The following is a 144,179-nucleotide window of genomic DNA, read 5'->3' on the forward strand; positions in this document are numbered from 1 at the left end:
GTCGTGTCTTCAGGTCAAACGGATTGTGGGACAAGGTGCAGAAAGGAAGCGGAAAAAAGTTCCGCCGGACCCCGGGAGCCGGCCGCCTATGTCGGGGGCGATCTTATGCCACACCAGGGCAACAAGACTTGGGGAGGGGGCAGGAGCCAAGCACCCCCTCCCAGTCCGCACCACCACAACGTATGTTGAAAATCTGAAGCCATCGTTCTACAAACTCTCAACCAGCCTTGGATGGAAAAATCCTGAAGAATGTACAAACTGAAAACCAGTTTTTGTCTGCATAGCATCAGCAGCAACACTTGAGTCAGCTTTGTGTGAAGCCGCCATCTTGATTCAATCAATACCGTCCCCCTGCACACATTCAGGGACCTGATCGTGTCTTCAGGTCAAACGGATTGTGGGACCAGATGCAGAAAGGAAGAGGAAAAAAGTTCTGCCGGACCCCGGGAGCCGGCCGCCTATGTCGGGGGCGATCTTAGGCCACACCAGGGCAACAAGACTTGGGGAGGGGGCAGGAGCCAAGCGCCCCCTCCCAGTCCGCGCCACCACACCGCCCCTCGGGGGCCTCCGTCATGCGGTTCAGGGAGGCACCGCAGGCAGCGGTTCTTCAGATCAGTGGCTCTCACCGGCAAGGCTCCCCTCCGTCAGCAGCAATCGTTGGCGCTCTGGTTGCGGCCGGAGGCCCCGCCTAGTCAACGCCCCGGCCTCTCCATGTCGTAGGCCGCAAGAGTGGGCGCAATTCAGCTGTCTGAGCGAGACTTGGGGAGGGGGCAGGAGCCAAGCGCCCCCTCCCAGTCCGCGCCACCACACCGCCCCTCGGGGGCCTCCGTCAAGCTCTTCAGGGAGGCACCGCAGGCAGCGGTTCTTCAGATCAGTGGCTCTCACCGGCAAGGCTCCCCTCCGTCAGCAGCAATCGTTGGCGCGAGAGCAGAGGACGGCCCGGGACCAGGGTTCGATTCCCGGCACGGCAGGTTTCTGGACCAGGGTCAGCGGACTCGATAATTCTCTCGCCTCGGTGCCCACTCTGATCAGCGATCACACTCGGCAACTCTGGGCATTAGCTTGCCTCATCTTCACTAACGGCCCCACCAGACCGCCGGGGATGCCTGGTCTCACCCTGGAGATACACATTAAGCCACCATCTCTCAGGTAAGCCAGGAAGGGTTTCGCAGCGGTCGAAGCGCCTTGGGACCCACCGAGTAAGTAGTGCGCTATATAAATGCCTATACATTACATTACATACATACATTACATTACATGCTTGACTGAGGCCAAGGCTGTGTAAGGTGATATACCTCTGGGGAGATGATGTTACGTTTAAACGTAGCCCCTGAGTGCTTAGTTTGCTTCTGTTCTCTGTCACTGTTGTTGATTTTGAGCCCCAAATACAAAGGCTTGTTGTTGCTTGTGAATCCCCAAGTGTATATTTGCCCATACTGATCTATAACACCCCGGCCTCTCCTTGTCGTATGCGGCAAGAGTGGGCGGAACTGAGTTGGCCGAGCGAGACTTGGGGAGGGGGCAGGAGCCAAGCGCCCCCTCCCAGTCCGCGCCACCACACCGCTCCTCGGGGGCCTCCATCAAGCTCTTCAGGGAGGCACCGCAGGCAGCGGTTCTTCAGATCAGTGGCTCTCACCGGCAAGGCTCCCCTCCGTCAGCAGCAATCGTTGGCGCTGTGGTTGCGGCCGGAGGCCCCGCCTAGTCAACGCCCCGGCCTCTCCATGTTGTAGGCCGCAAGAGTGGGCGCAACTCAGCTGTCCGAGCGAGACTTGGGGAGGGGGCAGGAGCCAAGCGCACCCTCCCAGTCCGCGCCACCACACCGCCCCTCGGGGGCCTACGTCAAGCGGCTCAGGGAGGCACCGCAGGCAGCGGTTCTTCAGATCACAACAGAGTCTCATGCTCGATCGATTGAGTTGGCCGAATCAGGCAACAAGAAGGTGTGGAGGGTGGGGGGGGCACCTCTTGCTCAACCACTACCTGAGGAGGTGGTACTCTCTTCCTAGGAGGTGGTGGTGGTGGTGGGGATGCACCAGCTGAAGCTACAACACTTGCTATTGCTAAGTGATGAAAAAGGGTCTTCCTCTCACAAAGATGAAAGTCAGAGTGAGGAAACAAGGAGGGGTTTTCATCATTTGGGACAAAAAATAGTTCTAAACCAATGAAAAGTGTTATTTTTAGGTCACATGACCTAGCCTTACATCATTAGGAACCCAAAAGTGAAATGAACCAATTAAAAGTTTTATTAACAAGTCACATGACCTGTTATGCTTACGTTACGTGCTCCGCGCCGCGCCCTGGATCGCTTCCGGGAAGCTGCGCTTCGCGCCTCGCGCTCCGGAGCACTTCCGGGTGCGCTAACGCGGTGCGTCATATGACGCATTACGCGACAATGCAGGTCCAGAATATAGTCAAACTGTCTCCACCAACCAGCGGTCGGAACACAACCCCTTTCAGCAGTCCAAAAAGTTCTGTTAAATGACAACAGAAGGGACAGGCAACAAGAACCATTAGTCAAAGAGGGGAGGGCAAGTTCTTCTCTACCAGGTCACGTTGGGGCTCCACCGGAACTGATCGAATTGGTAGTCTACAGTGTTTCTGGATGTTTCAGACTGAAGCTGGCGTCAGCATGAGAGCACCCCGTGGCTACGTCGTGGCCATTCCGCGAGCAATCATGGCAGTCGCTCCCCACCGGAAGTCTGCGGGAGTCGGGGGCCCCGGTGACTCTTGTAGAATCTTCAAGGCTGAGGGGACGCTTTTGGGAATGGGGCCCATGCCCTAGCAGTCAAGCGTCCGAGTTCCAGGGTTCCCCAGAGCCATCCTTGCAGGCCAGGCCCAAGTCTGTGGAGCCGACCGCCATTTCGTGAGCTCCGTGGCAGCCGCCTGTCGCTGTACCGCAAGATTGGGTGCAATTCCGTTGGATGGCGGGTGAGACGCTGTAATAGCAAGAGCAGGCGCAATTCAGCTGGCCGAGCGAGGCACTGTGCCGCAAGAGCGGGCGCAAGTCAGCTGGCCGAGTGAAGCGCTGGGGTGTAGCTGAGAAACCTCCACCTGGGGAGGTGGGGGAGGCTTGTTCGTGCCGCCTCTCCCTTCTAGTGCACCCCACGCCATCTCCTGGCGCAGGTATATGTGATGGTCGGACTAGGGCACCGCAGGACATGTCTTCAGGTCAAACGGATTGTGGGACAAGGTCCAGAATGGAAGAGTCACCAAAAGACAAAAAGTTCCGCCTGACCCCGGGAGCCGGCCGCCTATGTCGGGGGCGATCTCAGGCCACACCAGGGCAACAAGACTTGGGGAGGGGGCAGGAGCCAAGCGCCCCCTCCGAGTCCGCGCCACCACACCGCCTCTCGGGGGCCTCCGTCAAGCGGCTCAGGGAGGCACCGCAGGCAGCGGTTCTTCAGATCAGTGGCTCAAAACCGGCAAGGCTCCCCTCCATCAGCAGCGATCGTTGGCGCTGTGGTTGCGGCCGGAGGCCTTGTAGGCTGCAGAGTAGTCGGGGAGAAATCCCGGGAACGGCGGCATGCATTTGGATCGATGTTGCAGCAGGCTGCCATGTAAATAGTTATTTAATAAAACGTTTTACCCTGTTACTTTGCTGGTGTGTTGTATATATTCATAATATTTGCATAGGGTTTGTCGTTGTTTTGGGCGGGGTGGGCGGCGGAGCCGAGCTGTCTTACAGCCATCATGGCGTCAAGCTCAGTTCCTCTCACTAGTTTCATATTTATCATGAGGTGTTGTTCCTAATGTTTCTATTTTAGCAAGGTCAAAAAGAGATCCCATTAGTGGCCTACTGATTTTGCTTGATTCCTTTTGTTTTTTTTAACGATTTTTCACTATCTGCAAAGACTAAATAGAGTATTGCGACTCTGTGCTTGTTTATAAATAGAGAATGAACCAAAGAGAACCAATTACAAAACAGTAAATGCTTGGATAACAATCAATCAAATGGAGAGGGAAGCAGGCACGACGGATTACAACGGGGGCAAAGGCCTGCGTTACCTACCCTTCACTATCTGCAAAGAGAGAATACTCCTAAAAGAAAAGAGGGGGGGGCAGCGCTCAAAGCACATCAGCGTGCATAAACACGAAAATGTTTTTACCTACCACGTACTTGACATTTTAAAGCTTTTGATATTTGCTATTTAAAAACCATTGAAATTCACTGAAAAAACCATAGGTTATAGACCATATATAGTTAGGAATTAGCATTTACAAAACCTTGAAAATTCACTGAAAAAACCATAGGTTATAGACCATATATAGTTAGGAATTAGCATTTACAAAACCTTATTTTACTCACACAAAACCATTGAAATTCGCATATATAGTTAGTTGCACTTACTATATATCGCGCACCCGCAATCCACTGCTGATCATGTCACATAATACATCATTCATGACATGCTCAGTGACATCACTGATGACATCACTGATGACATCTCAAATGACATCACTGATGACATCTCAAATGACATTACTGATGACATCACTAATGACATCTCAAATGACATCACTGATGACATCTCATTTGACATTACTGATCACATCACTGATGACATCATTCATGTGATTATACGATGAACCTCTTCAGACTCTAATATAACCTTAGATACACTCAGTGTAAGCAGGCACTCACAGACTGTCACTCATCCATGGAGTTACTCACACACCTAGTCAGTCATGCAAAGAATCAATCACACCTCCATTTCCTCAACTATACAGTTATACACACCTTACTTATTCAAACATATACTAACACATATTTACTCTTTTATACAATCCTTGATTGAAGTTCACAATGATCCATACAGCCACTCACACATTCACTGGCTCTTATGCACAGTTATTTATATATGTCAACTCTCACATGTACTGTGCTTTACATATGTACTTACTTTGACATGTAGCACTGAGATATCCATTCACTCACCAATACACTCATGCACACAGTCAACTGCCCATACAGCTGTTTCCACATGCACTTTTGAACTCATACATCTAGTGAATCAACTGCTCACACATCTATGCACAGAGTCATACCCCTCCCAGCGACCCACACACATACTCAGTCTCCCATACAAATACTTGGACAACCAATCAATAACCCATATAGTTACTCATATAGCTACTGATTAACACATGCAGCAGTTTACAGAACAACAGACATAATGATGCACAAATTAAGACAGTTTAGTCACTAACCCATGCACTCAGTGAGACACATTTAATCACTCACTCATACAGTCAGTCATGCACCTACTAAATCCTTCATCAAGACACTTATACATCCACTCATTCTACAATATGTAAGACATATTTTAACTTTACAGAAACATACAGTCACTGGATGTTGTCATCAGTGATGTCATTTGAGATGTCATCAGTGATGTCATCAGTGATGTCACTGAGCATGTCATGAATGATGTAATATGTGACATGATCAGCAGTGGATTGCGGGTGCGCGATATATAGTTAGTGCAACTAACTATATATGCGAATTTCAATGGTTTTGTGTGAGTAAAATAAGGTTTTGTAAATGCTAATTCCTAACTATATATGGTCTATAACCTATGGTTTTTTCAGTGAATTTTCAAGGTTTTGTAAATGCTAATTCCTAACTATATATGGTCTATAACCTATGGTTTTTCAGTGAATATATATATATATATATTTTTTTTATTATTAAAGGTTACAGAGACGTTATAGTAAGGAATTAGAATTAAAAAAAAAATTGAAATTCAGTGAAAAAACCTAAGGTTATGGTCTACATATATTTAAAATTCAAGCCTGCAAAGTCCAACCAGGACCACAAAGAGATGGGGACTAAGGAGACAGGTACAAGCTCCTTTTAATGTACGAAGTTAGCCGAAACATAATCAGGATGTTCGCACTCCAGATTCAGAGCAGTGTTTAATTAAAAATCACAGATAGATGTTAATACATTTCAGCACTAGAGTACCTCAAAAGTAATGAAAGTTCACAATTGGAGTTGACCATAGGGCAGGACCTGGACCCAACCCACCACAGGTGGACAACCCCGATGCATCCACCTTTTTACCATGTGCAGAGGGGGTAGAACGCAGGGCCTAGCCAAAAGACTTGTCCTGTACAAAATCCCACCATAGGCTGCCAACCCTGGGGCAAGGCATTTGGACAGCAAATTAGGGCTGACCACTTTTATTTTAATAAATTGTTGGTGGATGCTTGGCAGAATTTGATTTGTGGACTGTACACAGACTGATGGACCAGATAGCTCTAACATTTTGCATTCTTCAAACCCACCCAACACATTTTTGGAACAATATCTTCTCAAGAAACACTTAACACATTTTCTCTAAAGTAGGCAAATTGACTTCCTTGAGTAAAATTCTACATCCACTTCAAGTTCATTGTAACTCTGTTTAGCATTATGTTTTTTGAGCAGACCCCTTTATATGATCCCCTGAAATATCTACATAAAACTTAATAAAAATTACAGGTTTGTCAAAACGCACCAAAGTTATTAAGAAAACAAAAAAGGGATTTTCAGTGAAAAGTTTGGCCTGACTAATATGTAATATTTTGCTGTTTCCAGATCCAGCTATACGACTGTGCAACCGGTGCCATCACACCAGGCACACCGTTTGCGGTGGACACTGTGTTTTGAAATAGCTTATGTTTTTAAAAGGCCTGCTGCAGAATTCCTCAAGTGTCCAGCCTACTTCAGGTAACAATAAAAATGAAGAAATAATTCTGGTGAATAATGTATCTGCTGGAGAGAGATGGAGTTTTGTCTAGTGGCAATTTTGACTCATCATTAAGTAATGAAGAAGTTGAATATGCCTGCCGCAAATAAGTTGTACCATGCAGATCACAGAATTGCATTTTATGTACATAACTCAGTGGGTTACTGCTTTTGTCACAGAGATTCTTTTGTTACTTCCAGTTCATAAGTTGTCATCCTAATATAGCACTATGGGTTATGAATTGTCATCAAAACGTTGCATGTAAACAGTAAGGTATATGTTCAAACGTTATATTTTTTTCCCCAGTCTTTTATTATGTTGCTAAAAAAGGTCATTTTTGGTTGAAATACATTCTTATCAGTAAAGCCAACACCAACCTCCGTGTTACGTTTTAAATGCTGAGTTTGTGATTCTCCAGACTAAGCACTCTTAAAATATATTGCTTACCAGTATGGATGACGTGAGTCATACAACTTGCAGTCCGTGTTGTCTTAACTAACATTACCCATACACTGATTTACACGTGAATGATTCATTGTGCCTGTATAATGTGTGTGTGATGTAAAGCACCCCGACACATTACACTGGTATGAATAGAGCTATGATACAAATGAATTACATGTGAGAGAGGGGCTTTGGAGAGATGAGGCATGCTGTTGGAGGATGGTAGTGAGGGAATACGTGGAGAAAACCATCAGTGGGCGCCGCCAGCAAAGATTGTCGGACCACGCACACCAGTGTCGAAGCTGGCCCTGGCTATTCCCAGTTTATAATAAATATATCTATAAGAGTCGTTGCCTATGCTATTAGCCTATAATTTCAGGGAACCCTAGTGAAACCTCTATTGTCATATGATACCTGCCATGTGGTCCTAGAACAGCTTGAGTGATGATTGCAAACACCGGCTTCTCTTGCACCATTACAACTGTGGGATCACAAAGTACACCAAACTCATAAAGAAAGAAGAACAAGGTAGGAAAAGCAAAAACACGTCAAAGAAATGTGTGTTCGGGAATTGCAACAAACAAATGGAGGAACTGGAAGTAGCCCAGCAGGATAAAAGAAAGATGCTTACCAAATTCACTTTGGTATGCTTTTTTCAATAAACTGGAGAGAAAAACATGTCTCTAATAGATACCACACTGCGCCCACCTTCCACGAACCCTTGATCAAGGAGCTTCATCAAGAACCAAGAAACAGGTGATATATTTGGCTGTAGGGTAAATATGTGGTCGTCTTCCCAATACTTTCTAACAACAGTATTTTACATCTCGTAGTTATTGACTCTCTACCGCTTCATTCGTAATGAATTAAAGAGAAACCGCAGCGACCACAAAAGCATTGAGCAGTCTGTTTTTAGCAATGAGTGTTGTAACTCTCGGACATGTGTTTATCAGAAGATCTGGTCGGAAACAAAGCGCTTCTCTGTTCTGCTGATCTGCAGAAAGTCGCTCCTTTGATGCGAGGTGAAAATTGCACGTCAGAAGAGCTGGTTTGCATCCAACGTTCTACTGGGCACCACTGGAATTACTGATTCAATTACCAGTGATAGGCATCCTTTGGAATACAGCTTTATTGCCCTGGGGGATTGTGGGTGATTGCATTCAATACAAAATTTCCATATCTCTTCATTGAACCAACGAGAACAATGACATGCGCTGCCAGAGGCAGAGGCAGAGGAGAAAGAAATTATGTAACTTGACTTTCTGACTTCGAAACCACATTGTTAAAATTCATCTCAGATAAATTATTGCAGTTTCTTTACTTTCGCATCTGTGTCTGAGAGCAGAGAATTTCCACAGCTATTACAACCCGGAAAGTCATCAGACAAAACAGGCGTCTTTTTTTTTGTTTACTAATGAATAAAATGTGGTATGTGGCAAGTTCTGAAAGTTTCCATTACACATCTGGAGTAGGAAAATGCACGCTCCTTCTAATCCGGTGCTGTTCACGTTTTGAAATATGGAAATTGTGAGATGGAATGACGGGGCACCCTTCCAAAGGTTTTTAAGGCCACATCAAACCTTTCCATGTATGGATAAAAGTAAGACTCTGTGCAGAAAGTTGAGAACCAAATCTGCCCTGGCCATCTTGCAAACTCTCTTCACAATGAGCAATCAATGAATGTGATGAAAAGGTCAGGGGCAGATTGGGTGACCAACTGGCATGGATGCAAATTCAGAACGGTGAGTATTAAAATTCAGGACAAAGGGCCAAAATGCAGGACACGAGGTCAAAATTCAGGACAAAACTTCGGGGGTAAAAGTTTACGTTTTACAGACACAGAGGAAGTTGTGCAGTAGTGTAAAAACGTAAATTGGCCTTTGGTGAGCCAGCATCATTCATTGGCCTGTTAAATTGTAAATTGTTAAATTTAAACTTTGCTTCACCCCACCACAGCATACAGCTATAGGTCAACCCACTTTATCATTGCACCCTTCAGTGTGAGCGATGGCACACAGTCACAGCCACTGCTCATATTTGCCTAAAAATAGTTCCTTTCACTTAAACTACAAAGTGGGTTAAAAGTGTACTTTTTAAATTCTATTTTTTTATTATTTTGAAATACAGACTAGTTATATTGTATTCACTTCTTTTTAAAGTTCATGGGCTGTGTGTCTCCTAAAGCTTAGGCATTCCTGCCTGGTGCCCTTGGCATAGATTGAGCCAGTCTGCCAAAAAGGAGGAAGGATATACGCGCCCCCAACTACAAAGAAGAAGAAAATGTAATGTGAGCTCAACTAATGGTCAGGAAGGTATACATGGCATGGTGACACACTAATTCAAACATTCTGGAAATGAAGTAGGTGAAGTAGGGAAAGTGTTGGATTGCGGAGGGGTTAAATGTACTATTCCCACTACAATAAGTGCCACAGTAGGTAAAGTGTTGGATAGAGGAGGAGTAAAATGTACTATTCACACTCCAGTATGTTCAACATTAAAAACAAAAAAAATATCTTCAACAAAATCAAATTATTTTAACAAAGTAAATAATAAGATATATAAATATATTGGAGAAAAAAATATTTAATATTTAAAAAATAAAAACAGATCACAATGTTAAATACATATCACACATACCTACAAATATTATTGTAAAAAAATAAAAAATAAAAATGTTCATACAAATAAATATTTGTATTTAAAAATTATTTACTGCCAAAAAACATTAATTAGTACATACATTAAGCTTAAGATACTTTCCACCATATAACACCACACAACTCACAACCTGCACCTAACAAATTCTTTACACTATTATTATAAATATTCATCAACAGATTAATTTTGATTAATTACATTTAAATAATAATTAATTATAATTAATGTACTTCCAAAATAAATCCCCACAAACCACACACCACAATCATAACATTTGACAAAAACAATTTACATAATTAAAATATATATTTATTAATTGCTTAAAATTAAATTACTTCACTCTCCATACCCCTAGAAAACCTACAGCCCCCATTTAAAATCTAAACAAATTCAATTGATTTGCAATATTAACATAATTAATCATAATCTAAACAAATAATTTTAATTAGAAGCCAAATTAAAAATCATTAAACTTAATTAACTTCCCACATTTTACCTCTTTAATTCCCACAACCTGCACCTAAAATTATACATAAATACAATTAATTACCAATTAAATAACTAATAGTATTTAACAACAAATGATGAATTAATTCAAATTAATTTAGTCCCCACCCTTTACCCCTATAAATTAAAGACCCACACCTAAAAAAAAATTATATTAAACAATTAACATAATTATCAATTAATTAATATGAATTATCAACTAATTTTGAGTTAATTAGAAATACATTATTTCTCATACATTACCTATGACCTCACAACCTGCACCTACAAAAAATTACACAATTAACATAATTAATTATCAATTAATTAATTAGTATTAATTAACAACTAAATATTATTTAATTAAAAATACATTTACAACCCTTTACCCTATACACTCCACAACCCACACATAACATTTACCAAAATAAAAATTACAATTACAATCAACACTATTAAATATCAACTAAATAAATATTATTAAATACAAATAATCATTAATTTATTATAATAAAATGACTTCCCACCGTATTGCGCTGTAAACCCACAACCTGCTACAGAACTAAAAAACACAAACTTTAATTGCATTACATTTAATAACTTCTAAAAATGTAACACATATAGTAAAAAACTTAAATAACACATAGATAAAAATGATATATTTTACATTTAAAATAAATACTAAAATACATTCCACTAATTAAAAATATATATATTTTAAACAACTATATTTTGGTTAATATAATTCATGACTTCTATATTTTAAAAACTCCATATTACTTACCTTCAAATCGATATTCTTGAAATCGATATTCTTCACATCAATATTTCAATGTCACAATATTTTAAACCTGATATTCTTGTACATCGATATTTGCAACTCAATACTTTGTCTAAACACCATAGGGATTGCAGGGGGGACTGTGGTAAGATATGGGTTTCTAAGAATCACTGACTATCAAAGCTTTATGAAAGTACAGCAAGGGGAGACTGTATTTTTTTTAAACGCAGGTGTTCGAAGCATATGACTGTTAAGGTTACAGATAGACATGTTAGAGTACCGGTGCAGCTGGGATGCTCATTTGAGGAGTTGGAGGTGAGAGGTCAGGATGGGGTAAGCATGTGTAGGGATCAGCTGTTACCTACATCAGTACAGATGGGACATAACCATATAGACATGGAAAATTAGTGACTGTATTGAAATGCCCTTTTGACATTGCCACCCCTCCACACACACATTTTGCTGGACTTTATTGCTGGTATATAGGCTCTGAAAACTGACCCGCTGTCGCGCAGTGGCCAGTATATGTTCTTTGACCCCTAAAAATATGTGGAATTGGTTAATCCCTGATTGGCATATTTTACTTACCTTTAAATACCTAGTATATGGTACACACTGTGCGCAGGTCCTGTAAGGTAATTTTCATTAGTGGACTGCAGCACCTATTGGGCTACCACTAAAGTGACCAGGTAAACCGTGCCTCTTGGACTTCCACAGCAGCAAAGCATGGCAGTTTTAAAACTGCCAATTTCCAAGGGGATGGGGTAGAGTGGCGCCACCCAAGGTGTCAGTGTGGTTGAAAGAGTTAGACAGGTGCATGATAGCGGAAAAAGAAATCTTCATAACCAGAGGGTGCCCGAGGAAATGGGATACAAATGGCTGAAGTGGAACACTCACAGGGGGGAGATTTGTATATCACCCATGGTGGAATTGGAAATGTGAAGAATGAGGGACAGAGATGTAACTGTTTCTCGACCTCTGTACTATGTACGGTGCTGAACACAACATGTGAATACTATATGTAATTGCTGTTTACCTGCCACGAACCTTTTGTTAATAAAAACATTTTTTTTTAAACTTCCAATTTCAACCTATTAAAAACACCCTTTTGACCTGCCTACGCCTTTCATTTTAATGACTCTATATCACACCTAAGGTAGGCACCCATCGGGCAGGAAGCTGGGTATTTAAAAAGTAGGACATGTGTAGCTATGTTTTACACGCCCTGGTAGTGAGAAATGTCCAAAGTCATTTTTCACAGTGGCAAGACTGTCTCTCCCCTAGAATAGAAGTGGCTTACATTATAACACCTTATTATGCAAACTCCAGTTTAGGAATGACCACAATCATGGTTCAAGGACTCAAGTTAATAGGAATTTAAAATCCAATCTGATGATAAAGTCTGATTTTAAATTACTTTTTTGAAAATGCCCTTTTTAGAAAATTGCCATTTACCTGCCTAAAGGCCACTAGTAGCCGTTTCATATTTAATCCCCAAAAGTGGAGGAGTGTGGCTCAATGGTTAGAGCGGCAGACCCTGATGCAGAGTTCTGGTCCGGGACTAGGGTTCAGTTCCCGCCTCGGCGGGTCTTGGGCTCATAATTCCTCGGACCTGATTTCTCGCCTCGGTGCCTATTCTAATCATGGGTCCCACGCTGCAACTCTGGGCAATAGCTTGCTTAACCTCCACACCGGCCCCAACAGCGCTGTGGATGCCTGGCTTCACCCCGGCTGTGCCCAGGAGTGGACACTTCACAGGGAAAGCCAGGAGGGGTTCCACAGCGGTATGAGTAATAGCGCCAGGAAACCGCTTGGTGACAGTGCGCTCTACAAGTACCTTGACATTTACATTTACTGTCACCTGGCCGCCTGCTGGAAGGTGTGAATGGCCCTTAGTAAAGGGAACAAATGGGCCATGACTTGGAGGAGGTATTACCTCCTCCTAACAAAATGGCCTTGTGGAGGTGCTCATCAACTGCACAAATTTCAAATAGACAACCCTTGTCACGGGCAGATGAAACTCACACATAGGGCTGCCATTGTCCAAGTAGCAAGAAAGGCACCAATCTCAGTGGGGGAAAACCTGTTCTAAAACTGATTTCCAGGGGGAGATCCTCATTTCCCTAGACGCACATCAGGGATGTGCCAGAGCTCTGCCCAGGAGAAGAAAGGTCCTGCCATGTTGGATATTGGCAAAGAAAGTCAATGTGGGATAGTTTAGGGTCAAAACACCTGGAAGTGATGTCAAAGTGGGTAAGGTTTCCCCTGGTAATTTATTCCCTATTAAGTACCAACATATAGGATTTAACCAGGACCAAAGTCGAGCAGCACCCAGTTGTCAACAACACCTTTTGGGCCTGATCTTTGAAATTCATTCCCTCTGAGTATTCCAGGCGTCGATGTCGAGAGCCTCAAACTTCCCACTGGAGTGAGGATCCCATTGAAATTTGGAACTGCAGCTGGCCACTGTTGATCAATCCTTCTTTAGATCCAGCTGGTACTCTAAACCGGCAACATCCTTATGGACAAGAATTTTCTCCAAGAAAAATACTAAGTCAGAAGATAAACATTCCACTGGACTGAACAAGTTCCCTGTATCTAACCCATGCTCCATTGCACACTGCCTTATCTTTTGGCTTTGATCCAATCTAGCACAACCAGATAAATGCAGTTAGCACTTTGCATTTTTGGTGCTAAAAACATCTAAAATTTTGGAAAATCCTATCTCCAGTTTCCTACATCTGTTTTTTGTCATTTTGGTGTACATTTGTTTAATCAGTAGCGGTCGGTGGTGGAAGTGCTGCCGAGCGGTGGCGTGGGGTGGGGGAGGGGCAGGGTGGGAGGTAGTAAACTATGGAATACGGCCAAATACAATTAAGTAAACATAAAAATGCGCGCAGCACACAGAAATATTGATTCTGGGGAGATCGCATGAGCTGGCAGATGCACGTGCTTGCGAAATGGAGATGGCGCTAGCGAAGAAGTCGGAGGGAGGCCCGCCGATATTTCCAACCCCGATCAAGGAGGAAAGGGTCAAGGCGATCAAGAATGGCCGAGGAGCCGGAAACGGTACCAACACGGAAGACCGGCGCCGGAGGCGTGAATGACGGAACTGTGGTATGGGGCGCATTCCCCAAGAGTATGCCCAGCACAAGGGAGGCAGTGCCTGAAATGTAATAAGTATGGTCATTTTGCAAAAGTATGCCAGAGTGGGGGGCAACAAGGCGGTAGCAAGCCCCCAGGACAGAAGCTCACAAAGGCGGCCAAGACGGTGCAGGAGGAAGAAGTGGACGACAGGGGCAACAATCACCAGCCACCGATGAGAAGAAGGAGAACGTCTTTGTAATCGCCCACATCCAGGGGGTAAACACTACCAAAAGGCCACCACTGATCTGCCAAGTGTGGATAGGGGAGTCGTGCATACGGGCCCTGATTGACACAGGAGCATCCGTCAATATACTGGACGCTGATCAGTACAGGACGCTCAGCCCCAGACATGGAAAACAACAGGCCTAATTACACATTTAATAAAAACATTGCTGAAAAGACAGCTGGAAGATTACAAAGGGTAAAGGGGCTTACTCAACCAACTGATGTACATGTTTCTAATGTTTATAATAATAAGATCAAAATATATCAACTGGATAAATTTGAGAAAAGAAGGGAAACAACGGGTAGAGAACAACTAAAGCTCTAAAAATAAAAGTACCTAAAAATTCAAAGTATCCCATGAATGTTTGTTGGATGGTGTTGAGGAAAAGTGGAGGAAAGGAAGAAGCAGAGAGGCTAAAGTCAAGGGGACAGTAGAAAGGAGGAAAGAGGTCTTAAATTCATTGAGACTGAATACCTTATTAACTGGAAAGCAATGCTTTCAAGTCAATTTTCCAAGTCAGAATTATAAGTGGCGCCTTTCCCAATGTCAAATTCTTTGTTAAGACTTGATGTGGGCCTGGGCTGAGTCTTCTAAACCGAATTCAGTTGAAGTTCAATATAAGAAAAAGAGAGAAACACAATGAAGTGTAAAGACAAAAGTGAAGTGAGGTTTGCTTAACTATCATGAATGACGGTCCTGTGAAAAAATGATCCTGAAACCCCAGATGTCACGCCTGAAAATTATTATGCAAATAACTTACTGTTTATGTGTGGAAAGTCTAAGGTGGAGGTAATACGGAACTCATATGGATGTGTATCAGCTCTGTCACATAATGGAGATGTGTCTATAAATCATCAAGTAAATCTGAAAGAAATGAGTACATAAAGAGAATCTATATCAAGATGTAGGGTTCCCTCTAAATCCAACAAAAAGAGAATATTATCTCTCTTATCAGGGGCAATTGAAGTTAAATTTAAATTTAATTTTAGATAAAATAGAACGAGGCAAGATAGGGCCAAGGTGACATTGAGTCCCCTGATAAACTACCAGGGATCATATCAAGATTAGTTGCCATGACCTAAAGAAAGGTAAATTCTTACAGATCTCTGCAGTTATTACTTGTAATCAGTTTCTAATTTCCAGTGGATATAATATCCTGTGAACCACTTGGACGAGGATGTGGGCACTGTGTACCAGTAGGCCTGGAGGAGGAGAAAGGGGTGCTAATTGAGAGAGCCAAGTGGTATTGAGGCAAAAATAGTCCAACAATATAAAGTCAGGTAGTAAAGCCATAGCCCCTTATCCCAGTGCAAGTTCTATCCCCCCTATGGTATAAATCTCTTTCTTTGCGGACTGTCCTGAAAAATAATCAGTGTGGTGCTAATATGATTCTAAGCTAATGATCCTATAACGATCACTCCTCCTATCTGGGTGGGCGAGGGATACCCATGCACAAAAACTGTCTCCTCGATATCAAAAGAAACACTGTTTCCACTGTAACATTAAACGTTCTCAAAGCAGAATGTCTTTGAAAAATAAAAGGATCTATAAGAATCCAAGCCTCTAATTGTATAAGAAAAACAATCTCCCCTTTTGGAGAGATGAAAGTCTCATCAACATAATTTGAAAAGCAGACCCGCCTGCCCTCGGATAGATCAATGTAAAGCTATGCGGGGCTTCCATAATCCAAAATGCCAGGAATCAGAGGTTGCAATGCAGCAGTTTTGCCTGTTAGTAGGAAGGGTCCTTCGTTATGCTTTAGTTCACATAACCACGTTCTCTACCCACGTGAGGTTACAGCGTTTCAAAAGGTTAAGCCTTGCAGTGTCAACGGCGGCAGAGATGTTCCAAGAGGCGGTGCGGGAGGCGCTGTCTGGCCTAGTGGGAGTCATCAATGTCAGCAATGACATTCTCATCTTCTTGAAGTCGCTGGAGGAACACCATGGGAGGTTAAGGGCGACTCTCCAGCGACTGGTGGAGCAAGGTCCCACCCTACATCAAAGGAAGTGTGATTTCTACACCACAGAGGTCGAGTTCTTCGGATATCGTTTCTATGCCCGAGGGCTGCGGGTAGATCCAGCCAAGGTTGAGGCCATTTGAACAGCGGCAATCCCTCAACACCATCTTGAGTGAGGAGATTTTTGGGAATGGCGAACTACTGTGGCCGAATTATTCCGCGGTTAGCCACCATCTCTGAACCCCCTACAGCAGCTTACCAAAAAGAACACCGGTTGATAGTGGACAGATAAGGAGGCCCAAGCATTTGCCATTGTCAAGAGAGCCTTGCTAAAAGGTGCCACTGTGGCGTACTTTCAGCCGGGAGCAGCGACTGAACTGATCATGGAAGCTAGCCCAGTGGGGTAGGAGGCTGTACTCCTACAAAGGTCTGACCAGGATGAGTGGGTGCCCATTGCCTATGCCAGCAGGGCACTCACAGCAGTGGAAACCCGATATGCGCAGATTAAGAGAGAGGCTCTGGCCATCCGATGGGCATGTCAACACTTTCACATCTATTTGTGTGGACACACTTTCACCATAATGACGGACCACAGCCATCTGTCACGGCACCCGATGGCTCTGAGTGAGGTCCAAGGACCAGAAGTGGAGGAGGGTGCCAAATATTTGTGAGACAGCTGCTGGGAGAAGCCCACCCCCAGGCCTTGTGGCTGGAGGACATCAGGAAGGCATAGCAAGAAGATGAGTGTTTACAGGCCATTGCCCGCACGCTGCGTGATCACCAGTGAAGTGGCTTCTCAGCGGGAATAACCAAATGTCCGCCGAAAAAAAGGAGTACTGTGAAAGTGTGTGGAGGTGCTGAGGGGAACAGAGCGAGGCGGGGGATGGCATTATCCTGAAAGGATCAAAGATAGTGATACCGGCTGCCCTCCGTGACTGCACGATCGACTTGGCACACCAGGGGCACCCGGGAATAGAGAAGACCAAAGCCTGCCTGCGGACATAGATATGGTTCCTGGGTGTGGACAGGCTTGTGGAAGACAAAGTAAGGAGGTGTCAGGCGTGTATAATAATGGGGGCTGACCCCCCAGAGGCACCTATTATCACTGATGGTCCCAGCCTGTCACCGTGGGAGTGAGAAAGTTTGGACTTTGGGAGTTTACCGGACGGCAGACAGATGCTGGTGTTGGTGGACAGCCATTCGAAATTCCCTGTTGTGGAGCTAGTACCTTCGACGGCTTTTGAACACCTGCAGCCGGCACTGGAAAATACTTTTGCCTTGTTAGGACTGTTGGTGGAACTCTGAATGGAAAACGGACCACCATTCCAGGGGCAAGAGTTTTATGAATTCCTCAAACCGTATGGTATAAGACATCGGAAAATAACGCCTCAATGGCCTCAAGCTAATGGCGATGTGGTACACTTTATGAGGACACTGAACAAAGCCCTCCGGATTGGGGTGGCTCAGAGCTTCAATCTGGAAAATTGCCTACACCAGTTTCTGAGAGCTTACCATCAAACGCCTCATTGTACGACCAAGTGTGCGCCCCACCATCTTCTACTGAAACGGACTGTGCGTGATGGCATACCAAGCAGCGATACCTGGACCCCCACCATTCTGGATGTGGAGCAGTCTCAAGTCCACCGACAAAAGAACAATGATCGGGTCGGCCAGAAAAGAGGGGCCAGGCCAGCTGACATCCAGGTAGGAGACTATGTGGTGGGAAAAGACAGACACCCTGGATCCAAGTTTCGCACACCGGTTGAACCTGATCCGTGGAAGGTGGTGAAAGTCCAAGGGACTCTCGTGGTGGCTGAAAAAGGGTACCAGCTCATATCTCGCAATGTGTCCTGGTTTAGGAAGTGTCCAAGGCCTAGCGAGGCCACCCTGGAGCCCTAGGGGGGCCTCTAGGAAGAGGATGGAGTAGATGTAGCTGGGGAAAGAATCCAAACAGCGGAGGCGACCCAGGACGGAGAAAGACCGAGTGGGGTTAGCCAGGCAAGGCAAGTCTACCCCCAGCCGTCCCACTACCCAACCGAGTGCCGAGAGTGGAGAAGATTGAGGCCGACACCATCGCTATGAACTCCGTACCAACCCGACACCGAGCACTCGGCTGAGGGACTTTGTGAGTTAAGATATCCCGGACGTAGCATGCCCAGGGAAGAACCGGTCAGCAGGTACCTGAACTGTGTTTGGGAGCTGTGGTGGACTGATAACATGTTGCTGGTCTGAACATTAATATTTTTATTTTTATCATTTCAAATCCCGAGGTGGGATGGGATGTTGTGAGCCACCCGGCCACTGCAATACACTGTTTGCATGCAACTCCCTGGGCCAGGCACAGACCAGGGAGTATTTAATAAAGGGTGACGTCGAGGCACATGACCAACGGCACGAACAGAGTACTGGAGTGGTTGTGCCTCGTTGCTAGTCTGCTGTTGTTATAGAGTACCCTGGTCCATATACCTAACTGTAGGTGGCACCCTGGCTACATGCCCCAGGGTTAATTCCTATAGCCTGCTGAGTTCAGAGTATGCCTCAGCCAGTGGGATACCATAGAAGGACATGAAAAACAAGTCCCCTTAACTCCGTAGTGGAAGGATTCAGCTCAACAACACTAGCTCCTAACACGTATGCAAAGAAATTAGCTGGGAATGGGTAGGATTTCCATTATACAATGAGGTATGTGGGTTGGTGAAACATGACGACATAAGCTTGTGTATTATTAGTTAGGTAGGATGGTGCTTCTCTTGGGACAGCAATGCACTTTAGTGGGGGCAGCAATAAAACAAGTTGGAGAGGTTTTACTTGCTGCCGCTCAAAGCAGCATGGTATGCAAATTGTAAAAAAAGATTATAATTTGTTTCTACATACATCTTCAAACCACATTTCTGCCATTTGCAAGTACTATAAATAGCAGATATTTGCTATTACCAATTTGTAAAAGTTAATTTTAAATTGTGCTGATGTAAAGTTCAGTTGAGAACGATGATAGAGATATTTGAAGGGGCTTCTTGGTAATACAGCAGGCCTGGTTCAGATGCAGGCAGCTCGCAGAAAACTGAGAGGTTGAGGATAATGAATGGAGAAAAAGATCAGGTGTTAAGCCTGTGAGTTCAATGATAAGTAAATGGAAGGGACTGGCGCGTTGGTGCGCAGGTAGGAAGGGCCCAATAGTCTTCAGGTAAATAAAATATCCAAATAAAGGAAGTGGATGGTAGACCTATCACGGTCACATGACAAGTATGTCTAGAAATATAGCGAAAGATCCATAAGCTAGAGCACAGAGAAAAGGGGCACAAGACCTTCAAGCCACGGGGCCAGGTAGACTGGGAATACATAGCTGCCAGGTTTTCCAGTTCCATATGTGATGTGTTACTCCTGTCCAGGTTTTTCCTTTGTAGTCTGGGACTTGTAGTCCTGTTTTATAATAGAATAAGCGAGACTAGATGTCCCAGAATTCAAAGAACACGTCTGGACTTGAGCACCACATCACATATGGATCTGGGACACTTGGCAGGGCTGAGATTGAACATGCCAAAATATTTGTGTGGTGTGACAGAGCTGTAATAGTTTGCAGAGAAGATTTAGATGATGCATCTTTTTAAAGATGTATCAGCTCCTCGATGATAAATCGAGTTGGTTCATTTGAAGAGTTCTTGTGCTTGGTTTGCCAGCGCCCCAAAATAAACAGATTGCTTTGCGTGCGTTTATTGCAAACTCAAACAGATCGCTAAACATTATTAGCTCAGGCAATTGTGACTGACATAAGAATTCGTTGCAGCTTTGCACGTGTCTGTCTATTGCCATAGCTGATTTCGTTGCTATCTGTTGTGGTAACAGAAGGTTGTTGGGGAACAAGTTGTAAATCACGATGTGTGACAGATAAACTCTGACAGATCCGGTGGAAGCAAATGATATCTGGTTAATGTTCAACAGTCCTGCAAGAGGTGCACAAAACACATGTGTACAATTAATTGAGAAGACAGTTGTCCAAGTAGTCTGTGTTTGCTGTGACTACTAGAGAGATGCTGCGGTTAAAAGTTCAGGTTACAGTTTAATTCCGTTCATTTCCTTTGAACTCTGGATCATGTCAGCTGAGGATGCAGTGAAGAAAGCATTGAGATGTGATATCAAAAAATCAGCTATTCGTCCTTCTGTTTTCTTTGGGGGAACACAATTAAGTCTTGCTATTTCAGGACACATTTAAATCCCACTTTATACATAGAAATCCAGAGGGAAATGCCATTAACCTGAGTATTCATCCATTCCGTTTTGCCCCATTGATCTACTTCAGTGTTATTATCAGTTATCAATTGAAGCAGTTAATGCCCTGCATACTCACTCACATCCGAGGCCTGTGATTTAGGCCTCATCAAGCCACCTGTAGCCACAACAGCTGAGTTGTCAGATCCGCCCATTAAGTGCTTCAGTAGTTAGTTGAGTACGTGCAGCAAGACACCACTATCGTCTGGTGCTGGAGTTGCATGGCACCTGGTGATAACTTAGGGGCATATTTAGTAAAGTGGCGGAGTGCGGCATTAAACCAAGAATGCTAATGCTGTGCTCTGTTACTTATTTATGGTATTGTTGAAAATACAGTGCAGCCCCGCGTTTCGATCCTGCGCAAGCGCTAAATTTAGCTGCCTAGCGCCAACGCAGGCACTCATGCACCATAGTGCAAGTGTGTTTGAGTTGTGCCAATGACTGTTTATGCGCAAGAAGGTGTTCCTTCTTGCACGGAAACAATCATAGATGGCAATTTATGACTTCTATGTGTGCTGTTTAATGCTGCACACATAGAAGTTGCAACTCGTCATTTTTAAATTATTGTTTATGTGCAAGAGGGAGCACCTTCCTTCAAATAAACAATCATAGATGATGTTTTGCTGTATCTATGTGTGTTGCACAATGCAGCATACATAGATGCATAGAAACAGCAAAAACAAGGACAAATAAACTATTTCTCCTCGTTTCTCCTGTTAAAGACAATGTTTTCACTGGTCTTAATTTCGGCGCTGCCCCATATTTACACCACCCTTGTAAATATGGGGCAGTGTAAAAAACAATGGATGTAGAGGTAGAATCCTTACCACAACACCTGTTGCCCACCCCTTTCACGTTAAGTATAGCGTGAAAGGGTGCCTTACTCACAAGGCGGTGTTAAGCCACGTTAAGTGGCTTTGCGCCTATTTGTGAATAAGGCAAAGACCATATTGCCACAGGAACATCAGAAAAAAAAGGGATGTTTTTATGGTGATAGGGTCTTATAAACATGCCCCTTATAATTCTGTAAGTGGGTTTCTTCCCATGGACATTGGTTCGCAGCCATTGCAGCAAGCCATTTACTCAAACAGGGATTTCAGGCAAAGCCCAGCGTTATACGTGGACCTGAGAAGGTCATGGGGAGGGGATGACTCTACACTTACTCACATCATTTGTTGTTCTCTCACCCCTGATTTACCACCCCATGATACACATCGTACAATTTTGAGAAGGATGAGTTACCCAATGCCTTAAAGGAGCAAGATATGTTGTTGTTAGAATAATAGTATGCACGTGAGATACATGGGAGCTTATTTATCATTGTTGCTGTGTTGTCCTTGCGCCACGAAAGGGGGTGCAAGGGGGATGCAACAGCATAGTTAGATTTATAAAGTGAAGCAAGGCCACCTTGCATGGCCCTGCATGGCTTGATAAATCCAGAGTAACACAACACAGCACAAATTGCTGTATTAAGATACTTTGCTTCAGGGAGGCATGCCATGGGTGGATCTTGGGTGTTCCCATGCACTTTCCCAGATTTACCATTAATGATAGACCTGGGAATGCATCTAAAGGCTAATCCTCCCCAGGTGAGGCGTAACAAGGAGAACATCTTTATTTTTTTCTTGTTTTTTCCTCTTTGTATGGTAGCTGCATTTTGCAGCACACATACAAAGAGGAAAATGCCTCTGAGAAATGTTTTTTTGTAGAAAGGTGTCCCTTCCAGCATAAAAACAATCCTACTTTCAATACGGGCACCCTTGCACCATGGTACAAGTGTGCCTGCAGTCGAGCTAGGCAGGCAAGAGTGTGCCAGCACATAGAAAGGACAGAAATGCTCTGTATGACTGCACATTAATGCCCTTTCATGTAGCGCAGCACAGCAAGCTGGCTTGATTCATTGTGCTGTGTGAACATTTTATAAAAATGTGACCCTTGGGGCTAGATGTATGACCACCAGAAATAGCGAGTCGCTATTAGCGAAAAAGCTAGTAGCGAGTCGCTATTCGCTACCTATGAACACCACCGTCAACCAAATTGTGAGTCGCAATTTACTCTCAACGCTATTTGGGATACTCAGTAATAGCAAGTCGCAATCGTCTCGCAAATAGCGAGACCCATATAAACATCGTTTTTGCACACGCTAATTGCGAGTGTGCGTGAAAATCGCAATAAAGCACTCGTACACAGCTAAAATTGAATAAAAAAAGGACCCCCCCCCAAACAGGAAGTGGTGCCCAAATCAATTCCTGGTCACAAAAAAGCACATGTTCTGGTGCAGCAGCATTGTGGGACACTGCTGCGAGAGCAAAGAAGACCAGCAAGGATACCAGCAAGGGAACCAAGCAGAGGCAGCAAAAGCTGAAGTTCGGCGAAAAAGAACTGGACATTATAACTGAAAAAATGTGCAAACATCACGACAAACTATTTGGCAGAACGTCCCCCCGTCCGGGTGAAAATAATAAAAGGAAGATCTGGCAAAGCATGCAGAGAAGGATTAATGCCCTGGGAGTAGCACACCCCACCATTGATGGTATTAAGTAAAGATGGTATGACTTTTGCTCCAGGACAAAAGAGAGCGCCTTGAACCAGAGCGCCTTGAACCAGCAAACCAGATAGGAGGTGGACCATCCACATCAGCAGACCCGACACCAGCAAAGGCAAAGGTGGAAGCCACCCTGGAGACGGCAACTGTAGCAGGATTTGGGATCCTGGATGCATCCCGGCCATCCATACCTCCTGGTAAGTGAAAACGGTACAGAGCTATAATATCAATGTATAAATATCGATGTACAGAAATATCAAGGAAAAAATATCGTGGGCTAGAAATATCAATGAAAAAAATATTGCGGTCAAGAATATCGATTGTTAGGTAAGTAATATCGATTGCAAAAATATTGAAGCGTTAAATATCGTTTACAAAAATCTAGTTGTTAAAACTATCGACTTATTATTAATGTTATGTATTTTAGTATTTTAAAAGAGGTGTTACATTTTAGTCGTTAATATATGTTTTTTAAATACAATTTAGCATTTTTAGTTCTATAGCGGGTTGTGGGTTTATTGGGGAACAGGGTGGGAAGTAATTTAATTTGATAGATTTTATATAATATTTATAGTAGTTAAAACATTTTTTCAATTTAATCTCGCGTTTTTAGTTCTGTAGTGGGTTGTGGGTTTATAGGGGAATAGGGCGGGAAGTAATTTAATTATATGAAATGAATTCAGAAATGTATATTTATTCATAATTGTATAATTGTGATGTTATTGAGTTAAATGTGCACATTAATTTATTAATAATTGTTTGATGATTAGTTGTTAATTAATTTAAATTAATTAATTATTAATACAATATGTTAATTGTTTAATTAATTTTAGGTGTGTGTTGTGGTGTTTATAAGTGTAAATGGTGGGAAGGGTGCGAAGTAATGTATTTTTTTATTGATGAATTATTAATTATTTGTTAATTAATTTGTATTAATGAATTAGTAAGTATTAATTGTAGTTGTGTAAAACAATGTGTAATCATGAATGTTTATTATCTTTTTTAATAATAATACATTTTAATTTTTATATTATTTATGTTAATAATGGAAATTAAATGTAATCAAAATGTTGATTTTTTTTATTGGTGTGTTATCCAGCACTTTCCTACTGTTGCACTCACTGGAGTGGGAATAGTAATTTTTACCCCACCGCTATCCAGCACTTTCCCTACTGTTGCACTCACTGGAGTGGGAATAGTCATATGGCCGGGATGCCCGTCACCCCCTCCCAACACAATCCCCAAGGATGGGAAGTCGGACGCAGTTCTGAACTTTTGGAAGGCAGGAGGGAGTCACCCTCCCGGCCGTATTTATTAAAATATGAAACAAAATTAAAACATTAAATAAAAGTTTCATAATCATGTACAATTTTATATTTATTACATTTCGATGAAGACATGTTCTTTGGCTAACCTTAACAAATCTCTAATACAAAGGTTTCCTAGCCGAGTCTAACATCCTGCAAATGCATACATTCTAAATTAAAATTGTACATCCTAGCATTAAGGGCCAACGGCAAGGTCTTAACCGGTGTCAGATCCCTACTACCAAAACTGTCGCCCTCACGGTGTGAATGGCGCATGCGCAGAGGACTGTACCCTCATTGCCAACTGCAATTTCCCTTGTCTTGTTGGGGGCCCCCCTTTCCGCTCGACGCCATCTTAAAGGTCGTCCGAGCTCCCGTGTGAGGTATCTGTAGGAAGGACAGCGTGGACTCCCCCCCCCATCCCCACACTCTCTATCCGCCGTCGCGGATATCCGGGCCCCGGGAAATTCATAGGAGGGGCATATAGCCGCCTCCTCCCCTGGAAGGGGCCTATGGCCGTCTCCCCTTAGGCGACCCATCCTTAGTGGGTTCCGCCTCCCAGTGGGAGGGGCCAATGGCCGCCTCCCCCCGGGCGCTCCCATCCATATTGGGTGGCGCCCCACTCTAGGGACCTTGAAATTACTGCTCACCGATCATGACCTTACCGCCACAGGCCGGATAGTTGACCGGCTATCCGGCCCCCCCAGACTCCTCCTAAAGGTCATGCTTCCTCCAACCCCTTAGCCATGCTATGAAGTCTCCTATGAGTAAAACATTCCCCTGCCGGGTCAGGTGAACCCCATCATTTAGATACATGTGATCACCCCGAATACACCCATGAGGAATACTATGCAACTGTGTAGAGCGAAACAATCTACCAATTTTATTGTTAACTTTCTTCACCGAATGGTTCAGTGCTGACACCGAAAGGCCCCCCGCCATACTTTCCTGGGAATCATGTGGGACCAGGCAATCGTGCACCCCGGGATTCTTTTTGCCAACCAGCTAACGGCCGACAAAACTTGCTCGAACAATACACGTCTACCCAGAGTCACCAAGTCATTGCCCCCTAGGTGTACTATGACTACAGATGGCTGCCGCCCTAAGAGACCCTCAACAAAAGATTCGAATTGGTCAATACAGAGCCCGCCCCTTCCGTAGAAGGCCACTCTGTACCCGTATTCCCCAGCTGCGCGAGTCGCGTCACCTGCTTTGAATACGTCCCCGGCCCGCCTCACGTATGAGTGGCCCACGACCCACACCACTCTCTCCTCAGACGGTGATCCATGACCGCTGGTCTCCAGGTACTGGGTCGACTGCAAATTCCGCCCCGCATGACATGCTCGCGAAACTGTAATTCAAACAAAAGACATTAAGCGTGAGTGCATGTCAACTGACTTCACAACATGTGCAATCGCACATACCTTTTGAAGCAATTCGAGGACCATCGTCCCAATTGTTTCACTTCCTCTGCACCCTGACCCCTGGCTGTAGCCTCGGTAGCAGCCCCTATCCTAAAGGAGTGGGTCCCAAAATCACACGGGTCCATGCCCGCGGCAGCGATTGTCAGTGCTAGCACCCTCTGTAACTGAAACCTCGTCAGTGGGGTGCCATCGTTGTGCCTCAGCAAACTCCCCCCCCCATGTATCCGCCCTCAGTGCCAAGTATTCCTCTATACACATTAGCGGGCACGTGGGGGACCCTCGCACGCGCTGCACAACAACACTGTTTCCCGTAGCTCCCTGGTCAGTCTTGGACCTCGCTATCATGACTACCATCGAATCACCCCTAATTAGGATGTGATCCCTGCACAAGCCTCCCTCCACATCTTTCTAATTCCTTGCGACCAGTTCGCTCACCCGCATAGCCCCATGGAACGCTAATGCGAAAGCTGCCCGGAACAGAACTGCTTCGAATTGGGAGGAGCATGTCTCGACTAGTTTCGCTATGAGTAGGGCCAACCTTTCTAAGCCAATCGGGCGCCTCTCATCTTGCTTGCGACATGAGGCGCTGCCAGCCGCGAAGGGCTTTTTTCGCCACAAAGGAACCTGTTGGGTCCTTGATGCCATGTACCTGCGCCATGAATGAAATGGCCGCCCTGTGCCTATTGGCCGTTGCCGCTGATCGGCCTTCTCTGTGCAGTGCTACCAGGAACCCTAGGAAGGATTCTTTCTGACCCCAGTTCTGATTCCCTGTCGGACCCAAAAACGCACAATAGGAACGAAACGCTCCTTCGTATGCCTTCCTCGTCCTGGGGGCTAAGCTCGCTGCCACGAGGTCTTGTAATCCGGGGCACCGATTAGCCAGAGTGCTTAGGGGAATGGTGCTGCCCCTAGGTCCGCTGTAGGTAGATAACCCCTGAACGCCTGCATGTGTGAACGAGAGAGTGCATCAGCCGCATGATTCAGTACACCCGGCACATGTTTCGCCCTGAACTGTACATTCAGTCTCATGCAAAGCAGCACAATTTCCTTCAACAATCTCAAGATCCATTTGCAGAGTGCTGCCTGATTGTTAATGCATTCGACAACAGTCATATTATCAGACCAAAATACCACAGAGCGGTCTCTGAAATCGCCTGGCCATGCCATCAGAGCAACAAAAATAGGGAATAGCTCCAGGAACCCAATGTTACCTGTGAGACCACAGGAGTGCCACCACGCCGGCCATGTCTGCGCCGACCATCGGTTACCAAAGATGGCGCCAAATCCCACGCTCCTCGCCGAGTCAGTCCACAAACCCAGCTCGTCCGAAGACGCTGGCGGCTTGTTCCACACTACTCGACCATTGAAGTCCGCCAGAAATGCCAACCAAATGCGCATATCCTGGCGAACCTCTGCAGACAGTCTCGTGCGGTGGTGTCCTTCTTTGAGACCAACCATAGCCTGTGCAATAGAGCGTGAAAAGGGGCAGGCCATTGGTATAACTCTCAAGGTGAAGTTAAGCTGACCCACAGTTTGCTGTAACTGGTGCAGGGTCACTTTCTCCTTACTAAGGTAAAGTTCCAGGGAAGCCCTAAATTTAGCTACCTTTCCCACCGGCAAACGGAAACATCCCTCCACAGAATCGAGCTCAATTCCCAGAAACCCCAGTGAAGTAGAAGGTCCAACCGTCTTACCTGGTGCCAATGGCACTACAAACTCCCTCATGAGGATGCAAAAGTCCTGTAGCGCCTGCGCACATTTTTTGTCGCCGGCTGCTCCCAAGAACAGAAAGTCATCTAGATAATGCATAACATGCCTATGCCCTTTGGCCTCGATGAATGCCCACTCTAAAAAGCAGCTGAATTTTTCAAAATAGGCACAAGAAATGGAGCAACCCATCGGCATGCATTTATCCATGTAATAACTCCCTTGGAATGCAAAACCTAGCAAACGCTGATCCTGTGGGTGTACCGGGAGCAACCGGAACGCTGATTCGATATCTGATTTTGCCATCAGCGCCCCGGGGCCCAGGCGATTTAACATGGTGACGGCATCATCGAATGATGCGTACCGCACCGAACAAACTTCTGGGTCAATAGCATCGTTTACCGAGAAACCCCTTGGAGCAGACAGATTATGGATCAGCCTAAACTCCCCCGGGTCCTTCTTTGGGACCACCCCTAATGGGGAACAGATGAAAGCCGCCACTGGCGGGCGCTGAAAAGGCCCTGCAACTCGCCCTAGACACACTTCTTTGGCAATTTTTCTCTCTACCACACTTGGATTATGCTGCGCTGACAGCTGGTTTTTACAAAAAGGTTCGCCACGAAAATCCCCCGCCGGGATGTGGAAGCCGTATAAGAATCCCTTCCTCAACACCCCAGCGGAGACATGATCAGGCTATTTGTTTAACCAAGGAGTCATGGCCATGAGATCAACGGGAGTAGGCAATTGGTCACAATGATCCACCTCAGTCCTGTTTGGACCCTCCTTTACCTCCCACCCCGTTATTTTTCGATCTACATGAACTCTCCGGGTGTGAGGAATTCCCACAGCCCGCACACACATGCTTGAACCTACATGTTCCCTGCGGTCTCTTACAGTTGCCTCGGTTGAAGCCCCAACAGACCCCCCGCTTCCCACCATTCCCGCCGGTTTTCGGCTGGTGATTACCACCGGCGCCTGCTCGAAAGGGCACAGCGGGCTTTTGGCGGGAAACCCCCGACCCACTCCCGCCTGGCGAGGATGTCCCTGCCGTCCCAGGCAGGAGCTGCTTATGCCAAGAAATTGAGTCGAGGCAGTCCCATGTCAGAGAGGAATCATACTCTTTCGCTTTACGGAATTTCATGTCGTAACCTTTCCATTCATCCCCCTCATACATTTCATAAAAATCCATTATACGAGTTTGATAACAAGACAGTTCAGTCAATACCTCGGGCTTACGTTCACCAATAATCGCAGTAAACATTGCAAATGCCTTCGCCCAATTCGTTATCGTCTCCTCCACCCTAAACTCCGCCATCTTGGCTCGCCAGACGCTCGGGTGCCACAAATCTTTCTGTGTTTTAGCATATTCCATCTCGCGATGGTCAGTTAATAATGAAAACATATTAACATACTTGTCTGCCCATATCAATTCTTTCGTGGCGATAGGGATGTGTTGTACCACCCTCTCCCGCCTTGAGGGTAATGAGCCCTCCCCCGCCAGCGGCAAAGCGAGCTTACCCGGTTCGGTCGATGTTCCCACCGTTTTCTCACGACCAGCCGCCGGTCCTTCCGGGATCACCTGTGGGGAAACAAGAGGAAGATTCGCCTTTGCTGCATCTCACGATTGCCGCAACTGGTGGATTAGTAACCTGGCCTCTTCGGCCGTGTCTCCGGGCGCCGTAGCACCCCCTGCCTTCTTATTGAGCCATGCGGCCAACTGGGTGGCCAATTCAGGAGGCATATCCTCATCGTTAGCGGGCGTAATCACAACCGGGATCGGTTGACCCGCGTCTGGGACTGGTACCGGGTCATTAGCTGGTGTGACAGGGTTGACCGGGGGCACCTCAGGGACCGGAACCGCCCCTGCAACCCCCCTCCTCTTGACCCGTTTCCATCTACCCTCGGGGACGATCCCCGGCAAGGCCGGGCCTATTACCTTCTTAGGGTTACCAGGTTTGTTCATTGCGGCCAGTTGCTTCTTGACGACCGCCAAATCTCGACCAAGTGCTGGGACTTGTCCGACTTTCCGTTCCATGCCCGCTATTTGGTTCACCAACATACGTAGCACCTTGTCTGTATCGGAACCCTTTCCTGCCTTCTTGCCAGACATGGTTTCGATTATCTGCTTCGAGTCAATCAACACGGTCCTGGATCCTTCGCTTTCAAGTCACTGAAAGAGAAACACAAGAATTACAAGTTCTCAAAATTGCCGCTTGTTCCGTCGAGGGCTCACGAGCAACGAGTGGGTGCAGCCTTCAGAGCACAGGAACAAGAGGACTCTTCTTCGGATTCCCGCTCTCTTTATTCTTCTTCGGGAGGGCGTGTACCATCCTCCGGGACGCCTACTGGGCGTGGTCATCGGTGTAGGTGTCTAGGACAACCCCTCTTGGGCAGGAAAAGGCGCGCCCCGGCTACGCCGCTTTGGGCATACCAGCCGAGACACGCCCCCCGCCCAAAATGGTTTCCCGGGAGGATCGGGGCACCTAACCATACGTTCGGGGGGACCGAGTGGTCGCCCCTTTCCATTTTTACCCCTCCGCTATCCAACACTTTCCCTACAGTTGCACTCACTGAAGTGATAATAGTAATTTTTACCCCTCCCCTATCCAACACTTTCCCTACTGTTGCACTCACTGGAGTGGAAATAGTAATTTTTATAAATTAAATAAATATAATAGCTAATAAAATGTATTTAAGTAAATATATGTATATGTACACACATTTTCTGTGTGTTTATATTTTTTTGATTATGTTTATTTGTTTAGTTAAAATATATATTAACCCCATAGCTGCTATTAAACATTCCTCCCCAGTGCTGCGCTGTCCATTAGAACTAGTGCTGAATGGACGTTCAATGGTCGTGCGCAGCACTGGGGAGGTAGTGCTGCCGTCGGCCAATGCACTGAGGCAGCACTTAAGGGGTTAAATGTAGTTTATTTTGTTAAAAATATTAATATTGTTTAATATATTTTGTTTCAGTTATATATATTTTTTAAGTCAGAATTTTTTACATCTATATTTTTTACTTCGAAATGTTTATTCAATATTATTGTACTTGCCTGTTTAAGTATGGGGAGTCAATATTTTTGTATTCCAAATGTTTACATCGATATTTTTGTAAACTGAATTTTTTACATCGATATTTAAACATGGAACCGTGAAAACTGTGCATGTGACTGTGCTGTGCATGCATACTAATTAAACACAAGCATACATCCATGTACAAACAAAAAACACTGAGGTATTATCATCTGTCATCTCTTTTGTCACATAGACACACCATTTGAAGCAGAGGACACCGTTGGGGACACATTGGGTAGCCAAGAGGCAGAGGAAATTGAGGAAGGGCAGGATGCTGGGGAAACGAGTAGGGACAGGCCAACTGGCAACCCATTCACTGCAACTGCAACCACTCCATTGTCAACACCAACAGCCACCTCTGCAGCGCAGCACAACATCACAACACCAGGCCCTCAATCCACCTGTGTGCATCTTGCACCAAGAACCCAACAGTCACAGCGTCGGTTCCAAGGCATGTCCACAAATGGGGCATTCAGTCAGGCAATGTCAACTCCCATTGACCGAGAAATGCTGCAGATACAGCGGCTGCATAACCAAAAACAAAAACAAAGAAATCTGAGAATGACCCAGGGCTTCCGCATGGTGACAACAACACTGGCACAAAACCAGTCTAGAATAGAGGCAAAACTGGATGCCCTCACCAGAACCGTGGTAGACTTGGCCAAGGAGTTGGCGGCAGAAAGAAAGAACCAGACGTGCATTGAGCGCAGCAGAGTACAGAGAATGAACAGTCTCACCAGCGAAAATGACAGGCTGGCATATGCCACCAACAGACAAAGTCAGTGCACACTTGGCCTACAAGTGGAAATGGGCCATTACAGGTGCGATGTAGCACGTGGTATGGAGAAAATCACAGCTGCAGTTGAAACACTGCAGACGAACCAGTTACTAGGGGATGTTGGACTTGGTGGCACTGATAGTAAGTTATCTAGCAGGAGCAGCATGTCAGCCACAGATGCATCTATGTTGCACAGAAGCAGCAGCCGCAACCTTGGGATGGCTAGTGGCACTTCTGGCCAGGCCACGCGCAGGGGCAGGAAAATACATTTTACTGTTCCCCAAAACATCTTTCAAGTACATTTGACCTATTTACTATTGGTGACGAAACCCATTTATTTTCCCATAGGCGCCATTATATTAAGCTTGCTGATGGACATGTTGTCCTACTTTGAAATGGATGTGTGAAAATTAAACACCCATTGGCCTTCACAATTACTCATGTCTTTTGTACAGCTGAGTGACTAGCTGGTGTGAACGTAGCTTTCAGAAATAGTTGTTTGCAATCGGGTCCATGCGCCTTCTCCCCTATGCTGCAGCGCTGCCATCCCTTAATTGTTGGGCAGGTGGTCCCGGACCATCATCCTCAGAATCTGTGTCAGACACATCCACGTCGTGAGAGATATGATGTTGATGTTCAATACTTACAGACATGCAATGATATTATCAAAAAGGTGGGATTAGGTGGTAACATTACCCAGGAGGTATCCATCATCAAAGTCATCTCTTTCTAACCTTTGATGTAGACCACTGTGCAAGAAAATGAATGCATCTTGGGTGCTACCTTGGTATTTGGCTACAATATCTGTTTATGATGTTCTTTGCTTTACACACTACTTGTATATTGAGGGAATGGGTTGTATGATGTTACAACGCGATCAAAATGATCGCGGTACATCACAACGCATCTTTTACAAAGCAAGTCGTTACCACGACTTGCGCTGTAGGGTGCTGGACTTAGGAATGGTAAGATTTACTATTCCAATTCCAGCCTACGTACAGTAGGGAAGGTGTTGGAATAGTAAATCTACTATTCCTTAGTCTAGAGCGCCCGCCAGCGCAAGTCGTGGTAACGACTTGCGTTGTAAAATAAGCGTCGTAATGGCACTGAGGTGTTTTGACCGTGTTGTGAAGGATGTTTCCCGAGGGAATGTGTACTTTTTCTATTACAAAAAATATAATAAATGCAGGATGGTGGACATATGGGCACATTTTTGTCTGGTCTAATTCCTGATTGTCATGGGGCATGTATATGTGATGATGTATGTGGTGTAGCATTGCATCCAGGAAGTAATGGAAGAAACGTGAAAGCACGCTTTGAGATACACCACCAGCCACTGCTATGACATCCTGATAACTACCAGTGGCCAAGAGGTGGAGGGTGCACAAAACCTGCACATGTGTGGGTATAGCATTGCTGCGCATGGTACTACTCTCAAGTTGTGGCTTCAAGATGGCAATGAGCTGTATGTAGTATGACCTTGCTACTTAGCCTGTACTCACACATCTCCTCTTCAGTCTTATCCAACAATGTTAGCCTGACTCTGAATATCCTCTCTTGTCTTCTTCTTGCTGCCATTATCCACCTCCTCCTTGCTAACAAATACAGGGCAGGCATTGTGGAAAGGTTTGTGGTGCGTTCTGGGTGCCCTTTTATAGGTTGGACCTGATTACCACCTGTTGCTGCTTAGTGGTAAATTGCATGTGCAAAATGGCCTTTTTGCGAGTTTTCACAATTTGCGACTGTTATGTACATGCAATTTTGCGACTCACAAATTCCATACGCAATTTGGTAGTCGTAAATTGCATGACCTATCTTTCCGTGTCGGTACTTACTCGCAAATTGTTTGAGGCAAGTACGAATGGCTTTTGTACACAGTAAACGGCCATTTTTGCATGCACAAATCATTTTGCAACCGATTTTGCGCATGCAAAATGGTCGTACATCTGGCCCTTTGGCTTTTGTTAGAGTGAGGTAAAGACTGGCTGTTTATGTGTATCTAAATAAGCATTTTAACTCACATTTCTAGAAGGCCAGGGTTGTTTTACCTTTCTACCCACCTCAGATGGGGGATATAAATAAACTATCTGAGGTTGTAGCCCAATCAGCTTGTGTGTGTATGGTCTGATTGGGAGGATGCACGTGGGAGGTTTCTCCTAGCCTTTATCCAGGAAAGAGATACTAGGCTTGTTTGGTGCTGAGATGGTGAGTGGCGTTTTCTACATTAGGATGAGGGTGCATTTCCCCCCCACCCACTGTGGCGCGCTAAACGTGAAAAATAAAATGCCAATGAAATAATTTCCTTGTCATTTTATTTTTCACTATGGAGCACCGCAGCTGCCAGCCTGTCCGAGCCAGGAAAAAAGGGTGTGTCCCCTCTGCTGCCAACTGGCAGCCGAGGACTGGAGCAGTTACTGACTGGCTCTGCAAAGTGTGAATGTCAATTTGGCCAGCAGTGTTTGGCTGGACAAACAGACATGTGCACTTTTATTTCTCCTACCCAGCTGTGCTTCACTGCTGGTTTTGAGAAAAGCCACCGGCTCCCTGTGCCTGAGCGAGCATCAAGCCAGCCCTCTCAGGCCAATCCAGGTGCTTCTCTCATGCTACCAGCGTCTGGATTGGATGGGGAGCCTGTGCTGAGGTCCATTGACTGTCAGGAGATCAGAGGAGAGCTGGAGAGGAGCAGAGAGGCAGACTTTGCATAGAGAAATATTTTATTTATTTATTTGTATTCCCCTAACCGACCCACAACCCCCGCCCTTCCCCGGTCGTCCTCCACTTTAGATTGGTGGTGGCCATCCCTGGAGACAGTTATAGTACTTTTAATGTGAAATAGGTATAATTCCTGCTTGTGTGCAGGATAGCGCCAAATCAGCCCCAAGGGCCCCTGCAGCAGAGGGTGTATAGTGCACTAGAGAGGAAATCAGGAAAACACGTTTACATATTGTAAATAAATTCAACATTTCTACAAGTACCGACAAAGATAGGGAAAGGGCGGGAATGCACCATACTTAACAATATACAGAGCATTCCTGTAATTTCCCAGCGCTGGTGCACTATGTGATGCCTATTGCCAACACAGACATCCTTGCACCATAGTGCAAGGGTGCCTCCGTTGTAAGCAGGATTGTTTTTAGTGTGCAGGCAGGGACACCTTGCTGCAGTAAATCAATTCCCTGTGGCATTTTCTTGTTTCTGTGTGTGTACTGAACACAGCATACATAGAAAGAGGAAGCGATGAGGCGAAATAAAGATATTTACACCTGGAGAGGAATAGCATTTTGACGTATATCTAGGTCCATGGATGCCTCCCTGGGCCACACTGACATAACACAGTGTTTTGGGCTGCATTGCTTTACTCTGTATTTATCAGGCCACACAAAGCCATGCAAGGTGGCCTTGCGTGGCTTAAAAAATCAAACTTAAGAGTCTGTGTCACTCTTGCGCTCCTTTGCATGGCGCAAAGGCAATGTAAATCTTTAATAAATATGCCACCTAGTATCAATTGTGGCAGATGCAACACATACATACACTCCGTCCAATAAAATGCTTAATGCACACTCGAAGCATACACATTCAGGCTCCAGTGAGTACACAGACAACTTATCCAAACAAGTACTCATGCACACAGAACACACATACAGGTACATTTATACAGGGACTCCTGCTCACAATGAGGGCACCCAAATAAGCACCCACAGACACACACAGTGGATACATGCAGGCCCAAGATGAGAGCACACATACAGACATCCCCACACCCAAATACAAGCATCCATGCACACAGTTTACCAAACATGTTGGGTCACTGTCAAGACACAGATCAAGCTGTTGTAATGCTGTCAAAAAGAAGGTAGCGAAAACATGTATGGTGCAAGTTAACACTTGACTATGTAGCATTCAAATTAATATTAACAGGTGAACCTATACAGCTTAAAAGTAGGTATATCAATTCGTTCTCTGCACTCCTCTGAAGCAGGAAGAACATTTAACTCTCATCACCCAACTTCAACTCATTTCGGAGGTCCCTTTCTGCCAATTCATGAATTTGTTACGTGCTAAATACTAGGCCTGGGCGACAAATTCTGTTCCGTTTGCGGAATGTACCGAATTTGGGTAATTTCGCATTCCGCGGAGAATGCAAAATTGCCCAAAATTCTGCGTTCCGCGACTTGGCAACATTTTTTGCTTGTTCGCGTTCTCAAATGCGTGTTTGCGAGATATTTCCCCCGGAGCACGCAAACAGTGATTGCAAACAGTAAAAAAGCATTGTGGACAAGCAATTCCACGTGTTTGCGGAATTTCTGCGTGTTCGCGGAGATTTTTTACCGTTTCGCAAAGATTTGCGTAACGTGATTACGCAAATTCCGCCCACCCCTACTAAATACACTCAAAAAATGTATATATATTTGACGGGGTTCACATCTCAGGCTTCCACATCTAAGTAGGCAACTTCTAAGGGAGCATCTGACATGGTGGGCTATCAATGTTTTATGAAGAATTCAATTAAATGCAGCACATTTTATTTCTTCGTAAATGGCGTGCGGTGCTACATATCATTCTGCTATGGATCTGAACACTGAAGTATCGCTTCACTTGCACCCAAACCTTTAGTCAAGAGGTATCTTAAGCACGTACCATTTCTTTATTGTTCATGAGTTATTACGGAATGATTATCAAATACAGCATGAGAAGGCTGAAATGCACTTGTAATGCAGCGGGCAGGATATCTGTCATGTTTGAAATGGAGTACGGGGAGTCTGTAAGCCTGGGTGTCTCCTGTTCTTGCTTCCTGCCCCTGGAGTCCTGGAATCGGGCAAAAAGGACTGAGAGGTGGCGGCTGGCAGGCAGGTAAGTGATTTTTAAAAAAAATCATTCCCTCCCTTCACCCCTCCCGCGACCCGCCTCCACCATGGTTAAGTAGCAGCTGCCACTGAAAACAGCGCCAAAACAGTAATCACAATAATGCCTTAAAGTTCAGTCAATAGAGTTTTTTTATTAGTTTTAAGGATTTATTCTCATTCAGAGGTTTAGTTCAATTTTGTTTTCTTTTGATTAATTAGTCAAAAAGGCATATATCGAATTACAGAATTGATAGTAAAAAATATAGATTAGAACAAGCATCAAATAAACAATATGGCGCATTCCATAAAGGAAAGATATCCCTATTCTAAAGAATGACTCAAAAATGGGTGTTAGCAAGAACCCCTTAACAGTTCAAGTTTCATAGTCCAGAGTGAGAGTGAGCATGACGCTCGAAGTCAGTCAATCAAATTTCATCTGAACTTCCCATAAAAAGAGGTTCATAAAAAAACAAATGAATCACTCAGCAGCTCTAGCGACTGCAATCAGTAACTGGTCAGGTAAGGGTGCAAATCAGCATCCTGACATCACCATAAAGCTGTTAGCATTCAGCTTCAATGTGGTGGTAAGTGCAAAAGCATAAAGCGTCTCAGTAGTGGGTCTGAGAAATGGGTAAAAGTGTGAGCCAAAGCAGCATAAGGAATGGCAATGACAACCTACCCTAGGAACATGCATTAATATCGACAATTGAAAGCAATGTTGCAAATCATTCTGTATCTTATCAGTTCTTCCAACCAATGGGATGTCCAAGCTCTTTGGGAACCATCTCATCACATTCTTTTTTATGTTACCTCTCAGTAAGCTTACAAAGGATTACCATGAATAATGAAACAACATCTCTAAACTAGAATAACATATGAACCCTATTGATTCTTAAATCTCCTTTCCTACAGATATGGTCACATTCTAACCTTCTAATATTATAAATTGTATGTTAGGCTAAACAATAGATTTATGTAGAACAAAACATTTGCAGCAATGAATATTATTCAGCATCACATTTCTTCATTATAAATTGGGAAGTTAAACTATTAACATGTCTATTCTTCCATTGTTTTTAATATATGCAATAATATGAATGAATGAATGAATGAATACAGATTTCCATAGAATACCCTAGGGCATCCCAACGCTTTTAGTACAACTAGAATAATTCCACTACTCTAGGAAAAAGAAAGGTTTTCAGCAGTTTCCTGAAAAGGAGATAATTAGGTTCAAGGCGAATGGGATCAGGAAGCCGGTTCCATAATTTTGCAGCATGAAGGGCAAAATGTCGGCCACCCATACGTGCCCGCCGAATCCTGGGGACTGTCAAAAGTTTTTTGTCGTTGGATCTAAGTGTCCTAGGGGCCTGATAGGGTTGCAGCATGGGCACGATCACCTGGGGGCCATTACCGGTGATCGACTTATGCACGATACACATAGCCTTAAACCAAATTCTTTGTTGCACTGGAAGCCAGTGCAACTGACAGAGTGCTGACCTAGGTGAAGTGCGTCTCTGGACATTCATAAGAAGTCGGGCAAAACAATTCTGAACCACTTGTAAGACATTAATAGTCCCCTGTGGGGCACCCAAGTAGACCCCATTGGCATAATCAAGCCGTGACAAAATCAGGGCCTGCACCAGCAGCCGCCTAGCGTCAAAAGGAAGGAGTGGCAGGATCTTCCTCAACGGTCTGATCAGGCCATAGAAGGTAACGGCCACTTTGCGTGATTGTACAGAGAGACTGAGATTGGAGTCCAAACATACACCCAAACTCTTAATTTGTTTCTTGGGCAGAGGGGGTGGGCCAAGACAACTAGGCCACCAAGGGTCTAAGTTCGGGGTAGCTGCATGTCCGAGTATCATGATTTCAGTCTTGGATCCATTCAACTTAAGGAAGGTCAGATCCATCCACTCGGCTACTTTGGCCAGACACAAGGTCAGATTCTTGTCACTCATGTCACTTTGGCTGAGCGACACCACCAACTGGGTATCGTCAGCATACGTAACCAGCTGAACCCCCCAAGGAAGCACAATGTATGCCAGGGGCCGCATGTAGATGTTGAACATTGTGGGGCTTAAAGATGATCCCTGGGGGACACCATACTGTAGGAGGGTCTGTTGTGAAAGAGCTTCCTCTTCATAGACCATGAAGGATCTATTGGTAAGAAAGGACTGCAACCACTTAAGGGCAGTCCCCGCCACTCCCACATCCATCAGTCTTTGGATCAAGATGCGATGATTTACTGTATCGAAGGCTGCGCTGAGATCGAATAAAATAATAGCAGCGCAGCCTCCGGTAGCCACAATTTTCCTCGCCTCTTCCACCACAGCAAGAAGGGCCATCTCCGTGCCCTGCTTACTACGGAATCCCGTCTGAGTGGGGTGTAGAACATTATTATTCTCAACATAGGCAGCCAGTATAGAGTTTACATGTTTTTCGGCCAATTTGCTAATGACGGGTAATAAAGAGATTGCGCGATAATTAGCCCAGTCCCCATTCTATTCAGTTATAATGTGTTTCTAGCAAACATTTCAAACCAGTATTATTAATCAAATAAATTCTCTAGTACAGTGTGGGGTGTTGCTTAAAAAAATATCAGGGTAAGGTCAACTATCAAGCATTTTGTGCAGGTCTCCGCACAAACAGTTTTGCTGCTAAAATAATAAAGCTTGCTTTAAAATTTTGAGGCCTTGCACTAATAGGTGTAACTGGGTACTCCAAAATTGCACTTTTTAATGTCATGTCAGTAAAAAATATTTTGCAGGTTAACAATGCATATGCTTCTTAAACTGTATTATTTTACATTTTAATAAAAGCCCTTTCAATCCTTAAGATGTACTTGTACGGTCTTGGGACCTGCGAAAGGCAGACTTTCCCCATGTATATAACAAAGTGACTGCAGACAAAACAGTAAATCCAACTGACTTTGCCTATAAGTGCCCACTAATATTCTAAGGCCTATACCAGATCAAAATCTAACTCTGCAGACCCCTCTTTGACAGACTACCTGTGCGCAGTTACCGGGCTACGCACAACAATAGTCTCACAAATGCAGCCCACACATATGTGCACACATGTTCACATGTAACCAGCCGAGTGCCCCTTACCTTAGCTGTGTTTCAGCAACCTTATCTTAAAAGTGGATACTGACGGTAAACATGCATAGTCCATTTACTGTGTGCTTACCGCGGGTGATGCACGTAGAATCATCACCCACAGTAAAACGTCCAAAACTGGGTCATCAAAAAATCTGGGTATATTAAATGGGCAAAACCCATTTTTCAACACTGTGAGTACAACCTTACTTTCCTAGCTTGCCATAAAATTAACTTCAATTGCCATTTTTAAAGCAATTCTAATCAGCTACATTTTTTTTCGAAATAGCCCACTTCCTTTAAAAAATCTGTAACACATGAGCAATTATTGTACAGCGTAATAAAAATTATATCTACATAGCCCTACTTGGAGCAGTCTCCAAGAGTGTCTGAGAGCGCTTTGGCAACACTAAACAACACAACATACAACAATTTACAAGTACATCAATATCAGATCAAACAGCATGCAACAACAGAAAAATAAACCACAGAAACCAGGATGATCAAAGCCTTCTGTGATCTGCAGCATTTCAAAATACTTATAAAACGAGTAATGATTTGGACCCATCAGTTCCATGTACTGGAGCGATCCAAGGTGCCCCGGGGCAAAATTCCAGGGATCCTGCCCGTTATGCCTTACTGTTTTAATTTCTTGAAAATGTAGGACAGAAAATGCACTTCATGCCTCTGGAAAGAGCTTCTGTCCTGTGTCTTTTTGCTGAGAGAAGTTGGTGATTTTCCTTATGAACTCATCAATCATGAGGGCCTGCTGAAGGTATTCCCCTTTTACTGGAATGAAACACCAAAGTGGGGCTCTGGCGCAGAGCAGCCTCCCTAAAGGGGATTTTTACGAGACCCCTTTACCTCACACTTGCACCATGCAACATGGGGCATGAGCAATGAAAATTAAGAATGAAATTTATAAAGCCACGCAAGGCCATCTTGTGTGGCCCTGAGTGGCCTAATAAATCTTCAGTAATGCAACGCAACACAAATCACTGTCACATTACTGTGCGCCAAGGAGGCATGTCCATGGGCGTTGGGTGGGTGTTCACACACAACATCCATGGATTTTGACGCATTCCCAGATCTACCAGAAGTGGTAAACATGGGAATGCGTCAAAACACCTATGCCTCCGTCGGTGAGGCGTAACGAGAAGAAATATGTTCATCTCTTGTTTTTTCCTCTTTCTATGTGTGCTGCATTCTGCAGGCATCACACCTCTTTAAGAGAGTGTCGGAGCAATCTCTACCCAGGGTATGAGAGACTGGCAGTGGTGGCATGTAAATCTAATAAAGAGACAGACCTTTTTACCTGTGCTCCTGTGGGGGGACTGCCTACTGTGTATGTCTATGTAGGAAGGTGCATGCAGTCTCCTTCACATAGAGTCCGTTACCTCCATCATGTTCGATAGATGCATGGAGGGTGCAAGGTGTGTGTGTGTGTGTGTGTGTGTGTGTGTGTGCGCCCATCTGTGTGCTCATTCGTATGTTATTGAAAGGTCCTTAAGTATGACTTGCTGTGTGCAAGGTGGAGTCCATTGGAGAGAGAGCAAGAGAGTGATGTAGGCAGAGCAAGAAAGAAAGAAAGACCATTGAGGTTGAGTGGAAGAGTGCCCACCAGTCACAGTTAGAAGAGTAGGTCTACATAATTTTTGATACCGCTCCCTGGCAGAGTGGAGCCACTCTGCACACTATTAAAATGCCACAAGAGGTCTTGAGGATTTCCTAAACTTCACCTATGGTCTGGAGATTCAAAAAGTTAACAAGAGGAGGTTCAGAATCATTCAGTGCATCTTTCTTCACCAAGCACTTCAGGAGATTTTGCCTTTTAACACTTGGCCACAATGACAAGAAGTACATGTTCTCTTGCTTTGTCCCTGTCGCCTTGGTGGTCACTGTGGTGGGCTGCCCACCACCCCCTACTACCAGAATTTAGGGGCTGCGACCAATGTGTTCTGAGTTAGAGGCCCATGGAATTGTTTGTGTTATCAGCATGGACATTCCAGTGCACTGGCAATGGCAGCAGTTATTGTCTCCAACAAACTGGCCCAATGATTAATAGGACTCTAGTAGTACTCGTGTCCCTTGCTTGCACGGGCCCTGAAAAAATGGGTGTCAGTTATTGTTGCCCTTGGAAGAGATCATTTTGCTTGCCAGGCTAGGTGTGAATTCCATTCATTGGAAGAAAGTACTGGGCATCTCTTTGGGTCCTGGGGGGTTTGTGGCACGTGCATCAAGAACACATTAACATTAGAACAGCAACATGTGAATCTAAAATCTCAGTCTTATAAAAAAAAATCGATATACTTTGTTCTCAGGCTCCTCAGCTGCTTCCTGGTCTCTCCCCTCTGGGGCGATCAATCACGAAGGGCGAGGAGAGGAACTTAGGCAGATATTCCACAAATATGCTGGCTGCAGCGTGGGAGCGGGCACTCTAGGACTTTGCCGATACCTGATAAAACAGAGATTTTATTCAACTGCAACAATTTTTTAACTTTATTAAAAACTGTATGAATTTGACCAATGTATTTTTAATAAAATACCTACGTAACAGGCTATTCGGCGTCTCAGGCTCCCCAGCTGCTTCTTAGTCTCCCCCCTCTGGGGCGGCCAATCACGAAGGGCGAGGGGAGGAACTTAGGCAGATGCCGGACATATATGGCGGTCGCAGCACGGGAGCGCAGGCGGCGCGTCAAAGGCAATACCGTCTGCACCCGAATGCACCCATCCGGGCCCAGGGCCCAGTCACTATGCCCAACCTCTCAAGTACTCCTCCCAAGAACTAAGACAGCTTCACGCAACCTTATATTCACTTAATCCTGCCACCAGCACAAGCCTGAGTGAAAATGCAATACCGCTGCAAGGAAATCCTGTCCCGAAGTAACTACCCTATACACCACACCATCCGGCAAGAGAGACAGGAAAGACACAGGTGCTCGGCATTATCAATTTATTATTTAAATACACGCTCCTTAGTCAAACATCAGCTCAACATCTTTATTTTTTTAGCTTCAGAAAAACCTGACATCTTTCTTTTAACCGAAACCTTGCTCTCCCACGAACCTTTACCTGACTTCTTGGCTGCGCTACCAACGATTATTACATTCATGAAACAAACCGACCACCAGGTAAAATGGGCGGTGGAGTAGCGGCCATCATCCACCAGGATCTAAAATTCACAGCTCTTACCCCACTCTGCCTCCCTGCAGTAGATAACGCTCTAATCAGATTAGAATCTGACTCCGCCCCGCTCATATGTGTTTTACTTTACAGACCTACGTACAGTCCCACACTCATTGGGCGAAAAGTTGCCAATTTGGTAACTAATCATACTAGAATCCTGCTAATAGGTGACTTCAACTACTGTGCCAACGACACACAAGGTGGGCCCCAATATGCTGAGCTGACTGATTTATTAACTGATTTGAACTTTGTTCAGCAGGTATCCTCAGCCACACAGACTAAAAGTCACATCTTGGATTAAGTCTGGACCATCAACCTGGTAGTGTCCGCACTTTCAATCTTATCATGTATATGGTTGGACCATTACCTGATAAAGTTCACCTTACTGAACCCTACCATTGGTAAAAAGGGGGTTGGGTTGGCTAGGAAATGGAACACTATTGATAAAAAACGATTTCTACACCACACTGGCCAACACAGCCCCAAACACTGTACCTGATGTTAACCTCCATGAGGAACCTATTTCAGCTTGGCTACTAGCTGCCAGCAATAAACATGCCCAACTCAAGGGCTGTGTCCCTAGCCTTTAAATAGGCAATTGGGGTCCCCCTCTTGAAGAAACCTGGGGCAGAACCCCAAGATTTTGTCAAATTATCGCCCTAGCTCCTTGCTTCCTTACCTGGCTAAGGTGCTGGAGGCCCATGTGGTGAAGTGTTTCCTCAACTTTATGGAACAAACCAATTTCCTTGATCCACACCAAGCTGGATTCCATCCTGCCCACTCTACGGAGATGGTAATACTGGCTGTACTGGACTCCCTGCGAGAGAAGGCTGATAGACGTACTCCTCAGGCCCTGGTGCTGTTAGATCTTTTGGCCGCCTTTGACAATGTCATCCAGAGCTCAGCCTGATCAACTCTTTTCTGGAAGATCATTCCAAGGCAGTTCATATAGCCCAGTTCACTGCCCCCAAGTTAAGAACCACATGTGGAGTGACACAGGGCTCCTCCCTTTCTCCTTTGCTTAACATTGTCTTTCAGCCCTTAAATTAAATCTTGTTGTAGTATTTAATTAGCACATAAATAATACAATAGTATTTGGGGGTCCTATGTCTTGTTGAAGAGAATTAGAGACTTCTGGTTTTCTGTACTGATAATTTTTTATGTCGTTTTTTTAGTCCTATGTGCTCTCAAGTGCATACCACGTACAAAGCATGGTCCGGACAATGAGTTAATACTTCGTATTAAAGTGTCCTACTGAGTATTTGAACTGACACCATTGCCTTGATTACCACCTCGTCTGCGTTGCCTCATTACACTGAGGAACATATGTACAAGGAAATGTGAAAGCATGGAGTTGCGCCAAGTTTGGCAGCGCGGCACTCCGACATTTCCATAAGGAATGCACCGTATTTTTAACAAAACGGCACACCCCTGTGTTTTCCCTGGCACTAAAGTTAGCTGCTTAGTGCTAGTGCAGGCACCCTTGCACCATAGTGCAGGGGTACCTGCGCTAGCGCTAAGCAGCTAATTTTAGTCAATCAGATAGAATGGCATGAAGTTGTTGAAATGCACTTGTTTCTGCTAGACTAGGAATAAATCACCTTTATCATAGACTGTCTCCTGGGCTTGTGTATACCGATCTGCATATGTTTTCATATTGCACTTTCAAGAAGTGTAATATGAAAACATAGATCGATCCTTATCAGTGTGCAAGGATCGATCTACAGTCCACTTTGGCAGTTTGGTTCCAATAGCTCTCCCAACCAGTAAGGTAGTGAGACTTTCACCAGTTTTGGAGTGAGGAGTCGAATGATACACATGGAGGGCTTGGCACAGGGCTTGGTGTAAAGCAATTCCCTCCATCTATGCTCATTGAATCACCCTTTTGATGGTACCCATGCATCATTCAACAATACCATTTTCTTTGGGCCACAGAGGTATACATTTATGGTGCTTTTGGTGCTTGACATTCAGTCAGACTAAAAACTCTTCTATTGAACAGCAGACCATTGTCAGATTTGAGAATGGCAGAAATACTCCACACTGCAAAGATGTCATCCAGCCGCTCAATTACCTTTTCATGGGTGCTTGATGATAACTCCTCTACCAAAGGAAAAGGTGAATACTCATTAATGACTACCAGGAGATGGCGGCCTAATCCTAGGTGCTCAAAGAGATAAACAGCAACTCAAGTTTCAAGTTTCAAGTTTTAGTTTATTTGATTCAGTTCTCTTGCGAGAACAACACATTTTTAGCAATAAAATTACAATTTTGGTTTTAAAATTATCTATCTAATACAATTTTAAAAATGATTTTAAAAGGTTAAACACTTTGATACACACAAATTCATTGGGTGGAGCATTGCAAAGGGTAATCAAATTCTGAACAGAATTTATATTACATTTGATTTTGATCGGTGTTATGTATCTGTTCCTGGCAGCTACAATAAATGGATTTGGACAGGCAAAGAGAACATGTTCCAGATCTTGCACCCCACCTTTGCATAAGTCACAGAGGTTAGACCCTCCTCATTTTGGCAACCATTTGATTGTGTATGATTTTAGGGGTAGTATACCAAATCGTAGTAGAATAATACTTCGCCGGACTCCATGATTTAGATAAAAAAAATATATTGTTGTGTTTTTTTGAAGACGATTGTATCCGCGTACTGTTTGTACGTTGAGAGGGCAGAGCAATATTGCTTGTCGAGGGTCATGCTTAACCTGGGGGTAAGATGCTTCAGGCATAGTTTCAATTGGGCTGGTGACCAAGATTTTAGCATATCCAAAGTGACAGAAGATAATTTGAAAGCTCTGCATAAGTTTTTAAAAAACACATACTTCCGAGAGTCTGGGTCAAGTGTTTCAGTTTTTAACAGAGCTCATAAAGTTCCTTGATCAGCATGGACCAGGTTATATGCCCATCTAATTATATATGTGATCCCTCTGGAAAAAGAGCTAACTAATGATAGTTCGAGCCGGAGGGCTTGAACCGGCACAGCTTGCGGCATCCTGGTTCGTTTCCGCAGGATTTTCCCTTCTTTGATATCAATTTGTTTCCATTCGTTGATTGGAATATGTTCTATTGCATATGATAGAATGGCTGGAATTTTAGAGCTATAGACCTGTAACAAAGAAGAGAATTGTCTTTGACCGGTGGAGGTATATAATCTTTGGAGGGCTCCTAGGTGGACGTCTGCTTTTCGACCCATTTTTTGCAAGTGATGCAGGTTGTGCAGGGACTGGGTGAAAATTCTCCCGAGATATATATATTCTTTTACAATTTCTAATGGTTTTCCCCCTAGTGTCCAGTTATATTTGACATGATTCTTCTTTCCTGTGAATGGTACTATTTCTGTTTTGGTGACATTTGGAATTAAATGATTTTCTCCAGTATATTTAGTGAGTGGCAACAGATTTCTTTGGAGCCCAAATGGGGTCAGGTCTAGAAACACTACGTCATCTGCGTACATCAAACAATGGATTTTAAACTTTGCAATCTTAGGTGGAAAATGATTTACCTGATTAAGGTTTTCCGGTAGGTCGCTCAGATTTAAGGAAAACAGCAAGGGAGCTAATAGGCATCCTTGACGCAGGCCATTTAAAGTTGGTATTGGACTTGTAAGGCCCTTCTCTCTCCCCATTTGGACTTGTCACCATGTCCCAGAGTGCAGTGTGATTATTAGGTGAAGAAGATTTTGAGGGATTCCCATTTGCTGCAGTTTTTTCCAAAGTTTGTCTCGGTCAACCCTATCAAATGCGGTCGTAAATTCAACGAAGGCTGCATACACTACCTGCGACTTTCTGATCACGTATTTTTCTAGTAGTGTTTGGAGTACTGCGATGTTATCTGTCACCGAATGTTTGGATCGAAACCCGGCTTGGTTAAGTGGAATAGAGCCGGTAGAGAAGGTCCACTCTTTTAGATGGTCTAGAACAGCAGCGGCAAAAATCTTCCCGGTTGCGTCCAGAAGAGCGATCTGGCGGTAATTGCTTGGGAGCAGCCTGGAGCCTTTCTTGTGTATTGCAATAACAATGCTTCCATTCCAGGACTTTGGGTTTTTTCCTGTTCTATATATGTATTTAAAGAGGCATGCTAAAAGCTGACTCCATTCCTTTGGGTTGTTTTTTAGGACCGTAATTGGAATTTGGTCTGGACCCATTGCAGCCGATGGTCTTGCCTTTTTTATGTAGTATTCTATTTGAGATGGTACTGGAGCCACAATGTGTAAGCTTTTTTCCTGCCCTCTATTAGTTTGCAATAATAAGTCACAGTTGGAGGTTTGATTTTTTTTGTATAATTGGTTATGTATATTTCCCATTCTGAGGGTGGTACAGGGTTTGCTTTTAGCTGTTTTTTTGTTCCCGTTTCTAGCGCTATTATGGTCCAATAGGAGCGTTTGTCCTTTTGTGTAGCTGCTATCTGTAAATCTATCCATTTTTTGTCTTGGATCTTTTTTTTTTCTTTTGCTTTTTTTCTTCTACGAAAGTTTTTTAGCTTGTTAATTTCCAGTTTTCTTGCCTCAGAAAAATGAAGGAATTGTTCCCTGATTAATTTGTTTAATTCCTTTATCCTGGGTTCAGTATTCCATCTTTTAATACGTTGTTTTTTTATCAGTCGTTTTACGCTTTCCTGTAGCATTTGGACCAGTTTCTTAAGCACTGCCTCAAAGTTTATTATTGGGTCTGTAGAGTGGATTGTTGTTAGTAGATTTAAGTTCTTGATTAGTTGAGTGATTTTATCAAAGGATCTAGAGTTCCACGTTACCCGACCTTGAATAGGATTTACCAGTGCCGTGTTCTGCAATTCCATAATGTGCACAGGAGAAGTTTGTTTCAATATTAAACCAGTTGATAGTTGTAGAATTGTATGATCGCTTCCTTTCTCGAATTTTATGTTAAGTTGTTGGGCAGATCCAAAGAGGCCTAGATGCTTTCAGGCCGCCTTTTCTTGTGTAGGAAGCCGGGATATCTCCTTCGACATTACCGTTTAGTATGACTCCATTCAGGTTTGCAAGTATTGATAGAATGATTTTCCCTCTCTTATTTGATTTACTTCCTGAGGAAAATTGTGGCATAGGTATTGCCAATGCTTGTTCCCTTTCTCCTGATTCCCGTTTTTCCAAAAGATCGTTAGAGATTTGCCCATTTAAATCGCCTGTTAGGAATATTAACGGGTAATCCTGTTCTTCGACCACCTTTTCTATGGCCTCTAGAATATTTAACCCTAGTGCGTCCATTTTTGCTCTTGGGGGTATATAGACGTTAAAAATGAGCATTTTGTCTGTGCTTTTGGTCTTTTCTGCCCCAATTTTGATCTTTAAACATTGGAAGTTCTTAGAATATGTGGGTATGATTTCTTGGGCCCAATAGTATTCTTCGGATAGAAGAATTGCTATTCCTCCTTTTGCGTGCCCATGAGTCAGTTACTCAGCTGGAATATCGTAAACTAAGTAATCAGGATTATCGAAGTTTGTAGTGGCCCATGTTTCTTGTAATGCCACTATCCCTGGACGTTCTTGCATGATTGTTGCTAATTTCTCTTGGGTTTTCCCTGCGATATTCCAGGAGTAGATGGATAGGCCTTTGCTAAAAGGGGCGCTTAGTTACATGGCCCTGTTTTTTGCAGTTGAGATTCTCTGCAATCCATGCCCATGTGTTATCGTTAGGTATTTTATCCTGCTCCGGAGGACTCTTGGTCCAGCTTCGCCTAATTCCGTTGATACTGAAATGGCTTCTTTATGCCTATTTGTCAAGTATTTATTGGCTTGTTGGATTGGTACTACTTGATGGTATCTATTTGATAGACTTTCCGATGTTTCCTGTTTGTTTCTCTTTTCTGGGGCCACATCGAAACCGCATTTGTGGAGACTCTCTATTTCTTTAACTATGATTGCAGGGATGATAGATGACCAGAATTCGACTATCACTGTTGTTTTTGGTCTTATCTGGAAAACGTACTAGTTTGATGTCATTACTTACTAGTGCTTGTAATGGCTGTATCCTTTGCAGCAGGTTTATTTTTCTGACTCGGTTTAGGGGGTCTTCACCGGAAGGAAATAAATCAGAGAATTCCAGTCTACATGTGGAATTTTTCTGCTCTTGAATAGACATCTCCCTAATTGGTATAGCTTGTTGTTGGATTTCCTTTTGTATACATGATTCAGATTCTGAGAATCTAGGAACAAAATTTGGGGTGATAGGATTTAACGTTGGTAGATTCACCGATTGGGTCTTTGAGGTGGAAGGCTGATCGCTTTCTTTCATAGTGTTATTAGTTGCTTCTCTTTCCTTCTTTTCTGAGGTAATTTGAATTGGTGGTGAACTCTTTTTTCCAAGCATGTGCCTGAAGGTCAGATATTGTTAATGGATGTTGTGTTACCTTGGGGAAAAGACAGTTGCAAAGATGACACTCTTTTAATTCCCTCTCAAATCACTCGTCTAAGCACAGGAACCACATTCGGTCACTTAGGACTCTTTTGGTAGTTATAATGCCACAATGTCCTTCATGGGCTAGTTCAATGACTTGGTGTCTTGTGCTCTCAGGTATGTCAGTTCTCTAGCTTCTCAACACCACACCTTCCTTGGACACAGACAGTTCATCACATACGTTTTTAAATTTCTGAAATTTGAAATCGTCATCAAAAGGTCGAACAATCTTATTCCAGTATTGAGTTAAAATGATATCTTTAAAGACAAGAATGTTCTTGGCAGATTTGGAAACACCCATAATCACTCAGGGAAGAGGATGTGGACTTTCAACCTCGAGGCTGGAGAACCACATTCGAGTCTCGGCAGGGACGCTCAAAATCCTGTGATTCAGGGCAAATCACTTAATTTCCCTGTGCCTAACAAAAATGAATGTGTCCATCTGTAACACAACTGGTGCTCATGTAAAGTGCTCTGATACCTTTGGGTCGAGTTTGTGCTATATAAAACTCCTCAAATAAATCTGTTCAATTGTGAGAGCCTCTGGCGTACAGGACTCCACAATTAAGTTAATGTACTCCTCAGCTGTTTTGGATATCGAGCTGTGAAGATGTAGCTGTACCTGTGAAAAATATTCAGCAGGGTTCTGGTCTTTACCCGGCTTGTGTACAATTGTATAGTCATTCTCTTGTAGTCGCAACCCCACTTTTCAATACGAGGGCCACCTTGGGTCTCAGATTTCCAAAAATGGAGAGCAGTGCTTGGAGAAACACATGAATATGTTCTCAGGCCAACACTACAGCCAGCTCCGGCTGAGAATAGGCACACTTCATGGCAAACAGGCTTCAACTGGCATAGGTCACAAAGCGTCTCTGGGCATTTGGATGACCATTATGTTGATCAAGGATTGCCCTCAGCCCCACCCCCTCTACTGTGATCTTAGTCTGTAGTTTGGGGACAAAATAGGCCAACTTTGCCCCATTCTCAATTGCATATTTTATTCTTTTGAAGCTTTGATCACATTCAGCAGACCATTAGTTCTTTATCAACAGCTTCTTGCAAGTGGAAAGCGACTTTGCTGTACCACTGGGCAATAGGGTGAATGTCCTCATTGATGTGAAGCTGGACTTTCATTGTCTTGAGCTTGCCTAGGCCGTGAAATAACTACAGAAATTGACTTAACTTCAGATTGAGCATGGAGGTTGTAATTGAGAGATATCAGTCTCATGTCAGCAGCTGGCAAAACTGAGGAGACAGGTATTGGATGAAGCTCCTCGAAGAATGTAAATTGGCACTTGCATGTATGCTGCTTTATGTTTCAATGTTAATGTGAATAATCCTTGGCTCTGCAACAGTCTAGAAGCAAACCACATGTTTACTTTCGTGTTTGACGGGTTAAGGCGTGGCACAGAAGAGAGGCTGTTGAACTTTTTGACAGCCATGATGTTACTCGACCCACCACTGTCTTTAATAAAGGTTATGAGGCAACTGTTGAATTTTATTGTAATCTTGGGGCAATATCCCAATTAATTCTGTTGTTTCGTTTGGTGGTTCGCCTTTGTCGTTTGTTTTTCCTTGCAAGCAGCGAAACCTATATGTGCCTGTTGTTCCTTGGTCAATGCCATCATTGCACATCCACCTTCTTCACTGGTGTTCGATAATGACATTGACAAGCCTTTATAGGATGAACTTGACAATGATTGGCTTTTCTGGTTTCTTCTTGTTGTAACTGGTGTGGCCTTTTGGTTCTGTGAGCATGGCGAGAATGCTCCTGGAACCTTCTGGCGTCTATTTTCTCTTCTCATGGTGCCATTGTTATTTTCTTTTTCGCTTTGCAAACCATTGTGAAGTGGTTTTCTTTACTCTAACCTTTGTAAGTTTGTCCTATGTCTGGACATTTGCCTTCATGTGGAAATGAAAATCCACAACAGAAACACAACTTTTTCTTCTGTGGAAATGTCGACTTGCATTTATCTACCTTGTGTTGATGCTTACTTTTCATGACCAAAGCTGATTCATTTTTCGCCCGTCCAGCTTCTATATTAGTGGCTTGTTGATCTGCTCTTTCATCAGCTCTTGCAGCCATTAGTACTTTATCTAGGCTGAGCATCTCTCTTGCCATGTGTCTTCTGAAAGAGTCTGAAAAACAGCCACGGATGACTCAGAGACACATTGCTTCTTCATAATTAAATTCACTAAACTTGCAGTGTTTGATAAGCACATCCATTCTTTCAACAAACACATCCATTGTTTTACCAGCTTAATGTCACGCTTGATTATAAATGTACCTTTCATAGCTGACATTCGGCATCGGATTGCACTTGGCTTCCAATGCTTCCATGATTTGAAGGTATGATACTGTATCAGCTTGTGATATTATCTTCAGCACTTCTTTACTCCATCACCAGCAAGGTTCTTCAAATACTTAATGATTTTCTTATCATCTACTTCTTCTAGTGCATCTATGAAGTCATCAAACATTTGATCCATGCAGTCCACCTAGCACCAATATTCTGCTACTTAGCCGAGTCAATTGGTACTGGTGGTTTCAAAAACACAGAGGCATCATACTTCACGCTCTTTCGTACTGCAGTTGAGAGTATATACTGCTCAGATGATGGCATCTGTCGTTCGGGCCGGTCTCTCCTGCAAGCACTGGCTGTGTGCTTGTACCCGGGTCATCACGCCTGATCGGAGGTTGTAAGGTGCCATCATCTCTCTTGATGTTATGTGGCGGTTTCATCTCTCTTACTTGTTCATCTCTGCTTTTACCTTTTTTGCATCACATCTGTTTGTGGTTGCCTTTAGCGTTTTGCTTTGTATTGGTGAAGTCATCAAACATTTGATCCATGCAGTCCACCTGGCGCAAATATTCTGCTTCTTAGCAGAGTCAATTGGTGGTGGTGGTTTCAAAAACACAGAGGCATCATACTTCGCGCTCTTTGCTGCATGCATAGCATTAGCAAATTGCCATTATTTAACGATTGTTTATGTGCCAGAAGGGACACCTTCCTTCACATAAACAATCATTAAAGGCGTTTTGCTCTTTCTATATGTGTTGCAGAATGCAGCACACATAGAAAAAGCAAAAACGTGGAGAAATAAAAGTAATTCTCCTCACTGCGCCAATCTAAAGCCTGCTTTTGCATGGCGTTAGTTTTTGCGGCTTGCTCAGATTTACAGATCCTTGGAAATCTGGGACAGTGTCTAAAAACAATGGGTGTTGCGTTGGAAACAGTAACACCCATTAAATGCTCCTTTCACGCAGAAAACTGAGTGAAAGTGCACCATATTTACACAAAGTGGCGTCAAGCCACGCAAAGTGACTTAACAACACTTTGTAAATGTGGCGCAGGGCATTGCACCACCAGATCATTGTAAAAAGTAACGTTCCGGTGGCGCAATCCCCTTGTAAATATGCCCGATAAGTTGCAAGAAAAGAGAAGCATGTGCCTTTCTCCTGTTCCTCTCGTCCCATTCACCTGACCCCGACATCAAAGTTGATTGTGAAAAAGGTTTCAGGTTTAACCAGCTTAAAATTGTGTTAAAAAATTGGGAAGGGCTGCGGCTTTCTAGTTACACTGTTGCAAGCTGTACATTACGTTAAAGTATTTTAACAAGGCCTGTAAACATAAATGCCACACTGTGCTGTGGGCATGCAGCACACTTTGTAGCATCATGACTGATGACTACATGTGTCTTGCTGTGACTTGCACATGTTATAACTTACGGAATCCCAGTTGTGAGGTGATCTAGTGTCATTTTGTTTTACGAATGTAGTCCCTTTTGCATGTATGGTTTCATCATACACTGAAATACGTGGGGCCACGGGTGGGTGCATGGCAATACATGTACCGAGGTGAACATCAGTTGAGGTCAAATTGGGATACAGGGATGCTAAGGTTTACGGGGACACAGTGAAGTGCAGTTAGATCTCGAAATCTTCAAGAGGGCTGCGACTTTAGGTGACTCTGTCTGCAACAGGATCAATACCTAGCAGATTAATCATGCACCATGAGGTCATCCTGGTGTCAAAGGTCAAAATCTGAATATAACCCTAACCTCAAGCCTAATGGTATATCTGGAAACTGACAACTTTGCCCTAAAAATATTTACAAATAAAAGGATAAAAGGACACATAGGAGCATAACTAACAAAGTTTTGCGTCGCCCTTGCGCCATACAAGTTAAAGCAAGGACGACGCAAAAATCTAGATGAGCTTTACCAAGCCACGCAAGGCTACCTTGCATGGCCCTGTAGTGCTTAGTGGATCTGAAGCAACGCAAGGTAGCGCATGTTGCTGCCTTGCGTTACACTGTCCCAGGAAGGCGTTTTATGGGTGGAGAATGGGTGTTTCCATGCATACACCCATGGGGCCTTATTTATGAAGGACTTGCGCCGCCGATGCGTCACTTTTTCCCATGTTAAAAGTGACGCACCGGCGGCGCAAGTCCTTCATAAATAAGGCCCATGGATCTTAGCGCATTCCCAGAATTACCATGTGTGGAAGACCTGGGAGTGTGTCAAAAGGCTATGCCTTCCTAGGGGAGGTATAACAACTAGAAATGTCTTCATTTCTCCTTGTTTTTTCCTCTTTCTACTTGTGCTGCATAGTGCAGCACATTTAGAAAGAGGAAACTGCCTCAGAAGATTGCTTTAGTGCATGAAGGTGTCTCTTCCTGCACATAAACAATCCCGCCTGTAGCGCAGGTGCACTTGCGCTGCAAGGGTGCCTGCCCTGGCCCTAGGCAGCCAAAAACACACCAGCACAAGAGAGCAGAAATGTACCCTATCTTGATAGATGTGGCATATTCCTCCCCTCTCCCTTTCATGTAGAGCAGCAAAGTGTATTGTTACTTCGCTTTGAATAAAAAATGAAAAATATGGTCCATACTCTCTTCTACTCACTATTTATTTCATAGGGCTACTGTTTGTGAATCTGTGCCGTTTTGCTGTCAATGTAGACTAGAGCAAAGCTTCAGGAACTATTGTCAGGGATGCTTATTCGATTTCATACTGCCATCTAGTGTTCACATATAAAAAATGTAAGATGAACGCTTTGAGTGTATTTGTATCACTTTAGCAATAGTTTAACAGAAAATGTCCCGCGCTCGGTTGAATGAGAAACAACGTTATATTTGCGTTCATTTGCTTAAAGGTCATAGTAATGATAGTCGAATAAATCATGATTCTTTTCTATTAAATAGGGTACTATAACAAAACTCGATTTCTTCTTTGGAAAATTAGTATACGCATATCACGTTCTTGAATATTCTTCATCACAGAGTTGATTAGTTAACAGTTTACAAACCAAGATGAAACCATGGGGCATATTTAACATCTTGGCTGCGGGGTAAATTCCGCCGCTGTGTGAGGAGGGGCTCCCAGCCGTCATAAATCACGTAGGGTGTGTGTGCTCATGAAGGCCAGGAGCCCTCCGAATTTCACCCACTGATTAATTCTCTTGCACAGGCGGAGAATTAATACCGCGTGGGCGGAGAGGTAACGTTCGGACGGCTCCTGGCCGTCATGAGTGTCGCGTTTACCCACACAAATGACACACAGGAGTCAGAGCTAAATTTAAGACATCCTTCTTTATTCCCAGCCAGGATGTAACTGGCTCACAAGCTAATTCTTGTTCCGGTTCCTGTTTCCGGATCTTCCCTTTCCTGCCTGCCTGCTCTGTCCCGAGGCAGAGTCAGGCATACCGACATGACATCTCCCCCTTTTGTACAAAGTCTTACTGCCTCCTACATTTCTTCGACAAGCCGCTTAGGTTTTCTTATTTGGCGTCTTGGGCCGCTCTCCTGCTCTGGCGTTTGGCTACGTCGACTGGAGCTGCTGATAATTCTTGGAGGGTTGTGATGCTGTGAGTCGTGGTTGTCGCTTTGACTTGCTGAGTCGCTCGATGCTTGACTCGAGGAGGTTCCTCGTGGTTTAGAGGAGTGTATCTCTTAAAATGCGATATGTTTCTTGTTATTTGCTTCTGGTCAGCTTTTGCTGTGATCATGGTTCCTTTCTTTTTGTAGACTTGCAATGGAATGTCAAGGTATCGGCTATCCGCTTTTGTTCGCCGGTCGCCTCGCACTATGACCCAGTCTCCTTCCTGGATGTCGACGTCTTTGGCGTGCCGGCGTCGGTCTGCATACGTCTTCATTTTCTGTTTCTTCTCCTGGTCTATTTCGACTAGAGTGTTGTGATCAACGGTGATGGTCCGTGATTGAGATGCAGTGTTCATTGTGGGTAGTCGAGTGCGGGGTGCTCTCCCTAGCATTATTGTGGCTGGGCACTGATTCGTGGTGTTGTGCGGAGTGGTCCGATAGGCCCTCAGTACTTCATTCAGGGTCTGCTGGATGTCTCGGTGCGTTAGTTCCGCTTGCTGGATTGCCTTCTTTAGTGTCCCCATGAATCGCTCCACCATGCTATTGGCTTGGGGCCATAGTTGAGTGATTTTCTGGTGTTTAAAATTGAGGTGTTTCGCAAAGTCCGTAAATTCATGGCCGTTGAACGGGGGTCCATTATCAGATTTGACTCGTGAAGGAATGCCCCATGCTGCAAAGATTTCATCCAGTATGGGGATGACTGCTGTTGCTCTGGTGGATGGTATCATGTGTGCAAAGGGGAACCTCGAGTACTCATCCATGACGACTATGATGTACTGTCCTGATTGCAGTGGTCCAAAAAAGTCAACTGCGACTTGTTGCCACACTCCGTCTGGAAGTTCTGCATTTGGAGCGGGGCTGGAGGTTCCTCACGACTGACCAGTTGGCATGTCATGCAGTCTTTTAGGGTTGACTCTACCATCTGGTCTAGAGAGGGGAACCAGACTTGTTCTCTCAAGATCTTCTTTGTGGCATTTATGCCTCTGTGGCCTTCATGGGCCAGGTTGATGATTCCTTGGCGCAGCTTGTGTGGGATCACAATCCTCCCCCCTCTCAAAAGGAGTCCATTGTCACTGATGGAGAGTTTGTCATGTATGCGTTGGAAGGCCGTGAGATCACGGAGGTGTGCATCCGAGCCTTGAGGTGTATTTTTTGACATGTCGCCAGGAGTTCGCACGTATGTGGGCCATGACTGCTTGTATGAGTGGGTCCATGGCGGATGCCTCTTGGATGGCCTCAAGAGGAACTGTAGGAGGGCATGCTGCATCGATGACAAAATGGATGTAGTCGTCAGCTAGAGAATGAGCAGTCGTAGCACTGGTCAGGGGATGCCGAGACATGTAATCAGCTGGGTTTTCAGCTTTGCCAGGCTTGTGGACGATGGTGTATATGTAGTCTTGGAGACGCAGTCCCCATCGCTCAATGCGTGGCGGCATCTTGGCGTTTGGATTGCCGAAGATTGTGATCAGTGCCTGGTGGTCAGTGACGATGGTGAAGTGTTTGCCATAAACAAACAGGTGGAAGTGTTCACACGCCCATACCACGGCTAAGCTTTCTTTCTCTGGCTGAGAGTACGCTCTTTCGGTATCCGTGAGGCTGCGGCTAGCATACGCGATGATATGGCGTTGGTCAGAATGTTCCCGGTATTGAGCCAAGATAGCGCCCAGGCCCACTGGACTGGCGTCGACAGTGATCTCTGTTCTCTTGTTCGTGTCAAAGTAGGCAAGATTGATGGCTGAACCAACAGCCTGTTTGATTTCCATGAAGGCTTGCTCGCATGCCTGTGACCACTCAAAGGGCTGTCCTTGGCGCATGAGTTCTCGAAGCGGGTAGCTGATGGTGGCGTAATCGCGGATGTAGCGTGCGCAGTAGCTCGCCATCCAGAGGAAAGAGCGGAGGTCACTCACGTCTCAGGGAGTCGGGGTGTCAGCGAGTGCAGCTACCTTGTCAGGATCAGGTTTCATCCCTTCGCTTGAGAAGATGTGTCCGTAGAATTTCAGGGTGTTTTTGTGAAACTCACACTTGTTGGCATTGAGCGTCAGGTTCGCATTCAGTAGAGCATGACATACTCTGTCCAGAGCAGTATCGTGTTCAGTTTGATCTTTGCCGAAGACTAACAGGTCATCACTATAGTTGAATGCGTTGGGGATCCCTTTAATGACTCGCCGGATGGCTTTCTGGAAAATTTCAGCGGCTGACGAAATGCCAAAAATTCAAGCATTTGTAACGGAAAAGGCCTTGGTGCGTGGTGAGCGTCGTAATGTATCTCGATTGTTCATGAAGCTCCAGCTGGTGGTAACCTTTATTAAGGTCAAGTTTGTAGAATATTGTGGTACCATTGAGTCTCGTAATCATGTCACTTATGTGTGGCCCCGGGTGGCGCTTTCGCTCGATGGCAGTGTTGGGCGCACGCATGTCCACACATAGTCTGACTTTGTTGTCTTGTCCTTTCTTCGGGACCACCACGACTGGGGACACCCATGGGGTGGGTCCCGATGTGCGTTCAATGATGTCCGTTTGTAGGAGATCTTGGAGCTCGTCATCGACGGCTTGTTGTAAGTGGAAGGGCACTTTCCTGTGGTGCTGAGCAATGGGTGTTATATGCTCGTCAATGTGTAGTTTCACTTTGAAGTGATTTAGTTTCCCTAAGCCCTTGAAGAGGTTTGGGAACTTCGCCACGATGTCAGGGGCATCCTCAGTCATGTACAGAAGTTCTACTAGTTTCAGTCTTTCGGCTGTAGGTAGGCTAAGCAGGCAGTCAGTGACGTCAGGCCCTTCTACCACATGGATGTAGGCTGGAACTTTCCTGTCCTTGAAAGTTAATGTTGTGTGAAAACGGCCTAGACATGGTAGGGGTTTCCGAGACATCCATGTGAATATACGAACCGCTGCTGGCTCCAGTTTAGGTCGATGTTTCATGTTATAGTACTCCAGCGCACAGATATAGTTCAGCGATGCTCCTGAGTCTAGGACGAACTTTGCTGGATGGTCTCCTATCGTGATGTCCAATTTGGGATATTGTTTCAAGCGGTCCGGGTCAGACACCATGCAGATGTATTCGTCACTGTCTTGTGACACAGGTGTGTGTGACGATAAGTCACTGGACGTGGATCTGTGCGCTCGATGTGAACTTGTTGTATGGTGTCGGGAGTGATGTGTGCTCGTGGATCGGCTTCGCGGTTGGTATGAGCTTGTTGATCGATTGCTTGATCTTGAGGAACTGGACGAGTGTCTTTCTCTTCCCGTTACAGCATGTGCATGGTGTCGTGTGCCAGGTCGCGGGATTGGAGACCGGCGTGTTGACTGTCTGGCTTGGCATGCTACTTCAAAGTGATTGTCTTTCCCACAGCGGTGGCATCGCTGACCAATTGCTGGGCATTGTCCCGAATGTGGGTATTCTTGTCCACACCGATAACATGCAGGTGCTGATTTGGTAGGTCTATTATGTCGTGATTCTTGTCTGGGTGATTTTCTCCGAGAGTTATGGTTGTGTTTGCTCGATCTGTGTGAGCTTGTCACGGATCGGGTGGTCTTGCGTGTTTGTACCCGGAGAGCATGTTCTTTATGGTCAGGCTTGTGAGTTTCCATTCGTTTGGCATGATCCTCCGCTTGGTCGTTGATTCTTGTCAGTTCCTCGATTTCTTCTAAGGTGTATGGTTTCTTCAAGAGTCGCCAGCGTAGTGATTCAGATTGACATCCATCGATAATGCGAAGTCGCAGTGCGTCTTCCGTCTTGAAATTTTCAAATTCACAGTATCGCGTCATTTTGATACGCACGATGAAGTCGCCCATGCACTCTCCTTTTTCTTGGGTGGCCAGGTTGAACACATATCGTTCATAGTCCACGTTGCGCTTGTGTAGGAATCGTCTATCAAGGGCAGCTTTTACTTCGTTGTAGGTGGCAGTTGCTGCATCTGGCATTTCTTTGATGATTTGTGCTTTCTCTTGGCCTGCTAAATTTCGCAGAGCAACTAGTTTACGTTTGGGGTCTTGTACCAGGGAACCCTCCATGTAATCTTCGAAGTCCTCACTCCAGGTTTTCCACGCGGGCCCCATGGTGTTGCCAGGCGTCAGCGGTTGTGGTTGTCGCATGAAAGGTGCTCCTACGGACGCCTGAGGCATCATGGCTGCGTTGGCTTGTGCTGCTGGGCCCGCTACCACGTTTCTTCCAGAGGTGCTGTTAGGCTCAGTGTCAGACATGTGAGACTTGGGGTTTAGTTTTGCTATTTGTGAGTTTTTCCACTCTTTGCTGTTTCTCCTTGCTTTCTCGTTGTTGCAGGGGCTTGTTGTAGTTGTGTATACGTTCTCTTGCTTTCTCTTGCTTTTTAATTGTTGTAAAGTTTATTTTCCCGCACTTTTTGTTAGTTTTATAGCCTGGAGTAAGTTGTGCCTGACTCCAAGATGGCCGCCATGTTTGAGGCGTGGGTTGTTCAAGGGCCGGTGCCTGACCTAAAGATGGCCGCCGGATGGGACGCTGTCTCCTCGGGCCCAGACACTCTCTATCCACTCGCCTACAACGGCTGCCACAATCGCGCTTCTTTGCTCTTTGGTTGCAGCGGGACTCACCCTCGCGTCTGTATTCGTTTCTGCGTCTCCGCGAGTGGGCGGGACCTTCGCGCCCACCGTGGCGCTGCTCGGCACTTGGGCTCCTCCGGGATCGTTCGTCCGGCGATGCACGAGCACCTCACTTGTTCTGTGCTCCTTGAATGGCAGCGCAACGTCGTCTGGCCAGGTCGCGGCTCCGAGCAGTCTTTTTATGGGCTGCCGGCAAGGTAGACTGCGGACTCGTCGTTTGGGCCGTGTGCAAGCGGCTGGCTGCGCGACTCTGTTTGTGGGGTATATGCATCCCACCCTCGTCGCCAATGTCGCGTTTGCCCACACAAATGACACACAGGAGTCGGAGCTAAATTTAAGACATCCTTCTTTATTCCCTGCCAGGATGTAACTGGCTCACAAGCTAATTCTTGTTCCGGTTCTTTTTTCCGGATCTTCCCTTTCCTGCCTGCCTGCTCTGTCCCGAGGCAGAGTCAGGCATAACGACATGACAATGAGCACACACCTACTGTGACTCATGACAGCCGGGAGCCGTCATGAGCACTTTAGGAGTTAACTAAAATTCATGAAACGCAACACAGCAGGCCACCATGCTGCGTTCCGTGAAAGGGAGTGGGCATGAAGGCGCTGCATTTAACATTATACGGGGCATTCCAGCTCTCTGCCTTAGTGGCTGCACAAACCGCTGCCTAGCGCCAACACAGGCACCTTTGCACCATGGTGCAAAGGTGCCTGCGTTATAGGCAGGACTGTTTTTTTGTAGAAAGGGACACCTTCTTGCACAATATAATCCTCTGAACCTTTTTCCTCTATTTGTGCAGGAGACTGCAGCACTAGTAGAAAGAGAAAAAACAAGGAGAAATAATATTATTTCTCCTCGTTAGGCCTCCCATGGGGAGACATAACATTTCGTCGCATTCGCAGGTCTACCACTAATGGTAAGTCAGGAAACTCACCAAAATCATTGGGTGGAAGTGTGGAAACACCCACGTTCCACCCATTGAATGCCTCCCTAGGACAGAGTAATGCAAGAGCGTGACTTGATCTGCTTTGCTTTACTCCACATTTATCAAGCCACACAAAACCATGCAAGATGTCATTCAAGGTGTTGCAACACTCTTGTGCCCCTTTACGTTGCCCAAGGGAGACACAACACCGTGATAAATATGCCACCATGTTTCGTTTATTACAGATTCTCCTGAGTGCAGTTTATTACATGAACACAGACAGGAAGCAAGATCACCTGGAAACCTCATATCCTATTTTCCAAGGTATAATCAATGGCTTTAACATCATCATTTTTGTTTAAGGTGAACTTCTAGGATCAACTTTGGTTCTGCTCAATATACGTTTTTATACAATACAGTGGACAGTAATTGAATGGTTGGCTTTACGTTTCTTGGCCCACAATTGGAGTCATTATTGGTGGAATTCAGAAATTCCCATCCTCCTTAACCAACAATGTCCCCTTATTTTGCTGTGCTCAGTATAGGGTTGTTGGTGTGTGGACCCAAGTGCCCCTTCCAATGTTGGGCTTGAGTTTGGCCTGCTCTCGGTTTGCTGCCACGCTGTCCTTGTGCCTGCTTTGGATCGGTGCATGGACAGTCCTTTTAGTGGGGTCTCCCCTTGCTCCATGCTGGGCTGGGCTGGACGTTTGTGGGTTTCTTAGCTGGTTTCTTGGGTTTTGCTACATACAGCACACCACACCATACAACATTCATATACACACAGTTAGAGAAAAGGGATTTTGGACAGGTCCTTTCAGCCAACGTGCTACTTTGGTTCAGCTGGCTTTGGCATTTGCTAACAAGGTTGTCCCATCAGCATTCGTATCAGACCGGCACATAAAACAGATGTAAACAGTCTTAAAATAGCCCACACTCACATTGACACTTTTCCCTTACTAGTATTATTTATGTTTTTGTTTTTTTATCAGAGCGCCTCCATCCTTGTGCTCTCTGTTGGTGCCCCCCAACTCCACCCCACATATCATGTTCTTGTGGGTCCCTGCCTCTGCCCATCTCTCTTCGCACTTTTTATATGTCTGCTCTTAAAAGACATTATAAAAGACATTATTATTTACATTATCAAAGGAGAAGGGATCCTCTGGGTTCCCCTTCCCCTTTGCAAAGGGTTACCCCAGTTTTAAACGAGTGGTAAAGCATTACTTTTTTGTGATCGGAATTCGGTAGATTTCATTCAAAATTCGGAAATTGGCCAATGCACGGCAGATCTTCATTCAGAGCATGACCCAGTGGGAGATGGTTCTCTTCTGCACACCCCTCCTTTTTCTACAGAGCACCACAAAGAGCTGACCGTTCACCCTGTTGTTCTTTGGTACGATATATGTACAAGCACAGCGATCTCCTGGGGTTCAAGAGATCGAGTCTCACCTCCTCCTTAAAGAGGTTAGGTGGAGTAAAGAACGCAAACAAGGTAATGTTCTGGTCAATGTGGAATGGCATCACAAATTTAGGTAGAAAAGATGCCATTCCACATCGACTTGTAAACTAGTTTGTCTGAGAAAAAGATGGTATGTGGTGGGTTGGCACAGAGAGCTTGAAGCTTACTCATAGACAGTGCTGATGGTGTGGGGACGAGGAACACTGTCTTGAGGGTGAGGAGCCACAAAAGAGCAGCTGGAAAGTGGTTCAAAGGGAGTGTACATCAAAACATAAGGATTAAGTTAAGGTCCCACTGGGGCATGACAAAGGGACAGGAAGGAAACAAATGCTGAAAGTCTTTCATAAAGTGCATAACTGCTGTGGTCTACAACAATGAGGGCTGATCCAGCAACCTCAAAAAAGCCAAACGTTACTATTTAGCTATGCCCGAGCAAAGCCTGGCTGGGCCAGGGATTAAAGAAATAAAATGTCAGACAACTTTGCCCAGAGGGGGCCCATCTGTTGAGTACCACACCAAGCCAGAAATGTGACCCAAATACAGGCGTATACAGTTTTTGTCGATGGACACGGAGTGCCATGATGACATCAACCACCTCCAGAGGAAAGTCAAAGGTGTTCAGCAGTCACCGCTCAATCTTCAAGCATGCAGGTAGAGATTGTGAAGGCGTGGGTGCAGAACCTGTCCTGCTGCTGTGGCAGCAGATCCTCCCATAGGGGCAGCCTGATAACAGGACATATGCCCAAGCCCAGGCGTTCTAGATAACAAACTGTCTGAATCTGGGGTCACTAGGATGATTTTGACTGGTCAGTTTTGATCTTCTTGAGAACTCAGGGCAAACGTTGCATCAGCAAAAAGGTATAGAGGAATGCTGCAGTGGCATTCATAGATCCTGCCAGGTGGTTCTCCACCAGGAAAATCCCTTGATGGTCCCGCTAGTTCCCGAAGCACAGGGCCCCCGAAGCACAGGGCTTCCTAAGCACAGGGATTATGATCCCACCCTCCCCTGCTTTTGCAGTACCACATTGCAGTGGTGTTGTCGATGAGCACTTGTACCAGCCTACCTTTGACAGTTGAAAGGAAGGCGTTCAATGCCAAGCTGATGGCCCCCAGCTCCAGAAGGTTGATTTGGAACCGGGATTCCGCTAAAGACTAGAGGCTTCTGATCCCCACAGCTCCCAGATTGCCACCACAGCCCAGAAGTGTTACATCGGTCACCACTGTCAACTCTGGTTGGGGAAGAGAGAGAGGCCTGCCATTGACACAACCCTGGCCCAGTAACCACTGCTGCAGATCTTTTGCAGTCTTCTCTGTAAACTGAACATGGTCCGAAAGGCCCCTTGATGTTGGGCCCATCAAGACTTCAGACACCAATAGATGTGCACCCTGGCATGCTCGACCAGCATGATGTAGAAGACCATCACTTCCAGTAACTTCAGAGTCCACCTCACTGAAATCGAGGACCCTGTCTGAAAGATATGATCATAGCCTTAATGTCTTGGACTCTCTTTCCTGGGGGAAAGGCATGAACCCAAACCCTGTTCAGAATGGCTCTGAAAAAGGGGAGCATCATAAAAGAAGTCAGGGGTGACTTTGGCGCATTGATAGTGAACCCTAAAGGTGACAGGAGGTTTACTGTAGTCTAGAGCTGGTTGGTGGCTCCATCAAGCGATCCCACCTTCAACAGCCAGCAGTTGAGGTAGGGGAAGACTAGCACCCTGACCATCAGCAGGTGTGCTGCTACCACTGCCATCACTTTCCTGAACACCCGAGAGGCACTAGAGAGACCAAAAGGGTCCGCAGCAAGCTGAAAAGGCTCCTGTCCCACAATGATCCACAGGTAGAACCAATGGACCTGAATTAAGGGTGTATGGAAATTGGGATTCTGCAGGTCCAATTCCACCATCCAGTCTTCAAGGTTGAGGGTGGGAATTACATGGGCCAGTGTGAGCATTTTGAATTTCTCCTTTTAGATGCAGGTTAAAATAGGACAACGGCCTCTGTCCTTCCTGTGCATCAGAAAGAAGGGGGAACAACAACCAGCTCCTACTTTTAATGCAGGCGCCTTCTTGACATACTGCTGCAAAATGGAGAGTTGGTCCTCCATCAGTCACTGAGGGGATGGTGGAAGGCAGCGGCAAACCAATGGGGGGTATGGCACATCAAGCTTAAAATTTGCAGGACTTACCTGTATCGGAGAAGTGAGTCCTACAATAGTAGGTCCTGTAAATTATGGCCTCAAACCCATCAAGAATCATTGGACCCTGCCTCCCATCACATCAAGAATCATTGGACCCTGCCTCCCATCGGGTGGCTGTGCTCCACTAAGGGCAGGCTAAAAGGGTTTGGCTAAAGGGGGTGTATTGAGCTGAGTGGCCCCTTGATCGGGAAATGGTGGGCAACAGCATTGACTGCAAAACTGATGGGAACCTTGTGGGTTTTTTCTTGGCTGACAATATAGGGTCCCACTGCCGAAGCAGCGAGAGGAGCGGTAGGGCTGCTGCAGCTGGCGAGGCAGGACAGATAAGCCTAGGAAGTGTGGTGTGGACCTGCTCTCCTTGAATCACTCAAGAGCAGAGTCTGCCTTGTCCTAAACAGATGAGTCCCATTGAACAGCATTTCCATGAGGGATGACTGGACATTGCCTTAAAAAGCAATGGACCACAGTCAAGCATTGTCTAGAATGGCAAAACTCGTGCCAATAGCCCATCCAATGGAATTGGTGGTGACCGAGCCACAATGGATTGTGAACTTGGCCAAGTCCTTCCCATCCTGCATGGCTTGGGCAAGGAGAGGTTGGAGTTCTTCATGGTCACCTGGGAGGACTTGAGCCACTGAATACCAACCACAGTGTGCAAGAAAAGAATCCCAGCAGGCTGCTGGTATTTACTGCCTGAACCACCAGGCTGGTGGATAAAAAGAAAATTTTTCTGAATGTCTCCATCTGTTTTGACACCATGTCAAGAAAAGTAGTCCGGAATGTGTTGGGGTTCGTCTTGCTTGCAGACACCTGCACCACCAATCTTTCAGGGGAGTTGTGTTAAGATAGAAATGTCGGGTTACCTGGGGCAGGGCAGAGGCGTCATGCAATCTGGTTTTTTACCTGGGGCCAGGGCAAGGTTTAGTCCATGCCCCGAACAAAGCATCTGTAAGGGCCTTGTTAAAAGGTAAGAGGGTATCCGTGGATGTATGCCTTCAATGTAGCACCTTGAACATTACCAAGAACATTAGTCTTGACCTACAAGGTGGAGAGCTAGAGGTCAAGGACTTCAGCTTTCCTATGCATGAGCATGGTGTAAGAAACATTCTCCTCAGTGGTAGGTCAAGGGGGGGTGAGAGGAGCCCAGACTCATGGGACGCATCAAGACCCCTAGCCTCCTGTAGGTCATTGCACCAACTTTCCTCATGATAGGATTGGCCAATCTCATCACCCCTTCATAGACATTGTCCAAATCTGTGCTAAACAGGGAATGCAGAGTGTGCCTTTGTTATTGTGGCGCACACAAAAAATTGCCCCCTCTCCAGTTATTTTAAATTGAGGACCGAATACACTCTTATTTAAATCCGGTCCGGTATATTTTATACCTTTTAATCATATTCTTTCGTACAACAAACGTTTTAAATGGCAGAAAGAGAATACACAACACAAACAATTGCTGACAAACCTATTAAATGAACAATTGACAAGAAAGCATATTCACGAAAATATCAAACAAAAATTGTAAACATTACATCCAACATTCAATATAAATTGCAGTGCAGAATTTTGCAATGTGTGAGATCAATTCAATGATCAAAATTCTTTACATAAACAAGAATGAAATTACTACATTCAAAGAGCAAATAGAGACATGTATCACTATTATCCTGAAACACTTTAGTTGTTACAATTCGCTCTTGCTGGGGTAGCCGACGCGTTTCAAGTTCGGACCATGAGTGTCCAAACCATCTTCAGGGCTTTGTATTATTCTGTTAGGATGCAAAAAAACGTAGTTTTAATACAACCAATTAGCCTCTATTGTTGAAACTCAACCGTTTGGATAAAAACAAATGTACCTGTGTGATACTATGTAGTTTAGCTTCTATCACTGGGCACAACTCTTTTCCTCAACTGTCAAGCTGGGCACTTTATTCCACAAGCGACAGTCTGTGAAACAAACAACATATTGCCTATTTTTACTCAATGCAATACCAGGGGTTTAAAGGCCACCTAGTACTGGTTTTAGAGTGGTTTTTCATACCTTGAACTGCGCTATCTTGCGTTGCACCGGGGGGCGGGAGAATGTCTTGTTCTTTGTTCTTGTGATCCTAATTGAATGACATATAACCTGCTTTTAGATAACCCTTGTATGTCAACTAGAATGAGTAGGTATGTGTTATTCCCAAACCCATCTCGTACCTTCAAATCATGTGATGGTACCAATCAAAGGCCTTTGTTCTTTCTTTTTTCTTGTTCTTTGAGTCCTTCCACGTCTACCTGTTTGTGTAACGCACTTGTGAGTACACAATACTTATAAAGATTCACATGTTTACATAAAAACGGCCGCCTCGCTACAGAAACAGGTTTGCATACCTGTGCCTTCGGTAGAACAAGGCGTCGCCTCTCGCCTCCCGTCTACCGCCCCGTCTGGGGCTGTAGGTAAATCGGCCTCGTCTTCTATTTAGTGCTTGGCGAGTTCCGCTTGGGATAACAAATCTCCCGTTCTGTTAGAAAAAATGATGAAGCACATTATTAGACGCTTCGCGTTCAGCGGGGTGAAAAAAGGAGGTTCTGCGCTGCCGCGTAGATTTCATTACCTGCATTCGCAGTCCACTCGTTTTCTGTTATGCTCCTCGGTTGCTCCTAGCTCGAGTGTGTAGCCGGCCGCCATATTGTCTAACTATAAAAAGGGGCTCACTTGCGAAGTCAATGCATTATGGGAGTTGTAGTGTATTCAAAATTAGAACGCATGAATCATGGTTGCGTGGGTGGCATGTTGGGTTTATTTAGACACCCATAATATTAGAAAGATAGAAATCAAAGGGTTGTTGTCATTAGTACTCAAAGGAATGCATATTTTAATATATCACTTCACGAATCAAGAACTTTTACTACAAATGAAGTGAATCATTCTTTGCGAGTAGAACCGGGCAGTGTGATGGAAAGTCTCAGATTCTTGACAATTCGGTCATATTATTCAATCCAGTCATTGTACAATTAAATTTCAGGATGAGGTATGCTTCCTTCTCGAGTAGCATCCTTTCAATGTCCGCAGGGCGTTGTACTTTACTCATTGTATAGAGGACAGACCACCTGAAGTCGGTTTCACTATGTGACATCTCAACAAAATGTTCAACCATAGGGGCTGTAAGTATTTTCTTTTTAATTCTTGACCTGTGTTGTCCTATTCGGAGGTTGACCTGCTGATTTGTTTTGCCTATGTAAATTTTTTGACAAGGGCAAATGATCACATAGATCACGTTTTTGGTTTTGCAATTTGAAAACCCTAGATGTCTCCACTTGACTCCTTGGTGCTGGAACTCGTTACCTTCGATCGTGCTCCCACATGCAACACAATTATCGCATCTGTGGTGGCCCTCTAATGGTTTCATGTCCCATAATGCTCGAAGGTCATGTTTTGGCTGAGATTTTGGAAGATCTGCTCTCACTATTTGTTCCCCCACGCTTTTATTCTTTTTATATGCGAAGATGGGACGCGGAAATGGGCATTTTAAATTTTCAAGCAGGTGCCAGTTTTTGAGCACCGCTTGTCTGAGGTTATGCATGTCTGGCCCAAAGGTTGTAACGCAAACTAGTTTATCTAGTTCCTTCTTTTCTTTAACCTGCAGTAGAGTTTCTCGAGGGGTGCATCTGGCCCTTTTGAGGGAATTCTTCAACAGTTTTCGTGGGTACCCTCTGTGGATCATTTCATTGCAGAACACCTGGGCATGGTGGTCATAGTCAGCTATCTCAGAGCAATTTCTCCGGATACGCAACATTTGCCCATACAGCAAATTGGCCTTCAAGCTTCTGGGGTGGTAACTTTTATGGTGCAAAATGGTGTTTTTATCAGTCAGTTTTTTATATAAGGACGTCTTTAATTTACCATCCTCACAGGTGACCTCTACATCCAAGAATGTCATTCTGGTGGTACTTGTCTCGATAGAGAATTTGATATCCCTATGCCTGTTATTAATCCAGTCATGGAACGCCAAGAGGTCCGTCTGGCTCCCCTGCCACAGGAGCCAGATGTCGTCTATGTACCGCCACCATTGTTTGATGTTACATTTGTATGGATTATTACCAACCAGCTTCATTCTAAAGCTTGCAGCAATAGCTTTACAAAAGAATTACTTTACGTTTAATGAGCGGTTCTACATGCAAATCAAGGGCACTGCCATGGGGTGTCCTTATGCCCCAGAAATGGCAGTGCTCTACATGGCACAGTATGAGTCTCTATTTATAGAGAATAATAATCCATACAAATGCAACATCAAACAATGGTGGCGGTACATAGACGACGTCTGGCTCCTGTGGCAGGGGAGCCAGACGGACCTCTTGGCGTTCCATGACTGGATTAATAACAGGCATAGGGATATCAAATTCTCTATCGAGACAAGTACCACCAGAATGACATTCTTGGATGTAGAGGTCACCTGTGAGGATGGTAAATTAAAGACGTCCTTAATAAAAAACTGACTGATAAAAACACCATTTTGCACCATAAAAGTTACCACCCCAGAAGCTTGAAGGCCAATTTGCTGTATGGGCAAATGTTGCGTATCCGGAGAAATTGCTCTGAGATAGCTTACTATGACCACCATGCCCAGGTGTTCTGCAATGAAATGATCCACAGAGGGTACCCACGAAAACTGTTGAAGAATTCCCTCAAAAAGGCCAGATGCACCCCTCGAGAAACTCTACTGCAGGTTAAAGAAAAGAAGGAACTAGATAAACTAGTTTGCGTTACAACCTTTGGGCCAGACACGCATAACCTCAGACAAGCGGTGCTCAAAAACTGGCACCTGCTTGAAAATTTAGAATGCCCATTTCCGCGTCCCATCTTCGCGTATAAAAAGATTAAAAGCGTGGGGGAAAAAATAGTGAGAGCAGATCTTCCAAAATCTCAGCCAAAACATGACCTTCAAGCATTATGGGACATGAAACCATTAGAGGGCCACCACAGATGCGGCAATTGTGTTGCATGTGGGAGCACGATCGAAGGTAACGAGTTCCAGCACCAAGGAGTCAAGTGGAGACATCTAGGGTTTTCAAATTGCAAAACCAAAAACGTGATCTATGTGATATCATTTGCCCTTGTCCAAAAATTTACATAGGCAAAACAAATCAGCAGGTCAACCTCCGAATAGGACAACACAGGTCAAGAATTAAAAAGAAAATACTTACAGCCCCTATGGTTGAACATTTTGTTGAGATGTCACATAGTGAAACCGACTTCAGGTGGTCTGTCCTCTATACAATGAGTAACGTACAACGCCCTGCGGACATTGAAAGGATGCTACTCGAGAAGGAAGCATACCTCATCCTGAAATTTAATTGTACAATGACTGGATTGAATAATATGACCGAATTGTCAAGAATCTGAGACTTTCCATCACACTGCCCGGTTATACTCGCAAAGAATGAATCACTTCATTTGTAGTAAAAGTTCTTGATTCGTGAAGTGATGTATTAAAATATGCATTCCTTTGAGTACTAATGACAACAACCCTTTGATTTCTATCTTTCTAATATTATGGGTGTCTAAATAAACCCAACATGCCACCCACGCAACCATGATTCATGCGTTCTAATTTTGAATACACTACAACTCCCATAATGCATTGACTTCGCAAGTGAGCCCCTTTTTATAGTTAGACAATATGGCGGCCGGCTACACACTCGAGCTAGGAGCAACCGAGGAGCATAACAGAAAACGAGTGGACAGCGAATGCAGGTAATGAAATCTACGCGGCAGCGCAGAACCTCCTTTTTTCACCCCGCTGAACGCGAAGCGTCTAATAATGCGCTTCATCATTTTTTCTAACAGAACGGGAGATTTGTTATCCCAAGCGGAACCCGCCAAGCACTAAATAGAAGGCGAGGCCGAATTTACCTACAGCCCCGGACGGGGCGGTAGACGGGAGGCGAGAGGCGACGCCTTGTTCTACCGAAGGCACAGGTATGCAAACCTGTTTCTGTAGCGAGGCGGCCGTTTTTATGTAAACATGTGAATCTTTATAAGTATTGTGTACTCACAAGTGCGTTATACAAACAGGTAGACGTGGAAGGACTCAAAGAACAAGAAAAAAGAAAGAACAAAGGCCTTTGATTGGTACCATCACATGATTTGAAGGTACGAGATGGGTTTGGGAATAACACATACCTACTCATTCTAGTTGACATACAAGGGTTATCTAAAAGCAGGTTATATGTCATTCAATTAGGATCACAAGAACAAAGAACAAGACATTCTCCCGCCCCCCGGTGCAACGCAAGATAGCGCAGTTCAAGGTATGAAAAACCACTCTAAAACCAGTACTAGGTGGCCTTTAAACCCCTGGTATTGCATTGAGTAAAAATAGGCAATATGTTGTTTGTTTCACAGACTGTCGCTTGTGGAATAAAGTGCCCAGCTTGACAGTTGAGGAAAAGAGTTGTGCCCAGTGATAGAAGCTAAACTACATAGTATCACACAGGTACATTTGTTTTTATCCAAACGGTTGAGTTTCAACAATAGAGGCTAATTGGTTGTATTAAAACTACGTTTTTTTGCATCCTAACAGAATAATACAAAGCCCTGAAGATGGTTTGGACACTCATGGTCCGAACTTGAAACGCGTCGGCTACCCCAGCAAGAGCGAATTGTAACAACTAAAGTGTTTCAGGATAATAGTGATACATGTCTCTATTTGCTCTTTGAATGTAGTAATTTCATTCTTGTTTATGTAAAGAATTTTGATCATTGAATTGATCTCACACATTGCAAAATTCTGCACTGCAATTTATATTGAATGTTGGATGTAATGTTTACAATTTTTGTTTGATATTTTCGTGAATATGCTTTCTTGTCAATTGTTCATTTAATAGGTTTGTCAGCAATTGTTTGTTTTGTGTATTCTCTTTCTGCCATTTAAAACGTTTGTTGTACAAAAGAATATGATTAAAAGGTATAAATAAATATACCGGACCGGATTTAAATAAGAGTGTATTTGGTCCTCAATTTAAAATAACTGGAGAGGGGGCAATTATTTGTGTGCTACAATTATATAGGGCCCAGCCCTCCTTCAGCCCCACCAAGGGTCTTCCTCCTTTTTGTGCTTGTTATTGTGGAGGCACATCAAGTGGAAGAAGTGGGTCCTCTGCAAAACAGTCTTTATATTGTACTGCATTTACCACTCATTTTTTACAACAAAATGACTGTTGTCTGCAAGTCTTTACATCACAAGTCTTTACCATGCAATTCATTAGTAGGTGGCAGTGTTACTCTTTGAGAAACCTTTTACCATATTATTTTCAATAGGTATTCGTCATTATGTATTATTCATTTCTTAATTAATTTAATAGTAACATATATATATTGTATTAACGATGGTATACTCTCACAACAGAATGCATGGGGTTTAGGGGCACTGGGTGGTTAAGTATGGTTTTCCTCAGGAATTACTTTTTAATATAAAATATACTGAGACAGAATGGAGGTTTTAGGGGCAATGGGTGGGTATGTGTGTTAATACTCAGGTATTTTTTCGATATTGGTTGTATTTGTAATTTACTCTTGCAGTGCTGTTTAAACCACCAATGTTTGAAAAATCTGTAAAAAAAAATGTCAATTATGTAGTAAACACTAAGATGTCAGACCTCGATAACGGAGGGTCACATTCGTAATGTTGAAAAAAAGTGTCAATTTCAATGGGCAAAAACATATTTTCAGTACATATTTTATATTTAATTGTGGTTATACCCCCATTAGATGTATAAAGTCACCCACCCTCCATTTTGTGTACACTGTGCTTCAATACTCTGAGGTGATCGGACATGCTAAGCAGTACCAGGGTTTCACTCACAGAGTTACAGTACCACCTGCTTATGAAAGTGAGTAATCTAATCAAATCGATCGAAATGGTATGAGTGGTGAATGTCTGCGTGATAGTTTGGGTGGTGGACAATTTTTAATGTGACCAAATGTTAGGACGTGGTGATGGTATTTGTGGAAAAACCTGTGAAGTACAAATATGCGTGCTAAAATAACGCATTGTAATTTCATTCAAAAAGGCCTCTACGGAGACAGACAACAGACTCGGTCAAGGTTGGATCAGTGCCAACTTGGCGTCAGAGAAGACAATCGGAGTCTCATTTCTGGTGTCGATGGAGTCGGGATTGAAGTACCAGCAATCAGTTTGGACCATGGTGCCAGGGGCAGAGTCAATACTGGAGCCAAAGTTGGCCCCATTGGGGGTCAGACGTTCCAGCTGGTGCTACAGCGGTAGTTCATGTGGAGAACCTTTCGACTCCTTGGGGCCCACAAGTGGGCCAGAGGGAGTCGGCAAGGATCCAACGAGTTGGAGCATGGCCTCGCAGAACTCTTTAATCTATTTAAGAGTGGCGGGGAGCCATGGAACCTCAGCTTGTGCCAGACTAAGTTTCAGGATTGACTCTGAAGTCGTACGACTTTGAGAGTGGGACTGAGAGGTATGGTGATGCCCTTGCACCTTCTCAGGGTAGTTTGAATGGCAGGAAGGGGCCGAGCAGATTTCTTCTTTTCTTTTAGTTCCCAGAGGGTTTTAATTAAGACAAAGACCGACCTCTGGAAGGACTCCTGCGAACTTCTAGATCTTGAATGGGACCGGGACTGAACTTTCAACTTGGAGCACTCTCATTGCAGTCTTGGCAATGTAGAGTTTCACCTCGAAGTATTGTATTGCCTTCGAGTTCATCAACACATGGTCACTGCAGGCCTTAGTGTCCTGACTTGCACACAGGCAGGATCTGCCACAGGCATTTGTTTGTCACAGTCGTTAAAGGACTTAAAACCTGTTGTGCGGTTATTTTCTGAAATGGCAGGTCCCTTGCATTGTAAAAAAAAAAGAATTTTATTTGATCAAGGTAAGGTCTCAAAGGAATTAGAGGTAGGTCAAGATCCGCGTCTGTTGGCATGGAAAGAAAGAAACTGACATCAACATGCTGGAGTAGTGCCTATACAGACTCCACAAGTCAGTTCCAGAGCAGAACGGTGTCAGTTCAGAGCCACACAGTGTCACCTACCGGCGCACGGAGTGCAGCTGAAAAGTTTCTGGATCCAGTCTGACATCTGGCAAATATTAAAAAAATCAGGAATCTGCAGCTAGAAGGCTCTGTCACGAGTACCAATCAGCTGCATAGCAAAATGCACAAGTGCAGCAGATCAGAAAACATCCTGCTTCATTAATATGCATGAGGCAAGAGTCATTACCTGTAATTGCAATGATGGAGGCCAGCAAGGCTCAGCCAAGCTCCATCACTGCATTCACATTCTGTAAATGTCAGTATTTTTTTTTAAGCAGACCCTGTCCATTGTAGGAAAAGGAGTTGCAACTAAAAGCAGTCAGGGTTTAAAAAAAGGTAGCTGTACAGGGATTGACATTAGGGGATAATGCATTCTCTGCACCCCTGAAGCTGTCTGCCAACATTCAAAATGGGGGATTGTCCCACAACATTGACCAGCTGAAACGGATTTCCGATGCCTCATAATGAAGCCCTAAATGTACACCAGTAGTCAGGGCCAGCTTTAGCACCGGTGGTGCCCTGTACAACAGTGTTTTTTGGAGCCTCCCATGAACTCCTTATCCACAAATTTCCTCACTACCACCCTTCAACAGTGCTCCTCATTTCCCCATTGTCCCACTCTGACATACATTTCATTTTTTATGGTGCTCCTCATAATTTACTCACAATCAGCTCTGTGGCCTGCATGGTACATGTCATTTGAAGCAGGCCCATTAAACCTCTTTGTTACTTTGTGAGTCAAAACTGCCACTAGGCACAACCCCATCTCTAACAAGCAGGAACATTCATCACTATAGTTATCTTGATATTTTTTATTGTTGCCTGAAAACTGTTGGATGCACAAGGAAATCTGAAGTAGTGCTTATAAACATATAATGTATTTTGAAACACAGTGCATCATCCCCCCCACCAAAATTTAGCACCAGTTGCGACTGCAGTCTAAAGTTAGCCCTGTCAGTAATACCATTCTGTACCTTTTATAGTCAGGTTCAGCTCTCCAATAAGTCATCAGCAGCCAGTGACTTCATCAGAGCCTGATGTGGAAGGCAAATGGAAGAACCCATGTCAAAATAATTACCATAATTAGTTTACTAGATGTAATAACAAGGAAGAACTCATATAACCTGGAGGTCCTGAGACAGACACGAGATGTATTACAAACACTGACCTTTCACAAGCTGACAAGAAACACTGAGTCGGAAAACAATTGATAAAAATGCATGATTCTAGATTTTGCTAATTTTTGTTCTCTACCTTTTAATTTCAATTAAAGTCCAATTCCACCTTCCAGAATTATTTAATCTCAGATTCAGTTTTTCTTTCAGTAACAGCACATAAGGAAATACAGGAAGAGGACAAAAGTGGTTATTGCTGAAAAACCTACCTGACAAACGCTGACTCCTGCTGAGCCCGTGGAATCTGCGACTCTTTGCCTGCGTTCTGGTCTCCCTCCCGCCGTCGCTGTAGTTCATCTCGCGGCCGCCGAGGGAAGGGAGACTACACCTCCCAGCCTGCCCTGCGACCCGGAAGCCATCACCGGGGTCACCCCGCCCGGAGCGCTTCAAATTGACGGCGCCCTAGGTGGAGTGGGTGCCCTGCTGAAAAACCTACTTGACAAACGCTGACTCCTGCTGAGCCCGTGGAATCTGCGACTCTTTGCCTGCGTTCTGGTCTCCCTCCCGCCGCCGCTCTAGTTCATCTCGCGGCCGCCGAGCGGAGGGAGACTACACCTCCCAGCCTGCCCTGCGACCCGGAAGCCATCACCGGGGTCACAGCGACCGGAGGCGCTTCAAATTGACGGCGCCCTCGGTGGAGTGGGTGCCCTGCTGAAAATCCTACCTGACAAACGCTGACTCCTGCTGAGCCCGTGGAATCTGCGACTCTTTGCCTGCGGTCTGGTCTCCCTCCCGCCGCCGCTGTAGTTCATCTCGCGGCCGCCGAGCGGAGGGAAACTACACCTCCCAGCCTGCCCTGCGACCCGGAAGCCATCACCGGGGTCACCGCGCCCGGAGGCGCTTCAAATTGACGGCGCCCTCGGTGGCGTGGGTGCCCTGCTGTAAAACCTACCTGACAAACGCTGACTCCTGCTGAGCCCGTGGAATCTGCGACTCTTTGCCTGCGTTCTGGTCTCCCTCCTGCCGCCGCTGTAGTTCATCTCGCGGCCTCTGAGCGGAGGGAGACTACACCTCCCAGCCTGCCCTGCGACCCGGAAGCCATCACCGGGGTCACCGCGCCCGGAGGCGCTTCAAATTGATGGCGCCCTCGGTGGAGTGGGTGCCCTGCTGAAAAACCTACCTGACAAACGCTGACTCCTGCTGAGCCCGTGGAATCTGCGACTCTTTGCCTGCGTTCTGGTCTCCCTCCCGCCGCCGCTGTAGTTCATCTCGCGGCCGCCGAGCAGAGGGAGACTACACCTCCCAGCCTGCCCTGCGACCCGGAAGCCATCACCGGGGTCATCGCGCCCGGAGGCGCTTCAAATTGACGGCGCCCGTCGCGGGACGCGAGCAGGACGCCCCGACTAAGCCCGGACAAAGGGCAAACAGTCTAAGACAGTCCAAGACTGGCCACGACTGGACTGGACAAAGACCTTTGATACACGTTAGCTGCGAGGTATTTATTTGTGCTAAAATCTCCGAGGCTTCATTTTTGTTTGTTGACTGGGGAGGCATAGTAATTCCGGTATTGTAAGCGGGCCACCAAACTCGTACACATCTTGTATATTGTCTACAGTTTTTATATTATGTCTAAGCAAAAATCATTTAGTGCTCCTTGTAACACCATGGATAATTACTTAGTACAGGTAGTGACAAAAATAAACAATGAACGAAGGTCCTCCTTGGGACTTAGTGCTTCACCAATATTGACCCAGTTGGATTCCACAATGGGAGAATTGCTGGACGTAGATCCAACTAATGTGATTGCAACATCGTCCCAGACTAATATGTGTAGCCCTCTTGTAAATGTGTCAACAAATTCCAACGTAGACATAATAGCAGAGGATGACTTAGAGGACCAACATCAAGATTTAGTTTTTGTAGAGGATGATTCTCCCCAACCAGCACCTGTTCCCGCTCCGAGAGTAGTAAAAGGGCGACTAGGCTCCAAACTAAGCGAGGGGGGCTGCGTTCAAGTAAAAAAAGACTAGCAACCCCCCCTCCCGAGTAAAAGTACCTCAGAAGATATAGGGGGAAATGAAAATGATAGTATGGGATGGGATGAGGCCAACATTAAAAAACTCATGGGTATGTTGGACTCAAAACTAAGCCGTATAATCAAACCACTACTATCTAAGATTGATCATCTTACAAACAAAGTCAATAAATTGGAGTCTCTATTGGAAAGTACTAATGCCAATGTGGGGGATATACCAAACCAGGTGGCAGACAAGATTGAGCAAAAACAAATTGTGGGAAAAACAACAGAGGAAATAGGAAAGATAGTGGCTCCGACTCATCCACCTTTACCACAAGTAGAAGCAGGTGCAAATAATGCTATAGCTGATGATCCTAGGGTAGAGTTTCCATTGATTACTGAACCAATTTGGGGGTTGGAAGGTGGTCCAGTGGAACTAATTGCGGAAGCCTCTCCGCTAATATTGGTTCTAGCTAAAATTCCAATCTTGAAAGAAGGCCAGAATGAATCTCCCCAAGCTCTATCACATAAAGTATTGTTTTAGTTAAGTAACAATATGCACATTTCTCCCTGGGGTAAACAAAAGTTGTCAGAAGACCTGTCATCAACAAGAAGAGTAAAGTGGATAGAAAATGGTTCTAAAAAATTTGTGGGCGACTGTGTGATACTGAATTTCAAATCTCCTGATGTTTTACCTGAAATACTATCTAATTTATTCCCCCCGCAACGTAGAACAGCAGAAATAATTCCTCTTCCGCTGGATTTCTTTTACAGCAGAAGAGGATTGGTAGCAAAACCAAGTGTGCTAAGGACTAAGTGGTCAGTGGTGGGTAGCAGAAACACAAGGGTGGGCCAAATATGTGATTGGGGGCTAACCACTGAAAATAAGTACTCTGCGCTGTCCAATTTAAATGAGTGCGATTGACTCATAGGGCCAACGTACAAGCCAGAAAACCCACAGGAGGGGCTAACGCCTTTTCCTACCTTAAATGCGGCCTGTAAATTGACCAATATCCATGAAGAAAGACGTAGGGAAGTTTTAGATCCTAATGTAAGGAGGATCGAAAACGCAAAACAGGATAGAAATAACATCCTTATGCAGGAAATGTCCGGTGGCTGGGTGCCTAAACAAGAGTTATCTGCTCCTCTAGATACCCTAATGGCAACCCCAGAAACTAGATTACCCCTAACACTAGAACAAATAGAAAATGACAGGGGACTGCGACAGACAAGACTACACCAGGATAAATCAACCCTGACCTTTATGTCATGGAATGTCGCAGGTGTAGCAAATAAAATGGCAACTCCAGAATGGTGCGAGTTCATTGACCCTTTTGACATCATCATGTTACAAGAAACATGGTCATTGAATCCAATATTTCGTCAGGGGTATATAACGTATTGCATCCCTGCAACAAAAAAACGAACCAGCCGACCTTCGGGAGGCCTATTAACATGGATACGTCAGTCATTGAACTGTACAACAAAAAAAAGATCCCTACCAACTAATGATATCCTAGGACTTGACATTAGATGGGATGATGGCCAGGAGTTTGCCCTCTATAACATATACGCCAGGGGGAAATTACACAATAATCTTGGTGGTAGTGTTCCTCAACAAGAGAAAACGTCCGCACCTTTTGTTAATGACTATTTTCACTGAATAAGTTGTACGTGAAGTAACAAAAAGAGGTGCACTGGGAACTTGGTAAGACACCCACCACCAAGGGTGTGAAACAAAGCAACTAAATGCTAATATCAAAAATTCGAAAGAAACCAAGTTACACAAGCACCCTCTAAGGAGTCAATTATCCAGGAAATTTCTATAGAGCATTAGTTCATTCAAGGTTTTTTCACCAATGTCAACCAAGAGTTCATTTGGAATTGAGAAGCTTCAAAGTATGGATCCAAAACAGTTGTTGTACTTCAAAATCTTTATTTTAAACACATTAAAAGTTTTCCAGCTTTGCACTGCCGACACGTGTTTCGCCCACTCAGGGGCTTTTTCAAGGCAATCTTGGTCAGTAATGACAGGTCTGGCGGTCGGGAAGTTCTTATAAGTCGAGGGATGTATAAAGTGTCAACTATCAGAATCCTATCAGTAATGGTGATCACGGCGAGACGTTGACGGTGTAAGTTCTACCTTGTGGTTTCTAGATGTTGTGCCCCACGCTGAGTTTGGTTCCAATACGGGAAGTCAAGAAGGTATATCTTAATAATATAGTGCGAGTCGCTGCATGGAGATAAATCTTTTATTCATGTGGTCTAGAGTCCAACGGACCTTGATAAGTCTTCTAGTGGTTTGCACTGTGGCCGGATCTCCACTGCACGTCTCGCCGTGATCACCATTACTGATAGGATTCTGATAATTGACACTTTATACATCCCTCGACTTATAAGAACTTCCCGACCGCCAGACCTGTCATTACTGACCAAGATTGCCTTGAAAAAGCCCCTGAGTGGGCGAAACACGTGTCGGCAGTGCAAAGCTGGAAAACTTTTAATGTGTTTAAAATAAAGATTTTGAAGTACAACAACTGTTTTGGATCCATACTTTGAAGCTTCTCAATTCCAAATGAACTCTTGGTTGACATTGGTGAAAAAAGCTTGAATTAACTAATGCTCTATAGAAATTTCCTGGATAATTGACTCCTTAGAGGGTGCTTGTGTAACTTGGTTTCTTTCGGATTTTTGATATACGCCAGGGGGGTTGGCTGTGGGAAAACTTCTGATGTGGTGTCTGCCCTAGAACGCGAATTAGAGCTCTTACCTCTGAAGCCACACATTATAGTAGGCGGAGACATTAATTCTACTTTTGAGCCCTTGGGAGAGGAGGATAGGGACCTATATCTAGAGGAAGACAGTAAATGGGATATTCCCCAGCTTGAGGTTCCTATAATCAATAGCTGGAGTACTGTAGCCATCCAAGCGAAAAGCCTATGCCTGGCAAGAGGTTTAAGAGCGGTAAATGGGCGTACGCCCTCTGATTGAAAGGGAAAAAATACATTTGATAATGGCCGAGCAGCTAGCAGAATAGATTATTTCTTATTAGACATAAGGGAATGGAGTAAACTGGTAGATATGGTCGTGGAGCCAAGACTGGAAAGTGATCACAATCCCCTGTGTATGACCCTCCACACATACCAGGGGAGCATGGTACAAAATAGCAGGGATAAAATGGTGACCAAGGATCTAGTATGTTCAAACAATCAGCAACACCTGAAATGGGGGAGGTTCCTAGAAGATGCAGGGAAGCTGGACGATCTGAAGAGATCGGTGGTTAGTGAAATAAATAGCATTAAACCCTATATTGGGAATCCGGATTTCCAGGCCCATATGGTAAATGCCCACAATAAATTTTTTGGCAAATTGCAGGGCTTTTTCTTAAAAACTGTAAATCAGAGTGTTAGTAAAATACAACCACCTAAGCAGAGCTGGTATGATAAGAGTTGTAGATTGGCAAGACAAAAACTGAGTAGCGAATTAAGAAATGGAAAGGCAGACGCAGTTAGGAAAGCGAGGGACCTATATAGATTAACTCAAAAGCAAGCTAAGAGACGATGGGATGAGGAACACTGGCGTGAGTTGAAGCATGCATGTGCAGCTAGGGACTCTAAGTTGTTTTGGTCCACGGTAAAATGGGACAGGGGAGGGGCAGCTCCTCAACCCAAAAATCACGTGGGAAAAGACAAATGGATTGAGTTTTTCGAGCCACAGTATGCCCGCAGTAAAACTAAATCCACTGAGCTCCCCCCCCTAACCGTGTATTATACACACAAAGTATTCAATGAAAATGATGTCAACATTGCTTTGGATTGTATAACGGGGGGAAGAGCACCTGGAATGGATGGTATCCCGGGAGATGTCTTCCTAACAGATAGGAAATCATGGTGTCTGTACTTTTCATGGCTGGCGAATGCAGTGGCTATGGGAGGAGAAGTTCCTCCCACCTGGAAGGGTGTGGAAATAATTCCCGTCTTTAAAAAAGGCGATAAATCCCTTCCCAAAAATTATAGACCCATCAGCTTGATAGACACAGCCCAGAAGCTGATGGGCCGACTAGTCCAGAATAAACTCCAGTCATGGATAGAGGAAAATAACATTCTGTCGCCATACCAAGCGGGCTTTCGACCACTGACCAGTTCAATAGACCAGGTATTCTACTTCATCGCTATCTACTGGAGAAATGTAACTTTGAAAAACGGCACTTTATATGCCGTATTCATGGACTTAAAATCAGCCTTCGACCTTGTGCCACGAGAAAAGCTGTGGAAAACTTTGGCTGAAGTAGGTTTAAGTCCGGAATTGCTCACCCTTCTTGTGCGTCTCCATGAAAACAATCACGCCAAAATTCGGTGGGGAGCACAGGGAGAAGTGACCGAATCATTTCCAGTAGAACGAGGGGTACGGCAAGGGTGCGTCCTGGCCCCTACATTATTTTCCATTTATATCAACGGTATTGTGGAATATTTGAAAAAATCACCTAACGATGCCCGAATCTTAGCTGGCTCACATGTCCCCGTCCTCATGTTTGCGGATGATACGCTTTTTCTTTCCCGCACACCGAGTGGCCTTCAAAAGGCTGTTAACTTATTTGGTGATTATTGTGATAGTCGAGGCCTTGAGTAGAACACAACCAAGTCAAAATGTATGTGTTTGAACCGACAGTCTACATTTAAAGGGGTAATCAAATACAAGGGTATTCCCCTCGAGGAAGTGAAAGATTTTTCCTATCTAGGAATAATTCTCCAAAACAACATGAAATGGAAATCGCATATTAATACAGCAACACTTAAGTTCAGCCAGTTATCAGGTGTGGTGGCCATGAAACATAAAGCCTCTTTGACAAAGCCCATAAACTGTGCTCTCGAAATTTACAATATGAAGGTCTTGAGCGCATGTTTGTATGGTTCTGAACTTTGGGGCCTATCAAACCTGGAGGACTTGGTTGTAGCGGAAAATACATTTTTGCGAGGGTTAACAATGGTACCAAAAAGCACACCCATAATTCCATTGAAGTTAGACCTGGGTAGGAAAAGCATTGATGATATTGCCCGATTACGGCCATTGTTGTATTAGAGACGATTGATGGTGACCCCTGAGCTGTCTCACTATGCCGATGCATTGTTAGATGTTGTTAAATCTGATCGGTTCCACTGTATTGTTTGGCTGAAAGACCTGCGGGGCCTACTGGTAAAATTAAATTTGTATCATCTTTGGAGCAACAGGGATGTGGGCTGCTTCCCGACAAAAGCGAAACTGAAAGAAATATATTGGGGGATGGTATATTCCACAATTTACTCTACTGGGAAAGTAGCCAAACTTTCAGCACGGTTTCTGGATATAAAAATGGTACCAGGATGTGAAACCTATTGGGACATAATTGAAAGCCCACGAGACAGGAAGCTATACTTTCAATTCCGAGTAGGATCACTGCCGGTAAATGCCTTCAAGAAGCATTGGAGCCCACCGCGGGACGAGTATTGCTATTTCTGCAAAGACCAAACGGAGCATATCTCCCACTTGTTGTTCTGTTGCCCCTTATACGCCAATCCACGGCGGAAATGGCTACGACCAGTTTGTCTAAACATTGGTACCCGGAGCCAATCGACTGCCCTCAGAATACTAGAATCGGACTGCTCGCCGTCCTTTGCAATTGCTGTATCAAAATTTCTTGGTTGGGCCTGGACAATTCGCACCCGCACTTTGGTAACCAATGAGATGAACTGAAATTGTTTTTATCTGATTTTTATGAAATAAGCAAGTCGTTTTAATTGCATAGCGTTTTTCGACTGTCAAGTGTTTAATATGTATTTTAATTTAACTTTTTAGATGTAGTATTTATTTGTATAGTGATTAGGGAGGAAATGCTTTTATGACAAATGTCGAATAAAGCTTTGAAATCGAATCGGTTATTTTTAAAGGGAAGGTGAGTATATATTTGAAATAATTAAGGAAGCACTCAACCCCACACAAGGGCCCATTTGTACTAGCATTTTCCCATAGCCACAGTACGGGGAAAACCCTTTGATGCATCAGGCCTTGGATCCATTATTCAGATGTAGACCTGTGAGGGGAATGTTTCAGTGCACTCAATGTTAGACTAAGACACGATAAATGTTCGCACTTCTGTAAGGATGTGATTTCACAGGGGTCATATTTATGCAGACAATGTAAAGAAAAAGCTAACTCCAGACTACACATGAAAAAATATTGTCTAATGTCGTCTTGTTATGTTAAACTGTATGCACATAAGGTGAGAAAACTTGTGTTTCTTGGTTCTGGGGAACATTTGCGTACAACACAGTATCCAACCACATGCTGATTGAAAGCGTCCACCACATTGGCATCCAACGGGACATGCTCAGATGGATCACCTACTTCCTCACTGGAAGAACCCTGAGGATCCACCTCCCACCTTTCGACTCTGAACCCAAGGAGATAAGGGCTCATCCCTCAGCCCCACACTCTTCAAAGCATATATAATCCTGCTTGCCAACATCATTAGATACCAAGGTATCAACATAATTTCCTACACAGATGACACCTAACTCATCCTCTCACCCACCGCCGACCCCACCACCACCAGAACCAACTTCCACAAATGCATGACAAGCATTGCCTAATGGATGAAGAAAAACTACCTGCTTCTGAACACAGACAAGATGGAAGTACTCTTCTTTGGCCACAGCAGCAACAAACTAAACCATGCCGGAAACATCGAAATTATCCTTCACAACGAGATCAACATGAAATCACAGATAAACGATGTCTCTTCTGCCCGCTTCCCCACTCTGAGCATGCTACATAAGATCTTCTAGTGATTACCTCTACACACGAGATACCCTCATCACCTGCCAGCTGGACAAAGGCAACACCCTATATGTATGAATCACTTCACAGCTCCTACAGAGACTTCAGGCCATACAGAATGCCACAGCCAGAGTCTTGTCAGCCTTCCTCGAAAAACCTAAATCACATCCCACCTCAGGACAGAAGAGATGCCAACGCAGGCTGCAAACTCATGCACACAAGGCTCTACACAACCAAAGACCTGCCTACATTAACCACTGACTGAACTTCCACCAGCCATCAAGAAGACTACGCTGCACCTCCTCTCACTTGTACATTCTCGAATCATCTATTGAAGCTGAAGTGGAGGTTGTTCCTTCTCCCACATCACAGAAAAGACTTGCAACAGCCTCCCCACCCAACTCCGGACAAACACCTCACTTCCAGAATTCTGAATCGCCCCTAAGACCTGGCTGTTCAAATAAGCCTATAATACAACACTTTAGTTAGGGTCAGAGGCCATATTTAAAGACCTACTGAGATATCTTGCCCCCAAATTAGCAGACTCAACAAACCAGAAATACCTCAGGGTCTATACAATGTTAGAAAACATTGAAACCTACTTCTAAGAAGATCTACCGCCGAAAAAGTAAAAAATATTATTCAATAGGTTTCCGGAATCCCATCACTCACCAACCTGGTGACTTGCTTCATCATCTGGGTCTCCTCTGAAAGTCAACCTAGTGACTCTAAGAGCTACAACTCCATCATAATGGTGGAGGAGCCCGAGGATGTTTTCATATCAAAGGGAGTATTTCTATCCAATGTATCAGATGTGACCAAAAGAGTGTGTGGGAAACGAATGCAGTGCAACAGTGAAGGAAAAAGCAGAACAATCCATCATTTATCCTGGTGTTCCGCCTGTCCTAACGTCCTATTGCTCATTGCCTCATTCTCAATACGCACACAGAACCCCGCATGTGTGCACAGTTGAAACAAATAAAACAGACACTTCTCACTGAGGGTTTTTATATCATATAGTATATTTCTGTATTGCATATATTCTCATGTTGTCCTAGTTCTATGGCTATTGGTAGAGATTTTGTCATATACTGCCTCCTAATGTTAAAGGATAAACAGTTCGATATAATTTTGAATATCCCTTTGATATGTTTAAGGTCTCAAGAGAAGTTCTCTCCATCAGTGCTGAGCAAAATGTATAAAATAGTTCAATTTTCGACAGACTCATTTTCATGCCACACCAGTCAGACCATGATATCTACTGAATATAGCTCCTTTAGTACTTTTATCTGTATTGCTATTTGGTAAATTCAAAGCTAATCTCAAGTTGAACCTTTCAATGATCCCTTATATTTCATTTAGAAAGGGAATACATTCACCAAATGACGGCCAACACTTCTTAGTTGCAACCGCATCGCAGTCAATAAGCAGCAAGCTCCTGCTTGTAACACCTCAGCCAATCAGATGGCAGATTCCCAAAAATTGATATCTGTAAATTTCGATATTTCTCAAAATCATACTGAATGGATTTACACCAAATAAACAGAAGCCTGCTTTCTACAACAAAGCCTTTCTCCCTGCCAGATTTGGGGTAATTCTGTTCACCTGTTCGACCTGTAGCCTTGTCTAAAGTTTCCTATGGAAATTAACATGGAAAAAAGACGTTTTGGGACCCCCCTTTTTTCTCACCCCCCCCCTTGACGAATCACTTTCAACATAGGATATCAACAAAGAATTAGTTTTGAACATTTCGCGAAGATTCGTCAATCGACACTAAAGTTATTGGGAATACAATGTTGCGATTTTCCTATGGTAACTAGGTCTTAACTATAACTACCTACAGGTGACCGCCAGTAGGTAATATACATATATATAAATATATATATGTATATATATATCCAAAAAAGACGTGCACCAAACACAACATATATAGAAAGAGAGAGAGCGATAACAATTTTAATAAAAAATCCTAATGTAAACTAATGTTCTTTATAATTTCAACCTTGAATTGATCAAATAAAACGTTACAACACATTAACCTAAATACGTTTTAAATAATTTCAAATAAATATGTATTTCTGATTGATATAAGCTTTATTTCGACATCCAGTGTCATCAAACCAATAAAAGATATTTTATAAAACAAATACAGAGTCAACTTATCATCATACGGGAATACGCTAAAAAGTAATGTAGTAGGGGGTCGTGGCCAAGAGTCCGACGGGGCGGACGCATCTTAGACGAGCTCCGTGGGCTCGTTCGATATCCTTTCTAAATATCCTAGTCATCAGAGGTTCTGGACTTCTCCAACCCTCAAACTCCATGCCAGAAGCAATGGGGAGCAGCTGGTGGCCCGGATTTGCGCCATTGACTGCTGCTGAGTTGCAGCTGCGCTGGAGTTGTATCGGCAGGACTGCGCACTAGAATCTGACCGCTGACTCTGGGACCGGAGCAGGTGGCGTGGAGACCTCGGACGCCCCATGTGGGTCCTCCATTGGTACTGCCTGCAATCTGTTCATAGCGGGATCCCTCGATCAGAGAACTCCGCTGAGCCTGGTGCCGGCCTTTTCGGCTTCCCAGGCTGGCGGCCATCTTGCAGGCACATTGAACGTGCTGGATCCGGCACTTGTGACATGGCATTACGGAGGCCTAGCTGAGGCCAATGCTGGGTCCCCCTACTTGAAAAATTATTGCGCATCAGCGGGTGCTAAATGGGGAATTAGCTATTGTCTGGATCGCCTACAATGGGTCTCAGACCTCTGTGGCGGCAGCCCAGTTGGCAGCGGCTTCCGTGCTAGATTCTACAGACAATAGGGTTGGGTGCAGTGGCCCTCGACCCTCTTCTGGGTCTCATACTGTGTTCTAACGGCAAAGCGGTTAGTGCAATTTGTACCCAGGAGTCACCTGGTGCGAGTAGGGTGCTGTTGGAGCTCATTTGAAGTTGTGGCGGTGTGGGGGGTTCCATCCCCTCCTGAAATTACCCTTAGGCCTTCTTCTGTCCCGTGTGGCCCCCTCCCCTTGTACAATCAGACAGGCATCGATATATGTGCAGTGGGGGGCTGCAGCGGAGTGGCTACCTGTGAACGTGGTGGGGCTCGTCGTGGGCCCCCCAGGAGATCCAGGTGTGCGACAAAAGCGTTCAAGTCTGTTTGGCAGAGGATCCTACCTGGAGTTGGCGTGTGACCCCTGTACGCTAAGGCCTACTGGGACCCAGCGGCGGTCACTAAATCCTGGAATTACACAATGATCAAGTGGATTGGTGACACCCATTAGAGGGGCACAGGTGCACCTGTGCGCGGAAGCAGCCGGGTTAGCCCTAGTGCAGCCTGTGTGCAGATTGCCTCTGGGCCTGTCTTCTTGCCGATCTGGAATGGGATGGAGGATTGGACTCCCTGCTGTGTGTATGCCATGGGCACAGTGATAGCAGCCAACTGTACCTAGTGATGCCATACACCTTATCATTAAGTCATTGTCTAATCGCCAGCATTAAAAATTACTTGAGACAAATTATCAAAACAGAGCACCCTGGATCAATATGCGGGGCCTGGGGCACACGCACCAGAGACATCGTGCCAGAGCCCAGCTGGCCCAGACAATACTGACTTGATGGCGGTGATAACCCAGTCCCGCGAGGCACTTGAGGGCAAGATCAGTGAAGTGGGATTCAACGTTGCTCTCATCCTTCAGGACTTACGTAAAGCGGTGGATAGGATCACTGAGGCCAAAACCTGCATCTCTACAGTAGAAGATACAGCTGTGTCTCTCCAGGCACGGGTGACCTCGCTGGAGTTCATCACGAAGGTGCTGGCGATCAGGATGGAAGTTGCCGAAGGCAGGACACGGAGGAACAACCTTTGCTTTGTAGGTTTTCCGGAGGGATGTGAAGGCAATAACATGGAGCAATTCCTCGCGAAATGGATAGCGAGTTGGATACCTCAGATGGCATTGTCGCAATGCTTTATTTTTGAACGTGCGCACTTGCCCTAATACAAAAACCTCCACCCGGGGCCTGGCCGCGACCCATTATTGTGAGACTCTTGAACTTTCATCGATGCCGTCCTTGCACAGGCCCGGCTGGCTGGCAAACTCCACTTTGAAGCTCACCATATCTTAATTTTTCTAGACTATACACGTCTGGTACAACAACAACGCCAGTCCTTGACAGCTGCTAAAGCCCTGTTGCGGGACCTTAAAATCCAATATGCTCTGCTTTTGCCGGCCTGGCTGCGAGTCGTTTACAAGTCATGTACTAATTTTTTTGATACCCCAGAGGAAGTTTTCTCCTGGACGGATGAGAAACAGAGACACAGGCTGCATACTCTACCACGGTTCGACTCTTAATCATCGTCCAGGGAAGCAACGTGACAAGTGGCCAAGCCTAAGGTGAAACCCACTCGCAGATTGCGGTCGAGACACCACTCCAAGTTGCGGACTGACTCCCGGATAGCAGAGACTCTGCGAGACCCGTCACCAACATGACTTGAGGCTGGAGAACTTTCTTTATAATGGTTACAGTGCTGATGACTTTGGATTTTTCACTGGTCTACGTGGGGCCACCCCCATAACTCTTTTCCCAGTACCCGAGAACTATATCTATGTTTGGGGACAGTTTCTTTGGGAACCTTTGGTATGGGTTTGTGCCCTGCTCCTGTTGGGGCAGATGTGCGACACATACCTTGACAGATGCTTCAGCTGTTTTGAGGTTTTGGGTGGGGTGAGTGGGGGAGGGGTTGGGTTTGTTAAATGTTGTTGATATTACTGTGTCCTATTCGCTTATTTCTGTGGTCTATATGCCCTGTGCCAAGCCAAGATTCCACTCTGCTATTAGATGCCTTTCCCTGTGATGGATCCCGCTGGCATGCTTCTGGTGATTAGTTGGAACATACGGGGGCGTTAAATAAGATCAAACGAAGTGCGGTCCTTAGACAGGCCAAGCGTGCTGCAGCTGATGTTCTCTTACTGCAAGAGATCCATCTTATGGGTACCAAGGCGCTTTGCCTCGCTCGCTTTGGCAATATACAAGTTTTTCATGCAGGTTTCACCAGGGGCTCCCGAGGGGTGGCATTCTAAAGTGTGGGCCGACACCCAGGGTAGGTACATCTTTGTTTCAGGGACACTGCACGGAGGGACCATTACAATGTACGCAACCCCCCCCCCACTCTCTGACTCATTTGTAGAGCACCTGACGACAACGCTGCTAGAGCTGCCTATGGGCCTCTCTATTGTGGGTGGGGCCTGGAACGATGTGGTAAATGTGGCGCAGGACAGGTGGCAGTCACGTGCTGCACCCGAGACACCGAGGGATACGCGTCTGCACGCACTAATGGGAGATATGGGATGGTTAGGCACATGGAGACACCTACATCCAGCTACATATGGTTATACATATTTTTCGGCTGTCCATGATTCTTTCTCCAGGCTAGATTATATATTCATACCAAGCACATATTATTCTCGAATTGCTGCAACAGATATATTACCTAGGGGTCTCTCTGATCACTCCACAGTGGCCCTGACTCTGCGCCTAGGGGTGGCTTGTCCCCGCTTGCGATGGCGCCTATCGCGATGGCATCTCCAAGACTCGCAATATAAATCACACTTGCATCAGGCACTTATGACATACTTTGGTGATAACCTGGGCACTGTGGATTCTCCAATTACGCTCTGGGAGGCTATGAAGCCCAACATTAGGAGGACTGATATTGCATACTGTGCCACTTAACGGAAGAAGCACAGGGAGGCACTGATTCCAACCGAGGGCCAGATATTAGAACTAGAGCAGAAGTGTAGAGGTGAGCCAACTGCTCCTTCTCCAACAAACCTATGCTGCTACGCTACGTGATGAGGCCAGACAGGCTTGGCTAGCGTCCTGCAGTAGAATTTATCAATGGGATAATAAATCAAGTTCTCTTCTACATCGCTTGTGCCAGCGAGCTCTCCGTCCTGTGAGCATACCGGGTATTCTCGATAGTGAGGGCCGGACACTCACGGACCCCATCCAAATTGCTGCTAGCTTTGCAGCATACTATACGGAGCTCTATGCTCCCAATGACACCCTGCCGGAATCGTTGATTCACCATTATCTCAATGACTTGCCTCCCAAGGCCATTTCAGATGCTGAAAGGGAGGATCTAGAAGCCCCACTGACAGTTGAGGAGCTGAGTGCAACACTGGCTGTCCTACGATCTGGTAAAGCACCGGGTGTGAAAGGCTTCCCATGCAAATTTTTTTAACTGTTCCAAACTCAATTCCTTCCTCATTATCTGGGAGTGACTCGACGAGGGGAGACTCCCATCGGATTGGCGACATGTTGAAATCATGGTCTTCCCCAAGCCTGGCCGGCCCCCGGATCAATACTTCTCGTATCGCCCTATTTCATTGCTGAATGTTGAGTCTAAGCTATTGGCCAAAGCCTTGGCCAATCATATCTTCCTTACATGTCAGAACTTTTTCACCCAGATCAGGCCGGCTTTATGCCCCTTCGGGCTACTCGTCACTACATTCGACGAGTGCACAATGCGGTTGCAGCAGCTGATCACCTCGGGGTCCGGCGGCTCTGCTCCTGGCAGACATTGACAGAGCATTTGACTCGCTGGGATGGACTTATCTGTTTGCTCTCTTGCAACGCCTAAACAAAGGCCCATGCATTATGTCCTATATTAGACTTTTTTATACTGACCTCTTGGCCTCCGTCAGAATAGCGGGTGGGGTATCCGATCCCTTCCCTATAGGACGCGGTACCCGGTAGGGGTGCCCCCTCTCTCCATATTTATTTGCCTTAGATATGGAACTATTAGCCGCATGGGTTTGTGTTGCCCACAGCAAAGGGGGCTTTGAATGGCAGGGGGGATTTTTGGACTGGATTGGTTTGTATGCGGATGATGTCCTGTCTTTTCTTATGGATCCACATCGGACGGGACCGCGTCTTCTCTGCATCATACAGATGGCCTGTATATGAATACAAAGAAATCTATTTTCTGGCCTATCCGTGGGGGTTCGGACATGGGCACCTGGTCAGCAGAAGTAACGTTGGCCACAACTGGACTGAAATATCATGGGGTGTACATCTCTGACACCCAATCGGTTTCATGGGAAAAGAACATTGCCCCATCTGGATGCGCACTCAGACAGAGACGGAGTCTTGGACGCGTATGCCCCTCTCCCTATTGGACAGGTCGGCAATATTCAAAATGGTGTCCCTCCCTCGCCTCCTCTATCAACTACAGAACCACCCCTTTCCGATAGCAATCTCCTGGTTTTGACAGCTAAATTCCAGTTTGAGATGCTTTTTGTGGCAAGATCAGGCAGCTAGGGTATCACTTATAACATGCTTTCAATCAACCTACTGTGGGGGTATAGAGACCCCGATATCCAATTGTATCAAGCAGCATCCTACCTTTTGGTCTAAAATGACTGGTGGTATGGAATTAGCAATGACCCGGCCTATCAGGTGGAGAAATGGCTGATGGTAGATATGTTGCCACACAGGCTGCTCTATTCGCTGAGAGATCGGCGTAAACAGCCACCAGCTACTCGAGTAATCTTCGGAGTGTTGACGGATTCGCTGCACAGCATGGCGTGGTGGAGGCAGCTGGCGGGGAGACCCCTCTCTGGCAGAGCGGCCTGATGCCACAAGTGACCGCATTAGCAGGGTTTAAACAATGGGACGCTATAGGTATATTCACTTTGAGTACTGTTATGCATTGCACCATGATGAAATCCTTCCAGGAACTCAGACATGAATATGACATGCCACATACTCAATTCTACAAATATTTGCAACTGAGACATGCCTTATGCCCATATATTATGACCCTAGAATCCCTTCCCGAATTCAACCCTATTGAGGCCAATGTTTTGATGGGGGACTTGGGCGACCATAAGACCGCGAAGATCTACCAAACATAAGTGATTAATCTTTCCACAACTTTAGATCCCCTTAGGGATAAATGGCGGACCTGGGTCCCTTAGACAGCGATGACTGGAGAGAAGCCCTGGAGTCCCAGAGATACGCTGCAATTGCATCCCGTCTTAGGCTTATCCAATTCAAGTATTTACAGCGCACCTATTTCACTAGATATTGCCGTTGGAGGGTGGAGCTGATAGACTTCCCTATGTGCTTACGATGTGGCAGCGAGGAAGGTACACTACTGAATACAACTTGAAGCTGTGATGCACTGGGCCAGTTTTGGAGGGTGGTTACTCGCTGCTTATCTGAAGTGTTGGGTTGGGTCATACCTCTCTCTCCTAGGCTCATTCTTCTGCATATCACAGTCGAAAATGGGGGTAACATCTATAAAAGACGTTTACTGTTCTTGGGTCTTACCCTAGCTAAATGGGATATTGCAAGGGCATGGAAGGATCCAGCTCCACCTAAATTGAGTGCTTGGGGGGCGGGCCTCGACTGGTGTACGGGTCAGGAGCAGCCCATCTTTAAAGCGCGAGGGTGCCCTCAGAAACACTTTCAAATATGAAAACGATGGGTGGATTTTAGGGGCCTCTTATTAGAACCACCTCCGCCACAACCTGCAGAAGTTGAAACTATATAGAGATACAGCACAGGGCAGTAAGGTTATTCAATTAGGTTTGATGTACATAGATAGACTTGATGGGCAGGACCAGGGTTTTTTTCTGCGGTATGCGACACAGATGTTAGAAATGTTTGAGGCTGTCGTTTACAGCCCCAAATGGGTTACTTTCTTGTTTTACAAATTCTATATAATAGTCACCTGCTTAGAAATCAATATATTGACTACTGTATGTCTTCATTACTTTGTAATGCTTGCTATTACTATATCTGCTGACTCAATAAAAAGAGTTTTTGAAAAAAAAGTGATGTAGTATGTAGTCCTTCTGGGTACTCTGCTGCACCGTCAATAAAAACCACAGTTACCTGGTTCCACATTTTAAAACGTTTATACATAACATATTGATAAAAACATACAAAAGGTACAGTAAAAATAGGAAGGGAAAGCAACTTGACAATTCATCTAGGAGGAATCGGGTCTCGAAATACAACTCCACAGAAACCTTATAGAAAAGATCCAACCCTCTGTAGGATAGCAGCATTAACAAGAGAAAAAGTACATGTGCTTAGCATATGATTATGGGACTAAGAGGGTCAACAGTGCAGCCCCAAAGTGATTGAGAGTATGTTTCGGCAGAGTGCTGTACTAATCCTAACCGTAACTTCTGTCTGATTAGCCATGCGTGACTTAAACACTTTGCCACACAACACACAAAGAAAGTGTATTTCATTTTAAAATATTTCTTACATAATTTGTAAAAAGAAACACCTCCAGAAACATTTTTTTTATATGTTTAGATGTATTGGAGATTATGCATAGAATTAATTTAAATCACTCATTTTTTTAACAGCATTTAAAAGGGTAATTTTATTTTAATATTAAAATACATTCATAAGTACAAGTACGTATTGAATATATGTTTTTAACACAGTTGCCATCGTACAACGTGAAGGAACTTAACTTAAATTATCAACTCAGTGGTCGGGCATCTTACCTTCTAGTAGGCAGGCTTTTCTTAGATAGATAGATAGATAGATAGATAGATAGATAGATAGATAGATAGATAGATAGATAGATAGATAGATAGATAGATAGATAGATAGATAGATTTTTTTATGTCAAAATCATTTTATTTACTTAACATTGTTTATAGGTGTTTCCTAGTCCTTGACTCCATTGTTTTCTATGGGAGTATGCACGTGTGAGAGGCCATGTGTAGGGCTGGATTTTTTTTAGTTGTGCTGGAGTACATTATTACTGTATTGGGAAATATATTAACTTTAGAAGTGTAGCTTGTGAATTGCAACGACTTTTCTCTATTATGAGTGGTTATTTGCCTGCCCTTCTTTAACCCCTATAATACCTCGCTAAATCACTCATTTAGGTGCAAGTATTCACCATTTTCCAACGACATGGGCCTGTCCCTCCACATTTCCTACTAAAAGTAGACCTCCGTGTGCAGAGAATTCCACACACGTAGAGACCTCCACACAGAAAAAAAGGAGTGGCAGTGGCACGGATCTCCACACGTAGGTTAGTGAATAGCGTAGGTTAGTACATGAGTAGTACTACTTTGGTAGTACTTCACATACTACAAAACGCAGCTTGCCAATAGGTCGCACAGGGTTTAATCCTGGAGGGGTGCTATAACTTTCCCCTGGGTGGTTATACTGACTAAAAATTCCAGCCACCTGCGAATGACGAATCAAGTAATGATATATTTAATGGAAAATACTTTCAGTGGACAAACAAAAAAAAAGGTTCCTAATGACAAACCCCGATGATGTTACAAAGGGCCATATTTAACTACTACTAGAGTGACAAACAGGAACAATTTAAATATGTGGAATTTCGTGGTTCCGGGGTCAGGCCCTTAGAGTTTGGAAGTTCACAAGCTTCAAAACTTCATTAATGTCTGTATAGTGCTTTTTAAAATACATTTAAAAACTAGTAGTGATGGTGTCATAGCTAATTTCTCTAGTGTGAAAAGACATGCCTATATAATCAATTGCTGCAAATTCATCCATCCTCGCTCCCATTAGCTATCCTATGCGGAGTGCCTTGCACAATGAACAAAGTATGTTGGCTTCTGCAATTAAAGTATATGAGTTTGTGCTCTGCAACTATTAATTAATCTAGAAAAAGCCTGATGGGAATACGGCGCTCGGAGGTAGAGATAGAATCAATTAGTTGTTTTTTGGAAGTTTGCATGAATGTAATGTAATTTGGAAGATGAGATGGATAAGCACCAAAGGACACCCCATTCAGCCGAGAACACTTGTACAGTTCTGTTTTTAACAATAGCTGACAGCTTCATGCAAAAATGCGAAATGAGTGACCAGCTTCTTTCCCAGCGTAGAAAACGGTTGAGACAAACGCAAGAAGCCCATGCCGACCAAATGAAATCACGGTAAAGGTCGTGACAGCCATTTCCAGTGGTGTCTGCATGCTTATCTTACAAAATGTCTGCCCTCCGGGTTTCATTGAGCGGAGACACAAAGCAGGTGCCTTATAGCCGACACTTGTCACGCGCAGACCAGACCAGCAGTGAGGTCAACAGCAAGTCTCTCATAGTAAAGAAGCAGTTGACTGAATTATCCTATTTTATGGCGCAATGTTCTTTTGTTTTTTACAATGGCCTCGGGGTCTCTTCAGCGTTTTCCTAAAGTGGTGAGATAACTATGATACAATATGTTCTCGCGATTCTCAGAAAAACGTTCATTGCTTTCATGAATTAAGGACGGGAGAGTAGGTTGAAACCTCATTCTGGAACCAGGACACATTAGCGTGCTGACGTAGGACGTGTTTCTTTTCCAAGTAGAACTTAATAGACAATTGACATTGACATTCTGTCATACACGTGATATATACAAGGGATTTATTTAGGGAATGTTTCAGTTCGAATATGTCTAACCTGTCAGCTGCACGAATCAGGGTAATGCTTGAGTCAAAAATTTGACGGAAATGTGTTTTAGAAATATTGTGCCACCTAAAGATCTTTATCCACGAGTACTACAACTGTATCTTTGAACTTCACAATGCCTTATTTTCTGACTGTCGCTTCCCACAACGAACCAACGATTTCAATCACTCCCTCTACCCAAGTAAGCTAGCAAAATGGCATAACTATTATTACTGAAGAAGGTGCTGTGGAACCAGGTCCGCGGAGCATGAGAGTGAACTGCTCAAAGTTATACCTGTTGTTTACTACTTGTGATGGGAGGGGCTGGAAGGCGATGTGTCTGCCCTTTTCACTTGCTGCCTTAGGGTCTACTCTGAGACACACTTGCTATGCCAATCTCATTCGGGGTGTTGCCGGGTTGGGTCTTACAGTATTGGGTCGGTCCTAGGGCCAGATATGCTACCCGTTTTGCATTCTAAAACCACTCTCCAAGAAAAAAAGACAGCCATGCACACAAACTCATAACAAATACACACCACACTCTACTAACATACATTGTCAATCCACTCTCTACTCGCTCACCAAACTCTACCCAGTACTAGAACACAGTCACACATATCCTTCTATCCCTACATTCACAAACTACTATACAATTCACTACTCTGTACCACAGCACAACAAAATACATATTTTACTTACTAATAAAACACAAAACTCACATATATAAGGTCGGAAACTCCCGCCTTTTCAACATAAATACCTTTCTACCACCCCTCTAAACCTTTACTTCAACCATCTATCATACTGCTTACCAACACAATCCTATCATACTCACACACAACCAATGATAACAGGCTGTTAACACTACTCAAATAAGACAAAATTACCCCCCCCCCCTCAGCCTATAAACATCTCTCAAATCGCATATTCTCCCTCTCTCACATTACAGAGACTATACACACACACAACCCCACCTCCTTCTCCTTCAATATACCAACTCACCAGTCTTACACACAAATCATACACCTCTAGTACCTACCAAAATACTCAATGGCTGCCCTTCCGCTGAGGCAGAGCAGCATCACCCCACTGCTTTATTATCATTTTATCTTGTCCTGCTGTGACAGCTTTGAAGGGCGGGGGGCTGCTCTGACAACAGCAGTAGGGGGAGTGGTGAGCACACTTTGCAAGTAAGTGAGCATGAATATTTGGCCAGCCTCCTGAAGCCTGCCAAACATTCAATCGCACTTTGCATGTTCTCCACCCTGGCTGCATTACAGCCTCGGTGGAGAACATACCTAGGATCCCATTCCCTGCCTGAGCGCCGAACCACAGTGCTCAGACCAATCACAACGCTGCATCGCAGTGTTGCGATTGGCTTAGAGGAGCCTGGATGTGCCTCCGGCGGTGCTGAGGGACTAGAAGGAGAGATGGGGAAGAGACGTGGCAGTAAGGTAAGTTTTTTATCTTATTTTCGATCCCCTTGAACCCTCCACTCCATCACTCCGGCCGCCACTGAAAATACTAGATAATTCCCCTCAAACCAAAACAAAATACACAAACAAAATTTAACAACACATAATCTCACTCATCCAACACCTCACTACCATCCCAACACACAAACACACACACACACACATCCACTCTTAATAACAGCATAAATAACCCACATTCAAAGCCATCTGAAACTCTCCCTCACCATGCAGCAAATAGACCAATTGCTTAATCCACAAACACATAACAATACCCACCCACATGTCTATCATCTATTGCTCATTTCAGAGCCATTCGGCAAGACACTTATGCTCCACCACCATCCCTCTCCCACACACCTTCCATCATCAACATACACAAAAGAAAGCAACTCCACCCACTCTTCAGAACCTCACATCCCCTTACGTATCCTAAAACAAAATCATCATTCACACACAACTCCGCAGGCCAATCCCTCCATTTCAAACAGATCCACCACCACCCATACAACCAGACCCAAAAGGATGTCTTACAAGCCTGTTGGAAGAAGATAACGATAACCATAAATAACAATTTCTCTCCCCTTGACAGTCAGCATCACCAATAATATCACACCACCAGCATTTTCAGTGGGCAATAATCACCGTCCTGCAACACAAGCTCTCTCCACCTCCAAAATAGATTCTTTACACTGCCTACTAATAAATGCTCTTTACATGTAAAAAAAACAAGTACTGCATATTCAACCTATTATTACACACACATCCAGACTTACTTCTCATTAAAGATTGATGGCTAGGAGACTACATTGCACCAGTGCTGCATGAAGCTCTTTCCACCAGGATATAAAATTGCTACACAAAATCGCATAGGCAAAAAAGGATGCAGCTCGGCCATCAAATTTAAAGAAACAACAAATCACACCAAAGCTGAGGATATTTCTCACATGGTTGTGAGACCCTCCTTGTCAGATGCAACCCTTCACCAACATTTTCATGTTACCCTTTCCTTCTTTACAGACCACCACCTTGTAATGCAGCATTCTCAGACACATTGCTAAACACAATCTCTAATCTTCTTACAATATACTAAAACCTATGCATCCTTGGTGACCTCAACATATGATTTCACAAACCTAATATGCCACACCTCAGAACTATCCTCATTACCATAGACACACAAAACCTACACACATATTGTTGGACACACATTTTGCCAACCCAAACCTAGTCACACTCCAAAGAATTTCTCCTGTCATGTGGCCAGACCAAGTCCTCAGTACCTTCCATCACAAGACACCAAAACCTATCACAACTAAAACCATTCTACTCTCACTCACTCACCATGTAAAAAGCTGAATTTGGAGGAACTAGAAAATCTCCTTACCTCCAACACAGATCTGGTGATGATCAATTCTGTACAAGCACAGTATGGATAGCTCCAGAGAGCTTTCGATCTCTTAATTCCACTGAAGGCATCTAAGCATAACAAAAGGAAACACTCCCAAAATATTAAACCGCAAAATGCTAAGCTTCAATGCAAGAGGCTCAAAACAAACATTGATGAAGACAATATGTTCCTACACAGACACAACAGAATATACAAGTCAGCAATCAGAACAGCAGAAAACTATAATATTCAACATGAATTCGCGATGCAAAGTGAGCCAATAAAGAATTCTATAAAATACTCACCAAATTCCATGAGCCAAAATGCACAAAAGCTGCCAATCCCATTTCTCAAGATTTTGGTGATGAACATGCTAACCAGCTCACATCTAAAGCAAATGTGTTGGATAAATAGTTAAACAACAAAAAAACAACAGCCTCCTCCATTTCCAACAAAAAACCTCCAGTCAAAGACAAACTCAGCAACTACGCTCCTTCAAAGTACTATCACCAACAGACTTTCTGAAACTCGTCAGACTAAGCAAGCCAGCCAGCTACTTCTCTGACCCTGGTCCACATTAAATCTTCAAACACATCCTATGTTCAACAGCAGCACCCATACTAGTGAGAACACTAAACAACAACTTCATAACAACAGGAGTTTCCCCCAAAGACCTAAAAAGACATACATACGCTTCCTTCGAAAAAAACCTAACCTTAACAATCAAGACACCAACACCAACAAACTCATAGCAAACGGACTGTTCCTGGGCAAATATATAGCAAGAGCTGCTTTCGCCCTGATGACACAATTCAGTGAAGACAATTCCATACTTTCTGACTTCCAAACAGGATTCCACCCAGGAATAGGCTCTGGATCAGCCCATCTCTCTATCTGGGAGGAACTTAAAAACACAATGGACCAGAACAAAGTTGCCGCCCTTCTTCTCTTGGGCATTTCAGTGCCCTTTGATATAGTGGATCATTATACACACATCCAAAGACTTAAGAAAGCCAGAATAGAGGGGACAGCTCTCATTTGGATCTCATCCTGCCTACACAACGGAACAAATATTACACATACCCCATTCATTTCTAAACCATGCAACATTAAAGCAGGAGTCCCTCATGGCTCAATTATCTCACCTATGCTTTTCAATATCTACATTACCAGATCTGATCAATGGATTTAGCATCATCTGCTGTAACTGCGCAGATTATACGCAGATACTTCTAAAATAGGAAAGCCCAAAGAACTTTAAAACATCAAAACTCAATTGCCTCCAGGTCATTGACCAATGGATGACATGGAGCCACCTCAAACTGAATACCTCCAAAACTGATATACTCACCTGTAGTGACTGAAAAACCTACGACCCTCTCTACATCTGGCCTAAAGATCAAGGGCGACCTCCATAAATATCTAAGGCGGTTAAAAATCTCCGAATTGCTAATGAACGCCAAATTGACATTGAATCCACAAGTGGATAAGGCAGCCAAATCGAGGTTTCTGACAATGAAAACACTGCAATGCATCTTCCCAAACCTAGGATTCCCACACAAGCTTCAAGCTACCATTTATCTTGCCCTATGAAAACTGAAGTATGCTAATGGTCTGTATCATGGCTCAACTTTGTCACCATGAGAAGACTTCAAAGAATTCAGAACGCTGCCACTAGATTCCTCCTACATGTAAAGACACAAGCACACATCTCCACTGCTTTGTGGGCGCTACACTTGTTACCATTTACAAGAAGACCCTCATTCAGGCTGCTTTGTAGCACACACAAAGCAATACCTGTTAAAGGACCATTCGTAACTTGGAAGTAAATCAAAAAATACAAACAACCAAGGAACTTACTCTCAAGAATGGCTACCCGCCTCATAATTCCTACATACAAAACAAATCCATGTGTGGAACATCTTTATCTGTTCAAGCAGCTAAACTATGGAATTCCCTATTCTCAAACATGCAAAAAGAACCTCAAACATGCAAAAGATGCAGACAACCATCTCCACTAAGGATTCTGCCCTTAAATTAATTAAATCCTATCTGAACAATAGGTTTCAATATGTTCAGCTTGGAGATTCCTGCTCAGAACAGTTTTTGCTTCCATGTGGAGTGCCGCAGGGCTCCTCACTGAGCCCCACATTATTCAACATGGCCCTGATTAGCTGTGTCGTAGGTCACAGAGTCCTTATACCAGCAAGAACAGGATCTGGGTAATGGTGAAAAACTGAGATGACATTCAGAAAATACAAATTTGCTACACAAATGTATTTAGTTAATGCAGAGCACTTACTTTACACAAGTTTTCTTTCCTTATGCAAAATACTGCAGATTTAACAATTCATTTTGTGTTTGCATCACTGTCTGTCTTCTGCTTCTACCCTGCTTATATGTATCTTGAACTTGGAGGACAACATTCTAAACTAATATGTCCTTGTTATGTCTCTTTTTTCCATACTACGGTATCAATTGCAACATATAGAGAGGCTTCTCATGGAAGCATTCTACAAACTTCAATACTCTGGTTTCTGAAAGGAAGGGGCCTCCACAACTCCACAGGAAAGCTGTATTGTATATAGTAAATAAACTCCACTCGATAAGGGAGACAGCGCGTTCAGAGACTGAGAGACACGTTGGTGGTTGAGACTTTATACTAAAGACCACTGTGTCTACAGGAGATATGTTTGTATTACCTGGCTTGGCAATCATGCAGCACACTAATAGAATATCAAAAGGCACATAGGGATATGTAGACCAATACATTAGGGATGTTTAGGATATATATTTTCTTTGTTCTCATAATGTACCTTACTGTTGTGATGTGTTACTCTGGTGATAATTATAATACATATGATTTACATTAGATTAGCACATGTACTTGTACTTATGAATCTATATATTTATTACTTTTCTTCAAATTCAGCTTATCCAATGCACAACACTATTTCTCACCCTATACCTCTCTCAATATGTCCTCTACCTCAACTCTCAGACTCATCTCAAACCTCTTTCCACTACTCTTTCCAATGCACAACACTATTCCTCACCCTATACCACTATCAATATATCCTCTACCTCCACTTTCTTACTCATCACAAACCCCATACTATTATGAGCCCCCAAAAAGCCTTTCTGAACACCTCCCTGCTCTACCCCTCCTTGCATCATGTCATATCTCTTTTACTATTCAAATCCCCTAAAACATGCCTTTCTAAAGCATTCCCTCTGACTCTTCCCCCTCCACACCCTTTTTACTCATCCCAAGCCTCCTCCTACTGCTATGACCTCCGAAAACAAAAAACTGAAAAATATTGTCAAAATCATTTCCTCTTCTATCCATCCACTATCCTTTTCAATCAAAATAACAGACTAACATGTCCACCTCTCAAATTTATTTCATATTTCACTATACTAATTCACCACTAATCCTTTCTGGGTTCTGGAGTAGCGTGTTACTTGCAGAAAAAGCGCTTTGACGCCTTGTTAGGGGCAGTAAGCACTATATAAATGCAATTACAATACAATGCAATCAAGAGCATAAACCTAACACAACCAATGCACAAGAAAAAACAACAACAATTTGTACTAACCTACTAACTACTAATCTGAGTGCTACTCACCCAAATAGCACTTTAATACCTCGTATGTGACCGTAAGTGCTATATAAATACATTTACAATTTACAATTCCTCCCAGACTAGGTGTAGAAGGTAATATATTTAACATACACACATATATACATTTTTATGCCATGTCTGTGTAAATAAATGTAGCCCACTATCAAGTTACTGATAGCATCTATACTAAAAAAAACACACATTGATACTTTAATTACTACAGTGCAAAGGTTAAAATCTAGTTTATTACCACAGTACATGAAAAGTGACTTTAGAAAAACACTATTTACTGCCTCCTAGATTGCACTCACACACACTGACATACAAACAGACACTTTTACATCCTCTCATACATACAGACACTCTCTCACCTACCCTTATACCCGTACAGACACTCTCCTACCCATTCACATACACATATAGACACTCTCATACCCACACCCCTACAGACATTCTCAAAACCCACTCACATACCCAAACAGATACTCCCACACCCATACTTACATCCATATACTCTCACACCCACACTTATACCCATACACACTCTCACACCCACAAAGACACTCTTATATCTACTCACACACTCATACACTCACTCTCAAATCCACTGACATCCACACACAGACACACTCACATACAGACAACCTCACTCACACGTACACCTATACACACTCTCTCACACCCATTCAAATACTCTTACAGACACTTTCACACCTACTCACATATACATAGAGACAGTCTCACACCCACACTTATACCTATACAGACACTCTCAAACAGACTTACATACCCATGTGGAAGAAGTGTGGTGCCGCGCCTAGGGCGACTGACTCCGGAATCTGGGGATCACAGTTGGATCCCCGGCTCCGGCGGCAGATTATCCCAGCACCATGTGACTCTGGGCAATAGCTTGATTAATCTTCCCGACGGCCCCCAGCGCCTAGAGACCCTAACGGGTGATTGTGTGCTTTACAAATGTGGATTATTATATGGACACTCTCATAACCATATACCCATACACCACTCTCATACCAACACAGAGACTCTTACAACCATTCAGACACCTTTACAGACACTCTCACACCCAGAGTTCTAACCATTCAGACACTCGCACACCCACTCACATGCACATACAGACAGACAGATTTGCGAGTCTATGTAAATCGTAAAACCACTTATTTATTAAACACTAAATATCAGAAGGTATTTGGAGCTTCCAAATATGTCCTGCCTTTTGGTACATTTACAAAACAGTGGCTCCTATATACTTACATTTAACAAAAATATATGACAAAACCGAAGATCAGAACTGCAAGCCTGTTTCGATCATGTAATTAGGACAAAAACAATAGATTTTCGCACATCTATATTTGCAGTGCCGTGAAAGAACCACAGAATTTAAAAAAAAGGAAAAAACAATTATTGGTCACCTCTCATCACAACTTACACAGTACTGCAGACATGAAGGAGCATAAGCACCTCCCCTATCTTCATCAGAAAATGACCTGATCACCTTCCCGCAAATACAAGTCCACAAATTGCTGCAGCTATAACATTAGCCTAAGGTACTCCTTTTTTTTTCCAAACATTGCCCCTGACTAAGTGAGTTGGTAAGTAGAATAAAAGTACCAATTCACTGAAAAAACAAAGTTTACAGGGACAATATAGTTTGGCCTACATTTCGCTTGTGCAAAACCATTGAAACGTGACAGATATAGTTACCTGAGCTAAATATAATGTATGCCCTTCAATGTACTGCATATGACCTCACACATTATATCACTCATGACATGGTCTGTGACATCACTGATGATATCACTGATGACATCATCTACCGAACCACTCAATCACCCATACAGCCTCTCATTCAGATTTCACACACTCATTAACTCATACGTAGACACTCACACACCCATTCACTAACCTGTACAGACACCAATACCACCACTGACTCACCTATACAAGTACTCACACACCCACAGATACATCAATGGAGCCAGTCACATACTTATATACTCACCAATATAACCACTAAAACTCTCACTGATTCTGGTATACAGCCATAGACATAGTCACTCGCTCAACTGAACACTCACTCATACACCCACTCACTCACCAAATACATAGTCACTCGCTCAACTAAACACCCACTCATACACCCACTCACTCACCAATGCAGTCACTCACTGTCCCAACTCATACACCCATATAGAGTCTCAGACTTTGAGTCACTCACCCACAATGATACTCACACAGTGACTTGGTGTTATAGATAACAACACATGAACTAGTTACTTATACTTTCACTGTAATAAACACAAACTCACGAATAACCCACTCACACAGTCACTCACTTACCTATATCCTCACTACACATCCAACCACTCAACCCAATACCACTCATGCACTCAGTCACTCACACATACTAGTCTCACAACCACTCTCTCACCTATGCAGTCGCTAACAAACCTTGTCACTGATCCGTACACCACTGTCACACCCACTGTTCCACAAATACAGCCAGTCACAAAGTCACAAAATCACCCACAAAGCCACTTATATACCCACTCTCTCACCATTACAGGTACTCACACACCCACTCAGAGAGACTCGCAAAGCCACTTAATCACTCATTCAGCCGCTAACAACACACATTCACCCACCGATACAACCATTAACACATACGCCCACTCACCAATAAAGTGACTCACACCACCACTCTCTCACCCATACAGCCACTCACACACTTACTTATTCAGATATACAGCCACTCATACATTCACTCATTCTCTCAAACAGCCACTCACACAGCTATTTGTGTACAAATTCAGACATTGGCACACCGACTCAGATGAAATATGTTACAAATAGAGTAACTCATTAGTAGAGCACAAAGAAAACTAAATTAACTTATGTAGTACCTTAATATTTATCTTTGAGTCTCAGAAACATTTACAAAACACACTCACTGGATGATGTCATGAGTGATGCTATTTGAGATGTCATGAGTGATGTCATGAGTGATGTCACTGACCATGCCATGAGTGATGTAATATGGGAGGTCATAAGCAGTGCATTGTGGGAGCATAAGTTACAGTTAGCTCAAGTAACTGTAACTGTCGAATTTCAATGGTTTGGCAGGAGTGAAATGCGAGCCTAACTATAACATTCCTGTAACCTTTGCTTTCTTTCAGGGATCACTGAAAAAACAAAGGTTACAGGGACATTATAGTTAGAAAATAGGATTAAAAAAACTTAGAAAGTCACTTAAAAAAACAAAGAATACAGGGATGTTATAATTAGGCTCAGATTTCACTCGTACAAAACCAGTGAAATTTAGCAGCTATAAAGAGCTGAGCTAACTATAACTTACACTCCACAATGCACTGCTTATGACTTCACATATTACATTGCTCACGACATGGTCAGTGCCATCACTGATGACATCTCAAAAGACATCACTGACGACATCATCCAGTGAGTGTGGGAGTTTTCTAAAAGTTTATGAGTGTTAGACATATATACCAAGGTACTACAAAGGTTAAAATAGTATACTGTATGAACTACTAATGAGTGTACTATTTCTATCATATTTTATGTGAGTGGCTATGTGACCGTGTGTAGCCATGTGTGAGTTGGTTTCTGACTGCCAGCAGGGGTGTGTGAGTGTGTGTTTGGGTAGGTGTATGAGTGCAGTATGGGTGTGTGATTAGCTGTATATGTGTTGAAGTGGGTATGTGAGTAGCTTTCTGAGTATCTTTATTGGTAAGTGATTGTGTGGGTGAGTGAGTAGCTAATGTGAGTGGCTGTATGGGTGGGTGAGTGGGTGTATATGTAACTGTATGGGCGAGAGAGTGTGTGCATGAATGGCTGTATGAGTGAGTGACTGGCTGTGTAACTAGCTGTGAGGGGGTGGCTGTTATGTTACATGAGCTGGTGTGCAAGTGACTGTATTATAGAGTAAATGTCTGTGTAAATAGATGTAAGCAAAAACCAGTGGATATGCTGACAGATCTGCACATCAATTAATAAGTATCTCATATTCTTTTTTAAACTCATTATTTTTTAGGGTGCTTCCATGGTCCTGAAGTACCCAACCACCTTAGGTACAAGTCCACTGGATCCGTACATGCAGTCCAGAACACAATGTCCAGCAAATGCACCAAAGCACACCTATACACTGTTACTTTTATCCTCAATCAGTATTATTGCAAAAAAAAAACCCATCCAATTATGACGTTTCGTTAGCAGATTTCCAAGCAATAATCCACAGTGGTTGGTGTATAAGGTCACTCAATTTTTATTCTTTTAATAGAATAAAGGATGACAGCAGCCAACCAGGTGAAGTCGCAGGACAAACGTGGATTGTCGGAAGTTCGGGTACTAACCGGTATGCAGTCATAACTTCGTTCACTTAACAAGGTGACAACGTCTCCCAGATGAAGAGAGTCAGCATTTGAATAATACGGGGTACATGCCAACCAAGTGGCAGAAGTTTTTCGAATACTATTAACTTGTGGTCTACCCATGCTTAAAGGGCTGCATGCAATCAAACCCAGAGAGGCAGACAGAATGAAATCTATCCACTTCAAGACATAGCTTGAAAGGAACTGCCTTGCGAGCTCTAAAAGAAATAGCCTTGAGTAAGTCCAGGTGGACGAAAATGCACGTCCACTGCCGTCATCCTTTTTTCTATGAAAGGAATAAAAATAGAGTGACCTGATAAACCAACCGCTGTGGATTATTGCTTGGAAATCTGCCAACAAAACTTCATAATTGGATGGTTTTTATTGCAATAATACTGATCGAGGATAAAAGTAACAATGTATAGGTGTGCGTTGGTGCATTTGCTGGACTCTGTGTAAATAGATGTATGGGTGACTGAGTGACAGTGTTTAGAGGCTGTATGTGTGAGTAAGTGGTTGTGTGAGTGGCTGTATAGGTAAATACATGGGCATGTGAGTGGTTGTGTGGATATATGAATGGGTGTATGAGAGGATATATAGGGGTATGAGAGGGTTGGTGGGTGCTTCTGTGGATGATGCTATCAGTGATGTAATTTGTGATGTCACTGACCATGTCATGAGTGATGTAATATGTGAGGTCATAAGCAGTGCATAGCGTGAACTACATCGCATTTTGCGATGCAGGGCGACAACAAAATTAGTTTTATTTCTTTAATTGTTTACTTACCTCCAATCATATATATTCCGGTGATTACTACGCCCCACCCTGCCCCGCCTTTCCACCCCACGGAACTCCCTCCATGGGCCGCAACGGCTACCTGGGCCAATTTTGGCACCGGGGACCCCATCCGCTGGGTCCCAGCCTTCATATATTTAGATAATCTTGTGCTCAGGTTGTTCTTGACGTAATTGATAGCCCTGAGGTTGCTAAATCTCCCCCACATCCTGTAGTAGAAAAAGCCCCTAATTTCCGGCCTAGAGGGAAGAAACCAAACCCCCCCAAAAAATCAAAGAAAAAAAACACGTCTATACCTGATTATATACCAGTTGTTGCTGGTCCATCTCAGCCATTTATGGGAACACCCGTATGGGTTACTCATTTACTTTTTGACTTTCAGGCCCATATGGAACATTTTATTGGTACACATATTAAATCCTTGTCATCCAGACTGGATATATTAGTTTCTACAATAAACAATATGGGTCCAGGGAGAGTTCAGCCTACTAGTCCACTGGGGAAACAGGCTGTTAGGGAGATCCCTAGCAACATTAGGACTACTCTTCACCCTAAACCCACCCCAGTTAGTCATAAAGCTGCTGGGATTCCAGTCACTGAATTGACTTCCACCATCACCAAATCTACTTTTGATCCAAAAAGCCTGCCAGCCAGCAACAATATTCCAGCCGTACTCCTTCAGGCAAGTGGTAATCGTACCCCTGAAACAGCTTTGCCTCTGACTAGGGTTGGAAAAGTAGGTGGTGGAAGCAATGTCGTGGTGAAGGGGGTGCCTGACGTGGGGTCAAATCACTTGGATCAACAAACCCAATCTAGTAGAAACACCCTAGCAAAGGGGTCTTCAATTGAGCTACCCTCCATTAACCTCCCTCCCGAGTCTCTACCATGTGTTGTGGTGCTTGCTGGGGTTCCTCCCCTAACCCAGGGAAAAAGTGAGGATCATACTGATCTCAAAAATAAATGTATAAACTGGCTTAACACCAACAGGCCTTCCCCTAATGGTTCTGGGGAAATACTATGTGTCAGGAGGGTAGAGTGGATTGGGTCAGGACCAAAAACTATTGTAGGAAATTGTGTTGTAATTAACTTTAAGCACAGATGTGCTGTAGAACACATCTGCAGTGGGTTGCCAACCTGGTCAAACTCCCAAATTTTTACCCTTCACTTGTCATACTTCTATCCCACCCCCCAGATGAGGATTGGTCAAAGCAGGTGTGCCCAATATGAAGGGGGCCAAAATTATCCCCCACATAGATTCCACCAGGGGAGAACAACTTGGGAGGGCTCTGAATCGTATACCACTTTACCCTTGCTATTCCCCCAAAGAAATAGATTTAGTTTGCTGGAACAGGTGGATTGACGCATGGAGCGGCAAGATTCTAGATTACAAACCATCAGTAGTCTATGTACCCTAGCAAGTGCACTGGAGGATAATGGTGCTACTACTGTCCCCGATAATGTAATAACAGCTCAACATTCGACTACTGAGTCTAAGATGGAATTTGGAGAGAGGGTACATCACTTGGGAGCATGCAGCGCTGATGTCGCATTAGCTAGTGGTGAGACTAGGGAAGGGAGAATACAGTCCATGGTTGCCATTGGTGATAGCGGCCCTGAGAGAGCTAAGGGGAAACTGTCAACAAATGGTGGGGTAGCTGATGGAAGTATAAAAATGTTGTCCTGGAATGTGGCCGGGATGAAACATAAATTGCTCTTGCCTGAGTGGAGCTCCTTTATGGTAACGCATGACATCTGCTTGATGCAGGAAACATGGACCTTGGAGGATAGTGTAAGTCCCGGTTATGCAAGCTTTGACATTCTGGCAACAACCAGGGGCAGGGGGAGACCATCGGGAGGCCTATCAATATGGGTGGGCACACACCTGGGAGTTCAGGCTGTCCAAATACCAACTAACTCCCTAGATGTTCAGTGTGTACTAGTAACCCCTCAAAATATGCCCCAGGTGGCCTTATTAAATATTGGGCAGGAATCTGACACAATTAATATATTAAAACACTTTATTCAGGCACTTGATCCTTCGATCGCAATAGTGCTTGGTGGTGACTTTAATTGTCAGTTTGAGCCCCTTATTAGCATAGAGTCGGGTGAACAGAACAAGGAGGATCTGTTTTGGCATGTCCCTGATCCCTTGATTCCTCCTTTCAGGGCATGGACCCCGTTGGTCCTCCAAATTAAATCATTCTCTCTTGCAGCGTCTCTGCGGGCGTGTTATGGGAGGCTGGAACCCGATAGACCGGAGTCAGCTACGTTAAACAGACTAGAGCAAACCTCAACGATTGACTATATAATGATGGAGGTTAAATACTAGGATAGACTTCTAGAATTCAGGGTTCTCCCAAGACAAGACAGTGACCACAATGCCCTTGTCCTAACACTCAAGCCAGGAAGTTTTGGGCTGACAAATCCTCGACCCGAATTTAATTCGGAACCCCTGCCTCTTATGATATCCAACAATAGGCGCAGGGCTAAATGGCCTAATTTCCAGGACTCTCCCACCAAACTTGCCGAAATCTATCAGATAGTTATACCTCTGATTTCTGTGATGGAGGATCGGGGTCCCCAGGATAGAGCTGTGGAAATCCACGAGCAGTTGGCTGTAGCGCTAGTGGATGTGTTTTGCCCTGTGAGTAGGAACAAGTCCCAGCAGGTCAAGACACATCCCTGGTATGGCGCCTCCTGCAGGAAAGCAAAAAAAGACCTGCTCACTGCAATTAAAACTAATGACAGAGCAGGAATCAGGATTTCACGATTGCTCTACAAAAAGGCAATCATTAAGGGAAAGAGGGATTGAGAGGAGACTAGGTGGGAGGAGCTTAGATCAGCACTCTCATGTAAGGACTCCAAGTCGTTTTGGGCTATTGTTGCCTCAGGCGTGAGTGGGGGAAGTTCGGCTCTATCCCCGAATATAGCACCCTCTGTGTGGGAAGCACACTTTGGAGCACTATATGCCGACCTGGACTTAGAGGCCGTGCCCCCCTCAGGTCTTAAACCATGTCAGGAGTATAGTTTGGTGGGGGTGATGGACCAGATCCTGGGTGAGGCTACAGAGCCTCCTTCGTTCCCCGCCCCGGACCCCAGCCATGAGTATCGATTGGCGGGGGTTCCGGGCGACGACCGGTGGCAGGGCTTCTGGAATGATGAGGAGGGGTGCCATCTTGTAATACCTGAGATAGTTACTCTGAAGGAGGTTAAGTTTGCATTAGCAAGGCTACTTTCTAACAAAGCGCCTGGCCTTGATAAACTGCCTGGGGATTTATTTCGTTCTATAATCAAAAGGCCCTCACAGTCCCAGCCAGCTCCCTGACTCCTGTGGGAGCCAGCATTGCTAATGCACACAGAGAGCTGCTGGAAATGCAACTCACTGCATGCAGTAGCAATAGTTTAATCTCTTTCCTTGCCTACATGTCTGTGGGCAGGGAAAGAGATAAAATCTTCACTTCAAGTGGGCGAAATTACTTTGACAGCTCCCACCTGCTGGAACCGGAATGTTTGCTTTTGTTTGGCAGGAGCTGTTGGCTCACACCAAGCAAATGCAAACAGCTGTATCCTGGGACTGGACACCCCACGACATAGCAGGAGCCGGCCCTGGAGGTGGTGGTCCAAAAGTCCCATATATAGCTGATGCCACAACTTTTTTCTATAATGTGCTTTTTTGCTCTGACTGGGTCCCTCTAGAAGGATGAGTCAGTGCCTGTATGGGTTAGTGTGTGTATATGTGAGGGGCTGTATGAGTGAGTGAGTATGTGCATGGCAGTGTAGGTGAGTAAGTGGATGTGTCAGTGGTACATGGGTGAGTACCTGGGTATGTGAAAGGCAGTATAGGTGAGTGATGGGATATATGAGGGACTGTATGGGTCAGTGAATGTGAGAGTGGCTGTATGGGGGAGTACGTGCTTGTGTCAGTGACTGTATGGGCGAGTGAGTATGTGTTAGTATCTGTATGAGTAAGTAAGTGGGTATGTGTGTATCTGTATGGCTGAGTAAATGACTGTGTGAATGACTGTATGGGTGAGTGACTAGGTGTGTGAGTAGCTGTATGGGTGACTGACTCAGGGTGTGAATATCAGTGAGTGGGTGTGTAAGTACTGGTATAGGTCTGTCAATGGGCTTGTGAATGGTTGTGTGGGTGTATGAAAGGTTCTGTTGGCATGTGAGTGGGTGAGTCAGCAATTATGCGAATGATGTCATCAGTGATATCATCAGTAATGTCTCCGACCATGCCATGAGTGTGAAGTCATAAGCAGTGCATTGCAGGGGCATGAGTTAAAGTTAGCTCAGCTAACTCTAACTGCTGATTATCGCTTGTTTTGTACAAATAAAATCTGAGCCTAACTATAAAGTCCCTGTAACTATTGTTTTTTTCAGTGAATGTCTAAGATTTTTTTTAATTCTAAATCCCAACTATATTGTCTTGTAATCTTTGTTTTTTCTGTAAATTTCTACGTTTAAAAAAATGTGAATTCCTAACTAGAACATCCTTGTAACCTTTGGTTTTCTCACAAAAAAATCAACGGTTACAGGGATGTTATAGTTAGGAAACAGCATTAGAACCAGAGAAATTCACTGAAAAAAACAAAGGTTATAAGGACTTTATAATTAGGGAACAGATTTTCAAAAAACATAAACATTCACTGAAATAAACGAAGGTTACGGGGTCTTTATAGTTAGGTTCAGATCTCACACACAAAAACCATAGAAATTCAGCAGCTACAGTTACCTAAGCTAACTATAACATACACACCGCAATGCACAGCTTATGACCTCAGATACTACATCACTCATGACATGGTCATACTGTATTTCATTGTATTTAATTTAATTTTATTTCCTAACAATAATGTCCCTGTAAAGTTTTATTTCAGTGAATACATATATATATATAAATATATATATTGCCCAGGTATGGTTATCTTGGTTATCTCTACTTTCAATAGCTCATATACCTGCTATGTAAACCTAGTCTCACACACCAAATGCAAGAGAAAGCTAAACATGCTCTGTTCGTGCATATTTGTCAAAGTTAAAAAGCACTAAAGTTGTGGGCTACTCAAAAACTACCTTTCCAACTGTCTAGATATCTTTAAATCTTAACCCGTTAAAGCCCACAAGACAGTTTTGTAATGCAAAGGTCTCTAAAATTATTGAATGCATTTACATCAACCCAAGCAAAATCACTACTGTAAGTTAAGTACTAGCTTAATTCAAATTTTGATGCAATTTCATTCAGCTTTTTTTCTGCAGTTGAAAGCAAAGATTCTGTGGAATTTAATGTGAGAAATGCTATTTTGTTGACCCCAATTTATTTTGGTAAACCATAGAAATGTAGTAGTTATAGTTAAAGTTACCTCAAGTAACTATACCTCGCACCCTCACTATACATAACGCCTACAGCAATGCCGTGATTGGCTGACCACAACCGGAGAGGAAAGTTGCAACCACCATTTTGTGCCTTGGGACAAGTTTCGAGGGGGGAAATAAAATGTAGAAGTGATAGAAAGGGTGAGAGCAGTGGTCCCCTGACCCTATGGGACTATTGGAGGGGTCTGTGAGGAATCTCTCATGGACAAGAAATTGTCACAGAAGAATCTGCATATCTACCTGGATCCTCCCAGATCTGGGCAGATTCAGGTGGATCTGTAAATCCAGAACCCAGACTCCCACTCACAGACCCAAACAGCTGCAGAACCCACCAAACAACTCACACATTCACTCACACACCACTTTCACAATGACGCAGCACTCCCACACCCACTTACAAACCCACGAGCCACTCACACACCCACATAGCCACTCATAACCCATACATTCACCCACACAGCCACTCACACACCCACACACAGGCAGTAATACACTTATAGAAATTGCAATAGCAGATGCTTGTATTAAATGTGCTGTTGTTTTAGTATTGAATACATGCAATATAACTGGAAGATCCCTTCTTTGTTCAAGGATTTGCAACGGATCCACAGATCCATAAACTGAATTTAATAAAAAGAAAGACTTGGTGCATCCTATTTATAGAAAGAATACATAAGTTACCTTACCTTAGTTTTTATATTTTTAGTTTTAAGATATATAATAAGAATGAAAGTTGCGGAGAAAATGTATTTATAAACTTGCAAAAATGTATATTAGTAAATTGAACTTATGGGCCTAATCATAGTACAATTTATATATTTTTAAAACTGTTAAATTCTCTACAAAACAAAGGGTTACATGGACTTTATTGTTAGAAAATAGCATTAAAAAAGCCTTAAATTCACTGAAAAAAACAAAGTAACAGAGACATTATAGTTAGGTTCAGATTTTAACACCTGCTAAATGATAGAAATTAAGTAGTTATAGTTATCTCAAGTAGCTATACCTTGTGCCCTAAGGTAACTATAGCTCCCGCCCTCACCATGCACTGCTAATTACACTGCATATTCCATCACTCATGACATCTTATATGAAATCATTGACCTCACTGCAACAGTTGCAGTGAAATTATTGATGAGAACACTGCATGGCGGGGGCACGTTTTATAGTTACCTTAGGGCACAAGTCATAGTTATTTGAGATAACTATAACTGCTGAATTTCTATAGTTTTGTGTGGCAAATATGAACTTAACTATAACATCCCTATGACCTTTGTTTTTTTCACTGGAAAAACAAGGGTGAAAGTCACAGTATAGTTAAGTGTTGAAATGAGAATTAATGTTTAAAAACCAGAAAACCACTGAAATGTGCTAGTTATAGTTTACCAAACTAACCATAACTTGTCCCTCATCATGCACTTCTTTTGACCTCACATATTACATAATTCATGACACTATGAATAACCACATTGATGACATAATTAGTGCCATCACTGATGATATCATGCGTTCATTGAGAGAGTGTCCTGTAGGCTTTGTAAACTTTATGTAGTTCAATAAGGTGCACCTGTGCCCAAATGTCTATGACCAATCAAATGATAATGGACATAACCTTTGACTATAGTACCTAGCATAGCTGTAAAGCTACCCAAATTTGGTTAATGTTACCCTCTTATTACTGGTATTTACTCTAAAAAACAGTTTGTACTCTAACCACTTTAATGAAATCACCCTGCTAAAGACTTAACTTGACCTGCAATTTTAAATTAAGAGGTTGGCAGGTATGCATTTGCCAGTGATAAGACAACTTCTCCCAAGTCCTATGGCAACTCTCTGTAATTTGATCAAATACATTACACACATTCTTGAGATGAGCATAATGGCACAAAACCATAGAGCCATGCTTACAACCTAAGTGAGAGTTAAACTACTTCTATGTAGTTCTCCCCTTCATTCTACACCATTAAATAATCTGCAGTGTCTCCAAATCTTTGGTAAATTTCTGGAAATAAACATACACATCTTATAAACATCCTCACTACGTAGAGTTTGTCTACAACACTGTATTATGTACTCAGCATTTACCATGGTTTACATTGACTACTTGCACCAAACCTTTACTGATTGTAAATGGTACACAGTATAACTTTCAACACACAACCACACTGGTCTCCAGGGCTTATGCTATTTCCATTTTATGCACCCACACATGTACACACATTACCTGTATGCTGTATACGGCAATAGTCCCACTACCAACAACTTTTGTGATAATAAAGTGATTATGGAGTAATGTGAATAGAAGTAGCATAGATGATCTTATTAAAGATGTAGTCAGTGATGTCACTTAACATGTCATGAGTGATGTAATATGTGAGGTCTTAAGCAGTGAATGATGGGGTCAAAGTTAAGGTTAGTTCATTAAGTCATAAGTGGTACATTTTGTGATTTTTCTTTTTGAATGTTAGTTCTTTTTTTATTTGAACTCCTGACTATTACACCCCTTTCACCATTTGTTTCAAAGAATTTCTATTTTTTATTTTTACGTGAGCTAAGACCATATTACAATGCCTAACTATAAACTACCGCCCTCCTCATTGCACAAATGTTTCGGCCATTTGCAGTGGGTGGTTGGCCACATTGTCTGTCCACCTGCCAGGTCCTGTGCCCAACTCCCCAAATACGTTTGGCTGATTGCCTTGTGCAGAGTTGGTTTCACCCGGCACGCAACCCATTGTTAGGCAGTCAGCCCCCACTGCTAAAGATCAAACAGCCTGCACAACTGCTTTTGGCCACAAGGTCTGGCATCTGGCCTGCCTCTGAGCCAACCTACGGCAGCTGCCCAACCCTCAGTAGGTGCTAAAACCCCAACTGCACATTGGCCAGTGGCCATGTGCTGTGGATAGATTGGCCACTTGGCCAGGCTTCTGGCCAGTCCCTACGCTCAATCCCCATCACTGGCGGAGCAGCAGTGGGTTAGCTCTGTGCTCAACCCACTACCAGCAGCCAACCCCCAATGCACATGGCCTACAGCCTACACAATAGCAAAAAGTTGTATAGACTAAACCCCTCACTTTTTACGAACATTTGTTTTCAGTACTGCAGTAGCACCATTGGTACGGCGATGCAACTATAGGCTTACGTCGCTGGATACTGTGGTAACCAGGCGCTGGTATGGCACAACCCAAGGTCTGATTTTTGTTTTTGCATTTGGACTTAAGGGGGAGGGGGTGGGGGTCCATTTGAGAACCCCATTAAAATGGGCCTAGGGGTCAAGTGGTGCCCAACCTGCCCCCTTTTGTGGCCTTTGATTTTTAGATCTTGCCTAGGCATCGCTTGTGCTGTCTCAGCGAGACATGCTGTATTCAGGTATGGACTTTAAGCTCTTCCCATTTTCTGCCCATCTTTACAATTGGCTCATCTTCCTGCCCTTTGCAAATGAAGGCTTTAGATTCATGAATAGGCCTAGTAGTCCCTCCTTAGTTCCTCCCACTCTTCTGTTACCTTCCATAAGGACACCCTCTCTTACATATGTCAATATTGCCTCATTTGGGCCTTTGGTTGCATATCAGTGATGTGAGGGGTTATGCTATATTTTTTTCAGTGTAGCCTACATGTTAGAGAAACAGCCTAAGATACCCCATCATTTAAAATGTTAACACAAGCAAGATAGCAGCACCAAATAAACCCATGAAGATTAAGCTTATGATTAAAAAAGTTGCCATTTCTGTCTCTATAGATATTTTTATTTCAATAGCAAAACGAAAGAGATCTTACGTTCAGCTTTTTTTTAATACCCACCATGGTACCAGATAGGGAATTTGGTAACAGAGTATGTGTGCGACTCTTAGCATAATTTGGGAGGAGAATAGCTAGTTAGTGTATAAGATCTTGTGAGCATCCTTAATACTTTAGACTACTTGAGGCACAGCTATGCATCATGTTTTAGAGCACGATAAGCTCTTTATGGATTAGTCTCCGTGCTGCTCTATACCCCCTGCTACCTCATTATTTGTATAACTGGGATGGGTGAGATTTTATGGAAGCAAGACGCAATGGGCAACCTAGATTTTACTGTTCTACAAAAACAAGGCAGCAAGCAAAAGTCTTAAATATCATCTGGTTACTACAATCACTTTTGAAAAAGACCATAGCGATTGGGGTGGTCATACAATTACAGGTCTGTGGTGCAGCAATACGTCATGAACTACTATTGATCATTGTGCAAGCCTAGGTGTGGAAATGTTGACTTTCTAGCTTGCTGGATAACGTCAACTGGGCCCGTGTGGGCCCAGGTGTTGTGTTTTTGGTCTGATATTGTCATTGAGTTATGTTGGTGGGTTCATAATTGCATGTCCTCATTGCTTTTTAGTGTTTCATTGGTGCCAGGATTGTGAATGTTTAAAATCAGCCCCATATTTATTGAAGTTGTATCTTTCTTGCATAAAAGCAGTGTCAAAGCTTGAAATGGGATGTTTCCCAATGAGCATTGTGAAGATCAGTAACCACTGGAATTCCGTGCAGACCTGCACTTTGACCAAGCTCAGTTTTATTTATAGCTGATGTTCCCACTCTCATAACTTATTTATTATTGCTAGGAAAAAACTTACCACATTGGTTGCAAATTGAATGTGTGCAGTTAGATGTAGGAGACTGCCAGCCAGGGACCTTTTAAAATCATTCAGATTCAGGAGCATAAGCCAAACTCTGAATGCTTTACACATGCTTATCATTCGTACAGCACCACTTTATTGTTCAGCTCACCACCCACACACTTGTATTGTTTACCCCAATCCCTGTGTTGCTTTGGTGTCAGTCCCCATCCTCCCTTGTGGTTTTGGTGTCAGCCCCCCCATCCTACCTGATGTGGCTTTCGCGTTCCCCCTCTTCCCCTCCATTGTATTGCTTTGAGCTGTTGCTCTCCATCCCTATGTGGGAGCAGTTTTGGGTTCCTTCTGCAAGTTCCATCACCCAAGTGCAGAACTTGTCTTTCTTTATACTCCCCTGATGAGTTGATGGGCCCCAACCATGTAGACTGCTTCGTCAGTTGTAAATATTGTATGAGTGGCTGGACAAGTTTAACTTTTATTTCATCTCTTTACTCCTTGCTCGTACACCCCGCCTCCCGTCATTCAAACATTAATGTATTTCTTTTTAACAGTGCGCCATGCCTCTCTTTCACTTTTGTAGTAGCAGCCACACCCTTCTTTTCTGCACACCACGGGTCATATTTAAATTGGCGGCCGCGCTTTTGTTTTCTTCTGTGCGGCTCACCACAATCGGCTTTTCACACATACTACCCCGTCACAAACGCAATCTTACAGGAAGAACAGAAGTCGGCAATGGCAAGGTAATTGGCACTGGATCATCTGATAAACTATTATAATATATTCACTTTGGTCTGTTTTCATTATCTTACACATGCTTAATAGTTAAATATCTTTCGACTCTACCTACTCCTTTTTCATTTAGCATTTACTTTTATTTTACGTAAAATATGCTAAGTTTGCATATGTTACTTTTTAAAACATGTCATCAAACCAAAACCTGACATTTTATGGATAAGTAAAAGACTTTGTCATTTTCAATGCGAATAGGTTTAACGCTTGAAAATGCAAGATCTATTGCATTGCAAATGTTTGTTTTTCCAGGATTCGAGAATAGAGTCTTCGAGTCTGTAATGACTGCTAAAACATATTCTCAATGTTTTAGCCAGCCCATCAGGATCTGCCCCTTCACTTTGAATCAGCGCATTAACCCCTTCATTTTCACCACAAATACCTTTTTATTGAAAACAGCCTAATTATTTACACCAAATAACAAAAAGTATGCTTTCGGAGTAAAGGGCTAACTTTTCACAAGCTTTCCTAAGGAAAATAACATTTTGGCGCTGTTCGACAAATCTTTACAAAACTTTGGGGGGAAAAAGTCTTATCCACCTCTGCTTCTTACTGGAAGTTTCAGAGTGATCCGCTAATTGAAGTCCAAGAAAAAGAACTGTACCAAACTGAGTATTCCCCATGCAACTTTGCATGGAAAAACTGAACAGCGATTCCGCAAAAACAGCGGAATGGATTTTCACCAAATTTGGCAGAAAGCTAGATCTTGATCCAGAAAGCGTACTGTTAGAAATAGGGTTCCTTGTTGACTAAGGTATGCACCCCAGCAAGGCAGAACCTATCACCCTAGTCAGGGTAAGTCAGACGCACACCACAGATAACCTGTGCTCACCCTTCTGGTTGCTTGGCACAGAGCAAGCAGGCTAATCTACAAAGGTAATATGTAAAGTATTTGTGCAACACACACACAGTAATACAATGAATACATCACAAAAAGACTTCCCACAGGGTTAGAAATATAGAGGACATTTGAGCAAACCAAGACCAAATAGACAAAAATCCAAAAAGTAGAAGTCGAGACATTCATTTTTAAAGAATAAACCAAAAATAGTGCTAGAAGTCATTAGTGGTCAAAAGGTTACTTGAGGTCACGAGGGGCCATTGCAAATCCACAGCTCAGGCTGACCGCAATGGAGGACAGGCTGGCTACAGGGCCCACTGAGAAAGTACCTTGTATAGAACAAAAAGGTGACGCGGAGGGCTTGATGCGTCCATATTCTCCTAGCAATCCGGTTGCTGCGTCGTAGTGAAGATTCGCTGACGTGAATGTAATGCATTGTCATCGAGCCATGCAGAGGGTCATCGTCGAGTCATGCATGCTATGGAACCGCTGTTGTCAGGCAGCTCCTGCTTCGGCGTCGAAGGGCAATGCAGCAGAACTTCTAAAGTCGATGCAAGCATTGGTTTTTGATGAGGCACCTCAGGCACGGGTAAACTCACAGACAGTAGAGTCCAGCAGCACCAGCAGAATTGTAGGAAGTCTTTTGTGTCCCTGAGACTTCAGAAGAACAGGATGCAAGCCAGCAAGCCCTTGGAGGTCACTTGGAGGGAAGGCAGAGTGCTTCCAGCAGAGTCCGAGAGGAGCAGGCAGCAGGGCAACAAGCAGCAAAGAAGTCCTTCCAGAAAAGTAACCCAGTTGAGACCTTTAAGCAGCACAGCAGTCCTTCTGGCAGAGGTTCAGTTCAAGATCCAGAAGTGTCTGATTTGGTAGGGTCAGAGCCCTAGTACTTCTACCAAAAGGTGCCTTTGATGTAGGAGGTGACTTCAAAATAACTCTGTGAAGTGCATAAGGATCCCTTTCAGCCCAACCCAGCCCTGGTTCCTGACTACCAGTAAGGGGTAAATCAGCCCTGTGTGTGAGGGCAGAACACAACCCATTCAGATGTAAGTCTGAGCCATCTCTACCCCTTCCTGCCCATGAAGATTTCAGTATGAAGATGAATCTCCTGTCACACCCACCCTTCCTGTGTTGTGACTGTCTAGAGGGAATAAAAAAAAGTGTAGCTGTCACCCAGTCTAGACATGTATTTGAGACAGGCTGTCAAGCACAAAGAGTTATAAGCACAAAGAAATGTCCACTTTCTAAAAGTGGCATTTCTATAATAATAATGTGAAATCCAACTTAACCAGTAAGGTGAATGTATTATTACCATTCTAAACATACCAAACATGACAAAGATACTCCTTTCTAATCGGAAATTGACACTTAGAAATATATAAGGAAATTCCCAATGCTAGCCTATGAGTTGAGTAGGCCTCACAGCAGTCAAAAATGAGCTTGGCTGTTTGTCCCTGCCAGGACATGTCAAACATAAAAGTACATGTCCTTCCTTTTACTTACACAGCACCATGCCCATAGGGTTAACGGGGGCCTACCTTAAGGAGGACTTATGTGTAGTAAAAAGGGGAGTTTAAGGCTTGGCAAGTAGTTTTAAATGCCACGGTTAAGTGGCAGTAGACTTCCCACATAGGAAGTGCAGTGGCAGGCCTGAGACATGGTTAAGGGGCTACTCATGTGGGTGGCGCAGGCAGTGCTACAGGCTCACTAGTAGCATTTAATTTACAGGCCCTGGGCACATGTAGTGCACTTTACTAGGGACTTATAAGTAAATTCAATATGCCAATTGGGTATGTACCAATGTTCAAAGGTATCCCACCTAGTCTCATGACAGTATACATGATGAGAGGAAATGCGTACCCCAACTAGACTCCACACAACTAGAAGTGGGAAAGGAAAAAAAAATCCTTTTTCTTTAAATAACCCTCACACACTCTAGTAGTGTCATGCTTCATCATCGGGTTCACCCTGACTCCTAAAGGTCAGGGTGACCTCGACCATGTTCCAGGGAGCTCTTATTAGAAAAGATACTAGGGGGTGTAACTAAAGATTAAAAATCCTTCAACCACTCCAAGGTATCTTTTTATTCGCAGAGTGGGTGAGGACAGTAAATATAACAAATGGCGGTATGTAGGATTCAATGGTCCTATGACCTTTCCTCAAAGGAATGATGATGAAGCATGACACTACTAGAGATTGTGATAGATAATTGGCTTCATAGAGACCATCTATTGTCAGTGTTATGTTGGCCTCCAGATACCGAACACAATCTTTGGCTCATCCAAAGAAGACAAAGCAGATATTTCTCATTCAAGTGAGCACCTAAGCATATATCCGGTATCTCTGATTTCTCCAAGTTTACTTGGATCCAGAAAGAGAGCAATAAGGTTGTAATAATGTTGATACGGAAGGAATTGACTTCTCTAGATTGACACATATAATGAGAATATTACCCGCAAATAACGAAATTGTGTGTTAGGGACCTTAAAAAACATTCACTCTATATCCCCTGTCTACATTTTTTGCTAGTGGCTCTAGCAGAGGGTGCAAAACAAATTTGGAGAAACAGAGGGCAGCCCTGTTATGTTCCTCTATACAGAGGAAAGAACATTTTCTGCTCACCACTATAATCCTTGCACTTGTGGCTGTATAGCCTACTCATAAAAATGCATGCATGACCAGGCCAGTTACTTTCCTATTAGGGCCCAATTTCAGAAAGTACCATTTGACCCAGCCAAAAGCCTTCTTTGCGTTCAAGGCAAGGATCTTCATAGGGATTTTCCTCATTTGACTTTAGCTCATTTGACTTTTCAGAGATGGAGGGCTCTTCTTATATTATCTATGATTTATCTAATCATTATAAATCCTCATTGGTGTGAATCAAGTAAGAACGGTAATAATGATTTTAAATGGGAAGTAAGTATCTTGCTATCTATCTTGGAGTCAGTATTTATCAATGATTTTGGCCTATAGAAGGCACAGGATTCCCTTAGTTTCCCCACTTTACACAAATCAGCTCTATTTCATCCCCCATCATAGATTCCATAGTAGACATAGAGTCTTTGAGTTTAAAAGTGTAGCTAATTTGAGAGCAAAATTTGAACAGAGGGCCTATAGAACATGCTAGGCAGGTTGTGTGGGATTGGTGTCTTGGTCACTGGCAGGGTGCTTCTAGCACTCTCCATCTCTCACCTATCTATCCTATCTGAGACTATCCTATGGTAGCTGCTGGTGTCCAAAATACTGAATTCCATTAGTTGAATAAATCCTGGACTGTAGGGATACACACTCTCAATGCGGAACACAATTTTTGTTTCAGAAATAAAGCATTCTGGAGAGGCAGTGCTTAACTCTGGGCTAAGTGGACACCATTCCAAAGTATTCCAAAATGAGCCCAAATTAAAATATGCTCTCTGGCACCACCTTATCTATTTTAGTTTTGGTGTATATCCTTGGCACAGAACAAATGTAGAGTTCGAGACGCTGCTTAGTGGGACCTGGGTGTCCCTAACGAAGCAGACATGTGCTGAAGAACTGGCTGAGGCCCTTCAGGATGGTACCAATCCTGATGTGAGAGTTAAGAAACACCAACAGAGGAGAGAAATAGGGTATCCACACTGAGGTACACCAACCCTAAGGGACCAAAAATATTGATGGCGTCCCTTCAGGCACCTCATGGAGAGTGAGGGTTGTCCTAGGGCAGCCTTAAAACTCTTTAAACTACTATAAAGAACAAGGGAACCCGCTAGGTAGGCAAGGACTTGGGGTATCAATTTTACGAAAAACAATGGCCCTTGACACAAAAATAGAAGGTTATAATAATTATAGGCCACAATGTGCGCTATAATAGCAAAAAAGTCCAGCCGGACTTGCAAATTTATTCAATAATTCAATAAACAGTTTGAGAAGAGCAATAAAACAGTGGGACACAGTCCTGTATCCACAAAGCTTACACAGACTAAGAGACAATGCAAACATATAAAATTGCATCAGGCATATAAACAAAAAATGGAGCAAGAAGGGAAACTCTATAATACGCTTGCTTCACATATGTGGGGAACAAAACATATTATGCACATAATAGTGAACTAGTGTTAAGCCCACATATCATGTCCACGGCGTTTCGATCCTTTCACGGATAGTGGATCATCATCAGGACTACCATTGTTTGCCTGAAAAAAGCATCAAGGCGATGAGAGGATGCCACGATAAATCCAAAAGGTGCTGGGGCGGACTGGGTCACAGCTACTTAGCCGGGGTGCGCCAAGGCGCTTGTACCTGAGACATCAATTTTAAGGCAGCTGTGCGTGGATCATGGATGTGCTACAGCTGGAGGCGAGGTATCATATGAGTTGCTGCGTGGGTCTTGGGGTGACCGAAGGCATCACATTTTTAGGGCGGCTGTGCGTAGATCATAGAGGTGCTACAGTTGGAAGCGAGGCATCATATGAGTTGCTGCATGGGTCTTGGGGTGACCAGGATGGCAGCGCTTGAAGGGATAATACACGGTTGCTTGTAGAGAGTTACAAGGCGGCGCTTGAGAGTTACAAGGCGGCGCTTGTAGAGTTAATGCAAGGTCGCTTGTAGGGATTGTGGAACCGGAGGGGGCCCAAGAGAATGGTGGACCCGTTACTTCAACAAGAGAATACGCTGAGTCGGTACCTTCGTCCTTAGTGGAACGACAGGAAAACGTCCCGGTGCACAATCGCATTAACGGCCCACAATCCAGCTTTCTCAACCATTACTCATTGCCTGAATGTTTGTCCTTGGTCATGTACAGCACTCTGCTGCATTCTGGCTACATATGTGCAAATAGAAATACCATATATATACATACATACAGAGGGGTGGCAGCTCATTAACAGTGCAACTCGGAATGGTGGGTTGCCCATTTGTCAGGGAATAAAAAAATAGTAACAATGCATTTTCGATGATCCCAACATGGGGGCAAGTCTAATGCATGAATCCATGATTCCCTGGAAGGAGATAAGGAATAAGTGCTTGTAAGTTAACAAGACTATGAAGAGTGACCCCTCTGTTAAATGAAAGAATAAATTAAAGTGACCTTCCCACTTGTGAGCAAATAGGAACTGATCCTCTGGAAATGTTCTGTGAGGCCAGATACCAGATTGGAATATATGCAGTCACTGTCAGATATGACGGTGAGCCTTGCAGAAACTCACAATAAATGGTTAAGACTAAAGGTCTGGAGTTCTAGGAGATAACAGACCAACATGTCTTGCCTGCTGGAGACATCTCAGACAAGTGAATCAACCCAGAATGAGAGTAGTAAGTATCCCATTGCCTTCTATTAATCGTTCTTCAATAAGCATCACAGGGTGACCATATTCTGGTGCAGAGGTCTCCAATTTTCAGAAGAGGTGTGTTTAAAAAAAAAGGACTTGGACATATTTGATGCTACAGAGAACTACTAGGAGGCATGACAGTGACATTGACTGCCATATATTCCTCCTAAATCAGTGCACAACTCTTTTATGAGGAGTTCCATATAACTCTCTCCGACTTCAGGTCAGGGCATAATACTGACAAAGGGTTTCAACGCAAGTGTGCAATGGTATTGTAGTGTAGTTCCTATATTCCCAATAGGCTCTGTGCATTGGAATAATATATCCTATAGACTTGACGTAGAACTTAGGTCGACTAGGTCTCTATCAAATAGATTAGACTTAATTGTGAGTGCCAGCTAGCTCAGAGGTCACTAGAAACTTTCTCAAATACAAAAGAAGCTATTAGTTTCTGACAACCACATAAACATGAAATTTATTAGTATGGGTGAGGTGCACACCCTAAAGGTTTCAAAGTAAATTTTTACTAGTTTGTTAAGTGCACAATGTTCATATGTAGGTCGGGTGCTCCAACAGGTAACAAAGCCGTCCTGCTATGTTTTTAGTATACTGAAAGTCGTGCGCACATTCACTGTGAGCGCATCCCTGTATGTGGGCACACCATAGGTTCTTGGATAAAGACTTCTGTATGCGTTTGATGTGCAATGTTCATTTATTTCATCATGCTTAATTTGATATTAAATTCATATCCTATGCATCCTTATTTTCTTAAAGACTTCTCTTATATTCACATTCAAATGCTCCAATGCATTTCGGGCTCCATAGCCCTTTATCCAGGAGCACTATAAGCACAAATAAACAAGATATCCCATATAACTGATTAACTCAAGATATTCAAGCCGATATATATACATGGGTTAGTGTGCCATATGTACGTGCTGCGTGCAAACCGTGGTGTTTATGAAAAACGTGCTGTGTAAAAAAAACACGAATCGCGAAAAAGTGAAGCCGACGTGGTTTGTGAACCTCGTGGGGATATTATAGGCTATAGTACTTACAAGGACTCAGTTCCGGCGAGCTCTTGAGTCCTAGAGTATAAACAATAACAGGGTGGTCAGAACAAAACTGTACCCTCAATGCGAGGTGGAAACGATAGTCATGCTGAATAGCATAGTACCACTTACTTGGCAAATGTGTCCCGTTTCTGAACAGTTGATAGCAAGATGATCCGTGAAAAAGAGAAAAATCCCCCCAACACCAGAAGTACACTTCAGAAAAAAGACAACAAGAAACTTTGACCCCCGTAGATTGCCTACATAATCACTAGACACCTGAGAGTACCAGAGAGTAGCCACCCGGGGACAGACCACACTTATTTTTTTTTCTTTTTTTTAAATATATTTTTATTGCAGGAATCAGTAAATCGGTAAAAAATCGACCAGCATTATATCACAAGCAATATCAGCGAAATACAACCCTCTGACCCCGCACCGTAAATTTCTTACACAGCCATCCGGCCCACAACCCTGGGGTCGGGCGGCGAAAGTCAATGGGGGTTCAGAAGTATGTCAGAGCCGGTCCGGATGATCCACTGTCCGTCATCTGCTTTTCCAGACAAACCTATAAACCCAAAAAGAAAACCCCCACCCTCAAAACATTACTAACCAAAGTAAATCCCACCCAACCCCGCCATCAGCGCCTGGTAACAGCCGCAACAGGATCTGCTATGGGACCCACGGGGAAAGCAACAGGACTAACAATGCAATCGTTTATCGGGACACAGGGCGAGTCGCTTCTTCACCTTCAGAGTCGCTGGGGGCGCAATAATCCCTAAGGGCCTGCACTAACGTTTCCCACTCCAACGCTGCCTCCTGCGCCTTCTCATTACGCTGCCTCCAAGCCAGTTGGTACCTCAGTGTGCTCTGCCCCGCCGCCCACTTCAAAAGCTCGCTGTGCCATCGGCTTCCTGTCGGACCTACTCGTGCCTTCCAGTTCCTGGTCACCTCTCGTTTAGCAAGGAGGAGCCCCAGGTCAATAAATTTACTGGAAATTTTATTCTTGGGGGTATGAGGGAACCAGTGCAAGAGTCCCACCGCCGCATCAAATGATAGGGACCTCCCCGTCACCTCCTCCAGGGTCTTCCCCACTTCCACCCAGTAGGATGACAATCCCGGGCAGGCCCATAGCATGTGGAGGAGGTCCGCCTCCTGAGCTGGGCACCTAGGGCAATCCGCCGAATTCGTGGCAAAATATCGCCGAATTTTCACCGGGGTCAGATATGCTCTATGGAGCACGTAATAGTGGACCAGCTGAAAGCGGGCGTGGCGTGTGCCCTTCCAGGCTCGCCGCACCAACTGGGACCAGGTTGTCTCCGGGATCTCCCTGCCAATGTCCTCCTCCCAACGGGTTTTCAAAGTAGTGAGAGGAGCCAACCCTTCGTTAATCAGTCTGCCGTAAAGGCAAGTGACCGCCTTCACCGTGCCCGCAGACATCATCACGTATTGGCACACCGGAGATAAAGTGGGTTCCTCCTGCCCGCTTTTCCAGTGCGCCTGGATTGCTCGGACAATGGCCGAGTGTAGCAGGAAGTCGCCACGGGGGATCTCAAAGCGATCAATAAGCTCCTGAAAGGGCAAGAGCGCCCCGTCCTCATACAGATCCCCAACTAGCTGTAAGCCGGCGTCCTCCCAGGCCGCCAATCGTGACCAATCGCCTCCATGGGGGAGGGCCGTCAGCATCCCCAAAGGTATTTCGGGTGCATAAGGTGTTCTCAGTTGGCCTCGGGCGTGAGCCCGGTTCCAACATAGGCGAACGGTCCGCTCCTCCAGCGATAAGTCCCATAGGGCCAAACGTTGTCGCAGCGATATGAAGGAGAGAACATGCCTAGCCATGCCTGTCCCCCTTCTGTCTTCCGGGCCCCGGAATTCCCGGGCGATCTCCTGGGTAAAGGTCTGGAGCTGCGCCGCCAGATAATACTTTTCAAAATCCGGCACCGCAAGCCCACCTTCATCTTTCGGCCTCATCAAAGTTTTGAGGGCCACCCGGCGACGGCCCAAGCCCCAGAGGAATCCGACTATCATAGATCTTAGTAGTCGAAACGTGGCCGGTGGGACCCAGATCGGCAGTGTCCGGAAGTAATATAACAGCCGGGGAAGCGCCACCATTTTAAGCAGAGCAATTCGCCCCGCCACCGAGAGCGGCAGCGTGGCCCAGAAGTCCATACAGCCTCGAAGTGCTCGAGTGCTGCGGGCAATATTCCCATCCAGGAGGTCGGATGGGTCGTGATAGACGTATACCCCCAGGTACTTAAAGCAGTCGGGTTCCCATCTGATCTCCCCACTCAGAGTAGGGGCGGGGGTGCCCTTGCGGACCGGGAAGAGACAGGTCTTAGACCAATTCACCCGGAGGCCCGAGACCTCCCCAAACTCCGTGAGCGCCGTCGCCGCTCCATGGAGGGAGTCGAGTGGGTCCTCTAGGAAGAGCAACAGGTCGTCCGCATACAGCGAAACGTAGTGCAGGCCCGAAGGCGTCCACAGGCCCGTATAATGGGCCCCCGATCGAAGATGCAGCGCTAGAGGCTCCACCGCCAGCGCAAAGAGAAGTGGGGACAACGAACACCCCTGCCTCGTTCCACCGGATATTGTGAGGAAATCAGTGGTCCCGCCCTGACCCTGGCCGATGCAGAGGCATAGAGGACCGTGGTCCATCTGACGAAGCCCTCACTGAGGCCGAATCTCCGTAGCACAGTGCAAAGGTAGTCCCACTCCAGGCTATCAAAAGCCTTCTCTAGGTCCACCGATAAGACAACCGGGGACGGGGCGTCCACGAATGGTTCCCCTAGCAAGCGGAACAACCTGTGAATGTTCATAGTCGTGTTACGCCTAGGGATAAAACCTGCTTGGTCCTCATGCACCAGGGAGCTCATGTGTCCTAGCAGCCTCGAGGCCAAGATACTGCTCAGTATTTTATAGTCAACCGTCAGCATCGATAAGGGACGGTAAGACCCCGGGTCGGATGAGTCCCTTCCTGGCTTGAGGAGAGGAACCACCAACGCTTCACACATCGAGCTCGGGAGCCGCCCCAGCCTCTTCGCCTCTCTGTATACTACCAATAACCTAGGGGCTAGGAGATCAGCATAAGCTGCATAAAACTCCACAGGCAGGCCGTCTAGGCCCGGGGTCTTATTCCTCGCCATCCGTTTAATGGCATTGCGGATCTCTCCCAAGTCTATGTCGGACCCCAGGGCTTTCGCCACTTCTTGCTCCACTGTTCGGAGTTCCAGTGGCCGTAAATAATTATCAAGCAGGTCAGGGTCTCGGGCTGAGCGACTGCGATACAAACGTTCGTAGTAATGCCGGTAGCAGCTGAGAATCTCCGGCTGAGTGTACACCTCGGTTCCGTCTGCCTTACGCATACTTGTCGTCAATGAGGACTGACGCGTAGGGTTGGCCAACCATGCCAGCAACGCACTCGATTTATCCCCCTCCGCGATGGACCGGGCCGTATAAGCCTTGTAGTCAAAACAGCGAAGCCGTTCGACCTCCGCCGCCACCGTCTCCCTCGCCTCCGCCGTGCGTACCTGTAATTCAGGACGCCCGGGGCGGCGAAGTTCCAACTCGCGGAGTTTCCGGTCCGCTACATCTAGGTCGGCTAGTATAACTCGCCTCATGCCTACCTTTTTAGAGATACAGTATCCCCTCACCACTACCTTAAAAGCGTCCCACTCTAACGCTCTTGTACTCGCGGTGCCGCCGTTGGACGCAAAGTACTCTGATACCTTATCACCTAGTTCCGCCCTGAAAACACTGTCCTCAAGAATCTCGGGCCGCAATTTCCAGGTGGGCACCGCTGGCGCCCCGGGGAACCAGCGAAGGTCTAGCAGGAGGGGGTTATGGTCCGAAATGGTTCTGGACAAGTATTCAGATCGGATCGCTGCCGAAACCAGTTCGGGCGAGCCAAGAAATCCGTCCAGTCTGACATGCAACTCATGGAGGCTCGAGAAGTATGAATAGTCCCTAGATGTGGGGTGGTGCGCCCTCCAGATATCCGTTAGACCCCAGTGGGTCTGCCAGTCCTTACGACCCTTAGCCATGCGACGGACCGGAGAATCGGGAAGGGGTGGATGCGAGCGGTCAGCGTCTACGTCTACTACTGAGTTGAAATCTCCCCCGAGCAGAAGGGGCCCGGAGAAGAAGTGGGCCAACGAGCCCGATAACCTGGAAAGGAAGGCAGTCTGGTCTATATTAGGAGCGTACACACAGCAAACGTTCAAGTCCCTCCCTCCCAAAGTGCCCGAAATGGCCACGTAACGCCCCTCTGGATCTATCACTGTTTTCGTGACCTGGAAGGGGACCCCAGCTCTAATCCATATCAGCGCCCCTCTGGCATACGCGGAGTACGATGTGCAATAGACCTGCCCCCTCCATCTACGCTGCAGCGCCGCCCCTTCCGTCTTGTTCAGATGAGTTTCCTGTAGCAGCGCCATTTGCACTCCCCTACGCACTAAATAAGCGTGGACTTTGTGGCGCCTGGACATAGTATGAAGCCCCCGTACGTTCCAAGTAACACATTTCAAGTTAGCAACATCAGCCATTGTCCCATATTGTTCTCGCAAAGTCCCCCCACCTGGGTCCCAACAAAGAAAGGACATCCTTCATCCCAGCACTGATGGCGGCCATTTTCCCCAGCCAAAACCGAACAACCCAAGAATGAACCAGTCCCCTAACCACCCTCCCCAGAACAGGACCCAAACAGCACCATCTAGATCCCATCCAAACCATACCCTCCAACAACCCAATGACCCCTACTAATCCTGCGGTCGCCACCGTAGGAAGGCCTTAAGGGCCAGGTGCGGGCCGGGCGGAGGCAGTGGGCCCTCGGCGCTCAGGCTACCAGGACTAAAACAAGCCCAAAACAGTGCCAAAAACCCTCGGGGCAAAAACCAGGGCACCCCACCCTCCCTGCTCCCGTCGTCAGCATCAATGGACGGCATCCGCCACCCCCCTGCCGGGCCCCCTCCCAAAATGAGGTAGCTCACCCCGTTACCCCTGTCCATCCAGAAGGTCCTCCACCGATTTCGGTGTGATCACCGGTGTATGGGCGCTATCAGTCACCGAGTCCTCGGAGTCCGTTGGTGCCCCCTCGTCACCCGGGTCTGCTTCCTCTTCAATGGCATCGCCCCTTGAGCCAGATAACGCAGATAACACCTCCAGCACCCCTCTACGCTCCATCGACGTCTCTGCAGTTGAGGGCCCTCCCGAGCGGCCACGGCGATTCCTAATCCTCCTGGACCGCCGTCTTTGTTCCGGCTCCTCCGCCTGCTGGGATGAGGAGCCGAAGCCATCTTTCCCCGCTCTATACAGCTCGAGCCAGGCACAGACATCCTCCGGGGTGTCGAAGAATTGAGTCTTGTCATCGACAATGATGCGGAGCCGTGCAGGATAGAGGAGCGAGTACTGGATGCCCTCGCTCCTGAGCTCGCGCTTGACCGCCAGGAAGGAGAACCGCCTGCGTTGAGTTTCGTAGGTGTAATCCGGGAAGATGTTCACCTGACTGTTCGCCACTTTGTATGGACCATTATGTCTGGCGGCATTGAGGATTAAGTCTCTATCCCGAAAGTGCAATAACCGCGCCACCACTGGTCTCGGGGCACGTCCCTGTTGCGGTGGCCGCGCCGGGTCTCTATGGGCACGCTCCAAGGTGTAGAAGGAGGATAGCCCCTCCGGGGCCACCGTGTCACGGAGCCAGGCCTCCAAGTATGTCACCATGTCGCCATCCTCGATCTTTTCCGGAAGGCCCACCACACGGATGTTGTTCCTCCTGTTGCGGCCTTCCGCGTCCTCCGCTCTCTGCTCCAGGGACGCAATCCGGGATAGGGCATCCTTCATGGTCGCAGCCAAAGTTCGCTGCGCCGGCTCCAAGGTTTTCACCGAGCTCTCCACTTCCTTGACCCGGTCCGATAGTTTGCCGTAGCGATATGAAGGAGAGAACATGCCTAGCCATGCCTGTCCCCCTTCTGTCTTCCGGGCCCCGGAATTCCCGGGCGATCTCCTGGGTAAAGGTCTGGAGCTGCGCCGCCAGATAATACTTTTCTCTCTAAGGAGACCTAAGCTCGTCGCTACTTGGGCAATGTCCTGCTGAAGGGCCGACCGGGTGGTCGCAATCGCCTCTAGGACGCGGTCAAATTGTTGTTGCATCGATGCACCACCAGAACTCTCAGGGTCCCTATGTTCCTCTTTGTCCTGGGTCTCCGAATCTGAGGCGGCTGGGGTGGTCCCCTTGGCTCCTCTAGGCTTCCCCATGTCGCCGGGGGCACTCCGTGCTGGCCCAGGATCAGGCGTCACTAAGTGTAGGCTCCGGCAACGACTCTCCCGGTTACTGGACCCCAAATCAAGTACCGGAGATCTCCTTCTCCAGGGCCTGTGGGACCTCCTTCGCTTCGGCTCACGCCACCACCACGGCGTCCGAGGGCACCGATGAGGGGGCGGAGACAACCGCCGCCAGGTCGGGCATGCCCGCAACGCCGCTAAAGTCCCGGGGTGAGGGTCACCAGCTCCACCGGACGATTTGTGGCGCCAGAGTGTCGCGCCTCCCATGGAAGTGGACTGGCCAGGAAAATTTAGCTAGGTGCGGTGTCGTGAGTGGGGGCCGACGCCTGGATCACCAGACGTCCGCCCGCAGGATCCACTAGAGCGTGGGCATCCGTCCCGTCACCCAACCGAGTGCATTCTCGTTGTAGAAAGTCCGAGCCGGCCGATATCCAGAACACAGATCACTGGGGGATGGCAAAGCCGGGGGGCGAGACACCGCCGGCGACACTCCTCCAAGTCAATGGATCCGGCCAGGGGGACAATGAAGTCCGGGCGCCATGTTGGGTCGCACTCCGCAACTCCGCAAACTTCGGTTTTACGCCGGATCATCACTCGTTCAGGCAGCGCCAAGGGCCCGGGCAGGTCTCCGACTGTCCGTGCAGCAGAATGCGGGGTCTGGGGTGCCCCGCAGCCTCCGATTTACAGGATAATCACGGGCTCAGTCCCGGAGCCGAGCTCTCAGGCGACCATCGCCATCGGCGCCCAAGCCACGCCCCGACAGACCACACTTAGATCACAATCAGTATACTACTACTCTATAGTTGTCATACACACTACCATACTCTATCAGTAAGATCTTGCATTTGTTGCTGAGCTGCACTGTGGTTTCATAGGCTATATTCCGGACATAATATGCATGAAGAAGGCGGTTGCTTGCACACTGTATACCTTGGAAAACTCACTGTTACTCAAACCGACACTTACACCATTATGATGCTGTATCCTCACATCGTACTACGGAACGGTAATCTGTTTTTCATAACCAATTTGAATGCATCTACTGTGTGTACCCGCTATGGAGGTGTGGTTCTGGATCAAACAATGTGTTACTTTAATTTAATTAATTTTATTGATTATTTACTTATTGTTATTTCCTTCTTTCTCTATTGTTTCCCATTTGCCAATTCTTACTTTTTATTCAATGTAATGACATGATTGTATGTATTATTGATGCACTCATGCTTTCTTTGTTATTGTCTAATAAAAACTATTTGAACACAAGAAATGGAACACCTAGTCATCAACATCTCGGACACAGCATTAACACAACAAGAAATATCTATACTACAGAAAGGTACTTCCTTCATCCCAACGGCCAAAACCAACCTTTTAGAGTTGGAAATCAGCACAAGCTCACACGAAAACTACGGTTACGCCACTTCTTCGAAAACGTTTTGCCTCCTAAAACAGACACGAAACCAGACCAACTTATGGGTTTACGGCCACCGAGCTCATACATACCTCCATGTACTCACAAATGTATTGACACTTTCGAAACACTTGTTAAACTGGATCTAGCCAAACTTAACTTCAACAAGAAAATTAGATCTAACTTAACTAGGAAAGACCAGGACACATTAAGAAATATCGCTAACAACAAAGAAATCAAATGCATTAAGGCCGACAAAGGCGGCGCTTTAGTCGTCTTGAACACTCAAATGTATCAAACTAAAATAAATGAACATATAGGAGATCCAGAAATGTATATGCGGTTGGAAAGCAACCCAACAACGGCAATCAAAAACACCTTGAAAGAGATCCTGACAAAGGCACCTGAAATGGACACCATTGATGAGAGAACTTTTAATACCTTTTGGTTGAACACCCGAAAATTACCTCCATACAAATGACCCCAAAAATACACAAAGGTCAAGAGGATCCCCCTTTTAGACCCATAGTCTCAACTAGGGGTTCCCTACATGAACCTGTAGGGAAGTTCCTAGACAAATATCTACAACCCTTTGTTCAAATGATGAAAAGCTACACAAAAGACAGTACCGACTTCTTATTGAAACTGTCAGAGATCTTAATACAAGAAGATGAGCAACTAATCATGTGCACGGCAGACGTTAAATCGCTATATACATCCATTCCTCATGGTGGGGGGATAGAGGCCATTGAAAAAACAATTGTCAACAGCGAGATAGAAACACAAATGCAACAATTTCTTATGGAGTTAATGATATTTACACTATATCATAGTTACTTTGAACATGAAAAGGTGTGGTACAGGCAACTATCTGGAAGGTCTATGGGCAATTGCGCAGCGCCCACATATGCGAATCTGTATATGAAAGAGTTTGAGGACACATTTATTTACAGCAATACAACCTGGACCAACAACCTGAAAATGTACATAAGATATATAGATGATTTATTTTTCATCTGGAAGAACACGAAAGAAAGTCTCATTACCGCGTTAACTGAACTCAATACCAAAGATGACCGGATTGAATTAACTTGGTTGATAAAAGATGACACCATCACATTTCTGGATGTTTCCATTTCAAAAACACCCACAGGATTTGAAACAGATATTTTTCGCAAAACGACCGATCGCAACAACTCACTGCATTTCACCAGTTTTCACCAGGGTGCCTTAAAAAATCATCTCTCATACTCTCAGATGTTAAGGGCCAAACGGATCACTTCAAACACAGAATTGAGTAAAACACGCATCAAAGAGATGGGCAACAGATTTACAGAAAGAGGATACCCTAATGAAGTCATACAAAAAGCTGAGGAAAGAGTATCTATGATCACCAGAGAAAAAGCGTTGAAAAGGTCAATAAAACCTAAAGACAATAGGATGGTCCTGGTATCAAAATTTTCTACAGCAAGTTCCACATACAGGAAAATCATTATGCGACATTGGGCAATTCTCACATCTGAAACTGAATTCAACAACATTTTCAGTCAACCATCTATCTTTGCATACACACGAAGCAATAATATCAAGGAAATTCTATCAAAAGAAACCTCCACTTATGAAAACACAAGAGGAACTCTCCCATGCATGAATTGTAGCAGTTGCAATAATGTCATTAAAGGTAATTCCATCACACATCCCATGAAAGGTCAGACAATCAAACTCCACGTGAATGCCACATGCGACTCAAACTTAATATATCTACTCAAATGCCCCTGTGGGAAAATCTATATCGGAAAAACGGAAAGGAAAATAAAAATACGTCTTAATGAGCATAAATCGAACATGTATGTATGTATGTACAGGAATTTATATAGCGCAAATCACCAAGCGGTTTCTAAGCGCTTGCTTAGGGAACCTGTCCTGGTATTCCCCTGTGAGATAACCCCGGCAGGATATCCACAAGGTGAAAGCCAGGCATCCCACGCGAGGGGCCATTGTGGAGATTAAGCAAGCTATTGCCCAGAGTCGCAGAGTGTGAACCCGTGAAGCCGGAGCGAGAATTGTCGAGTCCATGGACATGCCAGGACTCAAGACCCCGCCGAGCCGGGAATTGAACCCTGGTCCCGGGCTGACCTCTGCTTCCAGGTCTGCCTCCTCTAACCAGTGAGCCACACTTCTCACCTCACATACGCACCAAGAACATGAAGTCCAACATTGCGGTACATTTTCAGGAACAGAAACATAACATTGCACAATTGAAATTTTTGGTCCTTGAAATAATTGAAAAACGCGAGGGAAGAGACAATAACAGAACCCTACTTCAACGTGTGATAGCTTGGATATATCGTCTCCAAGCAATGAAGCCTTATGGGCTCAATGATCGGACAGAATTCAGCTGTTTCATTTAGCCATATATTTGGTATTCTGACTCACTGTACCTTTGCTGCTAACTGTTTATATATTTACTGCTTATATATTTACTGATAACACTGTGATGTAATATGTGCGCATTGTTTATGTTTCACAATTGGTTGTTACACAACACACCTCCACTATCACATCCCCATACCCAAGATGGCACCCGGCTGCAATAGTCCGTTTCTGATGTTTTACGTAACTCGCTGCTCACATAGTCCATCACGTGATTTACATCACATGATGTATACCCACACTTCCGGGAACGCCGATACACATCGCCCGATTTCTTAGATCACCACGGATCACCTTGCTATCAACTGTTCAGAAACGCGACGCGTTTGCCAAGTAAGTGGTACTATGCTATTCAGCATGACTATCGTTTCCACCTCGCATTGAGGGTACAGTTTTGTTCTGACCACCCTGTTATTGTTTATACTCTAGGACTCAAGAGCTCACCGGAACGAAGTCTGTGTAAGTACTATAGCCTATAATATCCCCATGAGGTTCACAAACCACGTCGGCTTCACTTTTTTACGATTCACATTTTTTTTTACACAGCACGTTGTTCATAAACACCACTGTTTGCACGCAGCATGTACATATGGCACAATAACCCATGTATATATATATCGGCTTGAATATCTTGAGTTAATCATTTATATGGGATATCTTGTTTATTTTTGCTTATAGTGCTCCTGGATAAAGGGCTAAGGAGCCCTAAATGCATTGGAGCGTCTGAATATGAATTTGAATGTGAATATAAGAGAAGTCTTTAAGAAAATAAGGATGCATTGGATATGAATTTAATATCAAATTAAGCATGATGAAATAAATGAACATTGTACGTCAAACTTATACAGGAGTCTTTATCTAAGAACCTATGGTGTGCCCACATGGTGCACAGACAAAATATCGACTCCAAAATATCGACTGGACATAATATCGAGTTTTAAATATAGACTGGACAAAATATCGACTGGACATAATATCGACTACAAAAATATCGTTTTTCAGGTAAGTGAAGTAATATCGACTGTGTAAAATATAGATAGCAAAAATATCGAATTTTTAATAATATATAATATTTTATAGTGTATTTTAATGTAATAATATGTGTGAAAAGTGTGTATTAATGTTATAAAATATTTTATTAAATGAATTTAGTTTTTTTAATAATTGCGTAATGTAATTCTGTAGCGGGTTGTGGGTTTATAGGGGAATAGGGTGGGAAGTAATTTAATAATAATTAATTAATTAATATATGTTTGTAAATATTTATAATTAATAATTAATTGATAATTAATTAATAATAATTAGTTAATTAATTTATATAATTTTGTACATATTTTGTACTAGTAATTAATTGGTAATTAATTAATTATAATTAGTTAATTACATTAATTAGAGTACATTTTAATATATTATTTTTTGTTATTGTTAAGTAATTAATTGGGAAAAAATAATATTAATTATTAAAATAATTACAGCTAATGTGCTAATATATTTACTTTATTATTATTGTTAATTAATAATTATTTGGTAATTAAATAATATTGATACATTTTGGGTAAAGGAGTATTTTTAGTGTTCAGGGTCAGTTTTCAGTTTTTGGGTAAAGGGGCATTTTTAGGGTTCAGGGTCAGTTTTCAGTTTTTGGGTAAAGGGACATTTTTAGGGTTCAGGGTCAGTTTTCAGTTTTTGGGTAAAGGGACATTTTTAGGGTTCAGGGTCAGTTTTCAGTTTTTGGGTAAAGGGGCATTTTTAGGGTTCAGGGTCAGTTTTTAGTTTTTGGCTAAAGGGGTATTTTTAGGGTTCAGGGTCAGTTTGGGGTTTTTGGGTGAAGGGGTATATTTTAGGGTTCAGGGTCAACAAATAAGATTGTAAAAAATTATTTTTATTATTTTCATTTATTATTTAATTATTATAATTTAATTTAAGTATTTTTAAGTATATTTTAGTAATTAAAATTTAATATTAATTTAATTTAACACTGTTTTTAATAAAGTCGATATTTTTTACATCTATATTATTGTTAACGATATTTTTGTACTTACCTGTTTGTAAATACAAACTCGATATTTTGACTGTCGATATTTTGTCCACGATATTTTGGCAAGTCGATATTTTGTCCCTCGATATTATTTCAGTGATCCGTGCCCACATACAGGGATGCGCTCACAGTGAATGTGCGCACGACTTTCAACCACATAAACATGATAACTTTGTTTCCCCAAGATAAAACGTATTTTCAGATCCGTGGAAACAATAGATAGATATTTTACTCAGTCAATCGTGCATGCTTCTTTTCACCAGAGGTGCAGAGAAATCTGGTGCTTTTAAAATACGCCTACCCCAATGTAACTATCTTAAGTCTAGTATGAGGGAAGAAGTAAGTATGGTGTAGCATAGGTTTAGTTTCTTTGCCAAGAATCTATCCAAGATTTCCCTTAGGGTCTAATCAGCTCCGTACCTTGGTTTAGAATGAAGAAGGTCTGGTATCTCTGTCTCAGACTCGATTTCCCAACACCCCGCAAGGGGAGCTTGGAAACACTGGAGCTGGATTCTCAGCGAGAGAAAGGAAGCCTCTCTATCAGTGCATCTGCTGGAGAGTCGGCTTCCTTCGGCACTTGCTGTAGCGAGCTGTGCCGGGCAAGTAGATAGTCGAACTGCTCCAAACCACCGTCTCTTTGCTAGGGCAAGTGTAGGCATATTTATACCTTGAAGGTGCCTGGTTTGACGTAAAGTCGGACATAATAACATCATCAAAGCACCCCAAGGGAATGGTAGTTCTTTGAAAACTCCATGATTTCTAGGACAAATCAATATTCAAGAAAGGAGATGTCTCTGACTGCTGAAGCAGAGTTTTCCAAGAAATCGTTGTGGCTTTTTGGAACTAGTGGAAGTTGCCATGCCTGTATTTGGACTGAATGGGTTATGTCTAAATATGGTTAGGATTTCTATGCCTATATAAGGGCAATGTGAATTATATCTATTTAAGGGCAAGAATCAGTAAATTTCACTTGGGTCCTAAAACGTTATACAACAGTATACTGGATAGAACAAACACTAGGGAAGCAACACCAAATACCTTTTCCACGAAACTGAAACAGCACTAGAGGATCTTTGTATGCTTCACATGTGGTGAGAAAAAATGTAGATGTAAAAGAATAAATATGTTATGTATGGCCGTCATGGAGCGCCTCTGCTGTTTATTCCATTTCTAAATGACATAGCTCACTGCTAAGACATAGCAACAGTTGATAACAAAACTGGTTACCCACTGTTGTGATGTTATAAAGGTCTTTCAGGCCACACTGACAGGGCCTCTGAGAGCCTGTCAGTGCAGCTCTGCTTATTTGCTTTGAAAGAAAGCAGAAAGCACAGTTGCATGGGGGGGAAGGAAAGCAAGGAAGGTGGTGGGATTAGTTAGGAATTTGAGGTAAGGTTTTTTTTTATTTGGGACAGAGGAGAGGCTGTGTTATGTATGGCTCCGCCATTACTTCTCTGCCCCTGCATAGCAGTTGAAAGCAGGGGAAGATGATTTTGGGGCCATATATAACACAAAATTAAAGATAGGTAAAAAGTGAATTATGGGGACGTTTTTCGCCTCGGAGTTCTGAGTGACATCATAAACATCTCGAGCTTCCCTCGTTTTCTATTTGATGCTAATCAGAACCCCCCCAGTGAAAACATCTCTGTAATTCACTGTTATCCATCAACATATCGCTGTATTTCTGCACATTCACAGATTGTACGCATGTATCGGGTATGGCTTGCACACTATGGTCAAAGCCATATGAACTTGATCAGAATTACGGACCATGCTCTAGAGCTTTGGACGTGGAGCTGCATCAGAGAAGGCCATGCACATATCATAAAGGAAATGAAGAGTCTGTTTTTTTATCATTGGGTGTATAGAAAGCTTTTAAGACAGCTCTGAGAGCTAAATGTATTGCTTTGATGGCTGAGTGGCACAAGTATAAACCATAGAGATGTAGAAACCAAAGAAAGAATGGTAATTCTCCTATTAACATGCAGAAAATCTGGATTTCATTATACCAATGGAGGGTAACATTATGCAATAATCTTTTATTGCTGCCCCAACATTAAGAAAAATAACAACAAAAGAGTGTAACTTGGTCGAAAAATACACAAGTGATGGAGCACAAGAGAGAAACAACACCAATTAGGTTTGTTTAGAAAGCCCTCACTCACCGACCTGGTCGGTGACATGCTTCATCATCGGGCCCCACTGGGTGTGACCGAATGTCACCCCAGTGTGCTTCAACGCCAGATTTTACTGCGGAGCGGGTAATGTGAAGTTGTGAGGGCTAAGTGATAAATTACGTGAAAAGAGTGTTGTGGTGAGTTTAAAAATGTCTCGATTGTATCAAAAATTGATTTAATGACTGATCAACAAAGACATATTAAAAAATGTGTTGGTAAACACGGCCAACTAAATTGAATGGTCTGTTACCAATATCATTACGTGATGGTCAACATGTTTCTGCCAATGTTGGTGTAATTAACCTGGCATTCGTCAGGACCCATGGTGAATAAACCCCGGCGGTATGGACACGCTAAGGCCCACCCTACCAAGGGACGTGAAAGTAAAAAGTTGTCTGTGCAAGTGCAATGAGAAGGGGGCCACAACGAACAAAAAAAAACGGGAGGCACAAACCCTGCTTGTCTCTGGATTAGAGACTTCAAAAATAAAATGCACCTATGGAAGCAAGAGGTACAGACAAACATAGAGAGACAAACAAATAATTAGTTCTTGTTCTTGAGTATTTCATTGTAAATACTATTTATTTATTTATTTATATTCTTATAGCGCGCCTGAATCAGCCCCGAAGGGGTATCTCCGCGCGTAGCTTCTGTAAGGGTTGAGGAAACATATTTAGGGATGACAGTGTAGGGGAGCAGGAGGGAATTAATCTAGGGTAAAAAGGTATGTTTTTAATTTTTTCCTAAAAGATAGGAGATTGGGGATTTGTCTCAGCTCTGGAGGCAGGGAGTTCCAAAGCAAGGGGCCTTTGAGTGAGGGGGCCCGGCCTCCCTGTCTTGCTCTGGTCACTCTGGGCACCTGCATCAACATGGTGTTACTGGAGCGCAGTGCACGTCCAGGAGAGTAGGGGACAAAGATGTCTCTTAGGTATTTGGGACCGGACCCGTAAATACACTTATGCATTATGCAACATAGTTTGAAGTTGACGCGTTGTCTCACCGGGAGCCAGTGAAGGTGAGCGAGGAGTGGGCGTGATGGGGTTCGGGGGGGGGCATTCAAGATGAGTCTTGCTGCAGTGTTCTGCACCACTTGCAGTCTGCACAGTTGTTCTTGATTGGCAGAGATGAGTAGACTATTACAATAGTCTACTCGTCCGATGACCAGTGCTTGTACCAGAGTTTTCCTGTGGATGTCGGGCAGGAAGGGGAAGATGCGTCATAGAAGCCCAATTACTCGGAAACAGGTTCCCGTAACTTGATTGACATGGTCTTTTAATATCAATGTTTGGTCTAGGCGCACTCCCAGATTTTTGATGGTCTGCTTAGGCACAGGGACAGGTCCTAGCTCAAGTGGCCACCAGTCCGGGGACCAAAGCAGGGTGGCCTCTCCAAACAACATGACTTCAGTTTTAGTCACATTGCATTGGAGGAAGTTCTGGGCCATCCAACCTGCCACAGCTCTCATACTATTTTGAAAGGATTGCATGACTGCAGGTGTGATGGTTTGGAAGGGAAACAACAGCTGGGTGTCATCAGCGTAGGAGATTGTGGAGAACCCGTAAGATCTTATGATGTCTGCCAAGGGGGCCACATATACGTTAAATAACGTGGGGCTCAGGCATGAGCCCTGTGGCACTCCCTTGGTGAGCTTCCTACAGATAGATTTGTGGGAGCCTAATTTGACACCTTGTTGCCTGTCCGCAAGAAAGCTTTTAAGCCACGCAAGGGCGGTCCCTTTTACTCCCACCTCCCTCAAGCGGGCGAGAAGAATTTTGTGCGACACCGTGTCGAAGGCAGCAGACAAATCCAATAGCACTAGAATCACTGAGCTCCCCCCGTCAAGTGACATCCTGATGTTATCAGTCACTGACAGGAGGGCAGATTCTGTGCTATGGTTTGGCCTAAAACCAGATTGGGAGTGGTCTAGGCCGCCCGCTGCCTCGATGTAATTGGACAGGTGCGCGTGGACATGTTTCTCGGCCAGCTTGCTCAGATATGGTAGGAGGGAGATGGGTCGGAGGTTGGAGAGCTCCGTCCAGGGGAGAGCAGCATTCTTACGGATGGGGTTCACCACCGCTCTTTTCCATTCAGTTGGTACGTGACCCTTCTTCAAAGACTGGTTGATTACACCTTGAATATGGGGGCCTAACAAAGTACTCAGGGAGGCTAAAGTTTTAGCAGGAATAAGGTCATCCGGGGACCCGGATTTTACATGGGTCATTAATGTTAGAAGCTCTCTATTATTGATAGGAGGAAAAGTGGTCAACATGAAATTAGTGTTTTCAGTGGGGAGGGGGGCAATCAGAGTGAAATTATCTGTTTGAGATGCTAGGATTTTATCATAAATGGATTCTATTTTGTTTTCAAAGTATAAGGAGACTTCCTCGCATAAGTTTTGTGAGAAGTCATCCGGACTTACACATGCCATAGGCTTGACAAATGTCTCAAGAATCCTATAGAGTTCTTTCGGAGAATTGCCAGCTTCCGTGAGTTGTTGGGCTATGTTGTTTTTACGGGCAGCTTTAACGTGTTTATAGTAATTTGTTTGGGCTGCACGGTGGGCCTTCTTGTTATCCTCCGAGTGGAATTTTCTCCACCTCTTCTCTATCCTCCTACATTCTTGCTTCTTCTTTCTGAGAGCCTCGGTGTACCATTTTTCCTGTTTAGCCACAGGAAATTGCCTAAATGCTTTCAGGGGGGCAATTTTGTCACTGGCTACAGTAAGTGAGTCGTGAAGTGTTGTTAAGCTATGTTCCACTTCATCAGTGTCCTTAATATCTGGTTTTTCCCATACCTTTTGTAGTGCCTCCAATGTGAGTTTATGCCACTGTCTGTGCATAGTAGGGGTTAGGGATTTCTTACTGGAGCCTTTGTTAATTTTAAAAATAGTGAACTCTAATAAAAAGTGGTCAGACCAGTTTAATTGGGTTGGTTTATTGCAGGATATATTATCAAAGTTGGTATATATCAGATCAATGCAATGTCCGCCTTCATGTGTGGGACCCTGTTTTTTTTTGAGTAAGGCCAATAGTCGCCAGATCAACAGACAAGCTTTTAGTCTCCACTGATTCAGGTTGATCGGTATGTATATTAAAATCCCCAAGAAGAAGGAAATCCTCCTTAGCCCGTATATGTGGGCCTAGTGTCTCTAAGAGGAATATAGAGAAATTTGGACATGTAATTGGAGGTCTGTAAGTAAGTGCTCCCTTGCTGGTCTTTCTATTGGGGAAAGTGATTCTATAGACCATTATTTCCAGTTCTTTACAGCATTGCCTATCTAGGATATCCAGTTTGAGGAACTCTTTATAAATTATGGCAATGCCGCCACCTATTTTTTCAGGGCGGTCTGAATGGTGGAATTTGTATCCCTCTGGTACTCCCAGAGCAATAGCAGATATCGTGTGAGGCTTTAACCAAGTTTCAGTAATGAAACAGATATCCGGGGTCAGGGAATGTACCAGGTCCCAGATCTCGATTTGGTGTTTGGGCATTGATCGAGCATTTATGAGAATGCAGTGCAAATCATCAGATGATGACTTGTGCTCATGTGAACCGGCAAGTACACAACACTAAACTAGTTGTAAAGTTAAGTGACACCGCCTATAGCAGTGTATTGAGTTGTAATACAAGATAGCAGTTCAGTGTACTGCCGATCTATCGCGAAGTGTCTGTCCCAAAGGGCAACAACAATTGTGGCCCCCAGTGAGCGTGTATGATTTCATGCGCCATGAGGGAAATACGAGACACTATGGAAAATGGAAGCTTGGGTAGTAAGACTGTAAGAAGCACAAGCGCGTTCACTCTGTGTAACTACCGGATCAATGGGCCAAGGGCCAGTGACCATTATCCCCAAAGTTACGGAATACCAATGCGATGGTTCTCACTTGGAAGGTGAGAAAATGTCACCACATAGACCGCAGGAGGGGGGTGATGCCGTATTTGGCACATCCTGCAAAGAAACAAACAAAGGGACGAACTGTTAAAAGAAGCCTGAAAAGTACTTAGCTTGTGCTGGTTATGCGGCCAAGGAAACACTCACTTCCACGACACCAGGCACCCGTGTGTAAACCTGTTCGAACCCTCGGAACCGCGTCTCGACGATCAGGACCCGGTGGAAAAGGGACGGTGTAAGTAGCAGGAGCTGAGCCAACAGCTCTCGCATTTCCGGGTTTGGGCGTGGTTTGGACGCGCATGCGTGGAGTATACTAATGGGTGTGGTCCGCCGATGTCAATACACCTGCGTCACTGTTTAGAAACTAGAGTGCCGCGGCGCTCGTTATGATGCCCAAACCCCAGAATGTTACTGGAATTGAGTGTGATAGAACGGACACCGTAAGGGAGTCACAATAAGTAATGATCCTCAACATGGTCTAATGGAGATATGTTTTAGAGCATGCCTATCCCTAAGCTATCCATATTAAATGTTGTGCAAGTGGAAGATATGGTTAGCTATGGGAATACAGAATCCGTGGGAGTATACAGTTTATCAGAAGATGACAAGAGATATTTCACTTCAGGATTGAACCCCATGGTATGTCACCATTGAGACCGTTTAAGTGGGTGCCGAGGCGATATACCCATCTCTGCTCCTTCTTAAAAAGTCTTTCAGCAATGTTAGGGCCCTCGATGAGCTGTTCGATGATTGTCCATCTCAGATCATTGGTGGTATGGTTCGCTTGTAAAAAGTGATCGCTCATCTTGGTTGTGGCTTTATGACTCCTTATCTTCCTCTCCTTGGCTGAGGAGGGTGGGATAATGTTAGCCTCCGTTGTCTTTAATGAAATCAAGATTCATTTTTGCATATTGAGAATCACCATTTCATTACAAGACCGAAGGCTACCATGATGCATGTTTAAAACCATCAAGCGCCATACAACTTACATGCTCTACAGTTCTTTCCCAAGTAAAATTTTGCAAAAGTATTGGCATTCATCCAATCTGCTGCTTTTATAATCTCTGGAAGCGAACCGCCTACCTTGAAAACCTTACTTGCTATGGTACCTTTGGATGACTGGGCACCAAATCTGGTAAGATCCACATCTGCTTCATTCATAACTACTCTTACCCATCTAGCTAAAGTAGCTGTGGAGACTGCTTTATAAGGTTTAACATAAGACAACACATTTGTTCTTCCCAATGCGGTCTATATTCCAAGATATTGCTCTCATACAATTCCCTATACATAGACGTTCACATTCAGGAAAATAAGGATAAAAGATGGACTCAGACATAGTTTTTGTCCTTTTCCAAATGTCAAAGTGTACCCATTGAGGAGAATAGAATCTATTTGAAATTTCCAACACCTTAACATCAGATATCATTCTGAAAGAAATCAAGCAAATCAAAGTATCCAGCTTCAAGGTGAAGTGTAAAGATTGAAAATTAAACTGACATCCCATAGAGATTCATAACGAGCCTTAGGCGGTCTCCTTAATCTTATGCCCTTCATTACCCTTCTTTCAAGGGGTCACTCCCAATTGCAAAATTATTAACTAATACATGACAAGCAGAAATAACTGATCTCTAACAGTTAATAGTTCTATATGTGATCACTGAATTGTACAAATTGGCTAGGAAATTAGCAACCTCAGCTACAGGAGCTTCCATGAGATTGAAAACCCTCTCCA

This window comes from Lissotriton vulgaris, chromosome 1_1, assembly GCF_964263255.1.
Source record: "Lissotriton vulgaris chromosome 1_1, aLisVul1.2, whole genome shotgun sequence".
Lineage (NCBI taxonomy): Eukaryota > Metazoa > Chordata > Amphibia > Caudata > Salamandridae > Lissotriton > Lissotriton vulgaris.